The sequence below is a fragment of the Malus sylvestris genome, chromosome 8 (assembly GCF_916048215.2).
Source record: "Malus sylvestris chromosome 8, drMalSylv7.2, whole genome shotgun sequence".
Lineage (NCBI taxonomy): Eukaryota > Viridiplantae > Streptophyta > Magnoliopsida > Rosales > Rosaceae > Malus > Malus sylvestris.
In genome coordinates this window covers 5,173,599-5,288,747 of record NC_062267.1, presented here as the reverse complement: position 1 = coordinate 5,288,747, position 115,149 = coordinate 5,173,599, and the positions used below count along the sequence as shown (strand labels likewise).

General features: G+C 38.8%; 15 protein-coding genes, 4 long non-coding RNA genes and 4 pseudogenes across 24 annotated transcripts; 15 read left to right on the top strand and 8 right to left on the bottom strand.

The window, feature by feature from the left end:
* Positions 1–2,104: 2,104 nt before the first annotated feature.
* On the top strand, positions 2,105–4,453 carry LOC126631885 (ankyrin repeat-containing protein BDA1-like; annotated as a pseudogene).
* A 907-nt stretch (positions 4,454–5,360) lies between these two features.
* Positions 5,361–9,085, bottom strand: LOC126631905 (uncharacterized). Its single transcript, XR_007626492.1, has 2 exons — positions 7,379–9,085; positions 5,361–7,160 (listed from the first exon to the last, which is right to left on the bottom strand). It is a non-coding gene; the product is annotated as an uncharacterized LOC126631905 (long non-coding RNA).
* Positions 9,086–12,303: 3,218 nt separating this feature from the next.
* LOC126632690 (17.1 kDa class II heat shock protein-like) lies at positions 12,304–12,987 on the top strand. Its single transcript, XM_050303140.1, has one exon. The coding sequence runs from the start codon at positions 12,373–12,375 to the stop codon at positions 12,853–12,855; it is 483 nt and encodes a 160-aa protein (XP_050159097.1). The 5' UTR covers positions 12,304–12,372; the 3' UTR covers positions 12,856–12,987.
* Positions 12,988–15,056: 2,069 nt separating this feature from the next.
* LOC126631226 (17.1 kDa class II heat shock protein-like) lies at positions 15,057–16,122 on the top strand. Its single transcript, XM_050301398.1, has one exon. The coding sequence runs from the start codon at positions 15,185–15,187 to the stop codon at positions 15,914–15,916; it is 732 nt and encodes a 243-aa protein (XP_050157355.1). The 5' UTR covers positions 15,057–15,184; the 3' UTR covers positions 15,917–16,122.
* Positions 16,123–17,162: 1,040 nt separating this feature from the next.
* On the top strand, positions 17,163–19,897 carry LOC126631076 (uncharacterized). Its single transcript, XR_007626228.1, has 6 exons — positions 17,163–17,322; positions 17,453–17,509; positions 18,060–18,104; positions 18,876–18,963; positions 19,065–19,168; positions 19,576–19,897. It is a non-coding gene; the product is annotated as an uncharacterized LOC126631076 (long non-coding RNA).
* A 13,894-nt stretch (positions 19,898–33,791) lies between these two features.
* On the top strand, positions 33,792–34,725 carry LOC126632633 (disease resistance protein RUN1-like; annotated as a pseudogene).
* Positions 34,726–34,891: 166 nt separating this feature from the next.
* LOC126632632 (uncharacterized) lies at positions 34,892–36,794 on the top strand (annotated as a pseudogene).
* Positions 36,795–39,775: 2,981 nt separating this feature from the next.
* LOC126631284 (uncharacterized) lies at positions 39,776–42,228 on the top strand. 2 transcript variants are annotated; one of them, XR_007626360.1, is made up of 4 exons: positions 39,776–39,931; positions 40,015–40,174; positions 40,280–41,106; positions 42,001–42,228. It is a non-coding gene; the product is annotated as an uncharacterized LOC126631284 (long non-coding RNA). The 2 variants fall into 2 exon arrangements; XR_007626361.1 differs by having other exon boundaries at positions 40,280–40,348; positions 41,048–42,227.
* A 1,031-nt stretch (positions 42,229–43,259) lies between these two features.
* Positions 43,260–54,316, top strand: LOC126631739 (uncharacterized). Its single transcript, XM_050301876.1, has 2 exons — positions 43,260–44,268; positions 53,912–54,316. Exons 1-2 carry the CDS (start codon positions 43,482–43,484, stop codon positions 54,091–54,093), a joined length of 969 nt encoding a protein of 322 aa, XP_050157833.1. The 5' UTR covers positions 43,260–43,481; the 3' UTR covers positions 54,094–54,316.
* On the top strand, positions 45,022–45,771 carry LOC126631740 (17.3 kDa class II heat shock protein-like). The gene has a single exon (XM_050301877.1). The coding sequence runs from the start codon at positions 45,120–45,122 to the stop codon at positions 45,588–45,590; it is 471 nt and encodes a 156-aa protein (XP_050157834.1). The 5' UTR covers positions 45,022–45,119; the 3' UTR covers positions 45,591–45,771.
* LOC126631741 (17.9 kDa class II heat shock protein-like) lies at positions 46,659–59,273 on the top strand. Its single transcript, XM_050301878.1, has 2 exons — positions 46,659–47,317; positions 59,071–59,273. Exons 1-2 carry the CDS (start codon positions 46,862–46,864, stop codon positions 59,083–59,085), a joined length of 471 nt encoding a protein of 156 aa, XP_050157835.1. The 5' UTR covers positions 46,659–46,861; the 3' UTR covers positions 59,086–59,273.
* On the top strand, positions 49,838–50,593 carry LOC126631742 (17.3 kDa class II heat shock protein-like). The gene has a single exon (XM_050301879.1). The coding sequence runs from the start codon at positions 49,944–49,946 to the stop codon at positions 50,412–50,414; it is 471 nt and encodes a 156-aa protein (XP_050157836.1). The 5' UTR covers positions 49,838–49,943; the 3' UTR covers positions 50,415–50,593.
* Positions 55,303–56,071, top strand: LOC126631744 (17.3 kDa class II heat shock protein-like). Its single transcript, XM_050301881.1, has one exon. The coding sequence runs from the start codon at positions 55,432–55,434 to the stop codon at positions 55,897–55,899; it is 468 nt and encodes a 155-aa protein (XP_050157838.1). The 5' UTR covers positions 55,303–55,431; the 3' UTR covers positions 55,900–56,071.
* LOC126631743 (17.3 kDa class II heat shock protein-like) lies at positions 58,521–59,273 on the top strand. The gene has a single exon (XM_050301880.1). It carries the CDS (start codon positions 58,618–58,620, stop codon positions 59,083–59,085), a length of 468 nt encoding a protein of 155 aa, XP_050157837.1. The 5' UTR covers positions 58,521–58,617; the 3' UTR covers positions 59,086–59,273.
* Positions 59,274–59,323: 50 nt separating this feature from the next.
* Positions 59,324–64,087, bottom strand: LOC126632631 (25S rRNA (cytosine-C(5))-methyltransferase NSUN5-like). Its single transcript, XM_050303080.1, has 6 exons — positions 62,919–64,087; positions 62,701–62,827; positions 62,430–62,567; positions 62,197–62,258; positions 61,282–61,369; positions 59,324–59,679 (listed from the first exon to the last, which is right to left on the bottom strand). Exons 1-6 carry the CDS (start codon positions 62,940–62,942, stop codon positions 59,324–59,326), a joined length of 795 nt encoding a protein of 264 aa, XP_050159037.1. The 5' UTR covers positions 62,943–64,087.
* A 5,180-nt stretch (positions 64,088–69,267) lies between these two features.
* On the top strand, positions 69,268–70,638 carry LOC126632794 (probable WRKY transcription factor 50). Its single transcript, XM_050303286.1, has 3 exons — positions 69,268–69,655; positions 69,808–69,952; positions 70,192–70,638. Exons 1-3 carry the CDS (start codon positions 69,436–69,438, stop codon positions 70,310–70,312), a joined length of 486 nt encoding a protein of 161 aa, XP_050159243.1. The 5' UTR covers positions 69,268–69,435; the 3' UTR covers positions 70,313–70,638.
* A 505-nt stretch (positions 70,639–71,143) lies between these two features.
* Positions 71,144–75,237, bottom strand: LOC126632165 (protein PLASTID MOVEMENT IMPAIRED 1-RELATED 1-like). Its single transcript, XM_050302410.1, has 2 exons — positions 72,460–75,237; positions 71,144–72,368 (listed from the first exon to the last, which is right to left on the bottom strand). The coding sequence occupies exons 1-2, from the start codon at positions 74,724–74,726 to the stop codon at positions 71,312–71,314; spliced, it is 3,324 nt and encodes a 1,107-aa protein (XP_050158367.1). The 5' UTR covers positions 74,727–75,237; the 3' UTR covers positions 71,144–71,311.
* A 1,084-nt stretch (positions 75,238–76,321) lies between these two features.
* LOC126632178 (uncharacterized protein At4g33100-like) lies at positions 76,322–77,093 on the bottom strand. The gene is made up of 3 exons (XM_050302452.1): positions 76,964–77,093; positions 76,760–76,844; positions 76,322–76,633 (listed from the first exon to the last, which is right to left on the bottom strand). The coding sequence occupies exons 1-3, from the start codon at positions 77,062–77,064 to the stop codon at positions 76,553–76,555; spliced, it is 267 nt and encodes an 88-aa protein (XP_050158409.1). The 5' UTR covers positions 77,065–77,093; the 3' UTR covers positions 76,322–76,552.
* Positions 77,094–77,757: 664 nt separating this feature from the next.
* LOC126632181 (uncharacterized) lies at positions 77,758–78,516 on the top strand. The gene is made up of 2 exons (XR_007626596.1): positions 77,758–78,173; positions 78,250–78,516. It is a non-coding gene; the product is annotated as an uncharacterized LOC126632181 (long non-coding RNA).
* On the bottom strand, positions 78,481–85,961 carry LOC126632168 (aminopeptidase M1-like). Its single transcript, XM_050302419.1, has 19 exons — positions 85,615–85,961; positions 85,099–85,244; positions 84,887–84,989; positions 84,240–84,429; positions 84,061–84,154; positions 81,970–82,123; positions 81,748–81,852; positions 81,554–81,670; positions 81,227–81,340; positions 80,931–81,113; positions 80,439–80,757; positions 80,240–80,361; positions 80,065–80,162; positions 79,760–79,937; positions 79,559–79,673; positions 79,408–79,475; positions 79,225–79,299; positions 79,030–79,107; positions 78,481–78,923 (listed from the first exon to the last, which is right to left on the bottom strand). Exons 1-19 carry the CDS (start codon positions 85,828–85,830, stop codon positions 78,738–78,740), a joined length of 2,661 nt encoding a protein of 886 aa, XP_050158376.1. The 5' UTR covers positions 85,831–85,961; the 3' UTR covers positions 78,481–78,737.
* LOC126633601 (5S ribosomal RNA) lies at positions 84,653–84,771 on the bottom strand (annotated as a pseudogene).
* An 11,954-nt stretch (positions 85,962–97,915) lies between the features above and the next one.
* LOC126632176 (uncharacterized) lies at positions 97,916–99,676 on the bottom strand. Of its 2 annotated transcripts, XM_050302449.1 has the most exons (4): positions 99,389–99,676; positions 98,596–98,820; positions 98,380–98,464; positions 97,916–98,253 (listed from the first exon to the last, which is right to left on the bottom strand). In XM_050302449.1, the coding sequence occupies exons 1-4, from the start codon at positions 99,659–99,661 to the stop codon at positions 98,237–98,239; spliced, it is 600 nt and encodes a 199-aa protein (XP_050158406.1). In that variant the 5' UTR covers positions 99,662–99,676; the 3' UTR covers positions 97,916–98,236. The 2 variants fall into 2 exon arrangements, with proteins under 2 accessions (XP_050158406.1, XP_050158407.1); XM_050302450.1 differs by lacking the exons at positions 97,916–98,253; positions 98,380–98,464; positions 98,596–98,820 and adding an exon at positions 98,969–99,181.
* A 6,068-nt stretch (positions 99,677–105,744) lies between these two features.
* Positions 105,745–111,879, bottom strand: LOC126632173 (uncharacterized). 4 transcript variants are annotated; one of them, XR_007626592.1, is made up of 15 exons: positions 111,512–111,879; positions 111,000–111,183; positions 110,813–110,881; positions 110,623–110,721; positions 110,052–110,131; positions 109,130–109,964; positions 107,961–108,640; positions 107,537–107,621; positions 107,361–107,412; positions 107,197–107,246; positions 106,963–107,010; positions 106,666–106,860; positions 106,333–106,586; positions 106,025–106,135; positions 105,745–105,877 (listed from the first exon to the last, which is right to left on the bottom strand). XR_007626592.1 is itself a non-coding variant. In XM_050302446.1 (13 exons), exons 1-12 carry the CDS (start codon positions 111,766–111,768, stop codon positions 106,684–106,686), a joined length of 2,616 nt encoding a protein of 871 aa, XP_050158403.1. In that variant the 5' UTR covers positions 111,769–111,879; the 3' UTR covers positions 106,139–106,586; positions 106,666–106,683. The 4 variants fall into 4 exon arrangements, 1 of the variants encoding a protein (XP_050158403.1); XR_007626590.1 differs by having other exon boundaries at positions 105,745–106,135; XR_007626591.1 differs by having other exon boundaries at positions 105,745–106,135; positions 106,546–106,586.
* Positions 111,880–115,149: the final 3,270 nt, after the last annotated feature.

Here is a 115,149-nt window from a genome sequence, read left to right as displayed (position 1 = left end):
AATTCGTCCTCGATCATTTTTTTCATAATCAATTCAACCCTCTTAGACCATTTTTGCAGAATCAATTCAATCATTATCAACCATTTTTGCCGAATCAGTTCAACCCGTCCTTAACCATTTTTGTAGAATTAGTTCAACCCGTCCTCGACCATTTGCAGAATCAGTTCAACTAGTCTTTGACCATTTTCGCAGAATCAATTCAACCCGTTCGACCATTTTTTCAGAATCAGTTCAATCCGTCGTCGACCATTTTTGCAGAATTAGTTCAACCCATTTTTGACTATTTTTGCATAATCAGTTCAACTCGTCGTCAACCATTTTTGTAGAATCAATTCAAAGTTCAACTAGTCCTCGACCATTTTTGCAGAATCAGTTCAACCCGACTAGGACTATTTTTGCAGAATCAGTTTAATCCGACTAGGACCATTTTTGCAGAATTAGTTCAATTCGTCCTCAACCACTTTTGCAGAATCAGTTCAACTCGTCATCGACCATTTTTGCAGAATTAGTTCACCTGTCATCGACCATTTTTGCAGAATCAGTTCAACTCGTCATCAATTATTTTTGCAGAATCAATTCAATCTGTCTTCGGCTAATACTAACATAATTTTCCTTTTTCACATAGAAGGAAGGTGAAAACGTGAGCCGAAATGTTCGTGTGCCTTTTCTTGTATCTAGAAATAAGTGAAACCTTTGAACTTACCAGTTCAAATGTTACCTTTTGAAAATACCAGTTGAAATGTTGCCTTCTGGACCAATATCAGTAGCGAATAATGACAAGGTGACTAGAGCAATGATTAAATTGCATATATGGTACTGATTCGAGTCAGCCCCTTCTTCTTCTTGCTCTGAATTAGCAGTGTATGGGGCTTTATCTGCGCTATGAGCCTTGGATTTAACCAATTTTGGCAATGTAAATGGGAAGTCACATTGAAAACAAGTAACCAAGGGGATTCTTATTTGTACAATGGTACTTCAAACTTGGAACGAGCATGAAGAAATTAACAATACTTCTGGAAAGAAGTTGCAGTCAACAACAATTTCAATGCGGCTTCTTAGTCACCTTGTGTTTATATTTGCTTCATAAAGCCAGCCACCAAGTGAGACAAATTTGGACTATATTTAAGAATATCCATATCTTTTTCTTTGGGGATTTGATTGCCTCTCGAGGGCTTGGTCTGCCATTTTGGATCTAGTTCGAGTAGTGGTGGAAGTTGAGCAAAAATTCACATTTTGAATTTTAATATAAAGGATGTTTTCGTAACTTGCACTCTAAAAAGAAAAAGTCAATGATTTCATTTTACATATGCATTAACTTTTGTCTTTCATTGAAATGTTTAAAATGTATTGTCTCAATATATAATTAAGTATTAATACTCTATGTGTAATTTTTCCTACATATTAATCTAAAAATTAATAGACACATTACTTAGAATATATTGCCAAATTTAAACTACATATTAATAAAAAAAATTTTGTCAACTAAAAGAACGTAAAAAAACTATTTGATCTTCTATTACAACTAAAAAGTTAAGACTGTAATATAATTTCACAAAATAAAATTTTAATCTTTTTATATTTAAATCTCACTACAAGTGATTTTAACATTTCTAATTTTTAAAATTAAAAATAAACTCTCTCCCTCTCTCACACTCTCCACATTCTCACGTTCTCTCTCATTCTTTTCCTCCCTCCTTTTCACACATTTTGTGAGTGGATATATTAAATAAGAAAAAAACTTGACGGTAACATTTTTCTGGCTATTGACCAAATTGACCTCCCCTCTTTGGGCATCACCAAACTAACGGCGTCCGTCAACTTCAGGTCGTCTCCGTCTCCGTCTCCGTATCCGTTTTCTCTTTCGCACGCAAAGCATTACAGAGAAACAGACGCAAAGCATTACAGAGAAAAAAAGGATCTGGTTCTCTGTCCCCCCACTTTCCATACGTTTTTATCCTCTTCTATATATGCGGTCATAGTTAAATTACGTTAATATTTTATATTATTATTATTTTATATTTTATTATTAAAATTAATATAAAATGTTAACATCGTACAAAATAAGAGATGATGAAAATGTACGGCAAGTCAAGGGCAGAGAAGCCGGGTCCGAGAAAAAATGAGGCTGCTGAACTTACTGGACTCGAGAGAGGAAACAGCAAAACAAAGAGAAAGTCATGGAGAAAGAGCTCCATCGAGCCGCCGTGCGCGGATCCGTCGACGCCCTTCTCGAACTACTCAGTGAAGACCCTCAAATCCTCAATAGGACAGTCCCATCTCTATCCGACACGCCCTTACATGTAGCCTCGCTTCTGGGCCACTCTGCTTTCGCCGAAGAGTTACTGAGTCGGAACCCCGAACTCGCCGCCGAGCTGGACTCCCGCGGCTCTTCGCCTCTTCACCTGGCGGCGGCAAAAGGGTCGGTGGAGATAGTGAAAAATCTGGTGCGGGTCAACCCAGATCTGGGTTTCGTGCTGGATGGCGATGGGTTCACTCCCCTGCATCTGGGTGTGATCAAGGGGCGAGCTGCGGTTGTGGCCGAGCTGGCCCAAGTCAGACCGGCGGCGACTCGGGTTTTGACTCAGGAAGGCGAGAGTGGGTTGCACTTGTGTGTGAAGCATCACAGGCTGGAGGTGTTGAAGGTTTTGGTGGAAAGTATAGGGAGAGATGATGAGTTTGTGAATTGGAGGGATGGCGATGGTAACACAGTCTTACATGTTGCTGTGGCCAAGAAACAATTAGAGGTAATATTTCCTTCATTTTTATGGAAAAGTTTAGTCTTTTGAAATCCAAATTAGTTAATTAGTGGGAATAATTAGGCTTTTATCTGAAACAAGACAACTTATAATATTCAAGAATTCTATGAATGTTACATAGTGAAGAAAAAGCTTCAATTCCATTCAACTAGGTCACACTGTAGAGACATGTACCTGGTATGCTACGATGGTGGTATTTAAAGCTATTAACGTAGTGTTATGTGTTTGCGTGACTGAATTGGAATGCTACCGTTGCATCCGAATCCATCCATGCAAAGTTGTCTTTGCAGTGCGTGATTAGATTGAGATACCACAACCGTGCAAAGAAACTGTTGTCCACATTTTGTCGCTTGAACTCCATAAAATTTCTTTGGTCGTACTGATAGAACGATATAGTAGTACATTATTGATTAAGGTTGCTCTTTTGTGACCGAAGGCCACGGTTTTGTCCACGGGTTTGAGTCGTGAAAGCAGCCTCCTTGCAAGTAAGGGTAAAGTTGCATACAATAGACATTCTTCCGACCCTCGCAAAGCGGGGAGCTGTTGTCTTTTTATTTGAATTTTTTATCTAAGGGAAAGGGTGGGAATTTTGTGCAGGTTATAAAGTATTTGCTGACTAATACAAAGATAGATGTAAATGCCCAAAATGCGATTGGTTTCACCGCATTGGACGTCTTAACTCATAGCACAAGAGATTTAAGAGACTTGGAAATCAAACAGTCCCTTCAGAAAGCTGCAGCTCCAAGAACGAACAGGGCACGATCTATTGCATTCGAGCCGGAAATGGATTCAGTTCGAGTATCCAACTCGATCTCAATGCAACCGCTAATGTCGAAGAAAATGAGTGTAAAGGAAATAGTTAAGAAGAAGGGCATTGATTGGTTGGGAAGGAAACGAAGCTCGTTAATGGTTGTGTCTTCCCTAATTGCGACAGTGGCATTTCAAGCTGCATTATCCCCTCCAGGCGGTGTATGGCAGGATGACTACTTGGTATACTCCAATGGCACCGCTGTGGAGCGTCCTCACAATGCCGGGCAGTCAGTGATGGCAATTACAGAGCCAGTTCAATACGGACAGTTCATGATCCTCAACACGATTGCTTTCCTTGCATCATTGAGCATAATTCTACTGCTCGTGAGCGGATTGCCTATGAGGCGGAAGAGATGGATGTGGTTTCAGATGGTGATCATGTGGATTGCAATAACGGCACTATCGGGTACTTATTTTGTTGGATTAATCTTCATGACACCGGACAGGAACCGGGGCAGCTATCTGTATTATGTGACTCAAATTTCTGTGCTGATATGGCTTGCGTTGATGGGGCTTGTGTTCATTGGTAACCTGATTCGGGTAATCATCTGGCTTCTTAGAATGCACGGATACATGGAGGAGAAAGAAACTGATGATTCGCTCTACGTAGACTACGATGACAACGACGAAATTTGAATACGAAGATTATACCGCTGAATTTTGAGTTGCTGATCTTCTTGTTGCAGTGGGGGGTATATATTGTTTCCAAATTAAGGATGTTCTTTGTTTCATTTTTACTTGAGGAAACAAGTTAGAAGAAAAATGGTAGTTTAATTACCAGTGTGAATTTTGTGAAAAATCATTTTGAGTGAGACAGGGTTATTGTTATAAATGGTGTTGTTAATTCAGATTTTATAATATAAAGAAACAACTAAGTTGTTATGTTACGAGTCTTAAGTATACAACAACAACAACAACAAAGCCTTTTCCCACTAAGTGGGGTCGGCTATATGAATCCTAGAACGCCATTGCGCTCATTTGTGTCATGTCCTCCGTTAGATCCAAGTACTCAAGTCTTTTCTTAGGGTCTCTTCCAAAGTTTTCCTAGGTCTTCCTCTACTCCTTCGGCCCCGAACCTCTGTTCCGTAGTCACATTTTCGAACCGGAGCGTCAGTAGGCCTTCTTTGCACATGTCCAAACCACCGGAACCGATTTTCTCTCATATTTCCTTCAATTTTGGCTACTCCTACTTTACCTCGGATAACCTAATTCCCAATCTTATCCTTTCTCGTGTGCCCATACATCCCACGAAGCATCCTCATCTCCGCTACACCCATTTTGTGTACGTTGATGCTTCACCGCCCAACATTCTGTGCCATACAACATCGCTGGCCTTATTGCCGTCCTATAAAATTTTCCCTTGAGTTTTAGTGGCCTACGACGGTCACACAACACGCCGGATGCACTCTTACACTTCATCCATCCAGCTTGTATTCTATGGTTGAGATCTCCATCTAATTCTCCGTTCTCTTGCAAGATAGATCTTAGGTAGCGAAAACGGTCACTTTTTGTGATCTTCGCTAGATTGCTCCGGTTATTAGTGTGGATAAGTATATAAATGGATATAGATAGGAAAGCAAACACAAGATGTACGTGGTTCACCCAGATTGGCTACGTCCACTGAATAGATGAGTTCTCATTAATTGTGAAGGGTTTACACAAGTACATAGGTTCAAGCTCTCATTTAGTGAGTACAAGTGAATGATTTAGTACAAATGACATTAGGAAATATTGTGGGAGAATGATCTTGTAGCCACGAAACTTCTAAATACCGGAGTGTGGTATCGTCTTGACTTGCCTTTATCTGTCTCATAGGTAGATGTGGCATCTTCTCTGGAAGTACTCTTCCTCCATCCAGGGGTGGTATCTGTAACTGGTGGAGATGCACAAGGTAATGTATCAATTTCACTTGAAGCTTACTTGTAGTTTCATGCTTGGTCAAGCGAGATACAAACCATGTAGTAGGAGTCCCCCAAGTCGCCGAGCTGGGGGATCTGCTGAAAGAGGTGACAGACAAGGTAAGCAATCAGAGCTCCGGCTGATTGTTCACATTCTCCCTATCTTGCAGGCAGCATGAAGGATAAAGAGAAGAAAAATGAGGAGAGATGATATGGGATACTTTTGCTTTTGAAGAAGTAACTTTCCACAGGCTTATTCTTGAACTGGGCTGGAGGGTTTTCTGGTTTCCTCCAGAGTATAAGGCCGACTGAAGAATTTGAGGGTCAAAACAAGTCCATCAAATCTAGAGTACGTTCGACCCTGCTGATATGGGATACTTTTGCTTTTGATAAAGTAGTGGATGTATCGGCACATGTGCTGTTACGCTTGTCTCCACAGGCTTATTCTTGAACTGGGCTGGAGGGTTTTCTGGTTTCCTCCAGAGTATAAGGCCGACTGAAGAATTTGAGGGTCAAAACAAGTCCATCAAATCTAGAGTACGTTCGACCCTGCTGATATGGGATACTTTTGCTTTTGATAAAGTAGTGGATGTATCGGCACATGTGCTGTTACGCTTGTCTCCACATGCTTCCTTGTATCCTTCTCACTTGCCCTATCTGTTCCTCAGGCAGATGCGGTATCTTCCCTGGAAGCATAAGATGTTGAAGATGAGTACTCGAGAGCAATGCCAGGTAAGTAATCAGGTAAGTGGTTCCAGACAGTCAGTTCCTGGCTGGAAGCTTGATTCCAAGTGCTGACTGATTGCTCTCTTTCTCCTTGTCTTGCAGGTAAGAACAAGGCCAAAAGAAAAGACAGGGAAAAAGCATGATATGGGATACTCTTGCTTTTAACCCTGATGATATGAGATATTCTTGCTCTAGTATAGCTTGTTTACAGAGGTATTATCGGGGGGAAAGAAAGCTGAATATTTCGAAAGGCTTTGTTGGGAGTGCCCTCTCAGATAAGAGAAATGGTTGAGCATTTTTGCAGGTCTGCCTGTCCGTTAGGGATGGAAGTCGACATATATAGGAGTCTCCCTAACATCAAGTAATAATGCTATTCCGTTACCCTGCTTGGTTATAGCACGGTAGTGGGAGCTGCCAGCTTCACATGTTTTAACTCTGTCAGAGCACTTTGAAAAAGTGGTTTGTGGTATCTGGAAAGCTGATGTTGCGTGTGAAGATTACAGACCTGTCGGGGGTCTGGCTCTCGAGATTCGGAGAACGATGCCTCTTCGATTTTTGAGAAAGCAATCCTGCTGGGGGTCTGGCTCTCGAGATTCGGAGAGCGGTGTCTCTTCGATTTTTGAGAAAGTAATCATGTTGGGAGTCTGGCTCTCAAGATTCGGAGGACCGTGCCTCTTCGATTTTGGAGCAAGCAATCTTGTTGGGAGTGTTTTCTCGAATGTGAGTAAAGGTTGGGCATGTTTGCTAGTCTACCTTGCCACGAAGCACAGAGATTGACACACAGGGACTTTCCAATTATCCAGCAGTGGTACTGTTCCTTTACCCTCTCTTCGATTTTGAGAAAGTAATCATGTTGGGAGTCTGGCTCTCGAGATTCAGAGGGCGGTGCCTCTTCGATTTTGGAGCAAGCAATCTTGTTGGGAGTGTTTTCTCGAATGTGAGTAAAGGTTGGGCATGTTTGCTAGTCTACCTTGCCACAAAGCACAAAGGTTGACACACCGGGACTTTCCAATTATCCAGCAGTGGTACTGTTCCTTTACCCTCTCTTCGATTTTTGAGAAAGTAATCATGTTGGGAGTCTGGCTCTCGAGATTCGGAGGGCGGTGCCTCTTCGATTTTGGAGCAAGCAATCTTGTTAGGAGTGTTTTCTCGAATGTGAGTAAAGGTTGGGCATGTTTGCTAGTCTACCTTGCCACGAAGCACAGAGGTTGACACACCGGGACTTTCCAATTATCCAGCAGTGGTACTGTTCCTTTACCCTTGTGGGTAATAATATGGTAGCTAGACCTTCAAAATTTATGTGTCTAAACTTTGTTAGTGTTGTTTCTTTGCAATTCTTTTACCCTTCTTGGTCAGAGCGATGTAGTGGGAGCTGCAAGCTTCACGTGTCTCAACTTTGTCAGAGAACTTTGGCAAAGTTATCTGTGGTACCCATGAGCTACTGTTGCGTGTGGGAAATGGGTGATTGAACAGTACGATTCATGTGCTTTCTACTTCCCCAGAAATCTTCGACAGAATGCCCATAATTTCCGCAAAGCTGAGTGTGCGTGTGACAGGTGCTGACAAGGCTGGAAAAGTAGGTGCCTCTTCGATTTCTGAAATCGGCCCTCGTGGTCTCTGATCAGCCCAGCTTTTGATAAAGCAAGCCTCTTCGATTTCTGAGATCGGCCTTTGTGGTCTTTGAGCAGCCCAGCTTTTGAGAAAGCAAACACCTCTTCGATTTCTGAGATCGACCCTCGTGGTCTCTGAGCAGCCCAGCTTTTGAGAAAGCAAACGCCTCTTCGATTTCTGAGCAGGCGCCTCTTCGATTTCTAAAGCTTCGTCGAGTGCAGATTTTTATAGGGGCTGACATTAAGTTCCAAAGCACACTTGAATATCCACCAGTAGAAGCTTCATTCTTGCACTTCTAAGATCTTGATTTGTCCGACCTCTTCTCTCTTCAACACCTTTGGAAATGTCTGGCCCCTCCGACCGTCGTTTTAACTTGAACCTTGTTGAAGAGGCAGCCCCGCCTTCTCCAGACAACATATGGCGCCCATCCTTCGTCTCCCCTACTGGTCCTCTTACCGTTGGGGATTCCGTGATGAAGAATGATATGACCGCTGCGGTAGTGGCCAGGAACCTTCTCACTCCCAAAGATAACAGACTACTTTCCAAACGGTCTGATGAGTTGTCTGTTAAGGATTCTCTGGCTCTCAGTGTTCAGTGTGCAGGTTCTGTGTCTAATATGGCCCAACGCCTATTTGCTCGAACCCGCCAAGTTGAATCATTGGCGGCTGAAGTGATGAGTCTCAAACAGGAGATTAGAGGGCTCAAGCATGAGAATAAACAGTTGCACCGGCTCGCACATGACTATGCTACAAACATGAAGAGGAAGCTTGACCAGATGAAGGAATCTGATGGTCAGGTTTTACTTGATCATCAGAGATTTGTGGGTTTGTTCCAAAGGCATTTATTGCCTTCGTCTTCTGGGGCTGTACCGCGTAATGAAGCTCCAAATGATCAATCTCTGATGCCTCCTCCTTCTAGGGTTTTGTCCAGTACTGAGGCTCCGAATGATCCCCCTCCGGTGCCTTCTCTTTCTGGGGCTCTACCGACTGCTGAGACTTCTCCTAAGCAACTTTTGTGAAGGCTCCCTCTTGTTTGTTTATTTTGACTCAAGTATATGTACATATTTGTAACTTATCGGGGATATCAATAAATAAGATTTCCTTCATTTCAACGTATTGTGTTAAATACACCAAAGCCTTCTTCGCTAAGTTCTTTGAATTTTCTTTTGTTGAAGCTTGTATGTTGAAGCTTTGTGAGTGGAGCATATAGGTTGAGGTAGTGTTCCCTTAATTTCCTGAGTGAGGAAAACTTCTCGATTGGAGACTTGGAAAATCCAAGTCACTGAGTGGGAAATACGTGCACATGTTGGGATTTGTAAAACTTTGGGACTGCTTTAGGAGTGTTGAAAGAGTATCGTTAAACTTTCAATTGTTTGTGAGTCGAAGGAGTGAATACAAAGCTTGTGAAGAAAGGAAAGAGCTCATCTTCAAATCTCTTTCTTCAAAGCTGTTAAATCAAATGATATGAGTCCTTGAAATTTGATCTAACGGTAAAAAAAATTTATAACTTTTAAAAGCTTTTACTAATTTCTCTATTTTTAACCGTTGTATCAAATTTTAAAAGTCTGTATCATTTGATTTGGTGGCTTTTCCATGAAGAAATGCGCTTGGACTTGGGAAGAGGATCCTCTCCTGAGCTCAGGATGAGGATCCTCTCCTGAGCTCAGGATGAGGATCCTCCTGATTAGCCCATCTGGGTTGTTTAAATTTAATCCAACAGTTGCAATTATTATAATTTTTAGAGAGTCCTTGTTTGGAGCCGTTGGATTAAATTTAAACGGTCCAGATGGACTGGTCAAGAAGATCCCATCCTGAGGTCAGGAGAGGATCCTCTTCCGGGTGTAATATACAGAAACAGAGTTCTTTTATGTGCCTCACTTGGAGTTTTAATAAATATTTAGGGCCTGCTTGGTTATTTAAAAAATTGGACTTGAAAAGTTTTATAGTTTTTTTCCAAGAACATAGTTTCTGACTACAATACTCATAAAATTTGTTTGGTACACGAACTTAAAACTTAATCTAGATCTATATCAAATATTCAAAGGCAAGGAAAAAACCCAGATGTATATCAAATACTCAAAAAATTCGTTCATGACTATATAACAGCAGCGCAGGAATCGAATGTCGGCGAAATCGAATGAATCTGGGTGAAATCCAGGGGAAGGAAATTGAACAGTGCTCACGGCGGAGATATTTTTTTTATTTTTTTATTTTTTTATAATTGTAAATTCTCACTTTTTTTGTTTTCTGGAAGTAAGGCTTTTTAGTTTTTTGTTAAAAAAGAAAAAAGACTATTTAGTTTTTTTTTTTTTTGTCAAACAAAGACTATTTAGTTTTAAGTTGTGTTATTGAGAAAAATCTATCAAATAAAAATTCTTGACATAACGCTTAAAAGCTATTAGGGAAATTTTATTTAAATTCATGCAACAAGCTTATTTTCTACACCTATATTATTTTTAACTAGACTATCAATATTTTTTAAACCTAAATTACACTCACAAACCCAATTCAAAAATTTATCTTTACACACATTTTCAAAAGATAAAAATCAAAATCAAAGCATACATTTTTTTTCTTTGACGTTCTCTCCTTCCATCAAGTTTGTCATATTTCCTTTCAAATTCTTCATGATTTAATAGAAATAGAAATATAAATCGAAATCAAAAGAATTGGTGAGAATTTGAGAAACTTCTTGTTCATTTGCACTAGGTGCCGTCAATTTGTGTAAGAGACCAAACATCTATTCTCTGTTAGGTACTGAGAGTGCAGTACCATTTGGAGGGGCATGTACTCATTAGTTTAAGTTCTCTCATTCTCTTTCATATTTAGCGTGTTTACTTATAATATATGGACGCTGAGCTACTTGCCCTTAGATGATTTTGAAGGAGTAAAAAAGTCATGGAGGAAATGGAAACACAAGACATAGAAAAATGCAGTTGGTCAACATATAGTAACCTAGTTGCTATCTATGAAAAATGTAGTTGGTCAACATATAGTAACAAGGCAGAGCAAGCCCTCAAAATGTCAGAAGAGATGATGAAACCTTGAAGCAACGCAAGCCGTACCATTTTTTTATTAGCCTCCAAACCTGCACTTCTAATCTAGGTGAGGTCAAGGGGTGTGGAAAATGTTCAAGCAAACGTTCCGTGCAACAAACAATTTAAGCTATCTTGTAAGGCTTTAGGCCCTTTGTAAGCTAAACCATATATGAGGGATTGAAAGAATTGTTTGAGGAATGAGAGTCCATCTACTTAAGACTTACATAGCTGTAGGAAAATAATATCTTGAGATGCGCCAATGGTGGCACATCAATTTTTTCTTCGAGTTCATAAAATAAAAATTCATAAATCAATTCATACCTTAGTTGGAGGATCGAAAACTTCAAAATCAATATCCATTTGTCAAAAAGAGCTTATTCTTTATGAGAGCATCTTAGGATTTTAGCAAGAATAGAACGCAAGAGAAAGATTGCGTGATAGTAATGGTTTGATTATTAGGAGTGGGTTTATTGACACATTTTAGTTTTATTGTTAATTTTATCTTGTACTTTATGGTAATTATGAAATAGAATAAAAAAGACACTTCACATTTAAAATTTAAGTTTGGTGTAGAAAGACGGATTCAAATAAAATTTCCCAAACTATTATTTAGTTTATAAAACTGAATTTGAATTAAACACCAAACGAGCTATTATATTATTTTGTAAAATTTAATAAAAAGGCTTACGGCAAAAAGTGATTCTTTATGTAACAAATATCGACTTTCAAGAAAAGTGCTTAGGCCAAGTTTATTTAACAAAAAACCATACTATAACCTTATTTAATAAAAAAAACTTAAATTTTAATAAAAACCCCTTAAATTTTAATAAAAAGGACAAAATAATATTATCAAAAAAATACATAATTTTAATATTAAAAAAAAAGATACGCGGGACCCTCGCATCCTCATACATACTGTTTATGAAACTTACTACATTGTTTATGAAACTTACTACATTGTTTATGAAACTTAACGGCACTACATTGTTTATAAAATTTACTACATTGTTTATGAAACTTACTACATTATTTATAAAACTTAATAGTACTACACTGTTTATGAAACTTACTACATTGTTTATGAAACTTAACGGTATTACACTGTTTAGGAAAGTTAACGGTACTATATTGTTTATGAAACTTAACGGTATTACACTGTTTATGAAACTTGACGCGCGCTGGGCACACATGTTTATATGTTATTTTTTTTCTTTTTGTCCTTATCATCAAGTAAAATTATTAGATAATTTTTTCGTAAAATATAAAGTTTTGATGCTATTTTCATTAACTTTTCTGGAAAAAAAAAAAAAACAAACCTTTTACGTCAAGCATCATACTTGTGTAGAACATTCTTCGCCAATCTGGACAGAACAGGAAGCAGATCAAACACTGCTCCTTTTCTTTGTATCCTCTAGAATTCTCTCACTTTTTCTCTTTACTTCCTTATATCACTCTATAAATACATCACCCTAATCCCCCATTTTCCACACTAATCAATCAAATCGTTCGGCAATCTAACACGGTTTGCGTCAACATGGATTTGATAAACGGGGGAAACAATTTCTTCAGAGTATTGGAAGACATGCTGGACTTCGCCGATCAAGAGCCCGAAGAGTCCCGAAACACCAACAATCCCTCTCGGGCGTACGTCCGGGACGCGAAGGCGATGGCGGCCACCCCAGCGGACGTGGTGGAGTACCCGAACGCGTACGCGTTCGTGGTGGACATGCCTGGAATCAAAGCCAATGAAATTAAAGTGCAGGTGGAGAACGACAACGTGTTGGTGGTGAGCGGGGAGCGGAGGCGGGAGAAAGAGAAGGAGAGCAAGGATGCGGTGAAGTATTTGAAGATGGAAAGGAGGGTTGGGAAGTTTATGAGGAAGTTTGTGCTGCCGGAGAATGCGAACTTGGAGGCGATCACGGCGGTTTCTCAAGACGGCGTGCTGACGGTGAGGGTGGAGAAGTTGCCTCCGCCAGAGCCCAAGAGGGCCAAGACCATTCAGGTCAGTGTTGCTTGAGGTTGAAGATATGAGGTTATTGTACTCTGAATTTGGTGTTTGTTCTTTTACAATATGAGGCATGTAGCATGTTCATGTATGAGGTGTTATATGTGTACGTATGAAGTTTGAATAAAATTGAAGTTTGCTTTAGCTTTGATAGTTGATGTTGAAAATTTAAGTGCATTAAGTGAAATACATGCACGAAACTTGGACGAAATTAATGTCGTCGCGAAACCCTTCGCCTTTCTTTTAAATCAAAGTAGGATGAGTGACTGGAACAACTAAAATGTTTGTCGCCGATTTTAACAATTGTGATGTTTGTATCTGAAATTGGCCACACTAATTACTAGAACATTCTATAGCCTTAGTAAGAAGGGGATCAAAGAGATCCGGCCATTTCTTTAGGTTGCGCACGTCCTTCACGATCGAACAATTTAATGTTGAATTTCATCAAGCAGCGCTTTCGAGCATTCTCACATCTTTCTCCATGATGAGCACCAAGCTCGAGCCTATGCAAAGAGAGTTAAAAGTGATAGATATTACGCTTTAGCCAGTCTCTTAATTCAAGTTTTAACATACAAGTTATTTTATATTAGGAAAATTAATGAAAAAAGTTTGAAAATTTTTAGTTTTATTAATAAAGATAAAATAAAGGGTAAAATAAATAGTGTCATGTTTGATTTTTTAGTGTAAAAATATGGTTTTTCGTTAAAATACAGTGAACTTTTCGTTAAAACTTCTTTTTATATTTCATAATTTTTTACGATAAAATAATTTACGATGCATTTATTTAAATACGATAATGAAAATTCATATTTGACTGTAGAACAACCCACTCAACCCACTCCTCCGCTAGGTACATTTTACTGATTGGTATTTGCTTTTGGTCATGAGAAGGATTTTCTTTTGGAGAAGGATTATTTTTCCTTCTAATTTCTTTCCTTTTTTCTCTATTTTTATTTGAACAGTTATAATTTTATCATGTTAATATTTTATATTGATTTTTTTATAAAAATAATAAAATAAAAAGTAATATGTAAAAGAAGAGAAGGGAAATGAATGGAAATACGAGGAAAGTGAATCCTTCACCTTTTCTTTTGAAAAAGAAGAAAGTTCATCTCATTAATGTGATACGTCTTCGACTTGGATGGACTTGGATGGACGGACTTAAGTCCATCCAATGTGAGATTGGGTTGCTTTTACCACTGAACCAATGGCTTCAATCCACGTCATCATTTCATTTTCACTCCCGTAACCCACCTTTCTTTATCTATAATGAGATAGAGAGATTTTTCAATGTGATCGTCACAAGGGGATAGTACATTAAATGTCGTTATATAGATGGTGAGATATATGTGTTAAAAAGTTATTAACTTAAAAAATAAAATTTTTCACTATTTATATAAAAACATGATGTATCATTCGTGTTTATGTAATAACTAAAAATTTCTCCATAAAATGAGACAAATCCTTGAAATAAAAATAGGACGGATCCATTCAACGACTCGGGTGGTTTCGGGACGCTTCACAGGATATTAATTGTAATAAACGAAAGAACAAACAATTATTTTTAATTATTTAATTAATATAATTAATAATTTATTCATTTATCGACAATTCGAAGTAATAATCTTGTTAAATAATATTTTTTTTAGCTCAAGATTTGTCGAAATTCTACTGTATAAAATGACATTTGGTGTCACGTTTATGATTTTAAAGCCTACATGGATAGAAAAAAGTTGCATTTCCTTGGAACTCAAATATGTATATTTGTTTCAATTAGTTCTACAATTTAGTGATATTTTTTTTGTTTGTAAATGAAAAGTTTTAAGTTCGATTCTCGTTAAAAGTTGAATTTGAATTGTATTATTACTATCCCATTATGAAGTTAAACTCACTCTATCTTCTATAATTTAGATAATATCGTTTCATAAAAAATATCAACTATGCCAAAAAAAGTAGCATTCACGTGAGGGGAGTATGCTTGCCAATTGCCACATATTCTGGTCATGCATTTGCATCAGCTTCCGACAGAACTGCCACGCGGATTCCCAACTCCCTCTGAACTGCCACGCGGATCCCAAACCCCCTCTGAATTCCCACGTAGCAGCCATAAAGACAAAAACAACCGATCCTCCTTCGCGAAACAAGTGAAGAACACACACACTTGTCAAACGTACACCAAATTTTCTTCAGAAATATCACCGCTTCATTATTTCTCTCATACTATATAAGCTCTCCAAAACCCTAGACAAACCAACCAAACTAAAATCCCATCTCATAGTTTCCACTTTAGTTTGTTCATCATTTTTCAAGAGTTTGAGATCCTATCATCATTGTCACGAGTATGGAGGTGATGAGCCTGAGGAATATTGGGTTCGACCCCAACAACCTTCTCGAGACCCTGCACGACTTGCTCGACACCTCCGACGAGCAGAATCAGCAGAGCCACCACGCCCCTTCGCGGCAGTACGTCCGCGAGGCCAAGGCCATGGCTGCCACGCCCGCGGACGTGAAGGAGACTCAAAATGCCTATGTATTCGTGGTGGACGTCCCCGGCCTGAGGCCGGATATGATTGATGTGACAATTGAAGATGAGAACGTGCTCGTGGTGGGTGGGGAGAGGAGGAGAGAGAAGGAAAAGGATCATGGGGTCAAGTATTTGAGGATGGAGAGGAGGCTCGGGAAGTATTTGAAGAAGTTTGTGCTGCCGGACAATGCAGATATTGAGAAAATTTCGGCCGAGTGTCAGGACGGGGTGCTGACCATCACTGTGGCGAAGAGGCCGCTGCCAGAGCCTAAGAAACCCAAGGCTATTCAAGTCCAAATAAGCAGCAGTGAAGGTGACCGCCAAGGAGGCGTACATGTCGAAAGCGGTGGTCAAGGATGGCAAGGTGGTGCCCAAGGGAAATATGGTGGGCAAGGCAGCGAACAAGGTGGGGGGCAAGGTGGTGGTCAAGAATCACAAGGCGGACGCCTAGGTGGTGGTCAAGAATGGCAAGCCGGCCGCCAAGGTGGAGGCCAAGGTGGCCAAGGAGATCAAGGGAATGCTGGGGCAGCGCGGCGCTTCCTCCCATGATCAGTTTATGTGAGGTCGCTACTCACAAGTGGAGATCGTATATATATGTATGTATGAGTAAATAAAGGTGCAGGCATGCGTGCATCATTCTCCTTGGCGTTCTGTGTCTGTAATTTCGTAATCTTTGGTCGTGTCTAGCTTTTATGCTCTTGCCTTTTGTGTTTTTTACAAAAATAAGAAGAGAAGGGAAAGAAGCTTGTCTGTGATACTGAGCATATGTTTGGAACATATACATATATTGGCATCGCCAGACAAGACCCAAATAACACAACTATATTAAGCACTATAGAACATCAACTTGAATCAGTTCACCGGATTTTGTTTCATGCGGGGTTAGCAAGACAGAGGAGATGATTGATTTATCGTTTCGAGTTGTTCGACTTAATTGTTCATCCCTTCGAGTTCGACAAAGATTTCGCGTTGTTCGACTTAATTGTTCATCCCCTCAAGTTCGACAAAGAGAGATTGACTTCGTCATCCGTCCCTTCGAGTTCGACAAAGAGAGATTGAGAATCGAGAAGGATAAGAGTCAGTCTGGACTGTAGGAGAGAGAGAGATCGAGAGGGAGGACTGAGGAGAAGTGTCTGTGAGATTTGAGTCTGGGAGTCTTTTAGAAGGTGAGGTGATGTGTGTTGTGTATGGGAGATTTGAGTGTGTCTGGGCCGAGGGCCTCTTCAGAAAATTGGACTTAGCACAATTGGCAACACATTGGCCCTTGGGCTTACAAATTAGGTTTAGAAAATAATACCCAAAACAGATAATAAAATAAATAAAAAATTAATTTAATTAATTCGGTTCGGTTCGATTTCTAGACCATTGAAATCGAAACCAAGCCAAAAGAATTCTGTTCAGTTCGGTTTTTTCAATTCTGTTATGTAATTTTTCGTTCGGTTCGATTTTTTCGGTTTCGGTTCAGTTTTTTTTTCAATTCTTGATTTTTTGAACTTACTCCTACCCCTAGTTCATGTTGGCCTAGGATTTATTTTTATTTTTATGATTATTACACCATCACCCAATATTACTATCAACGCTAATAGGTATGTTAACGTATTATATTAAATACATTTTACATGTTTTATATGCTTTTAAAACCTGTAACAATGCGCGGGCACTAACACTAGTATATACTAAAAGAGAAAACGAGATACTGTTCATTCTACAGTATTCTTTCGTTTTTTCCCTTCAGGTGCTCTTCAAATCTAACCTTTGTTTTTTGCGAATAACACAGTAAAAAGACGATTTAGCCCTGTTCGTGTCCAGTAGAAGTCTCTCCAGTTTTTCCTTAGAAACCACGAGAAAACTCAGCTGCCCACGCGACCATCATTGCTAGACCTTCCGCTTCGACTTCAGCATCTCGAAATCCCTATTCTCTCACTCATCTCTTCGCTTTGTCTCTCACTTTTGAGGTACCTACAGCTACTTCTGGAGTCATAGTTGTTGATTATTTATTTATTTCAAATTTTCCTCAAAATTTCAGTTTTTGTTTTTACGATTTTGATTTTCTGAAATGTTTTCATTGATTCTTGATTGTAATAGGTTATGAAGGGTATTCTTATCTCTTAGAGCTTCTGTGGTGGGTGGGATTTATTACCAGTAAGTATTTATGTTTGTTTTTTTTTTGTTCTATATTTTAATCGTTCAGAGCCAAATTTCTGCATTTTCTAAATTTTAGTCATATGAAATTTTAGTCATTGTCCTTATCATTGACATTGTTTCTAAATTTTGGTAATTTTATCATCAGTCATGAGTTTAAATATATAAAACTGAAAGCAAGTGTTTGTTGCTTAGTTCAGAATGTAAGAATGTTTTTCAGTTTTTAATGTGTTTATATATTTTCTTTGTATATATTTTATTTTTGGTTGGCATTTTATTGTTCAAATCAGAAAAGAGTTTTAATTTTTTTACTTAATTTTCAGTTCAGACCAAAAATTTTTTTTGATTTGATTCTGTTCTGTGGAATTTTTTTGAGAAGTGGTATGAAGTGTTAGGTGGTTTGCTGGGTCCTTACCAGAAACACATTGGTTCTCTTTTTCTTTACTCTGGTGTATGTTTATCTGTTAATGTAAATTTTGGTTATGTTGGATTTTTTATCAATTTGACTCTCCAATATATGTTTCTTTTAATTCAGCATTCAATTTTTCAGGTCTGTTGCTGTTGTCTTTGTTTGGGGTGGCAATAGCCACAATTGGTAAGCCATTTTTTCTTATCTTTTCCCTATATGTTCCCCCCTTGATAATTTACATCACTGCTTCAGCCTTTTGAAATGGATAATTTGGTTTGGTTTACCTTTTTCTGTTCAACTCTTCTGATTCAGTGGTAGATTATCTAATAATAACTGAGATCTTCCAATGAAGATTGAATTATTCAATTTGGATAAATGAATGAGAGTTTTATATGATTGTATTACTGTGTTTGATGAATGATTGGAGAGTTGGGAATGGTTTCTTGCTTATATTTTTCTTAGGTGTGTACTAAATTGGATGTTGGTTTGATTATTTCCGAGCTCTTCATGAGTTTCGATACCCAATGGTGTCTTTTTTTGCAGAATTATTTGATTAAATTTCTGGGTTATTAATTTTATGTTCTTTGATTGAATTTGTTTTCATTCGATGGGTTAGTGAGCTAAAACTATAATAGGGTTCTTTTGGTTTTTGGGTTGTTCTTAATTTTTTTGTTTCCTGGTTGAATTTGTTTTAATTCAATGGGGTTAGCCTGGATGGATCTTTTGGGTTGTGTATGTTTAATCATATGTTGTATTCTTTCCAGTGCTATAGAGAGCCCAGATTCTTTAATTCAAGAACTTGGTTTGGTTTAGAATATTAATTTAGCTATCAAAGTGGAAAGATATAAAGATGTAGGTGTTTTATCAGGACTTTATCACTACTTTCGTAACATATACAATTACTAAGTCGTGTTACATTTTCCCTTCTATGTTTTTTTCATCAATTTGCTCTGCCAGAACCCTCCTCCTATCTTCCTCCACCATTGCCCCAATTTTATCGAAAACAGCAGCAGCAGCCTCTGGCTCTCTTGGCTCAGGATGTGAGGTATGTGAACAAACTGATTCGCCTAAGTTTTTTAATCTTAATAAGTTTCACAGGATTTTTATGAACCCTGCATTTACTTTGAAAAATGGTTAATTTTTCAGTTTTTAGGAGACCAATTGTCAAGGAGCTCCCATGGGAGCTGCTTCATGCTCTCGCTTCCTTCTCGATTACCTTCGTTGTGGTTGGAAAAGCTACAAACTGCAATGTAAGTCCAAAGTTGATCGAAAGGTTTTAGAAATTTTGAATTTTTTGATGATTGGTTGTCAAAATTCTGATTTAGTTGTCAATTGTTTTTTTTATGTTTGGATTAAAAACTCTCACGTATGCTCTCTAGGACCGGGTACGATTTTTTTCACTTTTCATTTGTTTCTCGGAAATATTTAGGTCTAAAAAGTATGTAGAACTGTAGAAGTGAAAAAAAAATCTCAATCTTTAAATTGTCCAGTATACATAGAAATTGAATATTAATCCTAGTTTCCGCATTCCTCTTTAATTCAAGGTCTTCGACTCCCTCGAAGGGTAAACACCAACAATAACTACTACACCTTAGGTACAATTAAACAACCACATTTCCTAAATTTGGATTATTTGTGCATTTTTTGTTCTTAATAGGGTTGTGATTCTGGATGCTGACATGATTATCCACGGGCCGATTGCTCCTTGGGAACTTACTGCTGAGAAAGGCAAAGCCTATTGCAGCGTATATAGGGAATATTACTGCTACTATTTTTCTCCTTCATCAGACGAGCATTGTTTTGCAATCGCATTCTGTATTTTGATTTTCTTGTCTGTCTAGGATTTTTTTTTTGAGAGATTTAAATTGATTTTCCAACCCCATATGCCTCCTTTAAATTCCGAATAATTATATAGAGCAACCACTTAATAGTTAATACAATGATATAGTAGTTCGTAATTTTAGTACGAATCTCGTAAATGATAGCGTTTTGAAAAGAAATTTGTAAAAACTAGAAAGTAAAAAAAACACATAGAGTTTTGAACTGGTACCTCCTTGTTAATTTTAAACAACATAAACCATCACTTTTGGTTAAATTTCTTGATCATTCTGTCGAATTTTATAAATTTATACTCTTATTAAAAGAAATTCATAAAAATTGAAAAGTAAATAAACACGCAATGTTTTGAACTTAGGACCTCTTGTTAATTTTTACAACAAAAACCACTATTCTAGGTAAATTGTTTGGTCATTCAAAAAAAATTGTATAAATTTATACTCTTATGAAAGCATTTATGAAATTACCCCCGTAATAATTTTTGGACCTGGACGATCACCCAGCCCACACTAAGGCTGGGTTGGCCCTGGTCTTTTCTCTAATCACATTTGTTTATTTTGTGGTTGTTGTCATGCCACTTCTTAAATGCTTCCAAATTCCAACCTAAAATAATGTATTGAATAGCTGTAATCACCGCCAAGAAGTCATTGTTATAATTGGATAGTCTTTTTCCTTTCTTGTTTGTTTCTTTCCTCTTTTCCTCTCTGTTTCATTCCACCTTCCCGGCCGACATCTAGAAGGCATCAAGAAGGTATATACTTCGCGACTATTGATTTTTTAGTATTCGTTTTTGTTACCATTTCGTTTTTCATTCTTATTTAAAAATCGATCAAGGAAACATATAACTAAAATAAGTTGTTGATTTCTGTTCATTTACAGTAATATTTAATTTTTTTTTCTCTCTTAAATAAAGGCCGCCTCTTCGAGAGAGAGAGAGAGAGAGAGAGAGGAGTTTTTGTATGAATGGTAGTGATTGCAGTGTATTAGTTTGTTATTTTTGAACAAAATTCTGGTGTGTTAGTTGAATAGTCCCTATCTCATCAATCAGTGGAGCCTCATAGACTTGCTTCTCATACATCTTACGACACACTCACATAACAAATGCAAATAATGTCGAGATTCGTAATCAACGACCATCATTAACAACATCGATACTTCCTCTTAACTTGAATTTTACCACATGTACAAAACATTATATTTGAAAGTTTATCACAAAATACCTTGGTATAATTAGAAGTGAAAACCACACAATATATAAGTCATCTTTAATTTTGACAAATTTGATGTGAGTTTCTTGTACATTTCAACATGTACAGGGATGGACTTCAAGCAGATATTGTGGCATTTATCTCAACGGGATTTATGATAACCCCAAACGGTTTGAGTTTGCTTATGAAAAAATATGTAGGCGACTTTGTTATGTTTAAAAATGATGGTCATAATTTTAAAGGGTTGGCTATCTGCTGCATTTGCTCGTCCATCTAAAACAACGATGTCATTCACTAGCTTCATTTGAAATCAGTTTCTCTGAACATTCTATATCTCTCCAATATTGCATACAGAGTATCTGAAAGAAGCCTCTCCCCTCGATCGATCCTGCAACAAACTTGCCGAAGCGCAAATTATTAACAAATGATGAGTGTTACAAGAATATAGATTACAATTGATGGAAAAAAATATTAAGATATTAATCTCAACTAATTAATTACTACTACACTTCTAAACTAGAAACAAATAGTTAACCACTTGCTAAGGAATCCAAATAAGATTGTTTCTTACATTAGCTAATTAGCTCCAATAAGATTTGAGGTCGTCAGTACTTACATTTATAATCATATCGTATTTTAGACGTGAAGATTTCTTACAAACTTGCCGAAGCACAAAATTTCTAAATTAAATTTTATAAGGGAAAATTAGGTTCACATCTTTATTTTTGTTACTCCATTGATTAAAATCCTATTCATTTTTAATTTTTGATCAAGGTCCTTCGGTATTAATAACATCATTAATTATTTGAATAATAAAATATTTTTATTTTTAAATATATTCCTTTAATGTTAAAAATGTTACAATTAGTATATTTATATTTATGGCTAAATTTTTTATCATATATTTTTATTTTTAGTTTGTAGCTATTTTTAATTTGCAAATATTTTTTAATTTGTACCAATTTTCTTTTCATTTTTAATTTGTACCCATATATTAGTTTCTTTTTGTGCCCATAGTTTTTAAAGTTTTATTTATGTTTGTACCCATGTATATACCGTCACGTGACATTGTATATTTAATCAATGATAGAACAATTACATATGGTATATTTATGTTTTATGCCTAAACTTTGTATCATATATTTATATTTTTAGTTTGAACCCACTTTTAATTTGCAACATTTTTTTTTTAATTTGTAATATTTTCTTTTTAGTTTTATTTTGTACCCATGTATTAATTTCTTTTAGCGCCTATATTTTTAAAAATTCATTTGTATTCATAATTTTTAATCTTTTATCCGTACCCTAATTTATTTCTAATGTACCCATTCTTCTTTATTAATGTACCACTTTGTCATATGTGAAATGTACCACTTTTTTTAACACTATGGATACATTCTTTTGCCATTTATTATTTCTTATTTTTACATAGTTTTCATTCATTTATTCAATCAAAATATTTGAATTTTTTTATTGTAACCGTTTCTAATAGTATTATAATAAGAGATTTTAAATTTATAGGATTATAAATCTCATAAAATATCAAACAATTAATGTCAAAACTATAAAAATATAAATATTAATAGTAATATAATGAGGTGTACAAAGTCAAGGGACCTTGATCAAACTTTGAATACTATTAAGGTTTTAATCAAAGAGGATTAGAGACCGCATCCAAAATATCACATTTTATAAACTAAATGATATGATTGTTGATGATTAGATTATTATTTAAGTGTTGATTAACGTACTTATTTCTTATTGGTAAACATCATTTAATTTATTTTAGTCTTCCTAACATTACCCTTATATAATATAATATTATAAATGAATCGGTAGCTAGCGTCTGCAGTTTCGTGCTAGTTTCTTTCCTCTTTCCCCCATTACGCCAAGAAAGTCATTGCATGCAAGTTGCAGCGAGTACTCCCAAGTGCAACTCATATAAATGGACACTGTTAGCTCCCTTGTGCTTTTAAAACATTGTCTATATGTATAATACAAGTTTAATCCTTAATAGTTAATACAACGATTTTGCAAGTTTTTAGCAGTGGAGCCTAACACTGGTCCATTTGGGTGTATTATGTGGTCCATCCCTATTTAGGTGTATTATATTAGAGCATCACTTAATAATTTATACAATGATCCAATAGATTGTTGTTTTAAGTTTGAATATTATAAATGGCTAAATCATTTACCGACCATCTTGAATAATTATTTTTAATTATCCTTTCACATTTGGGTCTATTTTTTTAATCACTTTTGTTTATTATGTGGTTGTTGCCATGTTACCTCTCAAATGCTTCAAAATTTCAACCTAAATAAATTGCATTACTTATAGTTGATAGCTGTAATCACACCAAAAAGTCATTGTTATAATCTATTTAATAGTCTTGGCTAAATAACCAAAATGGTCTCTGAGATTTGCATAACTCATCACTTGGGTCACTGAGATTCCAAATCAATAAAAGTGGTCCCTGAGATTGTCCACCATCCATCATTTTGGTCATTTCGTTAAAAACTCCGTTAAATGTCCCGGAGCTCTTGGCCGGAAGTTTGGGCAATTTTCAAAGCTTCGTAACTCAATCGTTTCTTAACCAAATTCGACTCATAATATATCAAAATGAAGATAGAAAATTGTAGAATAAGATTATACCTATTTGGAAGCCCAATGGTTGCCGGAGATGGCCGGAAAATAGCCTCAAAGTTGACTAGTCCGAGTGAAAATTGGAAAACTCGCCGGAAATTGGGTAAACTTTAAACGTTCATAACTTCTTCAATACTCAACGAAATCAAGTGATTCAAAAACGAAAATCATACTCCTCGACAAGATGAGAATGGTACCTTTTTCGACTACTAGATCGCATTGTTTTGGCTGGAAAACAGCTTGAAAGTGGCTAACTTGAGACCAAGACAGTCACTTTCGAGCCGTTTTCCGGCTAAACTAAGGCGAGTTAGCTGGTAACATTCTCTTCATCTCGTCGAGAAGTATGATTTTCGTTTTCAAATCACTTGATTTTGTTGAGTATTGAAGAAGTTATGAACGTTTAAATTTTACCTAGTTTCCGGCAAGTTTTCAAGTTTTCCCTCGGACCAGTCAACTTTGCGGCTATTTTCCGGCCATCTCTGGAAACTATTGGGCTTAAAAATAGGTATAATCTTATTCTACACTTTCCTATCTTCATTTTGATATATTATGGGTCGAATTTGGTTAAGAAACGATTAAGTTACGAAGCTTTGAAAATTGCCCAAACTTCTGGCCAAGAGTTCCGGGACACTTAGTTTTTAACGGAAGAATCAAAATGATGGATGATGGACAATTTCAGAGACCACTTTTATTGATGTAGAATCTTAGGGACCAAAGTGATGAGTTCTACAAATCTCAATGATCATTTAGCCAATAATCTTTGTTCTTTCGTGTTCGTTCATTTTCTTTTTTCCTTTCTCTTTCACTCCACGTTCCCAGCGACCTCAAAAATGCATCAAGAAGGTATATACTTCGCGACTACCCAGTTTTTAGTATTCGTTTATGTAACCATTTCGTATATTATTTTTATTTAAAAATCGATCAAGGAAAGATATAGATAAAATAATTTGATGATTTTTGTTCAGTTTACGCTAATGGTAGTTTTTTCTCTCTCTTAAATGGTAGTGAAGTAGCTGAAGAGTCCCCATCTCATCAATCAGTGAAGCCTCATAGACATGCTCCTCATCATATATCCCTTTTTTTTACTTTGATAATAATTATTTTAATTTGTTGTTTATTACTATATGCTTAAAATTACCGACCCAAGTTACATATATAATGCGTAAGAGTTGAATAGCTAGCTGTTACCCTACCTTTGATGCTCTTGTTGCTAATGTGAGGACAATGCAATATGCTTGGTTTTGTCTCATTTTGTTCATCTGATCAATATAAGGGCTGATTTGGTATTGCTGTGCTTTGAAAAAAAGCTGCTGTGAGAATAAGCGGCTGTGCTGTAAGAATAAGTGGCTGTGAAATAAATCAGCAGAGTGTTTGGTAAACTTTTTTGTAAAAATGCTTTTGAAAAAAAAAAGCAGTTTGATAGTGGGTCTTTTCATTAAAGGAGCACTGTAGCTCCGTGTGCTTTGAAAAAAAGCCAGTTTTCCAAAGCTGCAAATAGCAGCTTCCGCTTTTTCCTTTGATTTCAGCTTATTCTCACAGCAGATTCCAAAATAAGCCTTTTTTTTTAGTTTACCAAACACCTAAAACCCTCACAACTTTTTTTCATGGGTGCTTTTTTTTTAAGCACCTCACTCCCAAACCACCCCTAAGTTTCATTATCTTCATGAATAGCTGTAGGAACATCGCAAATGCAAGAAAGTTCGCAAGTACTTCATTTGATGTATTCTAGTCAAGTAAGGTAACAGTAATAAACCTAAAATTTAATCCCCCTTTGGTTTACCTTGATAAAACCTTTAACCTAATACAAATCCCAACCCGAATATCTAGCACTTGAATCTTTCTCTCTGAAAAAAAAACATCTTGCAAAACCAATTAAACTACTCCGCAAGAAATTAACAAGTATTATATGAAAAATAAATCATCAATTAATGCAATAATATAAGCAACAATAAATCCAAAACTCCTTTCTCTTTTTGTTAAGGAGTGGTCATTACCATAACCCCTGGACTAGACTTGAAGATCAAGCTAACAAGGCAAGACATCATCTTCCTTTTAGTGTCAAAGATGTGGGACCTTATAACAAAGGAATAAGAATAAAAAAGGTCATGAAACTTATGCTTGATTATCCTTTCACATTTGGATCTTTTCTCGACCCGTTTTTTTTTTATTATGTGGTTGTTGCTGCGCTTATTCGCAAATGCTTCCTACTTTTAACCTAAAATAATAGGCATTATTGATAGTTGAATAGTAGTAATTACAACCAAGAATCTTTTGGATGATTTTTCTCCTTTCATGTTCGTTTCTTTCCTCTTTTCCTCTCTCTCTCTCTTTCACTGCACCCTCCCGGCCGGCAATATATCATTTCTCAAGTCCATACGCCAACATTATTATATTATAAACTTTTGTTTTTGTTGAATGAAGAAAGGTTGACTTGGTTTCTGTATTTAAGTATCATCGGTTTGGCAACACAAACACAATCGCTGCCATTTTTTTAGTCGTGATCTGAAGCATTGCAGTGCCAAAAAGTGGATACCGCCATGACAGCCCTTGAAGCCTCCTCTTTGTTGGAGAACAATTCAGAAATAAACAAAATAACAGAAATTCTACTATTTTATTAACCCAAATATACTTGCTGTACATAATGAAAATTATACAATGAATACAGAAATTAATGTTACTAACTTGATTACAGAAGGTAGAGGTTAGCGTAAAAACTATGTCCTTCGAACATTATTTTCGTCCCACTCCTATGCTTGTGATTCTACGACGTCTGCTCAACCAAGATTCTTCTACAATCTGCACTGGATTCTAGAACTCTAGCGAATTTTCTTTTTGTGTGTTTACTCTCTAGAAATTCGTACAAAAGAAAGGAACAAGAAAAGATAATCCATTTGGAAACTGTGATTGCAGATATATAGGCTGTTTCACACCCTTTCAAATACATGTTCAGTGTATTTGAAGGTACACAACTCTTTCTAATAGCTGTGTCTTTTAATCAAAACGTTTTTAATTAATAAATTAATTAAAAATTTAATCCGAAAATTAAAATTAATGAATCAAATTAATTTTAAATTCCAAGGCCCCAAGTGCCCCAAGGCCCTTGTCTTGATTAATTAATATTAATTGTATTTAGGCTATATTATACAAGCCTAATCCACACAACCATAAGGCCCAAGTCTTCAATCCATTTCCAAATGGCCCATGTTGTAATTACTAGACTAAAGCATTAAATCTATATAAAGGCCATTGAGAATCTTGTTTTCCCCAATGTGGGACAAGAGTCTCAAAACTTCCAATCCTCCTCCAAGTCAAAACTTTGGAATCACGACGTGTTCTTCAGCTTCAGAGGCGAAGACACTCGCAAGGGCTTTACAGGCCACCTCCACGCGGCATTCAAGTACAAGGGATACAAGGCTTATATGGACGAGGATGATCTAAAAAGAGGGGAAGAAATAAAAGAGGAACTGTTCCGGGCAATCGAAGAGTCGAGGGTCTCTATCATTGTCTTCTCAAAGAGGTATGCGGATTCAAGTTGGTGTTTTGATGAGCTGGTGAAGATCATAGAGTGCAGATCCAAACGGGAGCGACATGTTTTTCCAATATTCTATCACGTTGATCCTTCGCATGTCAGGAAGCAGAATGGAGATTTAGCCGAAGTATTTAAGAAGCACGAAAAGGGCATCGATGAAGAAAAAGATGACAAGAAACATGAATCCAAGAAAGAAAGGGTAAAACAATGGAGAGAGGCTCTTACAAAAGCTGCAGATTTGTCTGGCCACCATCTTCAAATCACTGACAATAGGTAATCATTCACCTGCTTTTCAAGATTTTAAACATTTTAGTAGACAATTGTTAGACGAGTGAGTATTGTTAAAATGTTCCACATCGACCGGATGAATGAGAAAATAAGAGTTTAAATATTCTAATCCTACTCTAACTATTACCGAGACATTTTGTAATAAAACCCCACACCTGAAAGATTATGCAGATGGTAATTACCAAGTTGGGGACAATATCGATGTTGTTGGAAGTGAGCCATATGGCCCGTCTCTTCCGATCTTCGGAACAAAATTTATTTAAACAAAAAATCCATAACAAGTTGGAAATATTTAAAACGTAACTTCTAATAAAGAAGAGAAACAATAATTGTTTGGATAAAATTTGGAACATTTTTTTTAGTATATCAATATTTTTACACTAAGGGGTGGGGGAGTTCGGCTTAAGTCACACAATGGACAGCCTCATTTGGTATTGAATTTGTCATCCATGAGATTCGAACATATGACCTCTCACTTCTAAGTGAAAAAGAATACCCATCAAACCGTAGAATGGTATGTTTGTTGCATCGGACTATCTCAGACTGGACTAGCTTTAAGGACTAAGCTGGACTATTTTAGAATAGACTAAGCTGAACTAACTTAGTGAAACGTTTGGTGCAGTGTCGGAATAAGAAGCAGGATAATTAATAAATTCTAATATTATATTAATTTATCTATATCTCTATTAATATTTTATTCTTAATTCTCTCATTTTTTTCTTCTGAAAACTATTCCTCTTCTTCGAAACCCAATTCCCCACTTTGAAATCAAATCAAAACCAACTTCCTACAATTGCATATCAAATCAAAACCAACTCCCCACAATTACATATTAGATCAAAATCAACTCCCAACAATTTTAAATTCCACAATTTGAGATCAAATAAAAACCAATTCCACAATTTGGCGTCTCATGCTACTTACCCCATCTTCATTGTTGGCGATCCCAAGCTGCTGTCATCCCAATCCAAGACCTTCGCTGTCTTTGTCCCCGGCGTTCTTGGCCTTCAATATTCCTTCATTGTTGTCGTGTTCCTCACCCACCACTGGGTTTACAAGGATTCTGTGATTTGGGTTTCAACAACCGTCATGTTCCTCACCCACCACTGGGTTCACAAAGATCTCATGATTCGGGTTTGAACAGAGACCATCGACGGTGATCTATGCCCACACCGGTCGGAAGTGGTGCAGTTATATGGGTTTTGTTGGAGGAGGAAGAGATGGAAGAGAGCAGAGAAGGAAGACGGTCGTAGCTAGTCCCCTCATTTTTCAGGGGCTATCGCTGAGAACTTCTAACGAGCATGTTAGTCCACACGAGTCCCCTTTAGTCTTATTAAACATAATCTCAGTATCTAAAAAACAATTGGACTATATACCAATCTAATCCAGTGAAAGTTAAGGAAGCCAAATAAACGCACCCTAAAATCTTAACAGGGAACACCATTCTATCTTCCTTACCAAACATCTACCATTCTTGTCACATCCCAGCCCGAGCCCCCAACACATCCCGGGCTGTACTCCATCGTAGCACGATATTGTCTGCTTTGGGCCCCGACCATGCCCTCACGGTTTTGTTTCTGGGTTCTCATACGAGAACTTCCCAGTGGGTCACCTATCATGGGAATGCTCTCGCGCGAACTCGCTTAACTTTGGAGTTATGATGGAACCCGAAGCCAGTGAGCTCCCAAAAAGCCTCGTGCTAGGTAGAGATGAGAATATACATATAAGGCTTACATGATCCACTCCCCTAGGTGATGTGGGATGTTACAATCCACCTCCCTTAAGGGCTCGATGTCCTCGTCGGCACACTTCCAACCAAGGATTGGCTCTAATACTAAATTGTCACATCTCAGCCCGGGCCCCTACCACATCCCGGACTCGACTCCGCCGTAGTACGATATTATCTATTTTGGGCCCCAATCACGCCCTCACGGTTTTGTTTTTGGGAACTCACACGAGAACTTCCTAGTGGGTCACCCATCATGGGATTGCTCTCGCGCGAGCCTCATCGGCACACTTCCAACCAAGGATTGGCTCTAATACTAAATTGTCACATCTCAGCCCGGGCCCCTACCACATCCCGGACTCGACTCCGCCGTAGTACGATATTATCTATTTTGGGCCCCAATCACGCCCTCACGGTTTTGTTTTTGGGAACTCACACGAGAACTTCCTAGTGGGTCACCCATCATGGGATTGCTCTCGCGCGAGCCTCATCGGCACACTTCCAACCAAGGATTGGCTCTAATACTAAATTGTCACATCTCAGCCCGGGCCCCTACCACATCCCGGACTCGACTCCGCCGTAGTACGATATTATCTATTTTGGGCCCCAATCACGCCCTCACGGTTTTGTTTTTGGGAACTCACACGAGAACTTCCTAGTGGGTCACCCATCATGGGATTGCTCTCGCGCGAACTCGCTTAACTTCAGAGTTCCGATGGAACTCGAAGCCAGTGAGCTTCCAAAAGGCATCGTGCTAGGTAGAGATAGGAATATACATATAAGGCTTACAGGATCTACTCCCCTGGGCGATGTGGGATGTTACAATCCACCCCCCTTAGGGGCCCGACGTCCTTGTCGGCACACTACAGTGAGGGTTAGGCTCTGATACCAAATTGTCACATCCCGACCTGGGCCCTCACTACATCCCGGGCCCAAAGTAGACAATATCGTACTACGGTGGAGTCGGGCCCGAGATGTGACAACTCTCTTTGAACCTACAACCAAACATCACAATTCTTCCTCAATTCCAAACAGCTATGGCACATTTGTCAACGTCAACTTCACGAATCCAACGCCATTACCTTCTCAAATCCGACGCCTATCTCGTCGACCCAACAAACCCACCCCAGGTTTCACTGTCGTTGACCTTTCTCTGTAACAGTCTTATCAAACAGTGAACTTGATCAACAAAGATAACTGGGGTGGGGTCGCCGTCGAAAATAGGGTTAGCGGTAGGTTCCCTTTCGAACATAGGGGTTGGGGTAGTCGTGGTTGTCGGAGAACAGAGTTGGGGTCGTCGAAAAAAGATGGGATTGGTAGCGGTCTCGTTGAAAAATAGAGGGGTAGGGTTGGGCTCGCCTGAGAAGATAAAGGTTGGGGGTGGGCTCGCCTGAGAAGTGAGGGATGGAGAGTTGGTCACCAGAAAAGGGAAGGGGATTTAGGCCTCAGCTCAGACTGTACTGAATATTTCAGTCGGATAGTATTGACTAAATTAGTCGGACGTTTAGTGTAGTATCGGACTAATGACGTATTTATACAACATTTGGTAGTGTCCCAAATAAAGAGTTTGAACTATTATTAATTTTATTAATGAGAAAAAAAAACTAATGAAAATGGTTTGAAAACTTTGATTTTTAACGATAAGGACAAAATAAAAAGTTTAAGTGAATAGTACCATGATTGACTTTTTAGTGTAAAAATGTGGTTTTTCGTTAAAGTGAACAGTACCGTGGGTTTTTCGTTAAAACTCCCAAAGAAAAGAACAAAAAAACCCAAATTTGTGATGAAATATTTTGCCTCCAAATTATTTTTTTCTTTTAAACTTTCTTATTAATATATTTTAAAAAATTAAAAAACAAAAAGAAAAAAAGGAAAACTAATGAAAATTGCCTGAAAACTTTGAGTTTTAACGATAAGGACAAAATAAAGGATAAAGTGAATAGTACCATATTGACTTTTTGGAGTAAAAATGTGGTTTTTCATTAAAGTGAACAGTACCAGGAGCTTTTCGTTAAGGTTCATAAGAAAAAATTCAGCGCCCTTGTCCCTTCACCCCACACCCCAACAAACACCATTGCCACACCACCCTCATTCAATTTCGAAGACAAACACCATACCCACCCCACCTTTAGTCAATTCGTGAACACCTCAATTGTTAAACATGGTTTCTCGTCACCGCATCTTCCCCAACCCAGCCAACCGAACAGAGTTGCTCACAATTTTGCATTTCCAAATCGAAAGAAGCTCTAAACATAAAAAGTTGTGTAAGTCTATAAAACCCTTTTCTGGAGCATGAAACGAAGCCGATGCAGAGACGGAGAACCTACTTCATCATCACTTTCACCTAAGGGTGGGCACAGGCCTAGCCGGGCCTAATTTTGAAAGGACCAAACAGGACCCGGGTGCAAATAAGATGGGTCGGGCCAGGCCAAGGATTACATATTCTAATATAGGAACCAGATCTAACCCGGCCCGATTCGAGACGGGTCCACGGGTCATTGGGGTTTTTTTTTAAGTTCAAATTTCACTCCCAGCAAATTGCACTGCAGATTTTGCACAAATTCACATCAGATCGCGAATAAAACCAACTACTAAATCCATCCCTTTTATATTGATATATGTTGAATAATTCTTATTTTTAAGGTTTAAATATGATATGAAACCAAATGAAAACAAGAGAAAGAAACTATATGCTAAAAAGACGAAGACTAGTACTTTGGGATGTCGTGGTTCTGGGACCTAGGTTCTTTGGGATGTCGTGGAGGAGGATGTGGTGGTGTTGTCGACACGGTGGTGCCGTTGTGTTGGTTGGGACGGCGTGATTAGCTGTGTGATTTCTGTGAGAAGACGATTGAGAGAATATGAGATTTAAGGGATGTAGTCGAGGACTCGAGGGAGGGACTGGAACCTGGACTCGGGACTAGGGTACAAACTAACGGTTGAGATTGGATGATATGTTATCATTTAATCTCAGCCGTTCATTCAAATTAGAAACGGGTCAGTCCATGGCCCCGTTTTTATAAGTATCTGGACCTAGCCCGCCCCGTAAATAACATAGGCCCAGCCCGGCCCACCCCGTTTGTTCTAAAAAAAAATTAAAACCGACCCGTACCCGTCCCGACCCGTGGTTCCTTTACCCGTTTGCCCACCTTTACTTTCACCATATTCCTCAGATATGTAACTGGGGCATTAGTTTGTCAATGGTGCAATCGTCGGAGAGGCATAGGCTAGTCTTCAGCAATGCCTTGTGGTTCGCCAAGGACACGGCGTCGAAAGTTGGTGGTGGGTGCGGTGGATCGAGGGGACGGAGAGAACAAGCAAATTCCTACCTGACTAAATAATACAAAGGTTTTAGAGTGTATTAATTATATGACGTGAGCCTATACAAAAGGTGGGGCCAGGATAATTAATTCGGTGTCTATTTAATACGGAACTGCACCAAACAACCGAATTCGTATAATTAGTCTTATCCAGTGCGTTATACGGTGTGCTAAACGAGGCCTTAGGGTTTTTTGCACATATGAAAGAACGGAGAAAAAAAGATGAATGGTGTTGGTTATGAAGATATGAGTTTAGAAAAAAAATTATTTAACATGTGTTAAAATATTGTTGGACCACATAAGATGGTGAGTTAATTGAATACTCCTAATGAGTATTCAAGTATTGTCCAATGAGAAAGGTAGCTTGTATTCCTCAAAACGAAAATCGTAGTCAGGTATTGACCTTCTTGTGTGACCCAATAAAATCATTACACCTGTCATATAAAATTCAGACAATACTTGGGCACAATAAAACAAAGGAAAACTAATGAAAGGGGCTTGAAAACTTTGAGTTTTAATGATAAGGACAAAATAAAGGGTAAAGTGAATAGTACCAGGATTGACTTTTTAGTGTAAAAATGTGGTTTTTCGTTAACGTGAACAGTACCGGGAGCTTTTCGTTAAAGTTCCCATAAAACAATGACATATGTCCATATTTAAATCTCCCAAGTATTTAACCAAACTCAACCATCGTACTAGTAAAAACAACAGACTTCAAACCCATCCACTGCCGGTCTCCCGCTCCCGCTTGGGGTTTGTGGCAGCCACCCTTTCAATTTTCATTTTTATCTTCTTCCCTTTTTCTTCCTCGCACCGCGATGGCCTCGGTTCCTGATGTGGATAAAGCTCTGTCTCCGAGCATTTTGTCATTCCTCACAACTGCGATCGCCCTATCCCTTTCAAGGATCGGTGGAGCAACCCGCTACGTCCTTCATCCCTCGTCCGTCAAACCCAGCCCAATCCCTCATCCTTCAAACCCAGCCGCAATTCCTCCTTCGTTAAACCAGCCCAATCCCTCATCCGACCTTTTTTCCTCCGTTTGATTCGCCGTCAACCCCACATACCATCCCCATCCCCATCCACAACAGATCTGACCATCTTTAATCTGACATAATCATCCCCACTGATCTTGCTTTGACCTCGACCTCTCAATTTCCTGCTCCCAAGTCTCGTAAGTTCGTCGAACTGGAAGCTGACGAGGGTGGGAGTTTCGGAGATGATTGGAGGGGTTGACAGAGGAGAGTTTAGAGAATGAGGGGTTGACCAGATCTTCCATGGCAAAGGCAATGGAAAGAAGAAGATAGGTGTTTGTTTGGGCACCAAGTTGGAATCAATTCTCGCATTCAAGATATTATCACGTGTCTTTCAATTGGTGGATCACATGTTCGCATGGTTGGAATTTGGGGGATGGGTGGATTGGGCAAAACAATAGTTGCCAAAGCCATTCATAACCAAATTCATAGTAAGTTTGAATTCAAAAGTTTCCTTGCCGACGTTAGCAGCAATACAAGTAAACATGGTCTAGTTTATTTGCAAAAAATACTTATTTCTGACATCTGGAAAAATGAGTCTAAAATAAGCAATGTTGATGAAGGGATTGGTCTGATAAAACAAGAATTTCAACATAGAACGGTACTTGTCATCATGGACAATATAGATGAAAAGGAACATCTAAATGCACTAGCTCAAAATCATGATTGGTTTGGTCCAAGAAGCAGAATTATCATAACGACACGAGATGAACATCAACTACGAAATGTGGACAAAGCATATCCGGCTCAGAAATTGAACAAAGGAGAAGCTTTGGAGCTCTTTAGTTGGCATGCCTTTCGAAAAAGTTGCCCTAATGAAGAATATCTTGAACCCTAAAAAAAAGTTGTTTCTTATTGCGGAGGTTTACCACTAGCCCTTGAAGTTTTGGGATCTCTTTTGTTTAAAAGAACATTAGTAGAGTGGGAAAATGAATTCGAGAAATTGGAAAGAACTCCTGATGGAAACATAATAAAACCACTAAGAATAAGCTTTGAAGGGCTAGATGATACACAAAATGCTATATTCCTTGACATATCTTGTTTCTTTATTGGATGGGACAAGGACTATGTCGCAAAAGTATTAAATGGATGTGGATTTTTTGCAACAATAGGAATCAAGATTCTTTGTGAACGATCCCTTGTAACCGTTGAATACAACGAGTTGAATATGCATGATTTGCTTCGAGAAATGGCCAAAGTAATCATTTGTGAAAAAATCTCCTAGTCACCCTGGAAAATGGAGTAGGTTGTGGAACCATCAAGAGGTCATCGATGTATTGACAAATAACTCTGTAAGTACATTCCCAATAAGATTATGGATTAATGCATCGTACAAGAAAAGCATATATAACTCACATGTCTATTATGCATTAAACAACATTCATGTATAAATGTATGCATTTGCATTAAGAAGCTCAATTAGGCAAAATCACGTAAAATATATGCATATTATCCTTTATCTTACTCTGTATAACCTTTTGTTAACAGGGAACTGAAGAAGTTGAAGGACTTGCTCTACATCCCCCTGATAATTGGATACTAACCTATAATCAGTTTAGTTTCAGTACAGTAGCATTTGCCAATATGACGAAACCGAGATTGCTCCAGCTTGACTCAATAGAGCTCTATGGCGAATACAAACATCTTCCCAAAGAGTTAATATGGTTGTCCTGGCATGAATTCCCTTTAGAGTCCATACCAGATGACTTTTTAAATCAACCAAGACTAGTTGGTTTAGAGATGCGGTGGAGCAAACTGGTACAAGTTTGGGAAGGTTCCAAGGTACAATCAATTACACCTGATGATGTTCTGTTTCTTTTTGTTTTTGGATTTCCTTCTCTTTTCTTATGACATCTTCCTTTTAGATATTAATTTCAATTTTCATTTGGTTTTGTGCAACAGTCTCTTTAGAAGTTGAAAATCATTGATCTCGGTTGTTCCCCGTCCCTAATTAAATCACCGGACTTTTCACAAGTCCCAAACCTTGAAGAGTTGATATTGGAGCACTGTCCCAATTTGTCCGAGATTGACCCCTCCATTGGTCATCTTAAAAGAGACTCTTTTTTTCTCTTCCAAAGGATTTCTATAATTCAACATCTGTTGAGACTCTTCATCTTAATGGATGTTCAAATTTCAGCCTTGAGTATTTAGGGAAGATGATATCATTGAGAAATCTTGAAGTAATGCATGCAAAACTACCCATAACATAAGTACCATATCTTGGGAAGCTAATTTCTTTACAATATTTGGATCTTAAAGGTAATCATTTTCATACCTTACCCAGCCTCAGTGGTCTTTCCAAGCTTGAAACTCTGCTGTTATCTCGTTGCGGAGACCTTCATACAATCCATGATTTACCAACAAATTTGAAATTTTTGAATGCGTCTAGATGCCGTGCCTTGAAAACAATGCCCGATTTTTCGAAAATGTCAAATATGAGAGAATTCAACCTAAGTGGTTCATACCAACTCACAGAGGTTCCAGGCTTGGATAAGTCATTAAGCTCCATGACATGGATTCATACGGTTGCACCAATCTCACAATTGATTTTAAGAAGAAGATCCTACAGGTATCTCTCTTTATCCCCTAGTTCTAATTGCCTTCCTATCGTGTACATGCATACACAAACGCACATGTATATAATATATATAATTATATATATGACACTTGCATTGTATATATAGGGATGGACTTCTTGCGGATTTGATGGCATTGTCCTCCATGGGAATTATGTTCCTGATTGGTTTCAATCTAGCAACGATGGCAGTAAAGTCAGTTTTGCTATTCCCCTCTAAGTGATGATCGTAATTTTGAAGGGCTGACTTTGTATTGCATTTACGACGAATACGATATCAATAATGACTATTTTCCTCTTGCCATTACCGTTATAAATAATACTAAGCGTACTGAGTTGCGGGCCTGCATAAGCTTAGAATTTTTTGATGTGGATATAGAGACTATTCTTCCAAAGGGCCTTTGGCAGGGACAATTATCCAATGATAAGCTCAATTTGCAAGGCGGAGATGAAGTTGAAGTTGAAATAGTTATTGCAAAACCTAATTATCCTAGGTCAGTGAAGAGAATAGGGGTTAATCTAGGATGGGAGAAACCTTTGAGGGAAAATATGCATGATCTGGACAAAGTTGGTTATGTTTATGAGCCATATCCAGCTCGGTTCGGCAGGACCAAGCCATGACGCATCTGCTAATAATCATCCCAGTAATCAAATGATAATTACTACAGATTACAGAAATGGAAAAAGGCAAAAATTTCAAGTGTAAGCATCATCCCAGATCGGTTCTATGGTGAGGCACGATCAAGGCGCTGAGGCATCGTCATCATCACATATCTGAGTCAGATCACAATCAGTTCGTCAAACGCCTGTTTTGTTTTTCGCTTTCCTAGTTCAATAATGAAGGCAAGTCCATATTTCATACTTTTTTCAGATTCCTATGATTGTTTTCAATAAATAGTTGTTTTGAATTTTGAAGATATATTGCATATAGAAACGTTTCAACATTACAACAATCAATATATAAGACATTCATCCAAATATTTGACAAATACTATTCAGATTCGCACAAATACTTGCCCTCCTTCCACTACATATTCCAGGAATTTACTTTTAAGGTTAGAAAATGAATGATAGCCTCAAGATGCCCGTCAATAGTTTCTACTGTCTTTTCATTAATCTTGACTTGCCCTGACATGTTAGCAGAAGATTGACTCTACATTTTAGTAGAAGGCTTATTACCTTTTCTACTACCTTTGCAGTCGAAATCAGTGAACAAATCAAAGTGTAAAGACATCGGCCTACTCTCCACCCCTTCCCCACAACTAAGTGACATAAAACTAAACTTAATCTGTGAATCACTTAAGAAAGTGGGATTAGAGAGACGCCTAAAACTTCTTGTGAAATTTATATTGAGTTTCATGAATAAGTACTTATATCTAGTGCAGCATGGTGTTCCACATAATAATTGTCAAAATAAATTTTTTTGTTATAGGGTCATCCAATGCAGTGTCGAGCGAATGTAACATATGGGATAAGAAAATAAACAAAATTATTAATTCTCCTAGTTGATGTGGATTCACTTCAAGACTGCATACACGAAGACGAAGCACAGTGTTCATCACTAAGTTCTACGAAAGTGCAGTTTCTTAATATGTTATTATCCTATTTGCCATTGTTTTCCGTAATCTACCTCAATTCATAATAGTTTGGAGACTAAACTGAACATACTCAAAATCCAAAAAGCGATCAATGAAGGAAATCTCTAACTTATTTACATACAAAACACAAGCTGAGCGTTGAGCAAGCATCAAGTAGCAGAAAGTACCTTAGTTTCAGGAACGACATTTCAGGGATTGTTGTGATATGAGATGAGAGCACTCCACAGCTGCTACCTCACTGTGGAAAAATTATTAGATGGCACGGTACCACCACGTGGTACTAACAGCTGGTAGTACCCACCAATAAATAAATGACACATGGCAGAGTATTTATTTTCCTTAATCCAAACATAGTGTTAGAGTTTTCTAATAATTTCTCCCTTTAGTATTCCCTCCTCCTTTTTCCACCAAAACCATAAAAAAAAAAAAAATCTTTCTGCCTCCCATTTTTGCTTGAATCAAATCCACAAACTAGTCTTCCTTTTCCACCAAAACCAAAAATTCCCTCCGCCTCCCTTTTTGCTTGAATCTCATCCCCCTTTTTGCTTGAATCAAATCCACAAACTACAAAAATCAGAAATCTCAGACTACATATACTGTAATTTTTTGCTTGAATTTTGTTTTATCATTTTAGGGTGTGTTTGTTTGACATCCTTAGCTTTCACTGGATTCGACTAGACTAATAGATAGTGTAGTCCAATGTTTGACACATCAAAGGCTTAGCTTTAATGACACTAGCTCGAACTCACCTCAACTTCGGGCCTCGCTAACTGGCTCTAACTAATCCCCACCAATAGTATGGTATTAGCTAGGACTAGATCTCGCTGCTCTCTTGTCTTCTCTAAATTCGTCGCAAGTAGCCTTCTTCACTGACCGCAGCCCCCGTGACTTAAACTCTTAGAACCCGGTTCTGATTATCACCCGTGATTGGACAGGAAAAAAGGCGGAGGGAAGTGAGGGAGGGATTTGGATAGAAAAATAAAAGGAAGAGAGATAAGGAGTTGAACTGGAAAATTGCCATGGTCGCCATTCGAATTGGCAATCCTACGCTTGAGAGGGATGAGTTAAGGTTTCTTTGGGGAATCAAAAATTTGGGAGGCCAACTTCAAAGGTGTTGAGTTCGAAATATGGAGCTACCTTTTTAGTCACTAATTTTTTTTTTCTTTCAAATTACTCCTAATCCATCTTTCAAATGCATATAAAATTATAAAAAATTATAAAACTTAAGTCTCTTTGCAATCTTTTTTTCTTTCAACTTCACACACACTCTATTTCTTTCGAATGTTTAAATCAACTATCACATGGTCTTGAAGATTGTACTTTAAGGTAATAAAAACTTTAAATTTATAGTTTGCTTATCAATAATTGGGTTATTTTAATATTCGATTCATTAGTGTGATGTTGATGTTGAAAAAAAAAACACAAGAGAAATAATTTAGCGTTGAATTTATTATACTCGTCAATTAAGTTTTATTTTTCTTCACTCTCAATTTTTTACTATTGACTGCAAAAATTTAGTACATTTGCATCTAAAAATGTGAGACGTATAATATTTAAGTAATGTTTGTATATCTATCTCTTTTTTTTATATCAAATTTTAATTATATTTGATGTAGAAATATTATTTTTTTTGTGTATTTGGCGAGGTTTTTTTTTTTTTTAATACATATGTATAAAGAACAGAGAGTCAATGAACTTTAGAGCTCCACTTCAAAGGCTCATCTATAGCCCCAAATTTTCAGGACTATGTATAAAGAACCGAGAGTCATAGAACTTTAGAGCTCCACTTCAAAAGCTCCACTTCAAAGGCTCGTCTATAGCCCCAAATTTTCAGGACTATGTATAAAGAACCGAGAGTCATAGTGTCACAGCCCGTCCCGGAATTTTAATTCCGAGGACGTGAAAAGATGAAAATGCCCTTAAACGGGACTAAGGGGTGAAAATTTAACAATTTGGATTGAGTTGGACACGTGGGATCCCCACATCCCTCAAAACCTTCCCCAATTCCCGTACCTTGTCTCTCTCTCTCTCCTCCCTCACGATTACTCTCAGTTCTCTCTCCCTCTCCTTCGAACTCACACAATTCCCGTACCTTGTCTCTCTCTCTCTCCTCCCTCACGATTACTCTCAGTTCTCTCTCCCTCTCCTTCGAACTCACACGGACCACCACAAAACCACCCTAAATCTATACCAACGACGAATCTAAGACCACCATTGGAACCCTGAAGACTTCACGATCACGATGGTATCCATTTCAAGTAAGTTTTGCTTCGGAAAACCCTAGTTTCAAAGTTCCCGTGAAATGGTACTGTTCATGATCTTTTAAATGGTTACGATTTAGGCTAAAACAAGATCACAGCGAGCTTGGTGAGGTCCCAAGGAAGCTCGGAGTGCTTCGTTGGAAGTTTTTGGACGTAAGAACACGGAGATCGACAAGTTCAAAGTTTGGCCGGAGCTTTCGAGGCTTTTTCCGGCGAATCCCCAGAGAGTTAGGAGTCGAGGTAGGTATCAATCTCTTCTTCTCGTCAAGTACTACAACTTTCCTTTTTTTTTCACTCAATTTCGTTGAGTATTGAAGAAGTTATACTCATTTGAAAAATACCCAGTTTCCGGCGACCTCCGAGGCTTTCGAGTCAGTTTCCGGCCAAACCACGGCGAACTAGGTGTTATGAAAGGTACCATTCTCTTTGTATCTTCAAGGGCTACAACTTTCGTTTTTGAATCACTTGATTTCGTTGAGAAATGACAAAGTTATGGCAATTTGAAAAACTGCCCAGAAAACGGCCGCCGGAAAAACCAGTCCGGCGACCCAAGGAAGAAGAAGGTGCTACAGTTAAAAAATAAAAATAAAAATAAAATTATTTTAAAAATATGTCGACGTCCGTGACGTCGAGTAGATCACCGTGGTATATTCATATACCCAATTTGAGCACCGTATGAGAAAGTTATTAAGGATTGTTGGTTAGGTGTTCAAATAACGTTTTATAGTTTTCACATTTAGGTGAAAATGTGAATTGATGATCCGACCGTTGGATCGTCACCAAACTTTGATACGTTGTAATACGTAATATTTGAGGATTATTGGAACTTACGGATTGGGAATCCGAGTTACGGATCTTCCGGAATTGGAATTGTAAGTCCATAATATAAAATGTTAACCGTCACTTAGTTTTGGAAATTGACGGAGATCCGACCGTTGGATGGTAATGAAATTTTAGGATGTTATCCTAGAGATATATTGTGGACCTCTGGAAGTTTTGGATTTAAAATCTGAGTGGCAGATCTTCCGGATCGATCAACATAGTGACGTATTTTATATAAGTTATATATTCTATCGATATGAATTCTGAGCCTGGATTTGATTACTATTCTAGGCGGCGATCGTCATGACGCCTTGATGTGTGGTGCTAGGGAGTTGTTGGACGAACTCCAGGTGAGTGGGCAGTTTTGTTTTCCGTATATATATATACTTGACGTTTCCCAGAAATTGAATTGAAATGAAAATATGTTTAAAATGAAATGCATATGAGTTATGTGGAAAAACGGGAAGTGAAATACCATGCATAGAATTGATATGAAAAGTATATAGAAATGTGAGTTGAAATGCCATGCATGAATTAATATATGATGCATATGTATGAATTGGTGCGGTGGACGCACAGGTAAGAATTGATTTATGATGCATATGTATGAAATGGTGCGGTGGACGCACATGTGAGTATTTATTTCTGTTATGATGATGTTGATGTATATTGAGCTCAAATCCTGCACCATAGTTTAGTGCTTATAGTATTCACCGCATCGCACGCTCGTCTTGGATCCAAGTAAATGCTAGTCGTACAGTCCACGCGGAGTGGGTACGACAGGCCAGTCGCGAGAGTGTTAGTGAGATTCCGACTGGTGGGTGACCTTAGATTATGTGCACAGATGATTTATGAGAAGCACTAGAGCGTAACTTGTGTGCAGAAGGCCGGACGGGTCACAGAGGTGACTCCGGCAGAGTGAGAGTGATAGATTTTGAGCTCTAGGTTCAACCGTACAGGCTATTAGAGGGCCTCCGGTTGATTACTTTCTTGCACCTGATATGATTATTGTTGATGCATCCATACTTAACTGTTGAATTAGACATGGCATGGCATGATTGATAAAGAAAAATGTTGAGATAGTAGTTATGAAGTTTTGAGAATATATATGTATATTTATATTTTACATTTCTGGGAAAGTATACAGGTTTTACGGAGAGGGGTTACAACGTTTTGAGAAATGTTTGGATTTGGAAAAGAATTGTTTTACTGACCCACTCAATTTTGGTTTTGCGCCCCTCCAGGTTCAGGAATCACAAAGGTGTGGTGACTACGAGGAATTCGACGGTGTTCTGACAGATTGGACAAAATTAGGACTCACCTTCGGGTGTATCAACTTATAAATTGTATCTTAAAACTTCCGTACTGTGCAAATGGTTACGTCACTCTCACGTGACGGCCAGCATGCCCTCCTTCGGGACGGGGTGTGTCACATAGAACTTTAGAGCTCCACTTCAAAAGCTCGTTTATAGCCCCAAATTCTAAATACGGGCCTAAGGGCCTAACTGTACATTTACATTTGTGTACATTTGACAGAAAGACATCAGTTACGGACTGAACATAAGTTGTATACGCACTTGACGCTGGGTGACAAGAAATAAAATAATACTACTTTATTCTTATATTACAGAACGAGAAAACAGGAATTCATTCCTCATAAAATATGAGAAAATTTTGAAATTTTATATAATATTATAAGAGTTCGTTGAAAAATATTTTTAAAATGATTAAAAAAGATTTGAGTTAAAATATTTTTAAATGAATTCTTAGTTAAGATACAAATACAAGTGAATTCTAGAAAAAGTATTTAAAATGCAAGTGAATCATGTGGGAAACACTTTAATTGCTTTTGGAATCTTTTTTTTAAGCATTTATATTATTTTAAAAATATTTCTAAACGAGCCTTAAATTATTATATAGCATCCTTAATACATGTGGTCTTTTCTATAGAAAGCTTTTTAAATGCTTTTAAAATTCAAAACTATTCTCTAACACTTTCAATAATTTTAAAAACATTTTCAAATGAGTCATAAACGATTAGATAGCATCCTTAATTATGGTCATTGTTCTTTTGGAAAAACATTTTCAAATGAGCCATAAACGATTAGATAGCATCCTTAATTATGGTCATTGTTCTTTTGGAAATAACGACCAGTTCTTTAATTTATGGAACATATGAGATAGCAGTGGCCAAATTTCCTAAGTTTTGCTTGAATTCCTCAATAAATAAAAACTGTGATGGAATTTTTTTCATTAACAAGTAAAGTGCTCGACTAATTTTCTTAATGAAAAAAGTGAAAATTTTTGAGCTGCACACGTTTATATTTTTTTTTTGAGGGCCGTGGTAGAGTACTGTAGTCTGTAGAACATCCCATGACGCAGAACATGCCAGAAGCTGAAACTATATAGCTTTGGAACTCAGATATATCTCTCAACTTTGGATTTCCATGAAGAAAAATAGATCTCCACGTGAGAGGAGTAGGCTTGCCACATCTTCTCCCCATGCATTTGTAATTTTGTACTAGCCATCTAGGCATGCCACGTAGACCACCCAAACCTCCATCTCAACCCCACGTAGCAGGGGCATCGGGACAAACCCTATCGATATAATCACAAACACCACCGCTTCGCATTTTCCCTCTCTATATAACCTCTCCGAAACCCTAACAAAAACGCACCAAATTTATTTACAGAATACTATATCATCGTTTTCATTGTCGTGGGTATGGAAGTGATGAGCCTGAGGAACTTGGGTTTCGATCCCAACTTGCTGGAGACCCTGCACGACCTGCTCGACATCTCCGACGAGCAGAACCAACAAAGCTACCAGGCCCCCTCTCGCCGGTACGTCCGGGAGGCGAAGGCCATGGCCGCCACACCCGCAGATGTGAAGGAGACTAAAGATGCCTACGTTTTCGTGGTGGATGTTCCAGGGCTGAGGCCGGATATGATTAATGTGAAGATTGAGGAGGACAACGTGCTGGTGGTGAGCGGGGAGAGGAAGAAAGAGAAGGAGAGGGATCAGGGGATCAAGTACTTGAGGATGGAGAGGAGGCTCGGGAAGTATCTCAAGAAGTTTGTGCTGCCGGACAACGCCGATATTGAGAGGATTTCGGCCGAGTGTCAGGATGGGGTGCTGACTGTGACAGTTGCGAAGAAGCCGCCGCCAGAGCAGAAGAAGCCCAAGACTATTCAGATCCAGATAAGCAGCAACCAAGGCGGCGGCCAGGGAGGCAAAGGTGGTCAGCGCTGGGAAGAAGGTGGCGAAGAGGAACGTGGCAAGCAGGGCGGTGGCCAAGGTTGGGAACATGTCAAGCAAGATGGTGGCCAGGGAGGCGAAGGTGGTCAAGGTTGGGAAGAAGGTGGCCAAGTGGAACGTGGTAGGCAAGGCCGTGGGCAAGGTGACCAAGGCGGTGGCCAGGGAGGCAAAGGTGGTCAAGGCTGGGAAGAAGGTGGCCAAGAGGAACGTGGTAGGCAAGGCGGTGAGCAAGGTGGGGAACATGGCAGGCAAGGTGGGCAGAGCGGTGGGGAGCGTGGTGCCGGTGGGTATGAAGGGCAAGTTGAAGGGCGTGACAAGTAAGCGGAGGTCCGCTTGCTCTAATGGCAGTGCATGATCTGTTTACATGAGGCTACTATTGAATAGCGGTGGCAGTACGTATATATGTGCATAAAGCATATAAGCATTGTGTTATTTGGTTTTATGTGTCTGCTGTAATTTCTTATACTTTGGTTATGTTTTTCTTTTAATTTGGTCTTTCATAAAAAAAAAAAAAAGAATAAGAAGGAAAGGAAGGTTGGTGTTGTCTTTGATATATTAAGGTTAATATATTGTGCTCTTCCTTTTTGGAAATGTAAAGAACCATTATGTGAAATTAATTACAATATTAAACTGGTCTCCTTAATAACTTGTTTTTTGTGTGCCAATTTAGAGTTTAATATTTTTCAACTGATACGCATAGTTAAAATTCATCATCTTATTTATTAGGATATCAAAATCACTTATTTTTATCTGCTCATATCTTTTAATTTAGTACTGTTTTTTATTTTAGCTTTTCCGTCCTCGTCTTACCCAACAAAAAATTTGGCAAATGACTAAAGTGGCCCCGCCTCTGGTAAAACCTTCCAAAATGTTCTAGACGCTCACCGAAGAACAAAATGGAACCTACTGGAACCTCCTCCCTTCCCTCCACGTGTCTCCAGAACCTTCCTTCCCTTCCTGCTAACCCACGTCATCAACTCCTCCTATAAATACCCAGAACCACCACCATCCTCCGTAACAGTGACCAGATTTCCACTCGAAAATTCACTAAAGCCTTCGAATCGAAACCAAAGAGCGAAAATTCCACCCACCAAGAAGCGAAGAATGGACCTCAGAATCCCCGGTTTGGAAGCCCCGCTCTTCTCCACACTTCAGCACATCATCGACGCCGCCGACGACGCCGAGAAGTCCTTCAACGCCCCCACGCGGACCTACGTCCGCGACGCCAAGGCCATGGCCTCCACGCCGGCAGACGTCAAGGAGTACCCGACCTCCTACGTGTTCGTGGTGGACATGCCGGGACTGAAGTCCGGGGACATCAAGGTCCAGGTGGAGGACGACAATGTGCTTCTGATCAGCGGCGAGAGGAAGCGGGAGGAGGAGAAGGAAGGGGCTAAGTACGTGAGGATGGAGCGGAGGGTCGGCAAGTTCATGAGGAAGTTTGTGTTGCCGGAGAATGCGAACGTGGATGCGATTTCTGCTGTTTGCCAGGATGGGGTTTTGACTGTCACAGTGCAGAAGCTGCCGCCGCCGGAGCCGAAGAAGCCGAAGACAATCGAGGTCAAGATTGGTTGAAACTTTTGAGTGCTGTTTCTGTGATTTGGGTTCTGAGAATAATCGTGCGGGGATTATAACATAAGGGTTTGTGTGTGGATTTCAGGGCTTCGTTGGGGTTTTCTGGATGTGTTTGTTGTGTTTGTGTTGTGGTATTATAAGCTTGTTGGTTTTTCAGATCAATGAAGCATATTATGTGTTACTTCCTATTTCAATCTCTGTTTTTACTTTCCATTTTTTGTTGATGTTTTCATCAAATCGGCTTCAAAAACGCGAATCAGCGGAACAAATAACTCAAATAACCGAGCATTTTACGATAATCAAACAGAGTTAGTAATATGAGTGTGTTTGGAATTACGCCATACACGTTGTTCCGTGTGTAAGCATTTTAAACAGATTGAGATGAGGTACTGCCTAATTACGTTGTTCTGTTTGAGCCTATGCGGGTTCCGTTCTGTCATCTTCACTTGTAACGAGGGGTTTTATATTTTGATTTTTGTTAAGACGAATTCATTTGTAACGAGAGATCTTAGGTTTGGATTTTTGCTAAGAAGAATTTGAATTATAGCTCATTGGGAGGATAACTACATATAATAATATCTTCTTTTTTTTAAATAAATATCTTGTTAATGGACAACCTATTTTAGAGTTTACTTTTTTTCTTTAAATATTATTAAAAGGAGGAATAAATTCGAAATTATTGCATTGATTTAAAGGTGTTTTCAAATTAAATACTAGAATATTGGATCACCTGCATTTTAGAGTTTACTTGTCTTTAGTTGGCTTGTTTTTATTATATTTCGATGATTTGTCACAGAGAGTACCATTAGAGTGACTATTTTGTTCTTGTTTAATTTGAATTTGAAACACCATAACCACAGGTGCCGAGTTTAATTTTCGTTTGTTTTTTATCGTCTTCATATATTTCTGTTTTTTATTTGGGATTATCTTTTAATTTAGTACTGTTATCTATTTTAACTTTTTGGCTCTTTCTCAACAAAATATCTCGTAAATGGCTAAAGAGGCCGCCTCTAGTAAACGCTTCCATAATGTTCTAGACGCTCACAGAAGAAAATTAATGAAACCTACTGGAACCTCCTCCCTTCCTTCCACGTTTCTCCAGAACATTCCTTTGTCCCTCCTCGCTAACCCACGTCCTCCATCAAATCCTCCTCCTATAAATACCCATAACCACCACTCCCCTCCATAGCGACCAGATTCCCACTGAAAATTTACGAAAGCCTTCAAATCGAAACCGAAAAGCGAAAATTCCACCCACCAAGAAGCGAAGAATGGACATCAGAAATCCCGGTTTGGAAGCCCAGCTCTTTTCCACACTTCAGCACATCATGGACGCGGCCGACGACGCCGAGAAGTCCTTCAACGCCCCCACGCGGACCTACGTCCGTGACGCCAAGGCCATGGCCTCCACGCCGGCAGACATCAAGGAGTACCCGACCTCCTACGTGTTCGAGGTGGACATGCCGGGACTGAAGTCCGGGGACATCAAGGTCCAGGTGGAGGACGACAATGTGCTTCTGATCAGCGGCGAGAGGAAGCGGGAGGAGGAGAAGGAAGGGGCTAAGTACGTGAGGATGGAGCGGAGGGTCGGCAAGTTCATGAGGAAGTTTGTGTTGCCGGAGAACGCGAACGTGGATGCGATTTCTGCTGTTTGCCAGGATGGGGTTTTGACTGTCACAGTGCAGAAGCTGCCGCCGCCGGAGCCGAAGAAGCCGAAGACAATCGAGGTCAAGATTGGTTGAAAGTGTTTCTGTGATTTGGGTTCTGAGAATAAATCGTGCAGGGATTATAACATAAGGGTTTGTGTGTGGATTTTAGGGCTTCGTTGGTGTTTTCTGGAAGTGTTTGTTATGTTTGTGTTGTGGTATTATAAGCTTGTTGGTTTTTCAGATCAATGAAGCATAGTATGTGTTACTTCCTATTTCAATTTTTGTTTATGTTTTCTAAAATTGGCTTCAAAAACGCGAATCAACGGAACAAATAACTCGAATAACCGAGCATTTTACGAACGTAATCAAACAGAGTTCGTAATATGATTGTGTTTGGAATTACACCATATACGTTGTTCCGTGTGTCAGCATTTTAAACAGATTGGGATGAGGCACTGCGAAATTTCTCAGCCTTGAGCCTATGCCGGTTCCGTTAGGCGCCTCTGATTCGTCGCCGGACCTAGAAAACAGAGCAATGTTGAGATACCAATATCTCAACATTTTTGTCACATTTTGTCAAGATTTAAGGATGCCACTTACCGCCCTCGACACTGGGGACACCAGGGCGGTGCCATTCCGGGAAGGGAGTTTCTAGGTGGAAACCATTGGATGCAGCAAGTGGTGGCACAGATTTAATGACATCTTCGTTTCCGACTTGGTTGACAGCAGTGGCCGATGCATTGAGGGGCGCCCCGGGGGGGGGGCATTGAGGGGCGCGCGGCCTCTCGAATTTCGGTGAAGATACACCCAAGATTAAAGTTGGCTTCATTCATGCTCTCTAACTGTTTGATAAAATGTTTAAAAGAAGAGTGAATAAAATGATGATGTCAGTGAATAACAAAGCATCATTAGTTTTGGACAAACATATTAATGGGATGCAATGATATCAAACATTTTTAGTGTGTTTCTTTGTTAAGCATTCATATGGGAGCAGTCTTAGAACATATTAGTTATTCTCGTAAATGACGCATTAATAGGTATTCAATATACATTTCTAAATGATCTCAGACTATCAAAACTCGATGAAATGACGATATGCATGCTATTTCTGGTAAAAAAAATTTGCGTGTTATTCTTACTGACCCCCTAATATTATTTTCTGGATCCACCACTAGTTGACAGAACATCTGCTATAAACAGCTCTCTCCACTTCCGGAACTGACAAAAACAGTATGCATCAATTTATATCGTTGAAATAATCCGAGTATAATCCGAAGAAGGTGGCCAAGAGGAACGTGGTAGGGAAGGCAGTGGCCAGGGAGGCAAAAGTAGTCAAGGCTGGGAAGAAGATGGCCAAAAGGAATGTGGTTGGCAAGGCGGTGGGCAAGGTGGGGAACCTGGCAGGCAAGGTGGACAGGGTGGTGGGGAATGTGGTGCGTGTGGGTATGAAGGGCAAAGATGAAAGGCTTGACAAGCAGGCAGAGGTCGGCTTGCTCGGATGGTAGTGCATGATCAGTGTACGTGAGGATACTACTGAGTAGCGGTGGCGGTATATATATGTAGATGAAGTATATATGCATCGTGTTATTTGGTTTTCTGTGTCTGCTGTAAATTCGTATGCTTTGTTTCTGTTTTTCATTTTGGTCTTTTATATAAAAAGAATAAAAGGGAAAGGAAGGTGGGTGCCATCTTGACTTCAGTTATATTGTAATCTTCCAATTTGGATATAAAACCAGCCTTTTTAATAACTTATTTGCGTGCCAATCAATAACCTTATTTTAGAGTTTACTTTTTTTAAATATTATTATTATTTTAAAAAGAGAAGATTCAAAAGTATTATAATAATTTAAAAAAAGGAAAACTAATGAAAAGGGCTTGAAAATTTTGAGTTTTAATGATAAGGACAAAATAAAGGGTAAAGTGAATAGTACCAGGTTTGACTTTTTAGTGTAAAAATGTGGTTTTTCGTTAAAGTGAACAGTACCGTGGGCTTTTCGTTAAAACTCCCTTTAAAAAATGGTGTTACTAAGAATTTACTTGTCTTTTGATGACTCATATTTAATATATTATCGTTTCGTCTCAAGAATACCATTGGATTGACCATTGTTACATTATCTATGAAGTGTTCACCCCAGTAGATTGACTATTGTTATATTATTTATGGAATGTTCACCAAACTCGTCGTTTAACTCGTTATCTATGTAATTTAAATTTGAAAAATACCATAAATTATTGAACCAAAAAAAGAAAATACCTCTAGCCGTCGATTTATCGAATTAATTTTCTTTTTGTTTCTTCACAAAACAAAATTAGGTGATTATCTTCTTTACATTTTTCTCCTTTGCTTTTTTTTTTGGGATTATCTTTTAATTTAGTACCGTTATCTATTTTAGCTTTTTGGCTCATTCTCAACAAAATATCTCATAAATGGCTAAAGAGGCCCTGCCCCTGGTAAACGCTTCCAGAATGTTCTAGACGCTCACAGAAGAAATGGAACCTACTGGAACCTCCTCCCTTCCTTCCACGTTTCTCCAGAACATTCCTTTTCCCTCCCCGCTAACCCCCGTCCTCCCTCAACTCCTCCTATAAACACCCATAACCACTACTCCCCTCCGTAACAGCGACCAGATTCCCACTCGAAAACTCACAAAAGCCTTCGAATCGAAACCGAAAAGCGAAAATTCCACTCACCAAGAAGGGAAGAATGGATGTCAGAATCCAGGGTTTGGATGCCCCGCTCTTCTCCACACTTCAGCACATCATCGACGCCGCCGACGACGCCGAGAAATCCTACAACGCCCCCACCCGGACCTACTTCCGCGACGCCAAGGCCATGGTCTCCACGCCGGCAGACGTCAAGGAGTACCCGACCTCCTACGTGTTCGTGGTGGACATGCCGGGACTGAAGTCCGGGGACATCAAGGCCCAGGTGGAGGACGACAATGTGCTTCTGATCAGCGGCGAGAGGAAGCGGGAGGAGGAGAAGGAAGGGGCTAAGTACGTGAGGATGGAGCGGAGGGTCGGCAAGTTCATGAGGAAGTTTGTGTTGCCGGAGAATGCGAACGTGGATGCGATTTCTGCTGTTTGCCAGGATGGGGTTTTGACTGTCACAGTGCAGAAGCTGCCGCCGCCGGAGCCGAAGAAGCCGAAGACAATCGAGGTCAAGATTGGTTGAAACTGTTTCTGTGATTTGGGTTCTGAGAAAACTCGTGCAGGGATTATAACATAAGGGTTTGCGTGTGGATTTTAGGGCTTCGTTGGTGTTTTATGGCTGTGTTTGTTATGTTTGTGTTGTGGTATTATAAGCTTGTTGGTTTTTCAGATCAATGAAGCATATTATGTGTTTTATTTCCATTTTTGTTTATGTTATCATAAAATTGGCTTAAAAAACGCGAATCAACGGAACAAATAACTCGAATAACCGAGCATTTTACGAACGTAATCAAACAGAGTTCGTAATATGAGTGTGTTTGTAATTACACCATATACTTTGTTCCGTGTGTCAGCATTTTAAACAGATTGAGATGAGGTACTGCATAATTTCTCAGCCTCTTTGAGGTTCTGTTCAAGCCTATGCCGGTTCCGTTACGCGCCTCTGATTGGTCGCCGGACCTAGAAAACAGAGCAATGTTGAGATACCAATATCTCAACATTTTTGTCAAGATTTAGGCATGCCACTGACACTGGGGACACCACGGCGGTGCCATTCCGGGAAGGGAGTTTCTAGTTGAGTGGTGGCACAGATTTAATGACATCTTCGTTTCCGACTTGGTTGACAGTAGTGGCGGATGCATTGAGGGTAGGGGGTCAACTTGTTGTGCCTTAGCCTGTTCGTTAGTGCGGAAACGAGATTCAGATTACAACCTCATCAAATCATATTTAGTTGAACAGAATAAAATACAAGAAATAAAGACACAGAGAAATTTACGAGGTTCGGCAAAAATCATACCTACATCCCCGGAGAGATATTGTTTTTCACTATGAGAATAACAGTACAAGTACACATGAGTTAAATCAACTTAACCCAATCCCGAATCCCTTGCACACCCACTCATAGAATTTTCCCAAGAGCCTCACTCTACCCCAAGAGTTTTTTCACCAGAGACCTTTCACTCTAACTCTCTTGATTTTCTCTCAACCCGTTCAACCTTTCCCATGGGAGAGTCGGATGCTTTCCCTTGGATGCTTCTATAATGCTTACCTTCCCACTTGCTACACATTACTAAATGCACAAATAGTGCATCTAGTTATAAGCATACACTAGCAACTATGCCAACAACCAAGACCAAAAAGTCTTAAGTTCACATGACATAATTATTACCTAGCCTACCTAGCATGTACCAAAGTCTATACCTAGTCTATAAAGTACAACTTTGCTTGTGGTAGTCACTATGTCTTCAATTGTTGTCAACACATGACTCATAATTACTCACAAATGTATGAGCCAAGCACAACAATCTCCACCTTGGCGAATACACCATGCAAAAATCCTTACACCCACCACCAAAGCTCATTGGCCTTATGTATTAGCATACACACCCTGAATCAACCTCGTTGGTCCTGTTCTGATTCAGTCACTGCCAATGCATGTGTAGCTGCTGCAAGCTAAAAATTCACCATTTAGCTTCAAACAGGATCTCGATACACCATCGTCTCCTCCAACAGGTTTTCCTCCTCTTCATTGTCTGCAACCTGGAAACTCGTCAGCATGCCCATTTCCAGCAACAACCCATCGAGCTAGACAAAATTCCCACACTTCCTCCTATCTCAAGACCATCTCATCACCTGTGAATCTCATAGCTCCACCTGCTGCAAAACCCATGCAACACTTGAGACTAAACATCACCAAGAGAAGTGTAGCTTCGAGTACCTAGAAGGCATACTCGAAGCCTTATGCCACAAACTTGCTACAACCCGGACCAAGATCATCATTTCTTTTTCTCAAAGGACAATTTTCCTTTTTATGCCCGAATTCTTTGCAATCGTAGCATTGTAGACCCTTGCCTTTGGAACTCGATTTGAAACTACTGTCTCCCTCAAATCCTCCTCCCAATTTTCTTCCACGATTCCAACCTTGAACAGCTAAAGCAGTCTCGTGCCCACCATCAACAATAGTCTTCTTCTTTTGTGTATCATAAGACACCAAAGAAGCATGCACCTGCTCCAAACTTACTGTATCTTTTCGATGCAGTAAGGTTGTCACAAGATTTTCATACGAATTTGGAAGTGAGGTAAGAAGTAAGAGGGCTTTTGTCTTTTTCCTCAACATCAACTTTCGCAGTTGATCCAAGCATCCTTGAACACGGCTTCCATTTCTTCAGGCTTCCATTACTCTCCTTTACCAAGAGTAAACCACCTCTCATTTTAAACTGCTCAATTGAAAATTCCATGGTGAACAACAAATCTGGACCTCTAACGAACTAAGCGCCCAACGATGCTCTGTTACCAATTGTTGTGCCTTGGCCCATTCGTTAGTGCGGAAACGAGATTCAGATTACAACCTCACCAAATCACACTCAGTTGAACAGAATAAAATATAAGAAATAAAGACACAGAGAAATTTACGAGGTTCGGCAAAAATCATGCCTATGTCCCTGGAGAGATATTGCTCTTCACTACGAGAATAACAGTACAAGTACACATGAGTTAAATCAACATAACCCAATCCCGAATCCCTTGCACACCCACTTATAGAATTTTCCCAAGAGCCTCACTCTACCCCAAGAGTTCTTTCACCAGAGACCTTTCACTCTAGCTCTCTTGATTTTCTCTCAATCCATGTTCAACCTTTCCCATGGGAGAGCCGGATGCTCTCCCTTGGATGCTTCTACGATGCTTACCTTCCCACTTTCTAAGCATTACTAAATGCACAAATATTGCATCTAGTTATAGGCATACACTAGCAACTATGCCAACAACCAAGACCAAAAGGTCTTAAGTTCACATGACATAATTATTACCTAGCATGCACCAAAGTCTATACATAGTCTATAAAGTACAACTTTGCTTGTGGTAGTCACCATGTCTTCAATTGTTGTCAACACATGACTCATAATTACTCACAAATGTATTAGCCAAACACAACACAGCTAACCCTCAGAACTTCGGTGAACGTCTATGGATACCTTGAGTGCTGATCTTCCGAGCTTTAGTGAATATCCATGGATACCTTGATGCTGCTCTTTTGAAGATTAGAGTTGGTTTCATCCATGTCCTCCAATTGTTTGATAAAATGTCTGAATGAAGAGTGAATGAAATGGTGATCTCAATGAATAACAAAGCATCATCATTCTTGGACAAACATATTAATGAGATGCAATGATATCAAACATTGTTAGTATGTTCAAGATAAGTTTGTTTCTTTGTTAAGCATTCATATAGAAGCAGCTTTGGAACATGTTAGTTACTCTCGTAAATGAGGCATTAATAGGTTTGCAGTATGTTTTTCCAAATGATTTCAGGCTTACCAAGATTCGATGAAATGATGATATGCATGCTATTTTTGGTAAAAACCATTTACACGCTATGCACACTATTCTTATTAATCCTCTAATATTATTTCCTAGATCTGCCACTGGTTGACAAAGCATGTGTTGTAAACAACTCTCTCCACTTCCGGAACTGGCAAAAGCGGTATGCATCAATTTTTATCTCTGAAATAATTCGAAGAAGGTGGCCAAGAGGAACGTGGTAGGGAAGGCGGTGGCCAAGGAGGCAAAGGTGGTCAAGGTTGGGAAGAAGGTGACCAAGAGGAATGTGGTTGGCAAGGCGGTGGGCAAGGTGGAGAACCTGGCAGGCAAGGTGGACAATGCGGTGGGGAACATGGTGCTGGTGGGTATAAAGGGCAAAGTTGAAGGGCTTGACAAGCAGGCAGAGGTCGGCTTGCTTTGATGGCAGTGCATGATCAATGTACGTGAGGATACTACTGAGTGGCAGTGGCGGTGGTGGTATATATATGTAGATGAAGTATATATGCATCTTGATATTTGGTTTTCTGTGTCTGCTGTAAATTCGTATGCTTTGTTTCTGTTTTTCATTTTGGTCTTTCATATAAAAAGAATAAGAAGGAAAGGAAGGTGGGTGCCGTCTTAACTTCATATATATATTGTAATCTTCCAATTTGGATATAAAACCAGCCTTTTTAATAACTTATTTGTGTGCCAATAGATAACCTTATTTTTAGAGTTTACTTTTTTTTTAATATTATTATTAATTAAAAGAGAGAAGATGAAATTATTATAATAATTTAAAGAATGGTGCTACTAGGAATTTACTTGTCTTTTGGTGGCTCATATTTATTATATTCTCGATTTGTCACCAAAAACACAATTAGATTGACCATTGTTACATTATTTGTGGAGTGTTCACCCTAGTAGATTAACCATTGTTATATTATTTATGGAATGTTTACCAAACTCGACATTTAACTCGTTATCTATATTCAACCAAAAAAAAAACATTTATCTATGTAATTTGAATTTAAAAAGTATCATTGATTATTGAACCAAAAAGGAAGAATACCTCTAGCCGTTGATTTATCGAATTAATTTTCATTTGTTTCTTCACATAACAAAAATAGGTGCACGATTATCTGGAAGATGATCATCTTCTGAGCTCAGGATGGGAATCCTCCTGACCATCCTATCTGGGTCGTTCAAATTGAATCTAACGGTTGCAATTATTATAACTTTTAGAGAATCTCTCTGTTTGAAGCCGTTTGATTAAATTTGAACTGCCTAAATAGGCTGATCAGAAAAATCCGCATCCTGAACTCAGAAGAGAATCCTCTTCCCGATTATCTTCTTCACATTTTTCTCTTTTGCTTTTTTGGGATTATCTTTTAATTTAGTACTGTTATCTATTTTTGCTTTTTGGCTCTTTCTCAACAAAATATCTCATAAATGGCTAAAGAGGCCCTGCCCCTGGTAAACGTTTCCAGAATGTTCTAGACTCTCACAGAAGAAATGGAACCTACTGGAACCTCCTCCCTCCCTTCCACTTTTCTCCAGAACATTCCTTTTTCCCTCCCCGCTAACCCCCGTTAACCCCCGTCTTCCCTCAACTCCTCCTCCTATAAATGCCCATAACCACCACTCCCCTCCGTAACAGCGACCAGATTCCCACTCGAAAATTCACAAAAGCCTTCAAATCGAAACCGAAAAGCGAAAATTCCACCCACCAAGAAGGGAAGAATGGATATCAGAATCCAGGGTTTGGATGCCCCACTCTTCTCCACACTTCAGCACATCATGGACGCGGCCGACGACGCCGAGAAGTCCAACGCCCCCACCCGGACCTACGTCCGTGACGCCAAGGCCATGGCCTCCACGCCGGCAGACGTCAAGGAGTACCCGAACTCCTACGTGTTCGTGGTGGACATGCCGGGACTGAAGTCCGGGGACATCAAGGTCCAGGTGGAGAACGACAATGTGCTTCTGATCAGCGGCGAGAGGAAGCGGGAGGAGGAGAAGGAAGGGGCTAAGTACGTGAGGATGGAGCGGAGGGTCGGCAAGTTCATGAGGAAGTTTGTGTTGCCGGAGAACGCGAACGTGGATGCGATTTCTGCTGTTTGCCAGGATGGGGTTTTGACTGTCACGGTGCAGAAGCTGCCGCCGCCGGAGCCGAAGAAGCCCAAGACAATCGAGGTCAAGATTGGTTGAAAGTGTTTCTGTGATTTGGGTTCTGAGAATAAATCGTGCAGGGATTATAACATAAGGGTTTGTGTGTGGATTTTAGGGCTTCGTTGGTGTTTTCTGGAAGTGTTTGTTATGTTTGTGTTGTGGTATTATAAGCTTGTTGGTTTTTCAGATCAATGAAGCATAGTATGTGTTACTTCCTGTTTCAATTTTTTATTTCCATTTTTGTTGATGTTTTCATAAAATTGGCTTCAAAAACGCGAATCAACGGAATAAATAAGTCGAATAACCGAGCATTTTACGAACGTAATCAAACAGAGTTCGTAATATGAGTGTGTTTGGAATTACGCCATATACGTTGTTCCGTGTGTCAGCAATTAAACAGATTGGGATGAGGCACTGCGTAATTTCTCAGCCTCTTCGAGGTTCTGTTTGAGCCTATGCCGGTTCCGTTAGACGCCTCTGATTCGTCGCCGGACCTAGAAAACAGAGCAATGTTGAGATACCAATATCTCAACATTTTTGTCACATTTTGTCAAGATTTAAGGATGCCACTTACCGCCCTCGACACTGGGGACACCAGGGCGGTGCCATTCCGGGAAGGGAGTTTCTACTTGGAAACCATTGGATGCCGCAAGTGGTGGCACAGATTTAATGACATCTTCGTTTCCGACTTGGTTGACAGCAGTGGCAGATGCATTGAGGGGCAGGGGGTCAGCTCATCCTTCAAACTTCGGTGAACGTTTATGTATACTTTGGATGCTAATGCTTCGAATTTCAGTGTAAAGTTAGCTTCATCTATGCCCTCTAACTATTTGATAAAATGTTTGGAAGTAAAGTGAATGAAATGGTGATCTCAATGAATAACAAAGTATCATCATTCTTGGACAAACATATTAATGGGATGCAATGATATCAAACATTATTAGTATGTTCAAGATAAGTGTGTTTCTTTATTAAACATTTATATAGGAGCAGTTTTGGAACATATTAGTTATCATCGCAAATGAGGTATTATAGGTATGCAGTATGCATTTTTAAATAATCTCAGGCCTATCAAGACTCGATGAAATAGTGATATGCATGCTATTTCTGGTAAAAAAAAAATTTGCGCGCTACGCGCGCTATTTTTATTGATCCCTTTAATATTAGTTCCTGGATCCATCATTGGTTGACAGAACATGTGCTGTAAACAGCTCTCTCCACTTCCGGAACTGGCAAAAGTAGTATGCATCAATTTATGTCGTTGAAATAATCCGAAGAAAGTGCCCAAGAGGAATGTGGTAGGGAAGGCGGTGGCCAGGGAGACAAAGGTGGTCAAGGCTGGGAAGAAGGTGGCCAAGAGGAACGTGGTTGGCAAGGCAGTGGGCAAGGTGGACAAGGCAGTGGGGAACGTGGTGTCAGTGGGCATGAAGGGCAAAGTTGAAGGGCTTGACAAGCAGGCATACGTCGGCTTGCTCTGATGGCTGTGCATGATCAGTGTCAGTGAGGATACTATTGAGTAGCGGTGGCGGTATATATATGTACACGAAGTATATATGCATCGTGTTATTTGGTTTTCTGTGTCTGCTGTAAATTCGTATACTTTGTTTTTGTTTTTCATTTTGGTCTTTCATATAAAAGGAATAAGAAGGAAAGGAAGGTGGGTGCCGTCTTGACTTCAGATTTATATTGTAATCTTCCAATTTAAATATAAACCAGCCTTTTTAATAACTTATTTGTGTGCCAATCGATAACCTTATTTTAGAGTTTACTTTTTTTTAATATTATTATTAATTAAAAATGAGAAGATTCAAAATTATTATAATAATTTAAATAATGGTGCTACTAGGAATTTACTTGTATTTTGGTGGCTCATATTTATTATATTCTCGATTTTTCACCAAAAACATCATTAGATTGACCATTGTTACATTATTTATGGAGTGTTCACCCTAGTAGATTGACCATTGTTATATTATTTATGGGATGTTTACCAAACTCGTCATTTAACTCATTATCTATGTTCAACCAAAAAAAAAAAACATTTATTTATGTAGTTTGAATTTAAAAAGTACCATAGATTATTAAACCAAAAAGGAAGAATACCTCTAGCCGTCGATTTATCGAATTAATTTTCGTTTGTTTCTTCACATAACAAAATTAGGTGCACAATTATCTGGAAGATGATCCTCTTTTGAGCTCAGGATGGAGATCCACCTAACCAGCCCATCTGGGCCATTCAAATTGAAACCAACGGTTGCAATTATAACTTTTAGAGAATCCCCCCATTTAAAACCGTTGTATTAGATTTGAACTGCCTAAATAGGCTAGTTAAGAGAATCCCCATCCTAAGCTCAGAGGATCCTCTTCCCGATTATCTTCTTCACATTTTTCTCTTTTGCATTCTTGGGATTATCTTTTAATTTAGTGCTGTTATCTATTTTAGCTTTTTGGCTCTTTCTCAACAAAATATCTCACAAATGGCTAAAGAGGCTCTGCCCCTCGTAAACGTTTCCAGAATGTTCTAGACTCTCAAAGAAGAAATGGAACCTACTGGAACCTCCTCCCTTCCTTTCACGTTTCTCCAGAACATTCCTTTTCCCTCCCCGCTAACCCCCGTCCTCCTTCAACTCCTTCTCCTATAAATGCCCATAACCACCACTCCCCTCCGTAACAGCGACCAGATTCCCACTCGAAAATTCACGAAAGCCTTCAAATCGAAACCGAAAAGCGAAAATTCCACCCACCAAGAAGGGAAGAATGGATATCAGAATCCAGGGTTTGGATGCCCCACTCTTCTCCACACTTCAGCACATCATCGACGCCGCCGACGACGCCGAGAAGTCCAACGCCCCCACCCGGACCTACGTCCGTGACGCCAAGGCCATGGCCTCCACGCCGGCAGACGTCAAGGAGTACCTGAACTCCTACGTGTTCGTGGTGGACATGCCGGGACTGAAGTCCGGGGACATCAAGGTCCAGGTGGAGGACGACAATGTGCTTCTGATCAGCGGCGAGAGGAAGCGGGAGGAGGAGAAGGAAGGGGCTAAGTACGTGAGGATGGAGCGGAGGGTCGGCAAGTTCATGAGGAAGTTTGTGTTGCCGGAGAACGCGAACGTGGATGCGATTTCTGCTGTTTGCCAGGATGGGGTTTTGACTGTCACGGTGCAGAAGCTGCCGCCGCCGGAGCCTAAGAAGCCGAAGACAATCGAGGTCAAGATTGGTTGAAACTTTCGAATGCTGTTTATGTGATTTGGGTTCTGAGAATTATCGTGCAGGGATTAATAACATAAGGGGTTGTGTGTAGATTTTGGGGCTTCGTTGGTGTTTTCTGGATGTGTTTGTTATGTTTGTGTTGTGGTATTATAAGCTTGTTGGTTTTTCAGATCAATGAAGCATATTATGTATTACTTCCTTTTTCAATTTTTTACTTTTCATTTTTGTTGAAGTTTTCATAAAATTGGCTTCAAAATGCCGGTTCCATCGGTTCCGTTAGGTGCCTCTGATTGGTCACCAGAGCAATGAAGAAGCCTTCTTTGTCCTCCTTGGGATCGGTCCGAACCATGCATTCAGCTGCAAGGCAAGAAAACACTAGTGATTGGGATACCAATGTCTCAACATTTTTGTCACGTTTTGTCAATATTTGAGGATGCCACTTACCGCCCTCGACACTGGGGAGACTATGGCGGTGCCATTTCGGGAAGGCAGTTTCTAGTTGGAAACCATGGGATGCAGCAAGTGGTAGCACAGATTTAATGACATCTTCGTTTTTGACTTGGTTGACAGAGCATGTGCTGTGAACAAAACTCTCCACTTCCGGAACTGGCAAAAGCGGTGCACCTCAATTTATATCATTGATACAAATCAGATTATTAGCCAAGCTGAACAAAGCAAGCAATATAGACATCTGTAACCAATGTATGAAATATCGTTTTTTTGAGAGGGGGATATTTTTACACTAATACACTTAATTATCGTCATAATATCGCGATAATATCGCCAAGGCTCCGTCGTCGGCGTCGCAACTGCAGCTGAGGCTCATTTGTCGCAGCTGCCAAGATCTGCGCCTTTCTCTGCAATCCACGTTCAGATGCTTAGACCCATCAAAATGAGCGATCCACGCTCAGACTCTCAGACCCATCAAGATCTGTGCCTCCCCTTGCCTGATGGTGCTCGCCGGGAGGTGAGAAAGGGAGGAGGAACGGTCCACAGGTGGTGATGGTGCTCGCTGAAGTGTGCGCCACTGTGGTGGAGGTCACGGCGGGGTGTGATAAAGGGCACTGGGCTTGAGGTTGGAAAGATAAGAGCATTTTCGGAGATTACAAAGAGAGAAGGCTGAGAACCTCTCTATTATTTTAGAGAGAGACAGAGTGGTTGAAGGTTTGAATGAGCAATAGACATGGGGACTTGTTATGGGGACTTCTTCACGGTATGGTTTGAAATGATGGTTTGATGAGAGGTAGAGAGCCTTTCTCCTTTTTCTAAAAGGCTGTATAGTTTTGGTTTCTACAAAACAATAAAAAAAAAGCAAACAGCCGTTGGCTCGGCTCTGGGCTTGAGGCAGAAGGATGCAGAGCATCCCATGTGAATTCATATCCAAACCACAGCTAGGGTTGTGCATGTGTGTGGCATGCGTGTGCAGCAGGTGGGCTTGCTTTGTTAGTCAAACTTTACAAGCCCAAACAACTTCTCTAAATTCAAAGTACCAAGTCGTTGTTAGTTTAGTGATGTTTTGTTTGTTTGATCTTGCTTTGTCTCTTTGTATACATGCGTGTCATACATATACACAACAATACGATACATGCAGAATTATACTTTGAAAATTTGCTTTATATATAAATGATTATGGTGTGTTTAAACTTCTTTAATTAATTACTACATATTTTCTACACTCACATTGTTTGTCAGCTCGCTATATAATCAACTTAAATCAGTTAAATCCATCATGCAATGCATTTCCCTCCAATTTTTTGTGATAAACTAATAGATAATTGACTAGATAAACATCCTGTAAAGTTTCAATAAAAATTTCCAAGTTTTTCTTACAATTTCCGTGGTTTTTATTCAATTTTTATCGATATCGATAATATCCCGATATTTCCATCGATATTTCCGTGTTTTTGGACTACCGATATTTCCGATATCATCGATATTTTATACCTTGTCTGTAACTGAGCAACTACTGGATGGAAATGATCAGTTTTGGCTACGATTTTGGTGGCGAGCTTGTTAAGTCTCTCCGTGCTGGCAAAATTGGCACCGTATTTCAACAAAACAAAGATTTCCAATCAAATCCGCAATTCTGCACAAACAAAGGACTTTAATGTTCTTGGAACGCAGTTGACTGACTTCCCCAATACAAGTAGCGTTCTAAATAAACTTCCTTGCATTATCAGCAATTATAAGAAGCTACCCAAAGGGTACCTGGAGCAGAAGATGGGAGCAAATGATCTAATCTTGCAGAAGCAGTCCCAGATGCAGAGCAGGAATGCTCTAAAAGAATGGCACGGACCTGCAACGTTGATTTTGTTATGCTTTGGCCCATTCGTCAGTGCGGAAACGAGGTTCAGGTTACAACGTCACTAGCCACAGTTGAACAGTTTAAAATACAAGAAATAAAGGCACCGAGAGAATTACGAGGTTCGGTAAAATCCTGCCTACGTCCCCAGAGAGATATTGCTCTTCACTATGAGAATAACTAGTATAAGATACACTTGAGTTAAATCGACATAACCCAAACCCCAATCCCTTGTACACTCACAGAATTTTCCCAAGAGCCTCATTCTACCTCAAAAGTTTCTCACTCTCACTTTCTATTTTCTCTCCTTTGTGTTCTCCTCCGGATGCTCACACAATGCATAACTATTTCCTTCACTTATAGTCATGCACCAACAATTATGCCAACAACCAAGACCAAGAAAATGTTAAGTTCACATGGCATATTCAACACCCTTTTCTATACCAGCCTATAGAGTACAACTTTTTCTCCATTTGCCATTTAATGCATAGAAAATAAAACATGCACAGTTGCAAGCAAGCACAAAGTCAAGACTTGCTTGCTTCGAACTTTGATTGTGGCAGTCACCATGTCTTCTCTTGAAACAAGATTTCCATGCCACAACCGAAAGCCAAACACAAAGTCACAAATGGCTGCTGCCATTTCCTTGTAGCATTCAGAAAGTTACACTATCAAAATTATTGCCAACTCATAAGTATATGAGCCAAACACAACAGATTTTCGTTGTAAGCATGAAAGGAACATATTTGAAGCATTGTAAAACGCAAGTCTGCAACCAAGAGGAGAAAGGTAACAACGGTCCGGAAGTCAGGTCGTCTAACCTTGGAATATTGAGGATCTTCAGGGTTTAAGTCTAAGAAAACTCCATCCACAACCTTAATATCTAAGTCCAGGTGAAGTCAAATGGGTTATCAATTTGTTAACGCTACGACAGCAAATATTCAGAGACCGGCAGTCCTCGTTAGATTGCCGTAGTTCCACTATTTTCAACAAGGAAAAAGAGAATAGACAGAAAGTAAACAAAAAGACTAAGGAAGAAGGATACTAGAAGTACCAGAAAGTCCGATCGTCTCTTTTAAACGTCGGACCCTTTCTTCATTCAGCTCACATGCTATGACATTTCCCTTTTTCCTCTCATTAGAGCTGAAGGGTGTACAGTTTTGTTTCCAGGAGCCAAGCTCGCATAAAGAACCTTCAAAGGAAATCGGATTTTAAAGGTGGCGTAAACTGTTGTACAATCTCAAAATCGAAACTTCAATACATTATGCAGAATAATAACAGCAACCAAAGTGCAAAATTACTAACGATGTACAAACTTTACCGACCTCCCATCCTGGTTTTGGAGCGAGGGCTGCGGCCACCATAGAGCTTGCCTTTCCCCGTTAAACAAATGATAAAACCATAAATCACAAATAAAAGATAAATGGATCCTTCACGGTTTAGACAATTTTTCTACATGACAAAGCCATCGTTGTCATAAGGCAACATCAAGGTTGGTTGAAATTTTACAAGTACTAATAGCAAATATCATGATAATTCTTACTTGCATAACAATACTTCCATCCATTATTAGAGGATGATCACGAAGATCACTACCCGGTGGAAGAACCAACAAATCAGGTACCAAGTCATCCTTTTGAACCTATTGAAGAAATCCAAAAGGAAAAAAAAAAAAAAAAAAAGCGTCTTAGTAACAAGATGAAGGAACTGCAGAAGGCGGACACATCACAAAACATACAGTTCAATGTTCGAATTTTGGTCTCTACAACACAATCACTTGTTATTAGGTTACCAACAATTGACAGGAAACATCCTAGTTGGGCATTTGAACATAATTCTAACAAAAACTTTAATGATAAAGTCCGAGAAAATACGTTAAATTGCTTCTCTAATTCAAGTAAGGCGGAGTATTTACTCGAACATAACGAGGTATTGAACTATCTGCAACCAGAAATTAGTGTCCAAAAGGGCAACACCGATCCACATCCTAACAGTTTAAATTTCCCTTGGATTTTATGAACTGAATGTTGCAAAGCAAAGTACCTTGTTTCCACAACTTCCACGCTAATAGTATAAAACTGAAGAGCTGGAACAACAGGATGAAACTAATAACACTGTAAAATCACACACCAGGAATTTCATGAAGAGTTATCAAGTCTTCAACTTTCTTCACTTATTTCTTCACAAAAGGCCAGCCAGAGCGGACTGCAGAGCTTCTTGGCGACGCATGAGATACTTCTCCGCATCACCAGCTGCCGATGAACTCACCTGTACGTATTCAAATTCACAGTTCATATAAAAAATTCACAGTTCGCCGCCTCCCTCCTGAAGAAGTAAGCCGACCTCTCCATGTTTAAACTACGCCGATTTTCCGACTTGTCGGCGGCTGCAGGCGGCGGGGCCGCTTTGTGCTTTAGGCGCGCCATCGCTCACGGTAAGAGCAGAAAGGGCGGCAAGAAAGCACAGCATATATGCAACTCTTCCACAAACGACATCGCTGATTAGAAAGGGTAAACTTGTAATAAAATCTAGGAAAATTGGGCTTACTAGTTCTTTTACAAGCCCACGAATTCAGTATTATTGTAGACACGGAAGCTAAAATGCGATTTTTATTAGCTCTCATAGGATTGTTTGCTGTGGCAAAACCACCAACTAATCCCCTTATAGCTAAGGCCTTTAACAGCGTATTTTAGGGTGGCTCCTTAGGCACCTTCACATCTACACCTACCTATAACAAGCATGTATACACAAACAAGCTTGAATCATGTTATCTTAACGGGTAATGCATTACTTATAGCCGCAACTACACATTAGTCTAGACTCACAGGACAGTCGATACTCAAGATTTCGTTTAACTTGTAGACTAGAATAGTAAACCTCACCCTAATTTAACATCTGCTTAAACTCCCGATAGCCTCTCAAGCTGGATTAGTATGAATTCTCTGGTTACTTTCTTTTTGTCAACACAGTATTAATAGACTATTGGCATAATATTGATACATTATCAATACGACTTTTTTTAATAAGGATGCTGCAACATAGGAAACTGCATCGGTGGTTCGGAGGCAAGCCTGTTTAGGGGATTCTGCTGTCGGGTCCGCCAGGGTGCGGGAAGACGACGTTGGCTTATGCCATTGCCAATGAAGCCGGCATTCGGTTTCGGAATATTAATGCCACTGAGGTTGTCTCTGGTGTCTCAGGTATGAATTTGATTGCATTTGTGAATGAATTGTGTGGAAATTATGTACCTTTGAAGTTTGAACTACTCTGTTAGTTATAGAAAGTGTTCTCTCAAAGTCTCAGTCTAACTTAGCCCAGTAACCACCTAGTGTAGCTTAAGCTCCGTTAGGCATTAGACGGCTAACCACTGTTACGATTAATCTCTAGAAATTTACGAAATAAGAAAGGTTAGGCGCCGACTAAGCCCGCCTAGGTTGTGACTCTTCCTTAGACAAAAAAGAAAATAGATAAATTCTATTTTATAAGAGACTTGTCAGATATTTGGATGAACAACCATTATATACTTGTTCCCTGTGTTTTGAATATGTACTTTATAATTTCTATATCATTCAATTTTGTAGTTTTGCATTTCAATGTAACTATATTTTTTTAGATATAAGTAGACATTTAAAACATGTATGCTGAATTAGCAAAAAAGCCATAAAGGATGAGGATAAAATGAATTTTAGAAAGAAAAAGTGTGGATGCACTTTTCAATAAAAGATAAGAAGCTAGCAACTGATAATGATTGAATATCAATGATAGTTATTGGAGTGCATAATCACACATCAACAGAGTATTTGGAGGGTCATTCACTTACTCGCAGATTATCATCGAATGAGTATTCGTTGTTGAGGAATTGACACTCAATTTTTTAGAAATAATAGTCAGTGGAGAAATAGTATATTAGAGGTTACTTTAGGAATAATAGTGAGAGAGGAAATGACATTTCAATTTTTTGACTTTTTATAGTGGTGAGATTATAATGTGTGAATGAGGAAATAAATTGGTATCAAAAGTTTTGCTTAAGTTGTATAAGAACACCAATAAGAATTAATCTTTCAAAGTTATTGCTTAGCTACCGAACTTGACATTGACAGCATGATAATATGGCAGCAAGGCTTTCGTAGACCTTTGTTATAAACCCTACGACAATGCCTCTGGAAGGAAGTTACCCACACAATTCCTAAGTTAATCCTTTCCTAAATGGGCTGCCGGCTTGTCCTAATCCTAATTTCGATGCCTTCTGCCATCGACTTTGAACATAATTCTGATCCACCGAGACGAATATATCTCGTCGACATTCTTGTCGGATTTGACGGCTTCACCTTTCTCTTTTAAAATAGGTTTTAAAATAGGGAACTTTAACGAAAAGCTCTGGTACCGTTCATTTTAACGAAAAATTACATTTTTACACTGAAAGTCAATCCTGGCACTATTCACTTTACCCTTTATTTTATCCTTATCATTAAAACTCGAAGTTTTCAAACCCTTTTCATTAGTTTTCCTTTTAAAATATGGTATAAAGTGCGATATATGTCATCCATCAAATTCTTGAATCTAGATGATCAATTTAAGTGATTTGACGGCTTCATCTTTCTATTTTAACGAATTTAGGGGTATTCAAACAGGATTGTAAGTGATTATCTGAAATTCAATGTGTATTCAATCAGGATTTTAAAATAGTTTATTAAAATACTTAAAAATCCAGGTGTATTCAATTAGAATTTTAAAGAAGTTTATAACATTTTAAGGGGGGTGTATTCAATTGAGAATGTGAGAGATTTTAATGGATTTATAAATCCATGGATTTTTATGGAGTTTAATTGATTTGTAGAGATTCCATATAAAATTTTGATTCAATTCCCTCGAAATCTCATGGGAAGAGGTGAGATTTGTGGATACTTAAAATACACTACGAAATCTCTCAAATTCCCTCTAATTCTTTAACTTTCTCAAATTCTTTAAAATCAATTTCTAATTGAATACACCTGGAATGTTATAAACTTCTTTAAAATCTTAATTGAATACACCTGGATTTCTAAGGATTTTAATAAACTATTTTGAAATTCTAATTGAATACACCTAGAATTTCAGAGAATCACTTAAAATCCTAATTGAATACCCCTGGAATTAATAATTTCCTGAAACTCTCTCAGAATCCTAATTGAATACACCCCTCTAAGTGTATTCAATTAGAATTAGAATTTAGAGAATTTGGAAAAGTTGAGGAATTTGAGGGAATTTGAGAGATTTTGTAGTGTATTTTAAGTATCCACAAATCTCACATTTTCCCATAAGATTTCGAGAGAATTGAATCAAAATTTTACATAGAATCTCTACAAATCAGTTAAACTTTGTAAAAATCCATGGATTTATAAATCCATTAAAATTTCTCAAATTCTCAATTGAATACACCCCCAAAAGCACCTAAATCATCCCCAACTAGGGGTGGGTTCGGTTTAAATCGGTTCGGTTTTTTGCCAAAACCGAAACCAAACCGAAATTTCGGTTCGGTTTGGTTCGGTTCTTTTTTTTTTCGGTTTTTTTCGGTTCGATTTTTTCCGGTTCAGTTTCGGTTCGGTTTTGGTTTTTTGTTTTTTTTCTTTCAAAAAATGAAAAACATTGAAATTTTAAATTTTAACATATCCAACACAATCATAAATCAAGTCTTCCAAAAACAATGACAATGAAAATAAACATTTAAAGTTGAACTAAAATCATCAATCAAGTCTTCCAAAGTCCAAACTAACAACCTCACAACACAAAAATCGTACAAATGACTTAGAAAAGTTAAATTGTATGATGTTGTTCAAAGATCAAGGTTGTTTGCTTGTAACTGCATGTTGACAACTTGATTAGTAAAAGTAATGCATGGGTGGATTTATTTAGTGTGTGTTTGATTCTTTTCCATCACAAATTACCCAAGTAATCTACCCGAAATAAATGTTTATGGATTTTGTTACATGTTATATGAGAGTAGATTTGGAAAAGAAAGCTGGGGTAGAAGTAGACAGTGCTATGGAGATGGATGTAGGTACTTTAGGAGGAGGTTTGGTTCCGGAACCTTATATGGGGGATAAATAATAGGTTAGGGTTTAGAGTTTTTATAGGCCTTTTTTAAATATTTTGAGCTTAAAGTTTGACAACACATTGGGTTTAGCACATTTTAACTTACAAATTGGGTTTAGAAAATAATACCCAAAACAAATAATTAAATAAAAAAATTAATTTAATTAATTCGGTTCGGTTTGGTTCGGTTTCTAGATCACTAAAACCAAACCGAACCAAAAGAATTCGGTTCGGTTCGGTTTTTTCAATTCGGTTTGGTTTTTTCGTTCGGTTCGGTTTTTTCGGTTTCGGTTCGGTTTGGTTTTCGTTTTTTTTCGGTTTTCGGTTTTCGGTTTTTGGTTTTTTGAACCCACCCCTATCCCCGACCTCTTATTTCGACCGCATCCACTTAGGACTAACTCAACTTTGTGTCTTTGGATGGGCGGTCATGTGAACTGGTTGTTTGGACTCGAGAATTTCTCCTTCTAAGGGGACTTGATTGGTAAGGCAGTACCAATTATGGGAAATCAATTTCAGGTGACTGAAGCTAAGCAATCTTAAACTAGTCCATATCATTTTCGTTAATTGTTTTTAGCGGGAATTGGCCTTGTCCCCCCGTTTGTTTTACTTTTCCTTTTTTCTTCATATTATTAACAAAATCTTGTAGAGGGGGGACGAGCGGGGGGTTTCTGGGTGCAACGGTCCTTTCTCCTCTGGGAGAGAGTTGGTGCTTCACACGCGACTGTTGATAAAGAGCTAATCTCGCCTAATCCATCTCTACAAAAAAAATAAAAAATAAAAAAAAATAAAAAAAAAGAAAGGCAGTACCAATTACACCAGTATTATTTGGTCAAGCTTTTTCATCTGGTCAAGTTCTTGCTTCACTCCTTAAGGTGCGGTTTGTACAGAGACCATGTGCACTCCAAATCACAGAAGCAACATCAACGTAAGGACAGGGTTAATGCTTTTCACATTTTAGTACAACTGAAATTAAACAAACAGATGAAACAAGTGGAACATAAAATGCCAAGTTTCTCAGCTCTTTGCTTGTGCATCATATGTTGTGGTGTTATTTGGTTATATGGTTGTGGAACATGTGCCATAAAATATCAACCAACTCTTGCGCTTTTGGGCTTTCAAACAATCGAAAACGTTTTTTGGCATCGTTTGAGTAAAACTACTTCTTGCATGAGCATTTTCAAAAATCATGAGCGAAGTGAGGAGAAATTTTTCAGTTTAGATGTTTGAACCACATGATAATCATTGTGAGGATGGGTCAATAATCTTAATAAAAACACTTTTGTTTTAAGTGATTATGAGCAAAAATGCTTCTCACGCATTCTTACTTCTTTGTCTATTGCTTGTTTATATAAGGTGTCTTATACGAGCGTCCAGACATAAGAATCTCTCAATTGTCAACGTAAAAACAGTACTTAATGATGTTAGCTCAATGACTTCAACACATACCCATCTTATCTCAGCTCCAAGATTTTGTGTGGTGCATTGAATCCATGTATCAAAATCACCACACAATTGACTTGTACTATTAATTACTTTAATATTTATTTGTCAAATGTGAAGGGATTGGACTTGGTCTAACCACGAGCCGGAGACCTTTCAAGGTACAAAGTCTACCCACAAGTCCTCCTTTGGCATGTTCTACAACTATCTGCAACTTACGTCTGGATTTCAAATATTTTCTTATATATTTCGGGATATTTTATGCTCTATTATTTCTAAGCTGTTAGATGTTTGGTTCAAAATATAATGACGAAGATATGATGATTAAAAACTTTGAAACATAACTTCAAAGCACCATATAACTTTCTTTTATTTCATAATAATAATGTCTGTCACTGTCTGTGGCAGTCCTACTTAGCATCAGCTTTGAAGCTTCGCTTCATTGACAAGGAAGGTCACGAAGAAACCCTCCTCCTTTTGAGCGATGGAGATATCATATATTTAAGTCGTGATCAACGTTCAGTCTGGCCATACTTTACAGTAACTTCATGTCTGGTGGCAACTTCAGGTCAGTAGAGTCACCTGAGACTAATGACTTTTCCGGAAACTTGAATTTTGAGTTTTCAGAGTACTTGATGATCCGCAAGTGGCTGGATGAGGATCCGAGTTTCGTAGGTTCGGAGTTTTCTGTCCAGAATTCGGGTTTTCGAGCGAATGAAGTTGGTGAGTCTGGTGCAAGGAGCAGCCAACCTGGAGGGTCTACTATCAGTAAGCATATAAACACTTATGTGCGCGCGCACGCACACACATATATATTTCTTCTAATGCATATTTCTAGACGGTCCCTCCCCGACCCTCGCAAAGCTGAGAGCTTTGTTGGCTTGGGATCACCTTTTTTATTTATCTTTTGTGTGTGTTAGGAGGAGAGAATGGAAGCAGCCGGGAGAGGCAGGAAGCTAGAGAGAGAGTTGCATTCAAAACAAAATCAGAAGTTGAAATATTGGATGATGGGTTCAGGTGGAGGAAGTATGGTAAAAAGAAGGTGAAAAGCAGCCCTAATCCAAGGTAAAAGAAAACATATACAAAGCAAAAGCACGATTAACCGAATCGAATACAGATCTGTTCCTTTTCATATACAAAGTTACAAACGATCCTCTAAACTACCATAATCTATTGGAGGGGATTCAAACTTACATGTAAGACGGCAGGCACACTGCACTGCCCAACTTGCCTAACCCACATATACGATAACGTTTAGCCATGTTTAGACGTTTTTAATCTGATTATGTTATGTTTGATTGCAGAAATTACTACAAGTGTTCAGTTGGAGGGTGCCACGTGAAAAAAAGAGTTGAGAGAGATAGGGAGGATCCAAGGTTTGTAATTACAACTTATGATGGAGTCCATAACCATCCAGGCCTCTAATTTTTGAGCATTTTTGGAGTTTGGGGTCCTCGCAAAGCGGGAAGCTTCGTTGGCTTGGATTGCCCTTTTGCTGACCCCTCATAATGGAACAAGGCTTGGTTGGTTGTTTGAGTTTACAGTTTGAAAGGAGAGTTTATCTCGTGTGTTAACGCCTCAATAATGTGACCTGTATTTCAACAACACTTTAAGCACTAGGAGTTTTTTTTATTCCAAATTTTTGTTCATCTATTGATTTGAACAAAGACTGCTATATCTGTTATGGAAATTATATATAAACTAATGTAATCGACTATAAATTTTCTATGCAAAATGTCTGTTATTTGTCAGATGATGGATTCTGTTCCTTTAGCATGTCGGTACATTTTGATATGGATGTGTTAGATGTTAATGTTATATACATCACATCAATAGTCTTTCCTTAAATAAAAAACGGACATCCTGCCCTGAGTAGTGTCATGGACATCAGAAAAGCATTAGATGTTTCCAGTAAGGAGACTTTCTAGGATACCCGGAGTATGAAATTTTATACTCTAGGTGTTTTAACCATTAAATATTTGTTTAAATATATATATATATATATATATATATATATATATATATGTGTGTGTGTGTATATATATATATATATATAGATTTAACGGTTAAAATGGGTAAGTACTTAAAACAGCCTCAATTCCATAGTATTTAGCTGAAGAGGGAAATGACATGAAACCTTCTCCTAACCAAAACCAAACTAACAGTCAGCGGCATAAACGGGTGTAATCATTTTGGTTAGAGCGGATATAATTCCTTAGGTGCCCAAGTTCGAATTCCGCACCCAATTGAGATTAGTTAAAAAGTAAAATATCGTTTGAATAAAAATAAATCAATGCACATGAATCGGTTTTGTGTGAAGTATAATGCAACAGAATCTATAATTGACATAAAAACCTGTAGCTTAACATCTCTATTCTCACTCTACAAACAAAAGAATCTGTACTAGGAAAGCACATCTAAATGTTACAGGTTTACGTGTGGTTTGATGCTTTCATTCGGAAATATAACGTTCGGGTTTCGAACATGTGGAGCTATCGAATCCTTCCAGGTTGCTCCTGCACCTTGAAAATCAGAGGAAACGCTCCATAGAAAATCCCTCTGATGTTTTGCTGAAACTGGTGTGGATGATCTTACAATGGCTTTCGAGTTCGAGACTGGAAAACTAGCGGTCTTACCCATGCCTGCGCCAAGCAACCATCGGAAGCCAGAATGCAGTTGGGTTGTGGTACCCCAAAGCCGCCTGCTTCCAGGCGCAGTATCCACTCCTGCAAGATGGACATCGATGATTTTAAACTGAGGATTGCATCCTTCATCTCCTTCATTCATCTCCCCTTTTCTCATGTCCCCAATCTCATCAAAGACTGACTCATAGTGTTCGTTCTCTTTGCTATCGTTTAACAGCACACTTGACACCTCTGGCATTAAATTGGCCAAAACTCTCTCCACTTGAATTAGAGCAATCATTGGAATACCCACTGGTTCATAGTTTCGAAAGGGATCTCTAAGCTGCACCATGAGAGCAATTGTGAGGTTGTCCCCCAAAAGTCCACAGTTCCTACCAGATAAACCACTGCAGTTCGTTTCTTGTGTCAAATTTCCATCGACCAAATCTGTGTACTTGGCATGATGGGCAGCAAGGATTTTCAACAATCGCTCTCTGCTGTGATCTTCATCACTAATGATTTTAGCATCTAGCCTCAGCCACTCGTCCAATGGTAAAGACAGAGCAATTAATCCCTCAGCATCAACAACACGATCTCCAAAACCGCATAGTTGCAAACCTCCAGACTGAGGATATATACTTGAAGGTGCCTCCCCGCTTGACATGCGGGACTGGATTCTTAACCCTTCCACTGCAAGAGCTTCAATTTTTTCCATTGCCAAAGGGGCAAGATACTCTAGAGATACGTAGTCTGACCCCACCTCACTACATCCCAATTCGGTAGAACTCAGGTTATGACAACTCCAACTAGAAGGAAATCCTTCATCCTGCCTCCCACGATATAAAATCTGCTCAAACCTGAAACAAGGAGGAGAATTAAGCCAACAAATAGAGAAATATTTGAAATCACAATACTTCAGATATCAATGTAATTGATGTGCTCACAAACCTCTCAGATACCACTATGTTAGGCGCTGAGGCCGCTGCCTCCCAGGCTACATGTTGTATTGTCTTCCCCGTAATATCTTCCAAAGGCATTAGTTTACTCACACACTCATGCAGCGTATCTCCAACCATTGCCAGATGCTGCACTATCTGGATAGCATCAAAACCCATTACTGCTGGTATAACAACGGGATTAGAAACATGAATCACCAAGTTCCCACCGTTTTTAGCATTTCTGAAAAGTGAAGGATTCATAGACTGCAAAATGCCTCCACCCTTCAACTGAACATAAGGACCAAAGCCTTCTCCGAGTGGAGGTAGGAGTGGCTCTTCAAGGGGGATCTCAATTGGACTACCAAATCCACCAGAGAAGGTACGAGGAGAATTCCAAAAGTCCTTTTCATTTAATCCCCATTCTCGCATCAAAGCTTCAGTCTCCAAGCCTTCAAGAATTTTGGCCTTCCTTCTTCTTAATAGCTCACTTTCTTTCTTGTGCTCTTCTTCAGCGGCTTCAATAATCAATGACAAATCAGAATTCTCAAAGCAATCTCCAGAATCAGAACCTGGTGAAACAGAGGATCCAATTTCGGGCTGCTCTTCCTTCCAATCAAAATCAAAAAATAAGTTTCCCGAACCCAGTGCCTCTTTTTCAAACTCTCTTAAAAGAAGTTCTCTAGGAGACTCAGCATCACTGTCAGAACTCATGCTACAGTCCATACCAAGGATGTTTAAGAAATCACTTGTCACGGATTCAGTTACTTCGTCCAAACTAAGTGATTTTTTACCTGTTTTACTTGATTTGTACGTCAACTTAAGTTCCGTGTGGTTCCTTTCCTCAAGAAACTCTCCCGAAGAAAATGGACGATCCAAATCTGCTGATTCTGAAATCAAGAGCATGTGAGTTACAGACTCCACCTCATCCATGGCCGATCCCTGGGTGCATACACTATCATGTTCATGTTTGCTGTCATCCACCACAACCTCGTCCACATAACTACCATGGGCTTCCTTTGGAATAACCATAGTCTTCTCCTCGAGGTCTATGTCATAACCATTAATGATCTCATCTACATTGATAATTTCAACTGCTTCTGACTCATCATTAGCATGACCGGGAACTTGATCAGATTTTAACTCTTCCATCTCAGACATTTCTGTCCCGACTTCTACAATGGTATATTCAGTATCGTCATCATCCTTGTATTCTTCAATTCCCTTAGCAAACAAAAAGTCTATATCAGTTTTAGGTTCAAGTGGAGGCACATGTTCGCAATCTGACTCTGTTACACTACTCAATCTAGTCTCATCAAGTGTCTGACATAAGAAATTAATTGACTTAGAGAGCTCCAACCCTCCATTCAGCACTACTTCGCGACAAATCTTCAAATCAAGAGACTGAGATGAGAAGGCAGGCTTGGGAGTTACAATGCGTGGCAAACTCCCAACTGGGCGAAGCATTGTAGCTCCACCGTCCAACGAACTTGACCTCCTTGGCCCCGTGTTCAGAAGCTCAGGAACATTTGGATTAGCCCTCACATTAATTAACTTATCCTCCTGCATCACCAGAAATCCCAAACTAACATTTAGATTAGCACCTCTAGCCTTGCCTGAAAGGTTGAAGCTTGTTGTCCATTTACCACTTTTTTCCCCCTCCAACTCCTCAAAAGTAAGTGGTAACAGCCTCGTAAGATCAACCCAGTGTTTCCCGATGTCAAGCCCTGGTTCCCCACTCAAAGAAACGTAGATCAACGATAGCTTCTCCTCATACTTAACCGAATGGTTCAGGCCATTTCTACTTCCATACACAGAACACCTATGCATCAAGGTTTCATCAAACTCAGCTACGCCTTCCACAACCTTCGAAGACAGAGTCTGCAGCACCTCACCCTTCCTCTTCCAATGCACACATACTCTAAGATTATTAAAACTCAGAGGCAACCCTTCAACAGAACGCACATGAAGGTAAAAACAACAACTAAATTTCCGATTCCCGATATGACTGAGAGCCTTCAAGGGCTTCTTCCAATTCCACACCGAAGACGATTTCTTGTCCTTGTGCAAAAAATCTTCCCTAACAAATCTCGGGTTCGAATCCGAAAAAGGGGTTTTCCCAGCAGATTTGGATCTTCCATCAGAAGAGGAAAGCAAAACTTTCGGTGGGGGTTTATGAAAGTAAAGGGCTTTGCTTAGTTCTTCAATGTCACGCAACAACTCACCATTGTTGGAATTCCCACCACTGTAATCTTCCCTACTCTCAGTTTTCTGCAACATGATATCTTATCTTTGCATACAAATTAATCTAATTAGACCATATCCAACCAAACCCACCATGGAACTTGTAAATAATTCAACTTTTCTCTAAAACCCCCTACAGATGCTTTTGAATAACAATCCAAAAACTGGAACTGATTAATCGAATGAGAAATTCTGACAATATGAAAAAAACTGCAAATGTACAGTACCAGCAAGGACCGAGCGTCTCTTAGCCGGAGGAACGTCGCTCGGGGTCTCAGCCGATGAACACCGTGCAGATAGATGGCTTGATCGAGCGAGCCATGTGGTTGGTTTTGGGTATTTTCTCGGGAATCGTGTGAAGATTTTCCGGGAAAAACTTTACCGTGACGAATTTTAAAGGCGATTGAAAATAGAAGTATTGTCTTCTGTGTGTTGGACGGTGGAGTGATCAGAGAGTCGTTCCGGTAGACTGTTACCAGTTTGGCGAGGTTATAATGGTCATTGTATTTCGTGAACGATAATATGCTTTTGGATCGTCTAAAAAATAATGGTTTTCCGACTTTCGTTTTCTTTTCTGTGTCTACGATCTATTTTAAAATATAGATTTGTTAGATTAAGGAGGAAGTTGGAGGGATTTGAATTATCGTCGTGGTGCAAGAGTAACACTCCTTTACACTACTGTAATAGATGGCCACTTGCATGAATCAATCTTTTTAAGGATGTTAAAATACCTAATAGACCAGAGACATTATCCTTGATTACGTCAACTAATAAAACTACATAACTTAAATTACTACAAGACCAAATTCATATTTCGGCCTTTATTTCTACTTGGGTGGGCATAGGTGGGCTCAAAAGTTGGACTTTCTAGCTATCTTTCCGTTAAAATCATATAAAAATAGGGGAGTGAAAACGCTATTGAAAATATTTTTAGGTTCTAAAAGAACTTGAATTGCTTATTACAATAAACCTTAATTATATGCTTCTTGCAAAAAGCACTTTAAATATTTTTCCAAGATTCACACTTGTGTGAGAACTCGAACTCAATTCGAGGAAGCTGAGAAAGCAGTGTTGGAGCTCTACTGTGAACGGTCACGGATAAAAGATGGTCACACTGTTCTTGATGTTGGGTGTGGTTGGGACAACTGCAAAGTTACCAGGATCTGCAGCTCGACGACACAAAAAGCTTCCATAGAAGAGCAATGCCTGTGCGTAAGCGATTAATTCTTTATCAGATTGAGTCGCTGGACTATGTGCCGCGATATTGATTCAAGTTATTTTTGTTACGGTGTGTATGGATCTAAAGCTGCAGAATGTAGAGTGGATGGTTGTTCATTTCCTATTCAAAAAGACACGAAGCAATCAAGGCTCCGTTCGCGTGCGAAGCAATGCCAAAAATCAAAGTGCATGTTTGCTGTTCAAATAATGTGACCGTTGAGAAATTGTAAAAAGTATAAACCCTTCAAATTATCAAACAGTTTTGCTGGTTGATCACACAAAACTCCAACAGAAAACTAACCAAAAACGTACAATTTCATAGAATGTTGATGCCCAACGTTACACATTTCGGACCCGACTCGATATTCTCAGTTTTCGATTTCTCAAGGTTTTTTTAACCAAATGGTCTTGAGAAGAAGTGAACGGATTGATTAGATAAAAATACCGGATATTTTTCATAAGATAACCAAAATGATTGACAGTGTACAAACGACCACTTCTATCGAAGGCAACCAAAGTCAAGAGTTATACTAATCAGAAACCATTTTGACTAAAAAGTATTTCTCTAATTCATTCCCAGACTAACAAAAAATAAAACACCTAACCAAGACTGACATTAACGTCTCCGCCGCTGCCGGTTTTCGTTAGCCACCGTCAGTGGTGGTGCAGTTCACATTGCCTTCAGCCTCTAAGAAGCGACTCAGCTGCTTATCTTCCAAATGTTCCTGGGCAAAACCAAAATTAAAATAATTTTAAAAACCCAGAAAATAAAATAAGCAAAATATTTATATAAAATTATTAATTGTGATTTGGATGAAAATTTGGGAGAAGGGTAAGATTTGGAAACGCACGGCGAGGCAGGCCTTGTATTTCTGCCACTCTGAAACGCAATCCTCCTTGTCCCATTGGCCCTTTACAAATTTCTCCGAGTACCACCTGCACACAGAGACAATACCCATTATACCCTTTTCAGAAAACGAAAAATGGATTTTAGAGAGGAGAGAGAGATTAGGGTTTAAGGGCAATAGTGGAAGCTAATTTTGTGCTGAGAGGACCTGGTGAAGCAATTGTGGTATGCATCTCTGAGTTTTGCACAGGGAAAGGTGGAAGAAGAAGAAGGTTTCTTCTTGTTCTGTGAATCGGTGATGATCCCCATGCATCGCAAACTAGCTCAGAGGCGGAGGGCGAAGTCCGAGTTTTTCACTCTCTGATGAAGTGTTTTGGGCCCGTTTATATATTTCTCGGGTAGATTTTGGGCCGTTTCGGAAGGAAGGGGAAAGTGTTGACTGGGTTAGACCTCATATTAACGGGCCTTGTAAATGAAAATTACCAATACACCATCCAGTCATCTGTAGTCGATTCTTTTGAGATAATTATCTGTAGTCGATTCTTTTGAGATAATTATCTGTAGTCAGTATTTCAAGTTCAAACTCTCTCTCCTCTCTTAGTGTAGTTTAGAGTCGAAATATTGTTTGGCGGGATAGACAATAGACAACAGACAACCTTCTTCCAAAAAAGACAAGACCAGAGATGCCAAAGGAAGGTATTCGGTTCAAAAAACATACTGCAATCAAGTGGAGTAACTTGTGTTTGTGACCGTAACAGCGTTTCGTGGTGTTATCAGTCCCCATCTTATAAAAGATCACACGAGATTCAAGTATTGGTTGCATTTTTCATGAGAGAATACTAGTGCAATTATTTATGTTTGGAAATCCAGTCCCAGACATGGTGCCAGTTTGGTACTGTTTAATTTTTTTTTTAAAGTAGGGATGAAAAAAAACTGAGCTCAATATTATGTATGGTAACCCATCGACAAAGCACTTATTTTCAAAATTGCTGCGAGAAACAGCTGAAAAGTGGAAGCAGCTATTTGCTGCTTTCAAAAACCGGCTTTTTATCTTAGAAACACGGGTGAACGGTAATGCTTAATGAAAGTTTGCAAATGCCAATCCTACCTTCACCTCTCGCGTCGTCCTCTTCCTTGCTCTGCCATCTCACTGGTTCTCTCCCTCCCGTCTCACTCGTTCACTTCCAACTCGTCGCCCCAAACCCAATCCCCAACCTGAAACTTCATTCACAGCTTAATCTTTGAAATTACTCCAGTTTTTTTTTTTTTACAGTAGTGCAACAAATGCAGGAGAGCATTCACACAGTCAAATCCTCTGCCCCACTTGGCCATGGAGTTAGCAAAAGAGCTGCGAGAGATTCAAACGCTACAGGGCCACGCCGATAGGGCATGGAGCCTCGCCTGGAATCCAGCCACTGGTGTCCCCGGAATCCCCCTTTCCTTCCATTTTTATGTTAGCGGGTCGGTTCTTAAGGGAGTTTTTATGGGTTGCAGGCAGTTCTGGATGAAACGCACACCAGAACCGTCCGATCGTGCGCTTGGTCCCCATTTGGGAAGTTATTGGCCACTGCAAGCTTCGATGCCACCACTGCAACTTGGGAAAATGTTGGAGGCGATTACGAATGTGTTGCCAGTCTAGAGGTATCCAATGGTGAAAGAATCTTGCTTTACATAAATTGGTAAATTATATTTAGTAATTCACATTTATTTGTTAAGAAAATTAAATTTAAGGCACATCTAATATTATACCATTTTTAGCTATTCCACACAATTACAGCTATTTTACATAAAAGTTTATTAAACATTATAATACTGTTTTTTTTTTCAAAAGCACTGCTACAAAAAAGTTTAACAAACTCTCTGCTGCTTTATTTCAACTTATTATCACAGTACAGCAGAAACATTTTTTTTTTTTTTAAATACAACGATACCAAACCAGCCCATAATCTTGTTAAAAAACAGACGCAGCCAAACATGGCATCCTAGTATTTCCGGTATGCCAACTCCGTCGCGACATCGGCAAGGTTTCTCTCGCTCTGAACACTCTGAACCCATTTGGCGTTGATTTGCACCCGCTCAATGCTCTGCTTCACTGTTCTAGTTATCTTCGGGTTTGGATGTGCTTTGAAGAACTCATCTACTTCCTTAACCTTGTCAAATGAAGCAAACTGCAGAGGAAGGTAGAAGGAAATAACAAGGTATTAGAAATCTAAGTTGCACAACAACAGACCTCGAGCATAAGAACAAAAGTTTCTAGAGAAAGAAAGAACGAACCGGTGAAACAATTTCATTGACAAAGCGAGGAATTAGTAATCCAGACCCCCAGGTCTTTGAGATGTGCTCCCAGTTATCCTGGTTTCGGATAATCCAAATGGAAAAATGAATCACAGCAGCAAATGTGGAAAAAGAAAGAAAAAATCCATGAACGTGGAAACATTTTGTAAAATGTCGTAAACTAGTGAGAGTTACCTTCATCCACTTCCATGCTGTTTCCCGACCTTCATTACTAACAGCGAGTCCAAATACAGCATCCTGACTGCGAACCTACATAGACGGGCATTAAAATCAGTATATCAAGCTTTGAGATTCTCAAAATTATTACTAATAAGTAAAACTTCAACCTACAATTCAGAGAAAGAAAATCTGAAATACCTCAGGAGTCAATATAAAGTGGAGAACTTCCAGTGTAATATTGGGATCGGGACAAGACGCTAAAGAACCTACAGGCACAGACACATCGATTACTGCTACAATCTAACAGCTTCATATGTTCAGCATTATTTTACTAATTACTTATATTTACCTAGAATGCGGGTTTTCTCCTGGCTTAGATCACTCTCTCTGTAGACTCTAACAAGAGATTCATAGCCTGATCGGTCAGATACACTTGTTCTTTGCATTACAGCCACATATGCTGCCTGCAACAATAGTCCATAATTAACATCAACGATGAACTTAAAAGTTTAATTACATATGTGTAATTAATGATTTACGTCAAAGCAACCTTTCTAATGTCTGGGGGAAGGAGGGGCGTGTTTCTGTCTTCTATAAAGGCATGAAAACGCCTACTTGCTTCATCTAACGTCAGTTCATGACCAAAAACAGCAAGTGCAGTCAAAATTTCTCCTCTCAACATTGCATCTAAATGGCTTTCGCCCGGTTTAGGCTGCCAACCAAGCCTCCTGTAAAGAAATTCTATCATAAATGATCAACTTTGAACAAAATTAAAGAAAAAGATAGAAGCAAATCTTGTGTCCTGATAGTTTATCTACGTAGGCATTTGAGTTGTTAAGAAAAGAACAAGCTTACTCTGCAGAATACTGGAAAAGTCCAATAAAGAATTGTTTAATGTGATCCAGTAGTCCGGGTACAGCATCGGCTGCAATTCTTGCCAGATTATAACTTATCTGTGAAACATGAGGACCAGAATCAGACCAAGGTTATCAATGCAGTAACATAAACACAATGCAGGGGCGATCATTACAGCAATCAAATTTGACAGCACGATATACTCAAGTTCCTCTCTGTATGCACTCAACAAGGTAAGCAATGAAGCAAAAGACTGCTTGCGAGCCATTGATAGGGCAAAGGAATCATCCAAAATGCCTGTGAAAGGAAAAAAAATTGTTGAAAACTTTCACTATCAAAGAGATAAACAAGCATGCGTACGAAATGATGATTACCAAATCTGTCAGTTTCAGACAATTGCTTCTCTTCGATAGCGTTTCTAAGCGCAGCTGCAAGTTCATCCTCATATTTCACTCTGTAAAAACCAGTCTGATCCACATTGACCTTTATCCAACTGCATAAAGCATTGTCTTTGTTGCTTGTGCCTCCACATCCAGCCTTTCCTACTGAGCAACCCAGAAATTCCTTTATGTCAAGAGTTTCAGACTTCGCTTGTAGTAGGAAATTCTTGCGTGCATCATACGAGCCACAGGATAATGTAATCGGCACAATCCATTGCCCATCGCCTTGGGAACCGCTTGAGTAGAATTGTGTCTGCCATACATTAATTTACTTATTCCTATTAGATCTTTGTTCGTTTCCTTGTACCGTGGAATAAAACCTAAACAAATGACTTAACAGCTTTTATGTGCATTAGAGCTTGAGAGGATTTTTCAGAATTTCATTTGATAACCAAACAACTTTGAAAGAAGCAAACATAAGGAAACCTGATTAAACTCCAACTTTTGATCTTTGACTTTGACAGAAATGACCGGGTAACCCTTCTGCTGTGTCCATGAATTCATTAGTTTGTTTACAGGTTCACCGGATCCCTCCTCAAGGGCAGCCCACAAATCTTCTGTCTTTGCATTTGAGTAAGCATGCTTTTTGATATATGAAGCAATTGACCTCTGGATGCATTAAAAAGTAGCATGCAATTAACTCTCTAACTTTTTTATATCATAGAAAATAAGATAGTTCCTTCAACCTTCAAGCACACTAGTTGACAAATCAAAGGACATACCTGGAAGACTTCAGCACCTAGATAGCTTTGTAGCATCCGAATAACAGTAGCACCTTTTTTATAACTTATCGCATCAAGTATTTCATCAATCTCAGCAGCATGATTGATCTCCACCTGGCCAAAAAGAACAGATTAAACCATAATAAACCAGAGAGACTTATATACACTAATACTCTCCAATAATAACGCCTTGAAAACTATAGTGGTGAATATTACTATTTAAAGCCTTCTGTGCAGATGATCCAGATTCGATGCCAGGAAACGGCAAACTTTAGGAAATTAAAATTAAAATGAAACCCAAGAAAGACCAAGTGCACGAATAAGTACCTCAATGGGGTGAGATTCTTCAAGCCCATCCAGCTTAAGACCAGCAGTGACTTCATTAAGAAACTGAGTCCATATTTTCCACTCTGGGAATAAGCTATCAGTAGCTAAATAGCTCACCTAATGACATTAAACTACTTATTTATAAGTACAAAAGCATGGAAACTAACAAGTATAACAATGATATGAAGTGATACCCATGTTGCAAATCCCTCATTCAGCCATAAATGCGTCCACCATTCCTTTGTTACAAGATTGCCAAACCACTGGTGTGCCAATTCATGTGCCACGGTAATCGTAACCTATTACCAAAACCAAATAAAGTGATTAAACGTATCATTGAGTGCTAAAACTATACCTCCCTACCATATTAACCAAGATAATTCTGAAAGCAGTGACATTCAGGATGCGCATTTTACCCTTTGCTTGTTGGCAGCTGCAGAATGTTGTTCATCAAAAAGCAAAGCCATTTCTCGGTATGTAACTAAACCATAATTCTCCATGCCGGCGAAAGAAAAATCAGGTATTGCAACCATATCCAATTTGGGCAACGGGTATGGCACAGCAAAGTATCTGCAGAACTTAACATCAATGATTTCATATTAAATGGAATGTAATGCAGCATAAGTACAACAACAACAACCAAGTCATATCCTTATCCCACTAAGTGGGATCGGCTGTATGAATCCTAGAATGCCACTGCGCTCGGTTTTGCGACAAGTCTTCCGTTAGCTCCAAGTACAACATATCTTTTTTTAAAGTGTCTTTCCAAGTCTTCCTAGGTCTTCCTCCACCCTTTTTGCCTTGATGCTCCGTCTCATAGTCATCTTCCGTTAGCTACAAGTACAACATATCTTTTCTTAAAGTTTCTTAAAGTTTCTTTTATCTTCGGTTCACATGTCCAAACCACTTTAAACGATTTTCCAGTGTTCTATAAAACTAGCCTTGGGGCACACCTAGGCGCCCTTGGAGGCGGGGCTGCTGGGTTTTCGCCTTTGTTTTGTGAAGGTAGGCGTAAGGCAGTGTTGGAGGACCTAGGCGGCTGAGGCACGCCCAGGCGTTCAATTGGGCGTTTTTTTCCTTCCAATTCCAGGTCTATTTCTACCGTTCCTCTGTTTCTACCATTCCTCTATGTGTCGTTCTAGTTTCAAGAAAGAAGAAAGAAAGTTTCTCTCTCCAAATCCTAGTGGCAAAGTCTAACTCTAACTCTTTTTTATGTTTTTGTTTTTTATTAATAGCCCATTTAGATTCTGCCACCTAGCATTTTGATTAGCCAAGATTTATTTCTCTTGAAATTTCCTATAACTACTCACTCGGCCATTATTTCCTTTAAATTCCCTATAATAATTGCTCCACTGAATCTTTATTTCATTTTAATTCCCAATAATAGCTCCACTTAGCCTTTATTTCCTTTTGAATTGCCTATAATAGCTAAACTTGGCTTTATTCCAAAGTATTATACTATATATAATTATATATGCAATATATATTAAGTTATTTAGGTCTCGTGAGGCAAAGCCTCACGCCTCATGCCTAGGCAGGGCTATCCATGGAACGCCTCTGCCTTTTCATACATTGATTTTCTCTCATCTTATCTTCAATTGCGGCCATTGCTACTTTACCTCAGATATATTCGTTCTTTCTCATATCATTCCTTGTGTGCCCACATATTTAATGAAGCATTCTCATCTTCACTACTCATTTTTTGCACGTGTTGCTTTTTGACAGCCCAACACTCCGTGCCATAAAGCATTGTTGACCATATTGCCGTCCTATAACATTTTCTCTTCAGCTTTAGTGGCATACGACGATCGCACAACACACACACTACACTCTTCCACTTCATCTATCCAACTTGTATTCTATAGTTGAGATCTCCATTTAATTCTCCATTATTTTGCAAGATAGATCCAAGATACAAAAGTGTTCACTCTTTGGTACTTCCTGATTTTCAATCCTCACCCTATCTCATCTGGACCCCCATTTTCACTGAACTTGCAATCCCTATACTCTATCTTTGACATTAGACGAAGACTTTTAGATTCCAACACTTCACACCAAAGGTTAAGCTTTGCATTCACTCCCTCATGCATTTCATCTATCAGTACTATATTATCTTCGAAAAGCATACACCAAGTGATATCATCTTGAATATGTCCCGTAAGCTCGTCCATTATCAACGCAAAAAGATAAGGACTTAAAGCTGAGCCTTGGTGTAACCCTATGGTTATGGGAAAGCTTTCATTTTGTCATTCTCCATCATACATATCCTTTATTGCTTAGATATATGCTACTCTACTTTTTCTTCTCTAGAATCCTCCAAATAATTTTTTTTTGGGACGGACCATGTCTTACGCTTTTTCCAAATCTATAAAGACCATGGCAAATGCTTTTTTTATCTCTATAATGAAAAGGAAAAAAAATCTAGAGAAACTGCTACATTAGTCCATAACATGCATCAAGTGCAATTGTCAACTTGAATATGAATAATTAGTAACTTTTACACATACTCTGTGCACCATTCAAGTGTCTTGACAGCAAAGTGCAAAGCAAACTTCCCCTGGTCTGCCTTACCAACTTGACAATATACCCGCACTTTGACCCCTGTAACGACATCAAATGTGACATCAACAAGAAAAAGGTTGCACTGACATACACATGAAACTAAGGATGTTGTGTAGGAGTTTACCATCAGAAGTATGATCTTCAACGTAATCAAACAATCCAACAACAATGGCCACCAAATATGTAGACATAATTGGTGTTTCCACATATGAAACTGTCTTCAGATGTCCATTCAATTTTTCTTCTTGAATCGGCATGTTAGAAAGGGCTACTAGTTCAGACGGAACACCATCAAGTGTTATCTTGAATGTAGCCTGCCAACCAAATAGCCAGCAAGTCATAAACTCTATATTTGAACAATTTAACAAGAACGGGAAGATTGATTTCTCATCTTTACTACCACCTTAAACAACAGATCTCTTTTTTCCTAGTCTCAAAAATGCATTTATAACAATGTATATCGAGAATGGTGTAAACAAAATCACTTGATCTTCTTCTTCTTCTAAGCCTTTTCCCACTAGGTGGGGTCGGTTGTGGGGGATGCAACACGAGGACTTCCCAGCAGGTCACCCATCCTAGTAATATTCTCACTCAAACTCGCTTAACTTTGGAGTTTAGATGGGATCCTGTACATGTGAGTTGGTATGATCGCATCCCAACGATTCGACTTAAGATAGAAGTGCCGGCTGTCGACTACCTGACAAGCTCCCCCTCCTCCTTCGATGAAAATCAATATCTTAAGTCAACTGTGTGTGTGAGAGAGAGAGTAACCTTGCAAGCAGGTTCATCCCAACACGGAAAGCACCGTCTGGCATCAACGGGTTCAAACTGCGTAACTGCCATATTTTTCTTCTCACCGTTGTGCTCATATGTACTGCACGAAACAAATCAAATCTTAGACCTATCTATACCATTGGCACATGATAATACTGAACGAACAATCGAAGATAGACTGCGCAAAAGTTCCTGCTTTCAAAAACTACCTTCTGTAGAAACCCTTCATCTTGTCATTCAAAATTCCTTCAAATTCAATAACCAAAACTCCAGACCCAATCGGAAGCATCTCTCCAAACTCCAAAACCAAAATTCCATCGTCTTCGAACGTCTCGGCATTCGAAGGCTTGAAAACCTGCTCAAACATTTACTCATTCAGTAAAGACACAAGTAGCCAAACAACGCACTAAATGAATTCCAAATAATCTTTCCATTTCCTACGTTATCCGTGCAGCCAAACAAGGCAGTAAAGTTGACAACGTTACAATCATCTTATCAATTCCAATCCATTCACTTGCCCACAAATCATGAACAGAGCAATAATTAAACCAAAATTAAAACTAATCAACGATTGATTAATTGAACTTAGACTTATTAATCGAGTATTAATTAACAAATCAACATAAAAAGAATGAAAATTTTCATCAGCCAAACACCTCACTCTCCATTCTACTTCTTTTTTCAGTCTGCTCTACAAATTTGAAAAGCAAACGCTCATCGATTACCTTGGACGACCCGCCGTGAGCGAAAGAGACGGCGCCCGCATTAATGGAGAGCTCGGCGGCGTTGAGAACGATGAATTTGGTATCGGCGACGATATCGAGGTCGATGTCGACGGAGCCGCCGAATTTGCAGGCGACGAGGTCCGGCTTCAGCCTTACGTCGTAGCGTTTCGGGACGGCAAATTTCGGAAGCCGGAGCTGGCCTTTAAACTGCTCCATAGCAGCGACGACGAGTGTGATACTTGCGAGCTGCGCGAGAGTTTATCGAGTTCAGATTTCGGAAGTGTGCGAGTGGGACTCATCAGTTGTCGCCATTTTACAACTTGCAACGTACGGGTCTTTCCTGAGAAAATTTTATACAACGACTATTTATGGATGGGGTGCGCTATAACACACCTTTTTTTTTTTCTTTTTCTTTTTTTAACTTTTAACATTTTGTTAATTTTTGTTATTTCATCATTTTCAAATCATCAGATGGCCGAAAATTAAAAGAATATGTAGGAAGTAAAAATAAATGTGTAGATAATTTTCTACATTTTTTCCAACTTATTTATCCTAAACATATGATCTTTTTTTTTAAATTTAATTAAAATGCTTTGATGAATTGTCAACTCAGCAATCTTCTATTTATTTAATATTATTTGGACCCGATTTTACATTATCGGTCTAAGCGATTGAGATCGTTGAGTGAGCATGGTTCTTGACCGCCGGATAAGGAAGTTAAGATATTTTGTTATTGTTAAGAGATAATATTATCATAATAATTATTTTTATCTCGGTTTTCTTGTACAAAATAAGTGGGATTCTCATTATCTTTAATGGGAAGCAGTAACAACAGAGTTCGGATTAACTTGAGTCTCCTGGCTGTAGACGTGTTGATTGATAGGAGATCATCACGAGGGATTTAATATCATCTAAAGAAAATAATAGTCATGGATAATGTTGGCATAGGAAACCTAGGTAGACTAGGCTTTTTGTTTTGCTTGGTGATGGATGTGACAAATGGGTTTGAAATGATAAGGGTGCTTTGAATTTTCAAATTCTCTTTGTGAAAGTATGGACACAATGCAAGGAGGCTGGCAAGCTTTTTGGCATAATATATTAAAGATAATATCGGTTGTTTTGATATTATTTTTTGGAGTATATCCGGGAAAATGCTTTATTGGATAGGTGATCATGTAGGCTTGGCTATAAATACAAAGTTGCAGATAACGGAAAGACTCTCTCTAATTCAACATACAAATTGCTTTGCACAAACTCTCTCAGCAACCTTGAGATTTTTATTTTCTTTTTTCGCCAACACATCTTCAGTTTAGATAAACAACATTGTGAAGGCAACCGGTGATACCTTTAGTTTGGACAACACTATCGTCGTAGAACCAGCCGACCGCGGAACACCTTTAGTTTGGATAAACAGCAATGCGTCGAGGCCAACTAGTTATCTATCCAAGTCTCGGTTGAGAAAGACTTTCGGGTCTTTATTGGCAGAGGTCATCTCATTAGCCTTTTAGGCGAGGTGAGGTGTTAAAGTTTACTAAGGCTCGGCACATTGAACGCCGAGGTGTTTTATGATTGGATACTCACAAGTCAGCTTTAGAGTTCGGCATTCTGACAGCCGAACCACATTTACCATCAAGACATATATCTGTTTTGAGTATCCGTGCCCCTATACTCTGGTGTCGATTTGGCGTGCTTATACCCTTACAAATATAATCACTGTGACCGAATTCGGCGCCGACGATTTGTGAACTTCGCAAAATTAACAGCCTTGTCTTCAGGCTCTAAAACCCAAAACCCAAAGGCCGAGACGTGTTCCTTCCTCGACCACAGTCGCAAGATCGAGAAGTCAGCTGAACGCTCAAAGCAACATCAACACATTTTACTCCTCGACCGAGCTCGGCCGACAAGTTGGCACGCCCCGCATCAACCGAAGAACGTCTCGGCCTTCGTAGGCTTGAAAACCTGCTCAAACATTCATTTACTCATTCAGTAAAGACACAGGTAGCCAAACAACGCACTAAATGAATTCCAAATAATCTTTCCATTTCCTACGTTATCCGTGCAGCCAAACAAGGCAGTAAAGTTGACAACGCTACAATCATCTTATCAATTCTAATCCATTCACTTGCCCACAAATCATGAACAGAGCAGTAATCAAACCAAAATTAAAACTAATCAACGATTGATTAATTGAACTTAGACTTACTAATCGAGTATTAATTAACATATCAACATAAAAAGAATGAAAATTTTCATCAGCCAAACACCTCACTCTCCTTTCTACTTCTTTTTTCAATCAGTTCTACAAATTTGAAAAGCAAATGAACATCGATTACCTTGGGCGAGCAGCCGTGAGCGAAAAAGACGGAGCCCGCATTGAAGAAGAGCTCGGCGGCGTTGAGAAAGATGAATTTGGTATTGGCGACGATATCGAAGTCGATGTCGACGGAGCCACCGAATTTGCAGGCGGCGAGGTCCGGCTTCAGCCTTAAGTCGTACTGTTTCGGGACAGCGAATTTCGGAAGCCTGGGCTGGCCTTTAAACTGCTCCATAGCAGCGACGATGTTGAATTTTGGATGTATATTTCATATCAAAACAATTAAAAGATGAAACATATATATAGGGAAAGAAAGAGAACATAAGCCTAACTTGCCTAATTTCCTAACTTGCCTAACTTGCCTAATTTACACAAAGAATGTTAACTAGCCTAACTTCACTAGTCATCCAACATGTTTATTTCATGCATGCATTTTAACAAAAGATATGACTTGGAACATGATTGATGCTTCTTCTAATACTCCCCCTCAAGCTGGATCAATGGGGTCCGTTGAGCCAAGCTTGAACAATAAACGCTGAAATTGAGTAGTAGGGAGGTTTTTCGTAAAAATATCAGCCAACTGATCATGGCTACGTGTGTAATGAGTGTTAATAACCTTCGATTGAACTTGTGCTCGAATGTAATGACAATCAACCTCGATATGTTTAGTTCTCTCGTGAAAAACTGGATTGGAAGCAATGTGCATAGCAGCTTGGTTGTCACAAAACAAGGACATAGGCTGATTGCTTGGAAACCCTAAATCTGATAGAAGACATTTTAGCCAAATCAGCTCACACGTAGTGGATGCCATTGCTCGATACTCAGCCTCAGCACTTGATCGAGCTATGACACTTTGTTTTTTGCTTCTCCATGTAACCAAGTTTCCACCCACAAATGTGCAAAATCCAGTGGTTGACTTACGATCAAGAGAGTTGCCAGCCCAATCAGCGTCTGTGTACCCCATGATGGTAGTGTTACCATTCCTTTTCATCAATATACCTTGACCAAATGAGCCTTTGAGATAACGAAGTATTCTTTTAACAACGCATAAATGAGCAATAGTGGGTGCATGCATGAACTGACTGGCAATGCTTACGGCATAAGAAATGTCAGGACGTGTAATTGTGAGGTAAATCAACTTCCCAACTAACTTTTGATAATCAGTGAGATTAGTGGGTGCCTTACTTTGCATGTCGAGCTGGAGTTTACTGTCAATGGGAGTCCGAGCAGGCTTACAATCCACCATATCAGCATCTTTTAGAAGGTCAAGAACGTACTTCCTTTGATTTAGAAAGAGCCCTTTTTGAGATGTGGCCATTTCAATGCCAAGAAAATACTTGAGAGTTCCCAAATCTTTTAGAGCAAACCGAACTTGGAGGGCATGCTTGAGAGAATTAAGTTCCTCAATATTATCACCTGTCACTATGAGGTCATCAACATAAATCAAAACAACCAATTTGCCTACTGAACCAATTCGAACAAAAGTGAAGAATCAGCATTGCTTCTGTGAAAGCCAACTTCTTCAAGTACTAAGCTAAGTTTTGAATACCATGCTCGTGGAGATTGTTTTAAACCATAGATAGATTTATGAAGTTTGCACACCATGTCAGGATCATGGAATTGAGGGTGACCTGGGGGCAACTTCATGTATACTTCCTCTTCTAGCTCACCATGCAAAAATGCATTCTTCACATCCATTTGATATAAAGGCCAAGATTGATTAACTGCAACGGACAACAATACTCTCACTGTGTTCATCTTGGCAATTGGAGCAAAAGTCTTTTTATAATCCACTCCATATGTCTGAGTAAAACCACAAGCCACCAAGCGAGCTTTATGTCTCTCAATAGTTCCATCAGAGTTGAACTTTGTTTTATATACCCAACGACTGCCCATTGCCTTTTTTCCTTGAGGAAGCTTAATAACACTCCAGGTTCCATTGTCATGGAGAGCTTGAAGTTCATTTTTCATAGCAGTTTTCCAAATATCATGTTCATTTGCTTCTTGAAAGCTTTGTGGATCATGAGTACCGTCTAGGGCACTGAGAAAAATAGCATGAGAGGCTGAACATTTTTTGGAAGTGACAAAATCTGCAAGGGGATATCTTGTAGTATAGGTAACATAATCAACAAGCCTAGATGGAGGATGGCGATCTCTTGTGGGATTTCTCCGAGTTGGAACTTGTGGTGGAGGTAGTGGCTCGGAGACTTGAGATAAGGATTCTGTATGTGAGCTTGGAGCGTCAGTCCCTGCTACTTTTTCTTGATAAGAAGGGATGTTAGGTAATGGAAAGAAATCATGCAGAGACTCCCCCTGATTTGTATCACCCACTTTATGTGTAAAGTAGGGAGTTGACTCATTGAATCTAACATCTCTAGACACTACAAGCTTCTTGGTGACTGGATTATAACACTTATACCCCTTTTGTGTAGATGAATAACCCATGAACACGCACTTATTAGCCCGAGGATCAAGTTTGTCACGATGAGTAGGTTGAGTGTGAACAAAGCATATACACCCAAAGACCTTTAAGTGAGATAGGTCAATCTTTCTCTCCTTCAACATTTCATAAGGAGATTTGAAACCTAGCACTTTACTAGGGAGGCGGTTGATGAGGTATGTAGCAATAAGTACCCCTTGTGACCAAAACTTCTTAGGTACATGCATATGAAACATGAGAGCTCTTGTCTTCTCAAGAAGGTCTCGATTTTTTCTCTCAGCAACCCCGTTTTGTTGGGGAGTACCGACACAACTTGTTTGATGAAGAATGCCATGGTTGCTCAGATATTGTGACATATTATTGGACATATATTCAGTGCCATTATCAGATCTTAATATGTGAATATTGGATGAGAATTGAGTGCTAAAAAGTTTATGGAAATCTTGAAACACACTTGTAAATTCACTTTTAAACTTTAAAAGGTACAACCAAGTGATCCTTGTAAAATCATCCACAAAGGTTACAAAATACCTATATCCATCAAAAGACTCGACAACTGGTCCCCAAATATCTGAATAAATGATTTCAAAAGGATTACTAGCCCTAGACAAGGATGAATCAAAGGGTAATCTAACAGATTTCGACAAGTGACAAGCATCACATTGAATCTTGTCCTTACACAGGTTTGGAAACAAAAAAGACATCACTTTTTTAGAGGGGTGAGCCAACCGTTGGTGCCAAAGATGTTGGTCTTGTGGTATACTAGAGCTAGCTTGAAAAACCTTGGAAGTCTTGAAATCTTTGGCTAGGTAGTAAAGGCCATTTAAAAAGAAACCTTCACCAATCGTCTTCTTGGTGATGATATCCTGAAAAACAACATTATGAGGGGAGAAAATGGCTATGCAATTTAAAGATTTTGTGAGGGATCCAATGGATAACAATTGACAAGGGAATGAAGGAACATAAAGTGCTATTGACTCTATGTGATTTGAAAGAAGATTGATTTTTCCTTTTCCTACAACTAAGGCTCATTTCCCATTAGCTACTGACACTTGAGATGGAATGGACATTATTTTAAAATCATGCAGTTTGGTGAGTTGATTTGTCATATGATCTGTAGCTCCTGAATCTATAATCCAATAATCATGCACACAACTAGCATTAAGAGCAGTTGAGAAGGAACTTAAGATACCTGGCATATCATTTTGTGGAACACGGTCAGTCTCTGCAAGAAATCCAGCGAACTTTCCCAATAAAGCAGTGTGATTTTTGCTTTAAGACATAGAGGTTTCCAAACAGTCATTGTGCAACTGTTTCTTGGGGAGATAGGCTGCGAACTCGTTGATCAATACGGCGGGATTTGCTGTAAAGTTTATCATGCCCTCAGTTGAAGAACCAGCTGCATGGTTGGCTCAGTGAGATGAATGATTCAAGCTTTTCTGGGGGCCCTTGTTATCCTTTAATGAGCTTGGCTTCAGTTCTGGATGAAGAATCCAGCATCTATCTCGAGTGTGTCCAACAACATCACAATTGTTGCATTTCAAGTCAGGCCTTTATAAGGCCTTCATTCAGTGCGACTATGATTAGAAACATAAGCCCTAGTTTCAGGCATATTTGATTTGATCTCCAAGTTCATCACTTTCTTCCTTACTTTTTCTCTTTGAATGATAGCACATACACTTGTGAAAGATGGCAGCTCGGAATTCATAAGTACATGGCTTCTAAGATCTTCAAACTCTGTGCCCAAGCTTGCCAAAAGTTGAAAGATCTTATCCTCCTCAGCTCTCTTTATTAGGACAGTAGCATCAGTGGTATGAGGTCGATAAACATCAAGTTCGTTCCACATACTTGTCAAGCTGCCAAGGTGTTGAACAAATGACTTGCCTTCTTGTTGCAGATTTGCAATGTCTTTCTTAAGCTGAAAAACACAAGCATCGTTGTTTTGATTCCCATACATTTCCTTGACTTGAGCCCATAGATGCATGGATGATTCTGAATAACTGAAATTTCAGCAATTCTACGCTCCATAGAATTAAGTAACCATGACATAACCAATTGATCTTTACACAGCCATGACTCAAATGTAAGAGACGTGGCTGCAGGCGCCTGTATAGCACCATTGATATATCCAAGCTTAGATCTTCCTCCCAGTGCAAGAGATATGGCTCTAGCCCATGGAAGATAGTTGAATTCATTCAACAAGACAGAACTGAGACGTTGGTTTGGATTAACCTCAACGTCGGAACTTGCTGCAGTAGCCAAAGAACTTTCAGCTTCAAATGAGTTGTCTTCCGCCATCGTAGCGTGAAGGAAAAAATGCAACGAAAAAAATTCAGAGTCAGGATTTTAGAATTCCTGCTCTGATACCATGTTGAATTTTGGATGTATATTTCATATCAAAACAATTACAAGATGAAACATATATATAGGAAAAGAAAGAAAACATAAGCCTAACTTGCCTAACTTGCCTAATTTCCTAACTTGCCTAACTTGCCTAATTTACACAAAGAATGTTGACTAGCCTAACTTCACTAGTCATCCAACATGTTTATTTCATGCATGCATTTTAACAAAAGATATGACTTGGAACATGATTGATGCTTCTTCCAATAGACGACGACTGTTACTTGCGAGCTGCGCGAGAGTTTATCGAGTTCAGACTTCGGAAGTGTGCGAGTGGGACTCATCGTCTCCATTTTTTCTAACTTATTTAGCCTAAACATATGATCTTTTTATTATTTTAATTTCTTTAAATCAGACGGAAAAAAATTAGAAAGATGTGTGAGACGTTAAAAGGAATGTGCGGATAATCTTCTACAATTTTTCTAACTTATTTAGCCTAAACATATGATCTTTTTTAAAATGCTCTGATGAATTGTCAACTCAGCAATCGTCTATTTATTTAATATATATTCTAACAACTAATTTTTTACAGTTAAATTTTTTTAAATTTGTTGCCTTATTAAGAATATTTGTCTTAACTAATTTCATAAGAGAAGGTACGAGGCCATTCTCGCATCAAAGCTTCAGTCTCCAGGCCTTGAAGAATTTTGGCCTTCCTTCTTCTTAATAGCTCACTTTCTTTGTTGTGCTCTTCTTCAGCGGCTTCAATAATCAATGACAAATCAGAATTCTCCAAGCAATCTTCAGAATCAGAACCTGGTGAAACAGAGGATCCAATTTCGGGCTGGTCTTCCTTCCAATCAAAATCAAAAAATAAGTTTCCCGAACCCAGAGCCTCTTTTTCAAACTCTCTTAAAAGACGTTCTCTAGGAGACTTGGCATCACTATCAGAAGTTCAGAACTCATGCTACAGTCCATACCAAGGATGTTTAAGAAATCACTCGACACTGTAATCTTTGGTGGGGGCTTATGAAAGTAAAGGGCTTTGCGTAGTTCTTCAATGTCACGCAACAACTCACCATTGTTGGAATTCCCACCACTGTAATCTTCCCTACTCTCAGTTTTCTGCAACATGATATCTTATCTTTGCATACAAATTAATCTAATTACACCATATCCAACCAAACCCACCATGGAAACTTGTAAATAATTCAACTTTTCTCTAAACCCCCCTACAGATTCTTTTGAATAACACTCCAAAAACTGGAACTGATTAATCGAATGAGAAATGCTGAAAATATGATAAAAAACTGCAAATTTACAATACCAACAAGGACCGAGCGTCTCTTGGCCGGAGGAACGTCGCTCGGCTTCTCAGTCAATGAACACCTGGATGGCTTGCTCGGGCGAGCCGTGTGGTTGGTTTCGGGTATTTTCTCGGGAATCGTGTGAAGATTTTGCGGGTAAAACTTTAACGTGACGAATTTAAAGGTGATGGAAAATAGAAGTTTTGTCTTCTGTGTGTTGTACGGTGGAGTAAGTAGAGAGTTGTAATTAGAGCACTTCCAGCGTGGGCTGGAGCTCGGGGGAGAGGCAGCAAACAGGGTCTGAGAGCCCGGTTTATTGACTCCAGCGTGTGGGAGGCCGAGGGACAAGGCATGCCCGTGTACCAGGCCTGTCACGAATTGCCAGCCAGCGAGCCCGAAGGCTATTTGACGCAACGCTGACGTCAGCCAGACGTCAGATCCTTTTTTTATTTTTTTCTGTCAGGTGCGTGCAATGCATCCGCACGTGGGGGCACGTCACCCGACATGTTTTCAGCGAATGGGACCCGCGGTGCAGTTTCAAATTGTTACCATTGGGAAGCCACATGGCTTCCCATGGTCTGTTGGATCTCAACGACTCTTATTTAATATCAACCGTTGGATCTGAGATCAACAGTTGATATTATTCTCTTTTATAAATAAATAAAAAAAATAGTTTTAAAATTCAGAAATGTTGCCGTTGTGCCACGTGGCACAATCTGGAGTGTTGGAATTTAATTTTTTAAAATCCAACGGCAGAGATTAATTAGTTGAATAAAAAAAATTTAAAAATTGTAAAAAAATGAATAAAAATCAGAAGAAAAAAAAATTGTTTTTACTTTTCTATAAATACCTTCTCATTATCATTTACCTTGCACCACAATTTCATATTTTCTCAACTACTTTCAACCACATTCCTATCTTTGTCTCAAAGTTTCAATCCAATCTTTTTCAACAAAATGATTACTGATGCATGTACAAATTGGACGCTTTTTGAAGATGTTGCGTTGTGTACTAGCTGGGTTGAAGCTACTCATAGTTTGCTTACGGGTAATGAGATGCAGTTGCGAGAAATGTGGAGTCTTATTCATACCAATTATCTTGAGAAAATGGGTGAGAAAAGAACCAAATAATTGATGTCCAATCGTTGGAAATTACTTAGCCAATCGTTTAGTACGTGGAGAGATGCCTTGGCACAAGCTAGTACTAATCTTTGAAGTGGGAAAAATTACGCGGATCAGGTAACAATATATTATTTATATGTTTGTACTATACCCAAATTTACATTATAATTATTTCTTTGTATTATTTATTTGTTACCTACTTTCATTATAATTATTTCTTATCCCGCATTGTGTAGCAACTTCAAGCACAAGCTTGGTATGGTGCCAAAACCAAAAGCAAAAATAAATCATTAAACCAGTTGGAATGTTGGAATATTGTCAAAGATTGTCCTAAATTCAAAGTTGTGCTTGTCAGTCAAGAAGTTCTCATGAACAGCACCCATTTACACTCTACAATCGATCATGCCTTGCATGTTCACGAAGATGAAGCAGAAGAAGTGCCCGAAACGCCCCCCTGAACAAGCGTCAGGATCGACCCGTTATCTAATTAGGTCTCGAGGTAAGAAGACTTCAAAGAGAAAAGGGAGTGCTTCCAAGAATGATTATGCAAAGTATATGGAAGAACTTGCTCACTAAGGTAAATTGACTTTGGTGCGGGAAATGGCAAAATTTGAGGCTAATAAGGCTACAGGAGGCAAAAGCTGCAGATGTTGAGATAGCATTTCAAGCTAATGAGAGAGAAAGAGAGCTAGTTAGGCAAGAAATGAAACAGGTTAAAGAAGAAATAATGGCTCAACGAGATCGTGACATTATGGCCACCCCTTTAGAAGGAAAGGTCTCCAAATTCTAAATATTTTTGGAAGTCGGAGAAAGCGGAAGTGGTGCGAATGAGGCGTGCAAGAGAAGCGAGAGCAAGAAGAGATGGTCCTAGCGCGACAAGAGAATATCATCCTAGCACCACAAATTGGTTAGTGAATAGAGTACTTTTTGTAATCGGAGCCCATAATTTTCCAATCACTTTGGGTTGTAATTTTTTATTTATTGAATAGAATACTTTATGTTGTTTCCAATTTATTGATTTTAGTACTTTATTTAAACTAATAGTATATTTATTTAATTTGGTAATTTATTTATACTAAGAGAATCTTTATTCAAAAGACATTTAAACACACCAAATAAAATTATATAAACATACCAAATAATAAAAAAACTCACTAAATGAACTGAAAAAAAAACACCAAATAAAATTAAATAAACACACCAAAAAAAAAAAAAAACAAACACACTAAAGATCATAAACATCAATCAGTAAGTTTGCCGCAACGATATATGCAAGGGGAGTTGGCTGGAAATATACTTATATATAGCTATATATGGAAACGAAACTTCGTAATCGAGGAGGTTTTTTTGTTGCAAGAGTAATAAATTGTTAAAACTGTTTTTTTCAAAAAAAAAAAAAAAGGACCCGTGGACTGGCTCCGAACCGGCCCGTTTTTTCTAGGCCGGGTTAGGTCCTGTTTCAAAGTTCAAATTTCTTATACCCAGCCCGTTACATTTTAAAACCAGTATGGTCCAGTCCCTCCAAATTTGGACCCGACCTGGCCGGTGTCCAATGGTGGACTAATACCAGCCTTACAAGGTTATAATCGTCATTGTATTGCGTGAACGAAAATATGATTTTGGATCTTAAAAAAAAATGGAAATGTTATTGTCACTTTAACACAGTTTCACTCTCATTTTACATTTCTCGTATATTTTTATTTCTAAATATAAAAAGCTAAAGTAAAAAATGAGAATTTTAGAGTGTTAATAACAATTATAAAAAATATTGTTTTTAGGTAATTCTTTTTCTTTTATGTGTCTACGGTCTGTTTTGTAGTTTTTTATTTTGAATAATTACTGTAAAATTAAGAAAAACAAAAAAAAAATAGTGCATATGTAGAAAGAGGAATGTTAAGGGACCATTTCAATGTGTCGGACACATGGCCATTACACTAAGTATTATAATATAATTAGTTGGAAAGTTGAAAAAAAAAATATTTCCAACCAATTGTATTATGACAAACCAAAGCAAGTGGCTTAGTGGTAACAGAGCGAATTCTGGCTCCCAAAATACAAAAAACAAGGAGATCCTAGGTTCGAGGCTTCAAGCTGGTGAGTCTGCTTGATTGTGACCAGGCGAAAGCTAAAATGCCTTTGTGAGTTTTCCTAGCCTTCAAAATGGATGGATAACTATGTCTTGCCACCAGTTATCCCCTTTTTCTAATAAACTACATCACTTAAAATACCACTACAAGACCAAAAGCATACTCCGCCCTACTTGGGTTGGGCTCAAAAGTTGGACTTTCTAGTAATCTTCCCGTGAAAACCATGTAAAAATGGTCCACGCCAAAGCCCATATCCGGCCAGCAATGGTCAGAAACTCCTGCTCGCCTAAAGAACTCTCATGCGTTAATCTGATGCAGGACAAAAGTGAAGATGACCGGATTACTAGGCATCGAGGAAGGATTCGTCTTGGTGATATTTCTTTGTGCAAGATGATGTTTCCATCGTCAATCATTGCCTCGCAAACGGGAAGCACTATGCGCAAACAAGGTTAGGTTGAACCCTCTCACCCCTTTTGTAACCGAATGCAAAACTCTAACCGAGAAATTGAAGACCCTTTTGTGTTGCAGTGAAGAGTTGCTCAAAAGAACGGAACAGAAGAAATGAAGCAATCAAAGCTCCGTTTGCGTACGAAGCAAATGCCGATGGAAAATCAAGTGTAAAAAGCAGTCAGCACTGTCAAAAATCAAAGTGCATATTTGCTGTTCAAAATAATGAGACGGTTGAGAAATTGTAAAAAGTATAAACCCTTCAAATTATCAAACAGTTTTGCTGGTTGATCACACAAAACTCTAACAGAAAAACTAACCAAAAACATACAATTTCGCAGAATGATTGACAGTGTACAAACGACCGCTTTTTAGACCAAAGTGAGAAGTTATATCAGAAACCATTTTGACCAAAACGCTTTCTCTAATTCATTCTCAGACTAACAAAAAACCTCCTAACCAAGACCGACATTACTGTCTCCGCCGCTGCCAGCTTTCGTTAGCCACCGTCAGTGGTGGTGGAGTTCACATTGCCTTTAGCCTCTAAGAAGCGACTCAGCTGCTTATCTTCCAAATGTTCCTGCGCAAAACCAAAGTTAAAATAATTTAAAAAACCCAGAAAATAAAATAAGCAAAATATTTATATAAAATTATTAATTGTGATTTGGATGAAAATTTGGGAGAAAGGTAAGATTTGGAAACGCACGGCGAGGCAGGCCTTGTATTTCTGCCACTCTGAAACGCAATCCTCCTTGTCCCATTGGCCCTTCACAAACTTCTCCGAGTACCACCTGCACACAGTGACAATGCCCATTATACCCTTTTCAGAAAACGAAAAATCGGATTTTAGAGAGCGGGTTGGGGGAGAGAGAGAGATTAGGTTTAAGGGTAGTAATGGAAATTAATTTTGCGCTGAGAGGACCTGGTGAAGCAATTGTGGTAGGCGTCTCTGAGTTTTGCACAGGGAGAAGTGGAAGAAGAAGAAGATTTCTTTTTGTTCCGTGAATCGGTGATGATCCCCATGTGTTGCAAACCGGTTCAGAGGCGGGAGGCGAAGTCCGAGTTTTTCACTCCCTTCCACAAACTCAGCTACGCCTTCCACAACCTTCGAAGACCGAGTCTGCAGCACCTCACCCTTCCTCGTCCACTGCGCACATACACTAAGATTATTAAAACTCAGAGGCAACCCTTCAACAGAATGCACATGAAGGTAAAAACAACAACTAAATTTCCGATTCCCGATATGACTGAGAGCCTTCAAGGGCTTCTTCCAATTCCACACCGAAGACGATTTCTTATCCTTGTGCAACAAATCTTCCCTCACAAATCTGGGTTCGAATCCGAAAAACGGGTTTTCCCAGCAGATTTGGATCTTCCATCAGAAGAGTAAAGCAAAACCTTCTGTGGGGCTTCTGAAAGTAAAGGGCTTTGCTTAGTTCTTCGATGTCACGCAACAATTCACCGTTGTTGGAATTCCCACCACTGTAATCCTCCCTACTCTCATTTTTCTGCAACATGATATCTTATATTTGCATACAAATTAATCTAATTACACCATATCCAACCAAACCCACCATGGAAACTTGTAAATAATTCAACTTTTCTCTAAAACCCCCTACAGATTCTTTTGAAAAAACAATCCAAAAACTGGAACTGATTAATCGAATGAGAAATGCTGAAAATATGAAAGAAAAAAAACTGCAACTGTACAGTACCAGCAAGGACCGAGCGTCTATTAGCCGGAGGAACGTCGCTCGGGGTCTCAGCCGATGAACACCGTGCAGATGGATGGCTTGGTCGAGCGAGCCGTGTGGTTGGTTTTGGGTATTTTCTCGGGAATCGTGTGAAGATTTTCCGGGAAAAACTTTACCGTGACGAATTTTAAAGGCGATTGAAAATAGAAGTTTTGTCTTCTGTGTGTGGGACGGTGGAGCGATTAGAGAGTCGTCCCGGTAGACCGATACCAGTTTGGCTGTTATAATAGTCATTGTAATTTGTATTTCGTGAACGATAATATGCTTTTGGGGATTTGGATCCTCTCCTGAGCTGATCCGGCTGATCAAGAAAACAGACCGTTTGGATCAAAATCTAACAGTTACAATTATTATAACTTTAGAAGGTTTTTCTGTTTGTAGTAGTTAGATTTTGATCCAACGATCCGTGTTCTTAGTCAGCAAGATTTGGACCCTCTGCTCAAGAGAGGATCCAAATCCATGCTTTTGGATCGTCTAAAAAATAATGATTTTCCGACTTTCGTTTTCTTTTTCTGTGTCTACTATCTCTTTTAACTAATGAAACTTAGGAGAGAGAAACAAAAAAAAAATTATTGCTTACGTAAAAAGATTAATGTTAGAGAGACTGTATTTTTATATCACATTGGCTTATCAATGACGTGTTAAGTGACGTATATATGTCTCGTCAGTTAATAAATCTATCTGATTAAATGTTAGTTGTATCCATTATTTGCCACGTGTGAGTACATCAATATGATTTTAAAATATAACTTACCTAACATTATTTGGGTAAAAAACAAGAGCATCAAGATCACTACCATATTAATTTTAACCTTATACTCTAACTAAAATTTTACTTATCCTTATAGTTTCAAACGTAGCAATTTAAAGTTTCGTAGTACGGTTAATTTTGTTCTTAGCAAAACATGTGTAAATGAACTTCTCTCTCCTCTGTGAGAGTTCTTCCCATTTTGTGGGGGTTCTTTCTCCTATGCGAGATAATTTTTCCAGCTTTCTCACCCTCTCTCCCGTTTTTCTTCCCTTTCTTCAGTTTCTCCTTATGATTGCCGTTTTGACAGTCGGAGGCCTGGGTTTTCTCCTTTTATATTTTGCTTTCTTTCCTCACCTTTTTCCCTCCCTCAAACCCAGCCCTTCCATATTTCCATCACCACCCCACACATCAGTCCTTGTCAACCGTGCTCTTCCCCACCATCTTCCCTATCCCTTAACCAAAAATTAGATCTTAAAGTTTTAGACCCGATATGGAATTTCAATTGCTGCACTTTAAGATTTGATTTTTGCTTTGGTTTTGCTTGCCATTTTTGGTTTGATTTGGCTATGGGTTGCTTCTTTTTAATGGGGATTAAGGTTTTATCAGCTGTTTTTATTTTTGGACTAACTGCTTTTTATGTCTTTTTGTATCCGTTTGATGTTGGTGCTCCTCTCAATCCTTCCTATAGTTGTGGATTTCATGTCTGCGGTGGTGGGTTGGATAGTTTGAGAGTCATGTTTGACTCATCCTCTGATTGCTTGAAGATGACGCCTATTGCTATTGACTGAAAACGCTATTGAAAATATTTTTGGGTTGTAAAAGAACTTGAATTGCTTATTATAAGAAGCACTAATTATATGCTTCTTTCATAAAGCACTTTAAATGTTTTTCTAGATTCACACTTGCGTGAGAACTCAAGTAGAGGATGTTGAGAAAGTAGCGTTGGAGCTCTACTGTGAAAGGTCATGGATAAAAGATGGTCACACTGATCTTGATTTTGGGTGTGGCTGGGAATCTTTGTCATTGTACTGTAGACATCGAAATTTCGGTGAAATAAATGTTGATCAATAATTAGAATTTCAATGTTCATGTGTCACATAAATTTTACACATAGCATGTGACTCAACAAAAAATCGAGAATCATCATGAAAGTCATCAAACATGACACGTGTCAACGCTTGGCAGAAATGATTTATTTCATCTGATTATTTAAACCCAAAAATCAAATTTTGGAATTCTATAAATAGGAAGTCAATACATTCATTTAAGGGACCAATTCATAACCTATTCATAACCAATTCACCTCACACCAAAACCTTGAAGCTTTAAAACTCCAAAGCTCCCAAGCAAATCCCGAAGCTCAAGAAAGCTCTCTTCGTTCTTCGTCAACTCAACCTTCAAGACCAAGCCCCAACGGCCCTTTGAAGGAACTTCCACCAATTCAAGATCAAGCCCCAACGGCCCTTGAAGAAAGTGTTCATTGTTCATCATCCGTTCATCCTATGATCAAGCCCCAACGGCCTTTTGGATCAACAACATCAACAAATCCACACATCCAACCATTTTTCAAGATCAAGCCCAAAAGCCCTTAAAGATCCATCCATTAACTGTTCATCAAGATCAAGTCCCAAAGGCCCTTGAAGATCCATTCATCAACAGTTCTTTAAGATTAAGCCCAAAAGGCCTTGAAGATCCGTTCATCCATCAATCTTCAAGATCAAGCCCAAAAGGTCTCTTGAAGAAACTTTCAACCGTTCGTCCGAGATCAAGCCTCGACGGCCCTTGGATCAGCATTACAATCCACAAATCAACATCTTACGGAGATCGAATCAGATGATCAAATTTGAGAGAGATTGTAACCCCTAAATCATTAATACAAATATTATTTTGTACACGTGTTCTTGTCTCTTTTGTTTCAAGAATTTCCGTGTTTACATGTGCATTGCACAGAGATATAGCAACTGCAAAGTTACCGGGATCTGCAGCTCGACGACACAAAAAGCTTCCATAGAAGAGCAATGTCTGTGCGTAAGCGATTAATTCTTTATCACATTGAGTCGCTGGACTATGTGCCGTGATATTGATTCATTTTTGTTAAGGTGTGTATGGATCTAGAGCTGCAGAATGTAGAGACGTCGTCGGAGATATCAGCACGTTTGAAACAGAGGCTTCCTGCTCCATAAAACCAGTTATGGATTCAGCCGTGAAATGGACAGTATATTGGCCTACATTCTTCATTTCGGTGGCAATGCTAAAGCTCTGTTTGCGTACGAAGCAATGAAGCAGCCAAAGCTCTGTTTGCGTACAACAATGGAGAAGAGTCGATGGTTGTTCAATTCCTATTCAAGAAGAAACGAAGCAATCAAAGCTCCGTTTGCGTACGAAGCAATGCCAATGGAAAATGAAGTGTAAAAGCAGTCAGCAATGTCAAAAATCGAAGGTATGTTTGCTGTTCAAATAATGTGACCCTTCAAATTATCAAACAGTTTTGCTGGTTGATCACACAAAACTCTAACAGAAAACTAACCAAAAACGTACAATTTCACAGAATATTAATGCCTAATGTTACACATTTCGGACCCGACTCGATATTCTCAGTTTACGATTTCTCTAAGGCTTTTTAACCAAATGGTCCTGAAAAGTAAGTGGAGGGGTTGATTAGATAAAAATACTGGATATTTTTCATAAACTAACCAAAATGATTGAGTTCAAACGACCACTTTTATCGAAGGCGACCAAAGTGAGGAGTTATACAAATCAGAAACCATTTTGACTAAAAATCATTTCTCTAATTCATTCTCAGACTAACAAAAAAACACCTAACCAAGACCAATATTACCGTCTCCGCCGCTGCCGGTTTTCGTTAGCCAACGTCAGTGGTGGTGGAGTTCACATTGCGTTCAGCCTCTAAGAAGCGACTCAACTGCTTATCTTCCAAATGTTCCTGAGCAAAACCAAAATTAAAATAATTTTAAAAACCCAGAAAATAAAATAAGCAAAATATTTATTATAAAATTATTAATTGTGATTTGGATGAGCATTTAGGAGAAGGGTAAGATTTGGAAACGCACGGCGAGGCAGGCCTTGTATTTCTGTCATTCTGAAACACAATCCTCCTTGTCTCATTGGCCCCTTCACAAACTTCTCTGTGTACCACCTGCACACAAATACAATACCCATTATACCCCTTTCAGAAAACGAAAAATGGATTTTAGAGAGAGAGGGGAGAGAGAGAGAGAGAGAGGGGGGGGGAGAGAGATTAGGGTTTAAGGGCAACAATGGAAACTAATTTTGTGCTGAAAGGACCTGATGAAGCAATTGTGGTAGGCGTCTCTATGTTTTGCACAGGGAGAAGTGGAAGAAGAAGAAGGTTTCTTCTTGTTCTGTGAATCGGTGATGTTCCCCATGTCTCGCAAACCGGTTCAGAGGCGAGGGGCGAAGGCCGAGTTTTTCACTCTCTAATGAGGTATTTTGGGCCGGTTTATATATTTCTTGGGTAGATATTGGGTTGTTTCGGAAGGAAGGGGAAAGTGTTGACTGGGCTAGACCTCTTATTAACGGGCCTTGTAAATGAAAATTACCAATACACCATCCAATCATCTATAGTCAATTCTTTTGAGATAATTATCTACACTCATATTCCAAGTTCAAACTCTCTCTCCTCTCTTAGTGTAGTTTAGAGTAGAAATATTGTTTACCAAACACTCTGCTGTTTTATTTCACAATTACTTATTCTCACATCACAACGGAAACAATTTTTTTTTTTTTTAAAGCACAGCAAAAACAAACCAACCCATAATCTTCGTTAAAAAACAGAAGTAGCCAAACATGGAATCCTAGTATTTCCGGTACGCCAACTCCGTCGCGACATCGGCAAGGTTTCTCTCGCTGTGAACACTCTGAACCGCTCAATGCTCTGCTTCACTGTTCTAGTTATCTTCGGGTTCGGATGTGCTTTGAAGAACTCATCTACTTCCTTAACCTCGTCAAATGAAGCAAACTGCAGAGGAAGGTAGAAGGGAATAACAAGGTATTAGAAATCTAAGTTGCACAACAACATACCTCGAGCATAAGAACGAAAGTTTCTAGAGAAAGAAAGAACGAACCGGTGAAACAATTTTAATTTTGACGCAGTTCGAGTTGGGATCTGCATTTCCCAATTTTGCTCGTGTGCGTTTTTTTAAGAAACGCTTCGGCTTTCGCGGTTTGGTAGAATTAATTTTTTATTTTTATTTTTTTTAGTAGATCGATATTATTTTAATTATTTTGAAAAGTTTTTTGTAAAATTGATTTAGAAGAATCACTAAATATGTATTTTTTGCATGAATAATTTAAAGTGCTTTTCAAATATCCACTTATATTTTTAGTTATAATTGATTTTAAAAATATTTCCACTAAAAACGCTTCCAGTCCTTTTATAAATATTTCCAAATAAGCTATATGCATTAAGGAAAAAATAAAACGATTTTTTTTATGCAAAAAAAAAAAAAAAAAAAAACGATTGACCCATTACTATACATAAGGTTTTAACTACTTTCGTTGTGACTTTCTTAATGTTTACGAATAATCAGTAGTTCAAATCTTAACAAGTAAATAATAAATTAATTAGGAGAAAAATTAGTTTCGAACTAATTTCTAACTTGGTTGATCATTAATTATATAAACATGCCCACTTGAAGAAATGTGTATGAAAACGAGTGCGAAAGAAATTATTCATTATATTATGTGATAAACATAATTTTTTGGCTTGAATGTCAAAATGATCAATGTGTTATAGTCATATGGTCAATTTAGTCTCCATGTTTTAGATTTGGCTAATTTAGTCATCGTGTTTGTTTCTGTTAGCCAATTAAGGACATTTCATTTCATCTCTGTTAAAAAATTCGTAAAAAAAATTATAAGAAATATAATTACCTTTTCTCTTTACAGAAAAATGATTTGAGAAATAACACATATAAAAGATAAAACTTCCAATCTGAAAAAAATGATTAAGGTTGTGATATAGAAAAGAGAGGGGGTAACGTTAGGGAGGAGAATAAATTTTCTTTTAATTTTTTAATTTTAGATATTTTAAATCAAGTAAATTATTTTATAAATAAGTTTATAATAATTTATACAATTTTTTTTTTATACAGAAATTAGATAAAAATGTCCTTAATTGGCTAGTAGAAATAAACACAAAGACCAAATTAGCCAAATTGAAAACACAAGGACTAAATTGACCCAATGACTAAGGACTCGTTTGGATTTGGTTTTAAAATGATTGAAAATGATTTTAGAGAAAATGTTTTTTTTGTTCCAAAAGCACTTAAAATGCTTTTCCATAATTTAATTGCATTTTTACTAAGAATTGGTTCCAAAAACATTTTCACTAAAAATGCTTTCAGTCATTTTAAAAACACATCCAAACGAGTTCTAAAACGCAAAGGATCATTCAAACATTTGAGCCTAATTTTATCTATTATTTTCAGGGACACAAGATGTTTTTTTTTTTTTGTCGAAACACGAGGCATGTATCTCAATATATGCAAGGAAAACAATGTTTCCTTGTAGTCAAAACTATTAGTACTACAAAAATGAACAGTCATGATTGAATTGGAGAAATATTATTTTTGACAAATATTTTTGCTTGTCAATCTAATTGATATAAAATCGTGCTACCCAGTAGTCCGAAAACCTCGAAATATTGAAGACTTACCCTGTTCCTCATGTGAAAGAAGACGAGAAAGGTGAGACGAGAAATTTGGTTGAATGTTGCTCAATAGATATAGCCATAGGTTTGCATAGACTTCTAGCAGCCGAACAAGACTGCTACTAAAACAAACATCGAATGCTACAGAACTCACCAGTACCCTTTTTGCATCAGTGAACGTAAAGATTGTAAGCCTTCGCTGTTCTCGAAGCGCAGCGCGAGTATAAGCACGTAACAAAGATCGAAAGATGTCTCAAATGCCCACCTGTAAGCCAGCAGATAAAATACATTACATAGTCCACTTAGGGCAACACCACACATACGACGATATGGGTAAATATTTGACTAGCTAGCATAGCAGTTGAGGTGCGAGCTTAACCAAATCCACTGCACTCATTGTTTACTCAAACATTCGAAAAATAATACAAAGACGATTTTTCATGGGAGATGACTTTAACACACCATTTTTCTCCACATGCACACCCCACGCCTGTTACCGACTGTTTGATCAAACGAATACAGAAAATCAACGAACAAAACCAAACAGAGGATGCAAATGGAGAAAAATGGTGTGTAAACATTTCCCTCTTTCTTTCCCTCAATACAGTATTTCTTCGCAAGAGAATCCTTAAATAAACAAAAGACAACTACTTGTCAACACGGTCCAATTGTCACCTCGTATGTCGAAACCCAACTTATTCGGTTGTGGCTTTTATCTGAAAAATAAGAAAATATCTGTGTCAGCAAGGAGGATAGTTACCATCATGTTCCAGATAAATTTACCACCGAAACTACCTCTGTATAATTCATTATTCATACAAGCTGTACAACAGCAGCCACTCTTAGGGTCCCGCTTTGGAGAAGATCAGCAAGCTCGTCAAACAGCAGAGCCGATCGCCATCCCCAGCCCTTGGGAGCTTTTGGTAAAAGCGTGCCTGTTTGCTTGAAACTCCCAAACACCATGACTTCCCTCTTTGATGGGCAAATTAACTGCATCATACAGGTATATGAAGCACGGATTCAATATATAAGGTTCTGGCGTAACATGAAAATGGGCTAAGCTGACAATGTTTGGTCACTTTGGAATGTTACCTGATAGCGGGCTGTAACCTTTTCACGAGAATCAACATACATCTGCACCTGTTTTGGGCATAAACCGAACAGTATCAATTAACAACTATATGAGTCACAAATGCTGACAAAACATACTCGTCAGCAAAACACAATGAAAAAGGGTGATCCTTTAAATGTGAAGATAAGAAGCATTCTTCTCCATAACCAAAATAACCCAATCATGCTCAAACAATCAAGGGAAGGCTGGCTAACCTTTCTGAATGAATCAGTAATCTCTGCCTTACGTCGGTGAATAAATAATCCTGAAATAACAAATATATGATATGCATTCAGCTTAAGCAACAAATTTAAAATATAATTCAGGAAAGCAAAACAACATGCTTCCAAGGTATATATCATTAAGCCAGGAACAGTACCAAGTGTTCGACGTCCTTGAGGATCTTCATCATTAAAAGCCTGAACGCTAACCTATAAATTGGAACAGAAAACCCATCTGTCTGAGAGCATGGAAATTGGAAATCGGAAATCGGAAAAGCATCACCACATATGTAAATCTTATATTGAAAAGAACAATAAGTTTGTACTCAAACACCTTCCATAAAGAACCAGCATAAAAGACTTCTGAAGAGTGCTTCACTTGGCCATCACTAAGCCTGTGCACATCCTCAAATTGCACCCTGTAAAAAAAAGGGCGACTTGTAATTAGTAGGATAGACAATTAAGCATGATGATCAATCATTACATCCACATTATAATATTGTTAATGACATTCAGACTTGAGCAGATTCGAACTCAACCATCCTCACACACACAAAATCCAGTCCCAAGCAGAAAGGACTTGCATAAGTGGATGTGCAAAAGCACTTGTATAATTAGGTAATCAATTTGTAAAGGAGACTTCTGAGCTAGTAGATCATAGGACAGCATCCTAAAAAGAATGTATGATTCTTATTTTCCAAAGAGAGTTCAAAAGCTAAAGCGCAGGTGGAAAGGAGTAATGGAAAGAGCTCACATACCCAAAGCGGAAAGGAGGGAAGTGACTTAAAGGTGTTTTCATATCCAATGAGATGGAAGAACTGCTTGCATTATCCCACTCAATCCCAAGCGCATGGTCTGACGACTCTACCATCTGAATGGGTACACCACTAGTACTTGGCACTGACATGGACGTTCCAGCCATTCTGCTTTGCATATCCATCTCATAGCCTCTCTCTGTTTGCTCCCCATGAGCATTAGCTACATTGTTCCCTCCTTGGCTTAGCCCAACTAAAGCTGTTAATCCATCTCCAGACAGGTCCCCATTATGGTCAGCTCTAGCCTCTGAATCATCATTAGCAAGAGACTGCTGGCAATTTCTGTTGCCCATGCCAAATGGCACACGGGAAAAGACAAACCGAGTTGGAGGCCAGGCAGTTGCTGGTACAAATGTAGTTCCGCGTCCGATACCAGCAAGCCCATCAATAGGACCCCTGACATGCACACGTACAGGCCTAAAGAGACCATTTCCTTCACCTGGGGCAGACTCAGCAACATATACACCAGGAGAATTATTCTGATTATGCTCTTGCATGTAGTATCCAGTAGTAACTCCTTGTGAGAATGAAAATTGCTGTCTGCAACTGCACGCTATACTTGTAAGACAGCAATTTTTGCATGTATCAGCACCAACTTCTTGGACTCTCTGGCTTAAAAGCATCTACATGATTGCACACCAAACAATTAAGTTAGTAAAAAAATAAACAGATAGGGTTTCTTTGCGACATTTTGATATTTAAACACACAAATAAACAAATAAGACATCTCTTCAAAAGCATAACCGCGGGCAACAATGTGTGTATGGAAGAAAGAGATGCCTAGCTTTCTCATGGTGAGAGGTGGGCAGAGAGCCCTTGCAGTCAGTCTGCCAGGGCCTGTAAAAATAGTTTCATCGACTGAATCAATTTATCAGCACTATGGTTTATAAGATATTTTTCCAAATGGTTAACTATACCAGTTAATAGGGATACCATGTAAGACATATAAATTGCATACCAATCAAAATTGCTATAAAAACTAGATGCACCTTGTTTGTGTGCACAACCAAAACATTAACCAAAGTAACTGTAATGATTGCTCTTTCATTTCCCCCACACTTGTATAGCAAAAGAAAGATGGAATTAAAAAGAAAACAGATATAGAAAGAAACCTGCAGCCAAAGACCATCGTTTACAGCTTTGCAGGGGAACCCCAGTTCCTCAAGTTGCTTTCGTACATTCAAAAGTGCCTCAAAAGACATGTTGCAGTATAAAAGAGATCCGCCCTCAAATATATTAACAAATGCATCATATTCCTCCCCACCAACCCCAAAGTTCCCTTTAGCATAACCTTTAACCTGTCTTCTCCCTACAACCCTGCCACCCCATGAAAGAGGAGGCATGCCACATCTTCCCCAATCATTTGGCATGAGCTCACGAGTGGAAGAGTTCATTGAAGAGCATTGCCTTGACTGGTCCCTGGCAAACCAACTGTTGTTATTTAAGTGAAAGCATGATCCTTCATCAGATGGCCCTTCCATAGCCACTCCATTCGCCCCCAGTCTACTTGCTCCAACACCAACTGGCATTTCAGCATAACATGAGGTTCTCATCACATCTATTTCCGATAGTGAATTTTTTAATGATGAAGGACCACCCATGCTGCAGTTGTATCCTGGCTCCAAATTGGATTGAGGGTCCGCAACTTGTTGGACTTGCTGTTTGGAATTTGAAACTCCTGTTTGGAAATCAACCACACAGTCTGCAAGCTCTATCAAAAGACTACGAGCAGTATTATGGCCCTCTACATCATCTTTTAGAGTTAAGCGCCCGACTTCAGACTCCAACCTTTTGTTAGCGAATCTATCAATCAGATTCTTTCCCTTTGCGTTAGAAGAATCAGATGGAGTATCCGTTCCTGCCTCAGAACTGGAACTTCCATGATCATAGTCTTCCTGTTTGCTTTGAGCACCTTTTGCAAGGAATGCATAGAATGCCAGCTCAAACCTTTCCACAAAGGAAAAATAAAGAACACATCAAAAGGAACTCAAGCTGTGATTAATAAACCCGAGTTAGGCCGTCAATGCTCCTTACCGTTTCTCTTCACTGGGTACCCAGAGCTCATCAGAGGTCAGTAATGCAAGCAGGGTTTGAGCTGAAAGTTTTGGAAGCACCTGTCCATGAACATGTCAGGAAATAGAATATGTAGCAGTAGGTTTGCATTAACAAAACTGAAAAACCTTAAAATATACTTAATCCTTATAAAATCAAATATACTGAGTCATGTCAGGAAATAGAATATGTAGCAGTAGGTTTGCATTAACAAAACTGAAAAACCTTAAAATATACTTAATCCTTATAAAATCAAATATACTGAGTCATTAACAATGGATAGATCCAAGAGAGAAGAAAAAATTGAGCTATGCTATCATAATTAAATAAAATAACAGAGCTTAAGCCATATTTTTCTAGACCGGGCAAGGTTAAGTATGCTAATATTACAAAGAAATACAAATATGTTCCTTCGGCATCCACTGTTTTGTCCTTCTCTCTCATCTTTTCTCATGTTGTCATGTTATATGATCTCAAAGGAAAATAGAAGGAAGAAGAAAATGTGCGCAAAACCCACAAGTGATTACTACAAAATAAGCACACCATCTTTTACCTCTTTCAACTCCATGGAACCACTTTGACAAAGGTAGCCCCAGCAAGCATTTCTTACTCGTTCTCCATGTAGGCCATAATCTTGGCTCTCCGCGAACACCTAAAAGCACAAGTAGACATTCTCAATTACAAAAGAAAATGGTAGCATGTGGGTCATACATAAACAAAGAAGCGGCACAAGCATTTCGAACCTGATTGGCTAAGAAGTTTGAAGTCCATAATTCAGATATAATGAAGTCTGTGCATATTGCACATAAATCCTGCATCAAAAGAACATCAAGCCGTAACCTAAATGCACATAAAGGGATGGGACTTCTAGAGTGGAAAAGAAAATAGTCACGCAAAGTAAAAGAAGACATCAAAACGAGAAAATGATACCTGAAGGTCAAGAAAAGAAGCGGCAGCCAAAACACGAAATGCATTGTTATCATTAAGCTTGGGGTGGTGACCGTATAGGTACGCCAAAGCCATTGCAATTGCTTCTCCGTTAACATTCTTATCGTCAATATGTAAGGTTAAAACGGGGGCACTGGCTTCTTTCCAAGGTCCATGAAGCATGTTCCTGCCAGACACATTACAGTCCAGCATATGAAGATTGCACAAGGTGATTAGTAAGCACCTAATTGCTTCATAATTACGCGTGCATTATCGAAAACAAAAGTAATTTCATCAACTCCCCATTGCCAAGCTCAAGCTTAATAGTGCAAATGCTAATCTAGGTACTCTCCATATATACATACATCCACATAACTATTCAAATTAACAATAAAACCCCATAATTATCAATTCAACATCATCCAACAACGCCGATGCAGCCGCGCGAGGGGGCGAATTCAAGTTGCATTTTGGTAAATTGACAAAAGGGGTTTGGGGAATTTGGGACAACGGACCTGAAGTAGGGGCTGCGGGAGAGAATGAGGCGGTGGAGATGATAGGTGGAGCCCATGGCGTGGACGACCATATCGGAGAAGGCACCGGAATTGAAGCCCTCCGTCTGTATGTGGTCGCAGAGGGCTGTGAGGTTGCAATCCAGCGCGCGCAGCTCGCCGCTGGACCGGTCGTTGTCGGAGTGCTGCGAGGGCTGACTCGTCATTTTCATCTGCGGCCCGTGCGACCGTGCCGGCTTGGTCGGGTATTGCGGGTCCATGTGAGCCGCAGCACCACTGGATTTTTCCGATTGCGAAGCCTATGAGAGTGTCGATGGGAGTGAGAGAACGGTGTTAGGCATCAGAGAGACAGAGTCTGTTGATGCGCTGCCGTTGTTACTTGGTGTACACGAGAAACGCGACATGGATGGGCGTGGGTCGGATCCGCTTGAATTGACCCGTATAGCTCGCCCCGAACCATCTTCGTATATTTTTCTTTCAGTATATTGCACAAACACCACGTGGAAGATATTTTTGGCAATTCCACACCTACACACACACTCCTATTTTAATGTGACTGTCAATATAGTAACATACCATCCACTTCTGAATTTTGATTAAACTCGTGCTAACATATGGTGAAAATGATAACCTAAGGTGAACATGATTAAACTCGTGGGCCTTTCCAACAATTTTTTCAACAATGATGACCTACGATGAAAATCAATCATGTTGAACTAAACTTGTGCTAACATATCTTTTTTCTTTCACAAAGCTTTATGCTATGACTCGTTTAGACGTGTTAACATAATTCAAAGCGTTTTTAAGGAAGAAAAAAAATTTAGTTTTCAAAAGCACTTGAAGTATTAGTTACAAGGAGTTATGTATAGGATTGGTTATGCTGTAGTCCAGCCCAAATTTGGTGAATAATAATTAGTCGGTATGTTAGACACTACCGGTTAGGTTTATATATTCATCAAAATTTTGAATTCGCTTTAGATGCAGAGTCAGTGACGACAATTCAGTGAGGAATATGATGATATGTCATATTTCTTATAATACAAAATGTTGTCGTTTAAAGATTTGTCCATCTTTGCTTTGCTATCTGGTTCTTTTTTTTATGAAGCTAAAACCAAATGCCTAATAAAAAAAGGTAAGGCTTTAATGGTACGTATCGTCCAAGCTTAAACCAAAGCAACCCACCATTGTAGATGGTGGGTTGTTTCGTGGCTGTCTCACGGTCATCCAAGCTATCACCAAAATACTTATATTTTATTAGCACTCCACATATTGTTGAATAAACGCTTTGAAAATCAAATACAACACCATGGGTCATTCAGCGGCTCTCTCTCTTTGTTTCTCTCTTTAAAAACCCATATCCACAAGCTCCATCCCCAGCTTCAAGCTCAGCCGCCGCCCTTTGCTTTTGCTCGGGGTAGGCGGCAACCCACTACTCTTTTTTTCCTCATTCCCTCATCTCCCCTCTGCCTTTTCCATCTTTTTCCTCCTATCTCATCTCTTCTGCCCCATCCCCTTCCCTGCATCCACCTCATATTTCTCTTCCATTTCCAATCTCTTTCCTTCGTTTTTATTCCCAATTTTTCCCTGAGTTTATCTCAGTTTCCATGGAGTCAGATCTCAACTATCCCTTGAGCTTGTCTCATATTTGGGCTCATGCCCCTTATCCGGCATTTTTCGCCTACTTTTACAGCTTTCTATCTTTTAATTTTATTTCCTTCCTCTCCTTAGTGATACTTCATCCCTTTCCCACCATGTACTCGGATCGGCAAGCTCCGATCTGAAATTGGATTATAGATCCACTACCCTCCTTCACTTTCTATCCTCCAACCAGCATGCTGGATCCCCATCAAGGTCAAGTGTTGGGTATTTTACATACCCCTTAGCCTCACTTTCTATTTATATGATACTTTGTTTGTTTACATTTCTAGGGGTTTGTGAAGGGGAATTGGATATGTTGTCTATTCTCTTGGTTCAAAGTTTGGCTTTCTCCGAAGATGTGACGGTTGTGGTGGTCTAGTTTATGTTGCTTGAGACTAGGGTTTTTTGTTGTTTGTTAACGCAGCCTACCAGCCTAAGTTTGTAAGGGCTTCCCGTTGTATCTTGGGTTACTGCTCTCACTTTGCTTGGGCATTTTACTTTATCTGTTGTTGTTTATCAAGTTCCTTTTGGGTCTTGTACTAGTTTTTATTGTAATGAAAGTTTCTATTAACCAACATCAAACTCATCATTTTGGTTCCTTACTTTCAAAATCAATCAACGTCATCCTTCACATTCACTACTCCACTTCAATTTGGTAATTCCGTTAAGATTCTGTCAACTATTTTGTTAGTTTGTATGTGGTACCCACAAATTCAATGAAATTGTGACACATGTATTACACAAAATAAGGTTTTTATCGCAAATGGTCTTTGACATTGATCCAACTCCTCATTTTGGTCCCTGAGTTTCAAAAATCAATAAATTTGGTCCCTGACTTTCACTACCGCACATCAATTTAGTCATTCCTTAAAAATTTCATTAATATTTTTTGTCTGTGTGCTGATATGGTCTCACTAATCCAATTATATGGCTCCACTTAGATTAACTATAATAAACTATTTTTTAAGAGTGAACCAATGAATGAGTATTTTACACTGACATTTCTTGCATCCCAATTGAAAGAAAAAAAAAACTCAATCTAAATTCGATAAAATTAAATCCAAATTCAAATCAAATTTGATAGGATTATAACTAACTACATAGAATGAGGAGTGAGTTGTCGGGCCCAAGTACTTTAGTGATGCCATGGTGCCTTCATTTTCTTTTAATTTTGGTTTTTAGTTTCTTATTTTACTTTTAGTTTTAAATCTTACAAAAAAAAAGTTTATTATAGTTAATTCACGTGACGCCAGATGATTGGATTAGCGGGACAAAAAATATTGACGGAACTTTAACGAAATCATTAAATTGACGTGTGGTATTGAAAGTCAATGATCAAATTTATTGATTTTTGTAACTCAAGGACCAAAATGAGGAGTTCGATAAATGTCAAGGACCATTTGCCATAAAAATCCTTATTTTGTGTAATTCATGTGTTACCGTTTCATTGGATTTATGGATTCCACATACAAACTAACAGAATAGGTGACGAATTTTAATGGAATGACCAAATTGATGTGCGGTACTGAATGTCAGAGACGACATTGATTGATTTTGAAAGTGAGGAGCCTAAATGATGAGTTTGATCAATCTTAGAGACTATTTGTGATAAAAATCCTTTACAAAATGACTATTTAAGCCTAATAAGACTTTAAAAGAGAAAATACGCAAACATTAAGAAAAATGATATTATCATGAGGCAATTCAACCACATCAAACTTAGTAACAATTATTGAATTGTGTTACTGTAGATGAAACTAAAGGAAGCAAATACGGTGGATGAGAAACCTAATGTTCTGCACCTAATGACACTTATGCAATCAACCTAATAGACTCTCAAACCAACCAGTCGAAAGATGAAGGAACTCATCAATCATCTTATTTCCAACAACCTTGCTTACCATGTGATTGAAAAGGATTTGAAAAATTCAAGGTATTATGCAAGGGGTGTGCTATTCACACATCCTATTTTACTTTTCACATACCCCTTGATAGTTTTTGTC

Bases quoted from the DNA above. Each gene is read 5' to 3' on its own strand.
- LOC126632165 (XM_050302410.1), bottom strand. From the start codon at position 74,726: ATGTTGCAGAAAACTGAGAGTAGGGAAGATTACAGTGGTGGGAATTCC. The intron at 72,369-72,459 runs GTTTGTGAGCAC...TCCTTGTTTCAG, and splicing joins AACATAGTGGTATCTGAGAG to GTTTGAGCAGATTTTATATC.
- LOC126632690 (XM_050303140.1), top strand. From the start codon at position 12,373: ATGGATTTGATAAACGGGGGAAACAATTTCTTCAGAGTATTGGAAGAC.
- LOC126631743 (XM_050301880.1), top strand. From the start codon at position 58,618: ATGGATATCAGAATCCAGGGTTTGGATGCCCCACTCTTCTCCACACTT.
- LOC126632631 (XM_050303080.1), bottom strand. From the start codon at position 62,942: ATGGATGGAAGTATTGTTATGCAA. The intron at 62,259-62,429 runs GTACTTCTAGTA...ACCTGGACTTAG, and splicing joins AGAGACGATCGGACTTTCTG to ATATTAAGGTTGTGGATGGA. The intron at 61,370-62,196 runs GTTAGACGACCT...TCAACGTTGCAG, and splicing joins AAGATCCTCAATATTCCAAG to GTCCGTGCCATTCTTTTAGA.
- LOC126631741 (XM_050301878.1), top strand. From the start codon at position 46,862: ATGGACATCAGAAATCCCGGTTTGGAAGCCCAGCTCTTTTCCACACTT.
- LOC126632173 (XM_050302446.1), bottom strand. From the start codon at position 111,768: ATGGACCCGCAATACCCGACCAAGCCGGCACGGTCGCACGGGCCGCAG. The intron at 108,641-109,129 runs GTTTCTTTCTAT...GCAATCATGTAG, and splicing joins ACGATGGTCTTTGGCTGCAG to ATGCTTTTAAGCCAGAGAGT. The intron at 107,011-107,196 runs GTTAGCCAGCCT...TGCCCAAAACAG, and splicing joins TTACTGATTCATTCAGAAAG to GTGCAGATGTATGTTGATTC.
- LOC126631226 (XM_050301398.1), top strand. From the start codon at position 15,185: ATGGAGGTGATGAGCCTGAGGAATATTGGGTTCGACCCCAACAACCTT.
- LOC126632176 (XM_050302449.1), bottom strand. From the start codon at position 99,661: ATGACTATTATAACAGCCAAACTGGTATCGGTCTACCGGGACGACTCT. The intron at 98,821-99,388 runs GTACTGTACAGT...GTATGTGCGCAG, and splicing joins TAGACGCTCGGTCCTTGCTG to TGGACGAGGAAGGGTGAGGT. The intron at 98,465-98,595 runs GTCCTCTCAGCG...CACTGTGTGCAG, and splicing joins TACCACAATTGCTTCACCAG to GTGGTACTCGGAGAAGTTTG.
- LOC126631739 (XM_050301876.1), top strand. From the start codon at position 43,482: ATGGAAGTGATGAGCCTGAGGAACTTGGGTTTCGATCCCAACTTGCTG. The intron at 44,269-53,911 runs GTGGGCAGAGCG...AATTCGAAGAAG, and splicing joins TGGGGAACATGGCAGGCAAG to GTGGCCAAGAGGAACGTGGT.
- LOC126631744 (XM_050301881.1), top strand. From the start codon at position 55,432: ATGGATATCAGAATCCAGGGTTTGGATGCCCCACTCTTCTCCACACTT.
- LOC126631742 (XM_050301879.1), top strand. From the start codon at position 49,944: ATGGATGTCAGAATCCAGGGTTTGGATGCCCCGCTCTTCTCCACACTT.
- LOC126632794 (XM_050303286.1), top strand. From the start codon at position 69,436: ATGTCTGGTGGCAACTTCAGGTCAGTAGAGTCACCTGAGACTAATGAC. The intron at 69,656-69,807 runs GTAAGCATATAA...TGTGTGTGTTAG, and splicing joins ACCTGGAGGGTCTACTATCA to GAGGAGAGAATGGAAGCAGC. The intron at 69,953-70,191 runs GTAAAAGAAAAC...GTTTGATTGCAG, and splicing joins AAAAGCAGCCCTAATCCAAG to AAATTACTACAAGTGTTCAG.
- LOC126632178 (XM_050302452.1), bottom strand. From the start codon at position 77,064: ATGGGGATCATCACCGATTCACAGAACAAGAAGAAACCTTCTTCTTCT. The intron at 76,845-76,963 runs GTCCTCTCAGCA...CTCTGTGTGCAG, and splicing joins TACCACAATTGCTTCACCAG to GTGGTACTCGGAGAAATTTG. The intron at 76,634-76,759 runs GTGCGTTTCCAA...GGTTTTGCCCAG, and splicing joins AATACAAGGCCTGCCTCGCC to GAACATTTGGAAGATAAGCA.
- LOC126632168 (XM_050302419.1), bottom strand. From the start codon at position 85,830: ATGGAGCAGTTTAAAGGCCAGCTCCGGCTTCCGAAATTTGCCGTCCCG. The intron at 84,155-84,239 runs GTAAACTCCTAC...ATGTCGTTACAG, and splicing joins TGAAGATCATACTTCTGATG to GGGTCAAAGTGCGGGTATAT. The intron at 79,674-79,759 runs GTTGCTTTGACG...CTATTGTTGCAG, and splicing joins TTCCCCCAGACATTAGAAAG to GCAGCATATGTGGCTGTAAT.
- LOC126631740 (XM_050301877.1), top strand. From the start codon at position 45,120: ATGGACCTCAGAATCCCCGGTTTGGAAGCCCCGCTCTTCTCCACACTT.